We start from the raw sequence: 141,566 nt of genomic DNA, 5'->3' as shown, positions 1-141,566 counted from the left end.
GCAGAGGAGGACTTTGAAGCCTGGAGTAAAGACAAAGGCACACAGGATCCCCCAGAGCTGGGGGCTGAACCGAGGCAAGCCCCAGGCCCTGCCTCGGAGGCCCCCGTGTCCCACTGTCCCTAGCCCTGTGCTGCGATCTTTTCTGAAATGGAAAATCCCCAGGTCCCATCCCCACCCCAGAGCCCTACCTTTGCACCCAGGTGGAGACACGGCTGCAGGTAGGGTTTGAGGTCCAGGTCGGTGAGGTGCCAGCCTGGGACCCCCTGGAAACAGCCCCTCTTGGGAAGCTCGGAGGCCCACCACGAAGCTGAAGAGGGCCAGGAGGTTGGCGTAGCCGACCAGGAAGGGTGAGCTTCGCAGGGCCAGGCGGCGGTGGCTCCGGGACCTCCAGAGGACACAGGCCCAGAGCAGCAGCACGAAGCCCAGCCAGCTGGTGTAGGAGAGGCGCCACGCCTGCGGGGAAGCAGCGCCGGGGCCAGCTCTTCTCAGAGCACCGCTCGGGGACCAGCGGTTCCGAGCCTTCTTAAAACTTCATTTCCAAATCCAGCGGCCCCCACCAAGAGCCCCCATTGTTAGAGCAGCCAAGCAGGGCTTCCCCTACTCGGCATACACTGATTTGGTCCTTCTGTCAAATCCACTGTAAAAACATGGATAAATGCATTTTTGCAACAGCCAAAGCTCCCTTCTGAGCAGGGTAGCTGGAAACTCAGGGTTCCCAGTCCATCTCCCAACCTCAGAGCCACCATCGGGAGTCCCATCCCAGCACGGGAGGATGGGCAGGGCAGGGCAGCCCTCTTCAGAGACCCTCCACGACCAGTGAGACTCGCTCCTTACAAGAGGTCTTTCCTTCGTTTCTAATGGTGATGAAAGCTTGGCCAACCCAGCAACAAGGACAAGCAGGAGAAACGTCTTACCACACAAAGGCCTCTGTGAAAAGGACACGTGGGCCTCCATCCCAACCATTCCCGTCCTCAGGCCCCGCTCAAGGTACCCCCAGCTCGCATGGGATCTTTCATCACGGATGCCAAGGGCCTTCCACCTCTCTGAGCTGCATTCCAAGTGCCAGGACCCAAGAATATACAATGGAGAAAAGATAGTCTCTTCAGCAAGTGGTGTCGGGAAAGCTGGCCAGCCTCCCGTAAATCAATGAAATTAGAACACTCCCTCACACCATACACAAAAACTCACAGTGGTTTAAAGACCTAGATATAAGGCATGACACCATAAAACTCCTGGAAGAAACATAAGCAAAAACATTTTCAGCCATAAATCGTAGCAATATTTTCTTAGATCAGTCTCCCAAGGCAAAAGAAATAAAAGCAAAAATAAATAAATGGGACCTAATCAAAGTTAAAAGCTTTTGCACAGCAAAGGAAACCATCAACAAAATGAAAAGACAACCAATGGAATGGGAGAAAATATTTGCAAATGATGCAACCAACAAGGGCTTAATTTCCAAACTATACAAACAGTTCATACAACTCAATATCAAGAAAAAAAAAAAACAAAAAAAAAAACTCAATCAAAAAATGGGCAGAAAACCTAAGTAGACATTTCTCCAAAGAAGACATACTGATGGCTGATGGCTGATAAGCACATGAAAAGATGCTCAGCACCACTAATTATTAGCGAAATGCAAATCAAAACTACAATGAGGTGTCACCTCACACCAATCAGAGTGGCCATCATCAAAAAGTCTGCAAATAACAAATGCTGGAGAGGGTGTGGAGAAATGGAAACCCTCCTACATGGTTAGTGGGAATGTAAGTTGGTGCAGCCACTATGGAAAACAGTATGGAGTTTCCTTAAAAGACTAAAAATAGAGCTACCATTTGATCCAGCAATCCCACTCCTGGGCATATATCTGGAAAAGTCAAAAATTGTAATTCAAAAAGATACATGCACCCCAATGTTCATAGCAGCTATGAAATATTTACAATAACCAAGACATGGAAACAACCTAAATGTCCATCAACAGATGAATGGACAAAGAAGATGTGGTGTATATATATGTGTATACACACACACACACACACACACACACACACATATATATATATATACACACACACAATGGAATACTACTCAGACATAAAAAAAATGAAATAATGCCATTTGCAGCAAAATGGATAGACTTAGAGATTATCATACTAAGTGAAGTAAGTCAGACAAAGGCAAATATCATATGATAACACTTATATGTGGAATCAAAAAAAATGATACAAATGAATCTATATACAAACAGAAACAGACTCACAGATATAGAAAACAAATTTATGGTTATCTAAGGGGAAAGGAAAGTAGGGGAGGAATAAATTAGGAGTTTGGGATTAACAGATTCAAACTACTATATATAAAATAGATAAGCAACAAGGATTCACTGTGTAACACAGGGAACAATATTAAATATCTTGTAATAACCTATAATGGAAAATAATCTGAAATATATATATATATATATATATATAACTGAATCACTTTGCTGTACACCTGAAACTAACACAATATTATAAATCAGCTATACTTCATTTAAAAAAAAATTTCCAAGTGTCAGGACTAAAAATGCGTTTTATCTAAACCTGAAGCCTGGCCATCCCCAGGGGCCATGGGATCAGGCAAAACCCAGGTGGAGTCTGGCCACCCAGAGTACCTTGCCCACCCATCAAAGTACCTTAGACCCACCTCCATTGGTTGGTTCTCGGCAGATATTTCCAGAATAAATGAACGAGATGTCCCCACTGCGGCAGCCCAGTGCAGGCTTAGGAACTCCCTCTAAGCAGTCTACGGTATGCCATCATTCAGGAAGCTATTATTAGGTGCCTTCTGTATGCCCAGCCTGTGCTGAGCATTGCAGGGACCACTAAGTGGCATCAGCTCTGTCCTCCAAGGAGTTAAAACCAAGTTGGACAGAGACGGTCCCAGGAACTCGCCGGAGGACCAGATAAGATGGAACGTGGTAGCGTGTGTGTCTGTGCTACTCGGAATTCTCGCCTCTTTCCCAGAAGGAGGTGAGGATGGGAGCCGGGAACACGACTGCCCTCACGTCTTCGGGTCATCACAGCCTTGCAAAGAACAGTCTAGAATTCTCAACCCAGGGTGGTTTTGCCCCTCCCCCGCCGGGGGACCTTTGGCAATGTCTAGAGACATTCTGGCATGGGGGGGGGGGTAGATAACACTGGTATCTAGCGGGTGAAGCCCAGGAATGCTGCTCAACGTCCTGCATCGCACTGGACAGCCTCCAGCAAAGAAGAATCCCGCCCGAAATGCTGCTGGTGCTGAGGTGGAGAGCCCCCCTCTAGCCCGGATTAAGTTAGGATTAAGTTAAGAGCGTGGGTTTTAAGTCAGCCAGACATGGTTTCATGTGGGCCAGCGACTTAAGCGCTGTGATCCCCTATTTCCTCCTCAGTAAAATGAGCACGACGATTACACCGACTTACGAGGCCCCTTTCATCCTGAGAGGACGGAATGAGGGGCTGCGCGTTCCAGGGCCCTGGGGCTCGGCTCACACATCCAAAAAGTTGCTGTTCTCACCATTCTGATGAACCTAAAAATTGCCAGATTGGGACAGAGACTCATGCACTCCACGCCCCCCAGCCTGGGTTTTTCTTGCCCCAAGAACGTCCCCCAAGCAAGTGTGAGGTGTGGTTCGGATCTCCCACATCCCGTCTGAACTCGACAGCTGTGGCCTGGGTGACCGGCCCAACTCCGGGGTGAGGGCTCCCATCTGACTGTCCCCCTGAAGAGCCCTGGCCATTGCCTCCTGCTTCTATGTGGTCTTGGAGGTGAAGGGCTTTGATGCATTGAGACTAGGAGCTGGGACGCTGTGGGGTTTGCAGGCCCTCGTCGGGTCTTTGAGAACATCAGACTCTTTTCCGGCACAAAGAAGGCTGGTGGGCTCAGGCCCAGGCATTGCCCTGGGGCTCCACGCAGAAGGGGGAGACCCTGCCAGCTCCCACCTGTGAGGGGCGTCACCTGGCAAAGGAGGGAGGGGGAACCTCTTGGGGGTTCCTGGACGGGAGGCCAGAGGTCACGGGCTCCATGGCACTCCCAGGACGCCCCAGATGAGCCCGGACACCGCGAGGTGGAAGCCAGCACAGAGGGCAGTTTTCCGTTACGTTTCCAGCGACAACTTGTATAAAAGCCACGTGAGACTCCGAGGGACGTGGTGTCCTGCTGTGGTCAGAGTCGTGGTTTCTAAAAGCCTGTTTGGGACCCTGAGTCTCCTCAACGTGCCTTTCCTCGCCTTCCCTCTGGCACCTGAAATTGATCTTCCCTGAGCTTTCGGGCGAATAATCCCAGAGCGTCTGCATATTACATCACCCCTCCCCAGCACTCCCACCCTCAGCACCGACAGCCCCCCGCCCTCAGCACCGACAGCCCCCTGCCCACCACAGGCCCCCGTGTCGGTGCAGTGCTGTTTAAACTCCCGGGCCGCTGCAAGGCCTCACGCATCCATCCCTTCCAGAACCTGTGATGCGCCGCGCCTACAATGAGCTAAAAAACTTCTGCTCCTGCATCCACGCTGTGTCCAGTCTGGTGGCAGAGACGGTAGAGAATCTCACACACACACATGTAAAACGACAGCTATGCTCAGGGCCAAGACAGAGGTACACGGTGGTCAGAGAGGCCAGGGCGGCTTCTGGGGGAAGGAAGGAACGATGGAGGCTCACTGAGCTGGGGTGGGGACGGGAGCCAAAACGAGCCTGAACAACCCTCTGTAGAGGGGGCGTTGCTGAGGAAGGATGCCGGGAAGCTAGAAGACACAAGAGGTCACCCAGGGTCCTGAAGGCCGAGTCGAACGCCCTGGTCTTTATCCCAAGAGCAATGGGGAGCCAGTGAAGGCTGTGGTGGGTGCAGGGCAGCAAGGTTAGATTTACTGGAAAGAGTACCCCCAGCTGCTATGCAGAGAACAGACTAGAGGGGACAGGAGTGCGTGGCAGACCATCGGGGGCATTGCCGAGCCCTGGGAGAGTGGGGACGCTGCGCTGGTGGCCTGAAGGGGCGAATGAGCAAGTCTGGAGTAACTTAGGACAATGCAGAAGCAACTTTTTGGTGCATTCGATACTGGGTTGAGGGAAGGCGAGAACTTGCTTGCAAAGTTTGGATGGACGGAGATACCAGTCCCCTAGGCAGGACATTCTGGAAGCAGACCAGATCAGGGAGACACCCAGAGCCCTGTTTGGGGCAGGTGAGGTCTGAGGGCTTTGAGGACATTCATCCCCTACTTAGCCCACGCTCTTCTCAAGCAGAGAACTACTTATTTCACACCAAAACATATAGACTTCACCCGGGATGTTCTCCCAGCCAGGAATGAACTTCCCATCACCTCCACCTATAGAGACCCAACCCACCCTTCAAGCTGAGCTCTTCCTCCCCTCCACCCGGTGTCCCTGGTTGAGGCGATGCAGGGAGCCCCAGAGGTGCCCGTCTTCCCAGGACCACAGCCAGCAAGAAGCGCCTCCCTCCCCAGAGAGGGTTCCAGCCCTGCTTCTCCTCGGCCTGCTCTCCAGCAATTCACACGCACACCTTAGCGCCCTGCCTCGGGGGTGGGTTCTGGAGGACAGAAACCCAGCCTTGTGGTCTCTGTAGCCTCCACAATCCCGTGCCCGCCGGGGGTCAGGCCTGGAGCCGTCACCCTGCCTCCCCTCGGAGCGCTGGCGGGAGAGAGCAGCCGGTGCTTGTGGAAGCCCCGTTCCCCCTTCTCCTCGCGCAGAGCCCAGGCGGGGCAAACGGCTCTGTGCAGAAAGCGCTCTGTAAAATGCACCGTGTGCAGGAGTTTCAAGAGACAGAGGCCCCCGGCTCAGCGAGTTTCAGAAAGGAGCGAGAGGGTGATGAACGGCCTCGGCTTGTTACCAGGAGAAGGAACCAGGGGCTCCGTCTGCAGCAAATAAAGTGCGCATGTATATCACCGGCGGGGCTCTGCCAGAGGGAGGCTCCTGAACCCATTGGACGGGAAAGCGCAGCTCCCAGTTTATCCGAGCAGCACACAATCAGGTTCTTATTTTGGATGAAATGTGAAAGCATTTCACTTCCAAAGTTGGGGGGGGGTGGGTCCCCTGGCCCCGCGTGGGGGGCAGGGTCTCAGGTTCACGGCTCCTATGCAGAGAGGAACTTCTGAGAGGCTGCCTCAAGGCATGGACAAACAGGTGTGATTGCTTTTTGTTTTTCAATTAATCCAGAAGATTCTATGTTTGAACTTCTCCATCCTGGGCAGCGCTACGAGATAGGTCTAAGGCAGTTTTAACCTGGCCTGGCTTAGTGGAGGAAGAAATTAGAGTTCATCTGTAGTATATTAACGACACCCTTCTGCTTCCCCTCCTCCTGGAGCTACCTGCAAGATTCAATCCAGGGCGAGCTATGAGCGTCTTTTATTAACTACACCCTGTGCCCGGAGCACTGGGTTAGGCACGGTGGGGAGAGAAGGAAGAGGGCTCTCGGGGTCTGTAAACAGATGCTGTCACAGAGCTGCCCGTCCCCAAGTCCAGAGGGACAGGCCCGACCCTGAGAAGAGAAACTCAGGAAGGCGCTTGGTCCAAGAGTGACAGGGCAGAGTGGGGAGGTTTGCTTTCACTTCAGAGAACACAGCCGGCTGTTTGCAGATACAAATCTGTTCCCGGGGCTCCTTTGGGCCTGGGCACTCGGAGTTGTCATGGGGCTGTGCATAGAAACAGATCCAAGGTAAAGGATGGGCTCGTCCTGCCAAGGTGAACAGGGGTATAATCACCCTGGAGCGAGTGGCGTGGGCAGTTATTGACACAGACTACTTCTTTGAAGATGGACAGCTTCTCATCCGGGCTGGGGAGGCTGGGTTGGTGACCTTGGGCAGGTTATTTGCTCCTGGGAGCCCCACCCGCAGATGAGAGGCACCTGCCGACCAGTCCCCCTTGTGTCAGGAAGCCGTCGCCACGCCTGCCGCCTCAGTATTCCTACCTACGTCTATCACGCGAAGCAACGAATGACACATGGGTGTCAGGCTTTGCCCCGTGCAGAGGGGCTGGCCCCTTGCTTGGTTCCCCTCAGCCAGCAGCACTCCCTACTCGGTGTTTACAGGCCAAGGCTGGACCTCTGGCTGTGCTGCCCACTGGCACCATCTTGGTTGGCTGAGCTTGCGATTCTCCTGGTGGTTTAACTCAACTTTGGCACCTTTTTACTATTAAGACAGAAGCTCCGGGGCTTCCCTGGTGGCGCAGTGGTTAAGAATCCAGCTGCCAATGCAGGGAGCACGGATTTGAGCCCTGGTCCAGGAAGATCCCACATGCCGTAAAGCAACTAAGCTGGGGCACCACAACTACTGAGCCTGTGCTCTAGAGCCCACGAGCCACAACTACTGAGCGCGCGTGCCTAGAGCCCATGCTCCAAAACAAGAGAAGCCACCGCAATGAGAATCCCACACACCACAACAAAGAGTAGCCCCCGCTCGCCCCAACTAGAGAAAGCCCATGTGCAGCAACAAAGACCCAACACAGCCAAAAATAAATAAATTAAAAAAAAAAAAGGACAGACGTTCCGGCGTTGCACTGCCTGGGTTTGAATTCCAGTTTTACCACCTAATACGGGTGTAACCTGAGTGGGTGACACTCCTTCCGCCTCAGTTTCCTTGTCTATAGAACAGGGACAAGGATAATGTAAAGCACATGAAACGGCACCGGGCAGGAGGAAACCCTCCGTAACTTCCCTTCTTATTGTAGCTGTTACTGTTACCATGGTGCTGCGCGGGGCTACTGTAGCGGGTGCCCCTCGGGGTGTCTTACCTGCTCCTCTTCGCCGCCCGAGGTGCACAGCACAGAGCGCAGCTCCTGGGCTTTACCTTTGCTTGGCGACCTCGTGGGGAGCACCTCCCTCCCTTCCCGCTTCTGGAGGAAAACAGGGCTTTTAAATCCCCAGTTATCTGCCGAATCCCACCTATGAGACTGCTGGGTACCTAAGATGCCCTCCCTCCAGGGGAAGAAGAAGCCACGGGGGGTGGGGTGCGGATGTTCAAAACTGAGGCTGGGCCCCCCGGAAACCCTGCCTCTGAGGACTCTAGACCATTGGGTAGGAATCCCTTCCCCCAGGTCCCCGCTCCGCTCAGCCCTTGGGCAAGGGGTGGGGCGGTGAGCCACGTGCTTATTTGAAACACGCAAACACTGTTATTTCAGCAGGTAAGCGATACGGAGTGAGAGCTTTCATTCTTTTTGCTGTGGCAAGTTTTCACAATCTGGCGTGTGTTTTGCTCTCCCAGCATATTGCAATTTGGATTCTAAATCTTCATCGGAAGTACTTGATCTGTATTTAGATTTCATAAAGTGTAAAGTGGAAAACAGAGATCCACGCACCCAAGTTGTTCCAAACAAACCTTCAAGTTTCCCAATAACCGAGTCAAGTGTTAGCTTTTACATTTTCATTTTAATTAAGTAAAATGAAACATCTGTTCCCCGGTCGCAGGAAGCGCGTTTCAAGTGCTCAAAAGCCACACGTGGCTGGTGGCGGCTGGTGGGCTGGATGGTGCCGATAGCGAACATTTCCCCCATCGTCATAGAAGGTTCTGCCTACCGGGCGGCACTACTCTAGAACAACGCCCTGCGGGGCCCAGTGAAGATGCCAGATGGCGGGGGTCCTGACGAGCTCCCGGCCAGGGCTGTGCTGCAGGCTCACGGACCAGGCTCCGAGTGGCTATGCTCTGGAGCATATGCATGCATCCCGTTCTGGCCCCGCCTCCTTCTAAAGCAGCCTACCCGCCACGCTCCCCTGGGGCTCCTGACCCTCTGTAAATCAGGGCTGGCAAAACCTCCAAGAATTTCTGTGAGCAAGTCATAAGGTAACAGGGCTCGCTCAGGGACCTGTGCCTCCATCGATGGGCAGCTACAATTTTTTGCAGTCCTTTTGCGCATTAAACTGAAACATGCATCTTTATAACTTACACCCTCCCACCTTCCTTCTGTCCCCTGGAGCTGAGTGGAGACAAGTTGTCTCGGCCACATGATAGCCCTTCAAACATTCTAAGGCATCTATCACATCTCCTTAATCTTCTCTTCTGCTTTAAACCGTCACACCCCGTCTGTTTAGTTCCATGGGAGGAGAAACCTGGTAAGCAACTATCAGTCACTCACACTCTAGTGAGAATTCGCTCACCTGCTTGCTTTCCTCTGGAGGAGTGGGCAGGCGAACAAATGGTCCCAGCTCTCTGGGGACAACTTACCCCAGGCTGTGGGGCCCGCTGTGGCAGCAGGAGGACCAGTGTGTAGTAGGACAGCAACAGAATCAGAGGGTTTACAATCTCTGGCCAGTCAAGGCTGGGAGGGAGGTGGAACTTCCAGAACTCTGTGTGGTTGGTCTTGATGAGTGCAGTCATCGCCAGCAGCCTGCCTGCAGAGAGCCAACTGGGAAGTCGCCAGGTGCTGCCGTGGACCACCCCCACCCCGCCCCCAGGTCTGGCACCCCTTCCGGGCAGCACCTGCATCTTAGCCTTCTCCACCCCAAGGAGCCCTTTGCCTGGGGGAGTGGATGACCAGACTCGGGGTGAGGGTGGAGATAGAGTAAGGGCATGCCATGGGGCCCTGGCTGCCTTGGAGCAAACCCTGCTTAGACGGCCTTTCCTCCCCAGTGTGCCCCCAGGGCCAACTCCAGGAGTTTCCCTTGTGGGTTCCCACAGCCCCCTGCCCCTGCCCTGCCGTGGGATGGGACTCGTCACGTCGCCCAGCTGCTCATCTGCCTCCCCCGTCGGATGGGGAGAGCCGTCTGCCTCGCCTGTTGCCCTCAGCGCTTGACCCTCGGCTGTCAGCCACCGACCCTTCTGAAGGGCACTGGAAGCCCGTCTATAGGTGGGAAACCTAAGCAAGGCCGCATCTCTCCTGTTTGCTCCTATATTACCCGGGCCAGTACCTGGAATATTATAGGACCTTGATATAGAAGGGCGCTGGAAGCCCGTCTATAGGTGGGAAACCTAAGCAAGGCCGCATCTCTCCTGTTTGCTCCTATATTACCCGGGCCAGTACCTGGAATATTATAGGACCTTGATAAGGCTGGTTGAATGAATGAATGACACGACAGCAGGTAGCTCAATGTGGAGGTAGGCGGGGCTTCTCTCCTTCTGGAAGGATGCAATTGTGGGCACAGACCTTAGATTTCCCGCCCCTGTGTGGCCTCCTCCCGAGCTGGCCATGGCCCTATCCTCGGCCTTCAGGATGCGGAAGCTGGTAGACACTTCTCGGCCTCATTCTCCCTCATGAGGTCAAGAAGGTACCAGTAGAAGAAGGCTTTGCTAGCCCGAAGCCAGTCCTTTTGGGGGACACGAAAATGCAACCCTGGCCGTCTAAAGAGCAGCAACCCCCCCACCAGGGAGGTTAGGCCCTCCACCATCCATGGTAGGGGGACGATCGGGCCAGTACCCGGTGTAAATGTCGTCAGGCGGCACGAGGTCCTGGAAGAAAGGGAGCTGGTAGAGGTACAGGCCCCCCAGGTGGCCGACAGTGAAGATGGCCGTGAAGACACAGAGGGTGCTGAAGGCCACGGTGCTCAGAGCCCGGCAGCATGCCCACCAGGAGCCCAGGCCCAGGAAGGCCCCGGAGTACACGGCCGAGGTCATGGAAGGGGAGACCATCCCTGGGGAGACAGCCCCCACCTACGTGACGGGCAGCCCCGCCCGGCCCGGAGTCCCAGCCAGTGCTCTGAGACCCGGCCCCGGAGAAGCCAGCTCTGGAAACAGCCTGCAGGACTGGTCATGACCGCCACATGTCCCAGAGAGAAGGGGGGGCCCTGTAGACACCCCAGCTTGGGCTTCCATGGGGTGGCCTGAGCCCTTCCACCTGAACAGCAGCAAGAGCTGATGGGCCATGTCACTCCATCCCTGTTCCACTGAGCCAGGGGCCACTGTCTCTCCATCTCTCTTCTGCTCCGGGGAACCCACCGTCCAGTTCTCAGCTGGGCCTCTGCGTCCCCTTTCTCTCCGCAGCAGTGGCCTCGTTCCCTGAGGGCCCCCACCCCATCCCAGCCTCCCTGGGGTCCGTCCACCCCATCGGGCAGCCCAGCACTGGCCCTGCCAAGGGGACCTCTCGGTACTTGCTGCGCCCAGGAGAAGGGTCACCAGGACCTTCCATGCGGCGGGTGGGAAGGGCTCCAGGACAGCTTTCAAGCCCGAAGTGAAGGCGGTGACCTTCAGGACCAAGTCCTTGCTTGTCCCCTCGGCCTCCTTGGTCTTCTCGTCACTGACTTCAGAGCTTGAGCTGGGGATGTCATCCTCAAAATCACTCTCATGATCCTGGAGAAGTCAAAGGAAAAGCCAGGAAGAATCCTGATGTCCTTCCCTGCCTGACAGGTGAGCGGCTCTCCTACCCGAAAGGGTCTGGAACGAGCATCCGCAGTGCGAGGGGCCCAGAAGGGGGAGTGACTCGCTGACGGTCACACAGCGAGGTCCAGATCCAGGCAAGAGCCCACGCTACTGGGACGCCAGTCTCAGCACTTGACCTGCACTCTTCCTTCGCGTCTCCCTCTGAGCCCTTTCATGCTGATAACCCTGACTGTGAGGATAAAGCCTTGCTGAGTTCTGGGAGGACTTCTAGTAAATTCCTGAACCTGAGGGTGGCCTTGGGGACCCTCAAGAGGTGCCATGGAAATTCCCTGGTGACGCAGTGGTTAAGACTCCATGTTCCCAATGCAGGGGGCCCGGGTTCGATCCCTGCTCAGGGAACTAGACCCCGCATGCCACAACGAAGATCCCGCGTGCCGCGACTAAGACCCAGCGCAGCCAAATAAATAAGTAAATATTAAAAAAAAAAAAAAAAGAGGTACCATGACCTTACAGATCCACCATCCTCCTGGGCCTCTGCTTCCACCCCAAACTGAGGAAGATGAGCCAAAAAGTCTCCCCGGTCCTTCCAGGGACACCTGCACTTAAACCGCCTGTGTGTGTGCACTGGTGTTTCAGCTGAAAGAATGAATCCCTAATGGTGGGAACTTCAGGCAGTGGTGTGTGGGGAGTTGAGGGAGCCTCGGCAGCCCAGAAAGCGTCCCTCCCCAGCCGCCGCCCTAAGGGCCATGCCCATTAGGCATGCCGGGGCAGAGTGGGCATTGCCGGCTGCGGAAGAGCCCCCAGGGTGGGTGCCCTGCCTCGAGCTCCAGACTCACTTCCAGTGCTATTTACTGAGCAGCTAGTGCAGACCTGGCTTCGTCCAGGTGCTGGGGACACAGAGGTCAGCCAACAAAGCTGCTGCCTGGGAGTCACATCCTCCTGCGAGGGTCAGGGTGCCTATCAGCCCTGAGAAGTGCTGACAAGGCCTGCAGGGTTGAGCCTTTTTAACTTTGAGGAACTCCGCATTTCTCTTTTTTTCGTAAGAAGTGCTGAGAAGGCCTGTGGCGTTGACCCTTTTTAACTTTGAGGAACTCGGCATTTCTTTTTCGTGAAGGCCACTCAGCATCTGGTGGGGCACGTGGTCCCACCCGCCTCCTGGCATCCCCTCTCCTACCTACCTTCACGCTGTCCCCCTCTCCCCTGGTCTCGTCCTCTGCGTGGCCCATGGTATCGAAAGGGGAAGGTGCTGTGGTCCCAGGAGACTCTGCCAGCTCGTGGCCCAGCCTGGAGGTGACGAGGCCCACAGGGGCCATCCAGATGTACGGAGCCATGAGGCACACGATGTCCGTCGCATCCACCTGGCTGAACCTGAGTGGCGGGGGAGAGTGTCCAGCCTGGTGCCCTGCCCCCTCCCATCCCCCAGCCCCACCCTTCCCAAGAAGGGCAACTGCCATCCCCCCCACCCTAGGAGGCTTCCCCTCACCTCCTAACCTCCCTGGGCCTCAAGATCCTCATCTGCAAAACGGGGATGTAACAGAATCTACATGCTGTGGGTGTGGTGAGAATTACACAGACACATTAGCATTATCAACACCGTAATTGGCAACATTGCTGTGACACTGCTTGGTACCAACCAGAGTGAACGACTGGGAACGTGGTGAAGAGTGGGGATGCTGGGGTCCACTGCGTGTTGAACCCCCAGCTCCACTGTGTATAAACTGTGTGGCCGGCGAGTTACCTGCCCCCCCGCCCCCTTCTCCTCACTTCCAGGGCTGTTGTGAGATTAGATGGTGCATTTATGTGGATTATTTCAGGTACGCGGCGTGTGGATGGGGTCGAGTGGGTACTGCGGTGGTCACCCGCTGAACCCCAGGCCCCTTCTTGATCTCTTCGGGCCTTGGTTATTTTTCCTGGGTGGGGGGCCCGCTTCCTCCCCAGGGTCAGGTTCTCTGGGGAAGGACCAGGCCTCGCTCCGCTGCTCACCCGCATTCCCAGGTCCCCCTGGCCTGACGACCCCAAGATGCTGGAGGGCCTCCTCCCAAACGTCACCTGCAGAAGATGCAGTAGCTCAGGCTCTGGCCACCGAGGCGCTCTCGGCGCTGTGGGCATGCTGGATGGCCAAGGGCAGGGCTGGTCTTCCCCTGGCAGACCCAGGACACTTGGAGACCCCGGCTCTCGGCAGGAGGGTGGGGACGGCCTTGTCCACGTTTCCTCCTGGTGCCCCCGGCAGGTAGGGGAACATCGTGCCCTCATCCCTGCCCAAGCACAGAGTCAGGCATCACCAAGGTCCAGAAAGGGCCCCAGTAGGGTGAGGCGGGAGGGGCCTGAAGTGGGGGGCAGGCAGAGGTGCCTCAAGTCTGAGTCCTGAGGACAAGGAGGGCGGGGAACCCCCCCCGGGGAAAAGGGGTGGGTTCCCAGGAGCCCAGCGTCATCCCCGTGGGTGATGTCTCAGATAGGCAAGTCAGAAATAGCCCCTGAAGCGTGTTCTTTAGAAATGTGGGAAGAAGTGGCTAAAAGAGCAGGTTAGGGATTCCGGGGTGGGACAAGGGACTGTCTTTTCCCTCAGGAGTGTATGGAACTCTTTGGCTTTTAAATTATGTACATGCATTACTTTGATCGAAAGGAAAAGTTAAAGCAGTACTAGATTTCCTTAATTCATATAATCAGAGCGAGCGGTTCCGAGATGCAGCGATACGGGAATGGGTTACACCAGGTTCATCCGAGGGTCATTACTTACAGGATGGTGAGGCCGTCAATTGCGCGTACGCGGCAGTTAAAAAGAATGAGGTAAATCCGATGTACTGATGACAGAGCAGATGCACGTAGTGACCTCACGTGGCGGAAACACGGAGGGTCCACCCCGCGCAGCTCGAGGGGGGCGGGCGGTACCCCGTGGCCAGATCATGGACGCTTTCCCTTCCTTTTTTATCCATTTCATCCAGGGTTTAACTTTTTTACGATAAGCACGGATTTCTGTTGTAATCAGAACGGAGCTTATGCCATAAAAATATATAAAAATCAATTCAGAGGAAATAAATGTAGCTTCATGCTTTGACTAGAGAAACACATGACTCAAGAAACACGGGGGCTGGGGGTGGGCGGGTGGGAGGAAAGAGGCGAGAAGGAGGCGTCAGCCTGGGGGTGGGGGGCCGTGAGGAGGGGATGCGTAGGGGTGGGTCCCCTTACTCTTCCTGTCGGGGTGCCGACACGCACAGCCCCCCCAATCACACTGGAATTTCAGATGAACAATGGATAATTTCTTAGTACGAGTCTGTCCCAGGAAATATTTGGGACATCCTCATGTAAAAAAGTATTTCTTGTTTATCTGAAATTCTGATGTAGCTGGGTCTCCTGTGTTTACATTTACTAACTCCGGCAGCCCTGCGTTTTGGGGACCTGGGCCCTATGAGAACGTGATGAAAACCCTAGGCCTTCCTCTGAAAAAATGTCTAGGCCCTACTTTGCAAACAATTCCAGGGAATTCACGGAACCCTCTGCAAATCCATCCATGGGTTTAGACCGGGGCTCAGGAAACTTCTTCTACAAAGCACCAGATAGTAAATATCTTCAACAAAAGCAGCCATAGACCGTACGTGTATACCAATGGGCGTGGCCGCACACCAATAAAACTTTACGGGAAATTCAAATTTCAGTTCCCATAAATAATTTCCGTCAGTCAAGAAAAATGTTCTCCTTCTTTTGATGTCTCCCCACCCCTGCCCAACCATTTAAAAATATAAAAACCGTTCTTGGCTGGCAGGCGGGACTTGGCCCTGGGGCCGTGGTTTGCCAACCCCAGGTCTAGAGCCCCCAGCTGGTTCCCTCCTTCATGCCCCGTGCCCTCCTGGTCCTGCTGCAGCCCAGGTGCTCCCTGAATGGAGAGGGCGGTGCATGGTGCCCCCATGAAGTGTGAAGTCTTCAGAAGGTGCCAGGGAGGTGTTTTTAGGGAGACGGTTGTCATGGAAAGAATAGGGGCTGGTTCCAGCGCGGTCTTTCTCTAATGGTTAAATCACACGTGGGCCGGCAGCCTCGGGGCTCCCTGTATCCCAGCTGCCAGAGGGTGAACATGAAGGTGGTCTTTACCGTCGGGTGGTCCAGAGAGAAAGGTGACCTGCAGGGTCCCCTGTGGCAGGAGGAAGAGGATGCCGGTGCCCCACACGGCTCGCAGAAAGTGCTCGGTGCTTCCTGGAAGAGGCGGGGGGGAAATAGATGGTCAGGGGGCCATGCGGCCTGGGAAGGCCCAGGCAGCTCTCTTTCTGAGGCCAGGCCCTGCCCTCACCTCTAGCTGGGTCACTGGAGATGCGTCCCCAAGCGGGTGGTGGCTCCATTGGGATGTTTAGGAGGAGAAATGAAGTGAGCCGTCTCTTCTGGTCCCTATCACCCCCTCTCCTTGAGCTATTTGCTCCTTTGCTCTGTTTGCTGGCAGGACTCACAGCCGGTCTGTGTCCAGCCGGGCCACGTCGGACCCCAGGGTGGGACCATATTGGATGTGTGTCTGTGCACATCACCGTCTAGAGACACCTGCGTGACCTCCCCGTGGCAGGGCGGGGTCGCAAACTTGCTGGCAAAGTGCTGGCGAGCACATCAAGGCCTCTCACGAGGCTGGTCCCGCTCTTCGGGGACGTGAGTCCAACGGGGACAGAGAGTGAGCTTTTCACCAGGCTGGATGTCCTCAGTTCAAAGGGTGGTCTTTGCAGACAGCGGGACCTGGTTTGCCCTGGGAGGTTCCCGGCAAATACTGGTCGAGGGAACACATTATTTAATCAGGCCTGAGATTCAGCCCTTCTTGTTCGTGTCGCCCTTAGGGAGTCCAAACGCTCTTCCTTTTATGAGAAGTGGCCTTAGAAGGTGACTGCTTCTTAATGGCCTTTCTTGATGAAATAAAAAGTGGCAATCTCCCCTCTAATTTTGTTTTTTTACTAGTCTATAAAATCCCAAATCTGGGGATCAGTGCCTTAAGTGAAGAGTAGAAACAATCTTCCAGTGTGTTAATTTACTGGAGAGGAGTATCCCTAGACCCTCTGAGAATATTCCATATTTATCCATCTCTCCTATTGCCTCCGAAGGACTTTCTCACATGGAATACTTCTGTGCTCCTCCGCCGGCTTTGTAAAACGAGGCATCGAAAAGTGTTTGACATCGATCCCTAGGAGGATACTGAGGAAACTCTCTTCCTGGAGCCAAAACACATAAAAAGGCTATTTTTCTAAAGGCTGGACGGTGGAATCTACAAGTTTGGCGTGTGATTTTGTTCACCACTCCCCCCCCGCCCCGACCCACCTGCGTGCCTTGCGGGGTGGTGAAGGTGGCCTACCTCTCATGGAACTGGCCGAAGGTGAGCAGAGCAGCGAGCTCAGAAGCAGAAACGCCAGGTAGACCACTGAGAAGCCATTGTACCTGGAAAAAACAGCTGAAGGAAAAGGAAAACTGAGCTGGGTCTAAGGTGCCCTAGGAGCCCCACAGTGGAAATGAAGACAAACAGGGGAGTGAGCGGGGAACAGATGTGCTGAAATTTCATTAAGAGGATCTTGAAAATCAACCTGTCAGGATTAGATGCTTGTTCTTTGCAAGTGGTTTTTGAATTCTCGGGTTTTTTTCTTTCTTTCTTTTTTTTTTTTTTTAAAGGAAATAAATACTTCTATAGATTCTTCTCCCCCAATCAGTTGCCTGCCTTTGAAATTAACCATTTCTCTGGCTCTCCCACTGATTGGGACCACGTCCCCCCCCCCCCCCTCAGTCTTTCAGAAGTGCTATTGTGCCGGCCGTGATTCGCTCCACACACAATGTAACTTTGAAATGTGATGGAAAAGAAATTAGCATTTCCAGTGAACTGGAAAGAATGCATCTGATTTCAAAATGTGTACTTAAAAAAGGAAAAAGAGTACCCAAATTGTCGCTCCCAACTACAGGGCTTATTCTGTCAAGCCAAGTCTGAAATGCATTTTTGCAGAGGGACAACTTTATTTATGAATAAAGAGGAAGGGAAGGGAAGATCTGGGCACGGGGAGGAAAGGAATCTTTTTTTTTTTTTTAGAGGAAGGGAATATGAAGATCTAGGCAGAGGGAAGGAAAAAAAGAAAAGAAAAGAAAAGCATCTTGAGGATTTAATGTAGCTTGGATTAATCAAAGCGCCGGCTTTTAAGCTGTGTGTCCCCACGGAGGAGTGAATTAATGAGCGATTTATGCAATGAATATATTTTTTTCTTTAATTATCTAGGTATTTCAGACGAACGTGCTTCTTCTGACTTGAATTCTCCAGGTACTTCTCTGAAATTTTAGCTTCACTTTGCATGTATAATTACAGCCTCAAGTTCTTCAGGGAACAAGTCTCAAGGTGGTGGAAAACGTCTCTGGGCCTCCCCCCTCATGCAAAGCAAGTCGGTTGCTCACCACTCAACCCCAACTCTCTCCCGAATCCTCTTGAATGAAGAATCTATTTTGGAATTATCCTTAGGCCAGGGTCTCCAAGGCTGGTTTTGCGGGAGGTGGGGAGAGGCTAATCAGAACCCGGGCCCTGGACTCCACCCTTGGAGACTCAGAACCGGCAGGTCTGGGATGGGGCCTGGGAAGCTGTATTTCTAAAGGTCCACTCCCCCCTACACACACAGTGAGAAGAAAATGCTCAGTTAGGCAAGTTCGCTTATCTGCTGCCTGCCAAGGGCGAGCTGTAGACCCCAGGCTGAAGGCTGGGAAGATGGATTTTCCCCTCTCACAGCACAAACTCAGTTGCAATTTGGATTCCCAAGAAATGGGGAGTAGGGGCTGAGTTTGCAGCCTGTGCGCCTCCGGGGGTCCCTAACCACCCTGGGTTGGGTCTGCCGTCATTGTCCTGGCTTCCAGGAAATGCGGAGGGGGGCTGGCGGCACATGGCGGTGGAATGCCCAGGCTAGGCCCCCTCGTGTGTCAAGGTCAGTCTCATCTCCCCCGGCAGATTTACCGAAATGGATGGCCAGGTTGCAAGAAACAACAGGTTGAGGACCGCCGAGGCGGCTGGAGCTATTGAAAGCTCGGGGTGGCAGATGTCGGCTGGTGGGATGTCCCTTCCTCCTTCAGTAGCCATCGAGCCATCTTACCTGAGAGCAGGTAAGCAGGGCTTGGAAGAGGAGCCGAGACATCACATCTGAGGCCAGGGCCTGCGGGCCGCCTGGCCGACGCCCTTGTCTCTGCAGGGCCTCCTTCTTGTCCTCTTCTGGGCACCTTCCCTGAGCGAGCCCCTGTCTTAAACCAGAGGAGGGGAGTTTGGGAAGGGCTGGAGATCACCGTGATCCGAAGTGCTTGGTCAGTGGAAAGAATCGATCCTTCTGCCTTCTCCCCTCTGCCCCCCACTTGGCCCGACTTCTGAGTGAAGGAGGGGCCTGGTTCTGAGACAGTCTGAGATGGATCCCCCCACCGGCCTCTCTCTCCTCTCCCCTACCCGAGAACTTTCAGGAACCAGAAGCTTCAAGCTCAGGAAAGTCCGAGAGTGGCCCCATTTCCATTAGCACCGAAGTCGCAGCCTCCAGGGCCCGGGCGTCTTCCTGGCTTGGGTAATTATATTTTCATTAGTTCCATTCACACTCACCTGCAACCTTCATTAGACCCTGGGGCATATAATGGTCATCTCTTGGCACACACGGCCACCTGGGTCCGCGGCCCTGCCTGCCCGCCCTCCACCCAATGCCCACTCCCCCCACCGTGCAGTGCTGGCATCCGGCCCCAGTCTGCCCTGCACATCGCGTTGGGACGAAGCTGGCCCTGTGCGGCCTGCACACCCTCCCCCAGACACCTCCTCTGATGCCCGAAAGGCCCCAGTGAACTGAGCATCGCGCTGGGCTGAGAGTCACCGTATTCCTGGGCCTGGGAACGTGCGTGGGAAAGATCCTATAGGAACGGGGGAAGCAGTTGCTCCCCAACCCCGAGGTGCAGCCAGAGCACCTTCAGAGTCTGGAGGGTTCTCCCTCTGGGGCTTTGAAATGGCCAACTGTATACACTCACTCACCAGCATTTATTGAGCGCCTACTTTGTGGCAGGCACTGTTCTAGTGACTGGACTTCAGCAGGGAACCGAGGAAACCCATCTATTTGGTGACGACGTGTGCAGTTGCCAGTATTTGATGGTCTTTGACTCACGAAGGCCAACCCTGACCTCCCTGGCCCCCTGGCCTTGGCCGTCCTTGGGTCCCGACTCAGGAGAACCCTGGCTGGCCCGGCCCCGCTCCCTCATCCTGCCTCTCAAGGTGGCTCCCGCCTCTGGACTCAGACCTGGATTTGAGTCCCGTCCCCATGTTCTGGGTCTGTGTGGCCAAGGGCAAGCTGCCCACCTTCTCCTAGCCTCTGTTTGCCCGTCTGTGAATGAGGATCATACTAGCGCCTCCCTCGTTAGATACAGTGGGAGGGCGCGCACATCTGCAGTCTGCGCTCAGCCATGGCACCCAGCTGGGTTTATTCGCAGCTGACAACCGGAGAGCTGGAAGCCCCCGACACAAAGTCTAATCATGTCTGTCTGTGCCTACTAGCCTCCAGCACCATTTTAAAACCTCAAAAAGACCTTCCAGAAACTTCTCCACAAACCAGCCAGAAACTCTAGCTCCCCAAGAACCTGCCTTTCCCAAGCTCAAGCCTAAATCAAAGTTGGGCAGAAAGAGTAACTAGGATTTGTAGAAGAAAATAACCAACCAGTGGGGAGATGACCACGAGTTCATGCACGGGAGACCAGGCTGTAACCAGATGCCAATGAGCGAGCACTTTGGGTATTCCAAAGGCAGATGGGAGGGCTGGGGGCCTGAGAGGTGCTGCCTTTGTGTAGCAGTGACTCCTCTTGGTGCCCTTGGCCCGCCCTGCTGGAATGCCCTTTGCCCTAATCAGGACAAGCCCTTCTCCACTGGAACCCTCCCTGAGATTCCGCGGTGTGATTTAGCCTCACTTGTACTTAAGTATCTTGTAAAACAATATTGCCATCTCACATGTTAACCAGTTGTTAGATCTTCTGAGGGGAGCTTTATCCCAGGACCCACCTCTGGCAGTCTCTTTATCCCAGGACCCATGTCTGCAGTCTCTCTGAGAATGCGTTGCAGGCAAGTGTCGATCCAGCCAAATGCTGGAGTTCATTAGGCTTCCCTTATCAGCTGAGGATTTGCGGCACTTAAGGCAAGAGTGACATCAGAGAATGGACAATATGTTCTAGAACAGAACGGAAAATACATTCTAAAATGGCATAGAAAGCGAGGGTCATCGTCTCTGAACAGAGGTGGGCAGACCCAGCCAAAGACCACGGGGCACTTTGGGGAGACTCCCCACCCACCTGCCTGATTACAGGGCACCTGGATTTGCTTCTCGGCACGGTCACCAAAAGCTCACTGAAAATGCCTCTTTTTTCCTCTTTTCTTGATCATATTGAGTGAGAGAGTCCAAGAGGCCAGGTCATCGAAAGTCAAGTAGATTTGCAGGGGAAGAAGGGGTGATGTTGTGCAGAGTTGTGTGTCCCCAGTTTCAGCCCCCAGTGGCCCAGCTCTGTGGTTTGTGCGTAGCTGCAGGCTTAGCTGGGCGATTATTTACTTAATATTGCTTTGCTCTTGCATTACTTAAATAAATTATTTGAAAGGGAACTTTTACAGTCCCATAGTGAATGGAAAAATCCATATCACTTGCCACCCATAGGAAATATCCATAAAAACAAGTCCACGCTTATCAGCATAATAACGCACCCCGTATCAGCAGCCACCTTGCCTAGAGGAAGGAGGTTCAGAGGCAAGGGTTCTAGAGTAAGTTGTGGCCCACGACTGGAGGCTGTTGTCAGCACGCTGTAATTTGGAGACACCGAAAGATCACAGCATATTAGCAAAGCAAAGAGTCTCGGAAAACAACAGCAAAATGAAACATTCCAAGATCCAGAGAGGCGCCCGGCTTTGCCCAAGGGGATTCGCTGGAGCTGGTTTCATAGAAATTCATCATCCCCTCTGCCTGAGGCGTTTTTCAGAACAAATTAGCACGGGGTGTGTGGTTGTTTTTTTCTTGTTAAAGGAAACTTCATTTTATAGATTAATTTCTGAGCACTTATTTCTGGTTCAAAAAATCAAAACATAGAAAAGGGTGTGCAGGGTCTCCCCCAACCCCCCCCCCCACCCCGGTCTCCCCCTTCCCCTCCTGGGACCCAGCCAGCACGATTCCCTAGTATATACACACTAGGTATATACAAGCCAACGCATACGTGTGTATTTTTTCCTTTTTTTATAAACACAGATGGTAGCACGCTATAAACACTGTTCCCCACCGTGCTTCAACAATGCGATGACGATGACGCATCTCCTCTCACTATACAATGCATCTCCTGGTCTGTTTCTGGCAGACGTGGTAATGCCATCGCAGGGAAGGAATGGGGTTATGTCACTGGTCCTCTACGGCGGGTATCTACGTGGTTTCCAGGCTGTTGCTATTACCAACCGCTCCGCAATGAATAAACTTGTATATTCATCACTGCCAGACCGAGCGAGGACAGCGGCAGGACAAATTCCGGGCAGTGCAATTAGCATGCGTTTCAGAATGCTGCTTCGCAGGTGTTTGTAATGTTCCCATCCCCATGGGATGGAGACCTGGGCTGAGGAGGTCAAGACCAGAGGACATGAGCTTTTCCAAGAGTTGCTTTTTATTTTCTCCATTTCAAGAAAATCCTTCTCCTAGCCTCAGTCTTAGGAAAAAAAAAAAAAAAGATAATTCAATTTGAGCTGCCCACCCCCTGACTGGGTTCTCTATGAATTATGGATTTTTAAAAAGACAGGAAGGGAGGTGAGATATTGAATTTCCAAACTGGTTTTATCTTAGGTTAAACTTCATCTCTTGATTCTAATGTAGGTGCTGGCATACCAAGTGGCCGCAGTGGCACATGTCCTGGCCCTCTCCCAATTAGCAGGGGGCTTTGTGCACGGCCAGCGGGTTTGCTCTGTGGTCACTCAGCTGGAGCACAGCCTGCCTGACTGTCATTATTTGTAGGGAAACCGGAGCCCCAGACCTCACCACCTCCTGGTGGGACTTGTCCAAAGGACTCGGGGGTTCCCGGACCACCACGGGTCCCTGCCTGGGTGAGGGGCTGTGTCTCAGGTTGGAGAGCCACAAAGGGAAGACTTCTGAAGATGGAAAACAGGGGCAGTGACTCAGAAATGCAGCAGACGAGCGTCCTGACTCAGGAGCCTGTACCATTGCTTTGAGGTCCTCTCTTTAAAACACCAGGCATGCCCGGCCAGTGGCTCTGCACCAACGTGATCTTGGCACTCCCCCGCCAGACCATTTGGCCTTGACTGGAGACATTTCGGGTTATCACGACTTGGGGGAGGAGGGGTGCTATTAGCATCTTGTGGGTGGAGGCTGGGGAGACTGCAAGACACCCTACCGTGTCCCTGCTCCCCCCCTCCCCCAAATGTCAACAGTGCCCTGGTGGAGAAACCCAGCCCTACCCCAGCCTTGAGATGAAATCAAAGCGATCTGGGAGCTGAATGCTATCTTGGAAAGGTGGGAGGACCCATCCCGCCCACCCTGAGAATAAGAGCACGGGGACCCCGCTCTGTTTCCCAGTCCCTGGCACGTAGAAGACCCTCACTGAATACCAGCCTCCTAAATTTCTATGCTGCAAAAATGTACACATCACCTCAGAGGGGAAATACATGGGGAAAGCAATATCTCAGTGTTCTCAACGGTTTTTCTCCTCTGAGCTCGGAGAGCCTCTTTCCAGGACAATGTTACTTTATATTCCTACAATATCACGCAAGAAGGATTGTTCTTCTCACTTTCCAGATAGACATATTTTCCAGAGAGCTGTTCCTGACAGCTAGTTAGTGAGGGAACCAGATCAGAATCGGTAAGTCCTGGATCCTTTTTTTGCTTTTTACAAAATGAAAACAGCTGTTCTTTTCAGATTATTAAAATGATACGTGCACCTTGTTCCTTACAAAATTCAAACAGTACCAAAAACATCAGGAAGGAAAATAAAAAATTACCCAAACCTGTTCACCAAGAGAGAAACAAATTGTAGACGTTTTGGTGCTTATCTTTCCAGCTCTTTCTCTGCGCCTGAGCATATGCATATATTTTACCCACACCGTTTTACCCACATCAGGGTTTCCCGACCTGGGTGCTGTTGACGTTCTGGGCTGGATAATTCTCTGCTGTAGGGTGTCCTGGGCATTTGTAGGACGTTTAGCAGTATCCCTGGCCACCAGATGCTAATGGGATCTCCCCACCCCTGAGCTGTGACAACCAAAAATGTCCCTCGACATTGCCAAATGTGCCGGGCGGGGGGGAGGGGGGCAGCGGGGGGAGGGGAGCAAAACTGCCCTGAGTTGAGAACCACTGAATCCTGTACCGACTGTTGTGTATACACCCAGTGTCTGGAAAGAGAGAAGGGTGAGGCTTATGACTTCTGTGTCCTTTGGCTTTAGCGTCAGAACTAGGCATCAAAGCCCAGCTCTGGTATTTACAAGGTAAGAGCTCTAGGAAATTACTTGACTTCTCTGCGCCTCAGTTTCCGGTCTGCAGGCTGGAACAGCGATGGGACGTCTGTGTCAGGAATGATCCCACGGGGCCCATCCAAAGACTGTGCTGCCAGGTTTGGCCCGCGTATGCCTCGCCCTGTGCTTCCTGCCGCAGGGACCCCAGGACCGGAAGGAGGCTGGCCCCTGCCCAGGCAGGAGAGGCGGGCTGCGGCGTGATTTAGTCCAGGCACCGAGTTGAGGGGAGCCGCGAGGGGGCCTGGCGCAGATGGCGTCGTGAGGTTCTGTTTGTGGGCTTTGTTTTTTAATTCAATTCTTTCGGAAAACAGATAAGCACACGTCTGCTTCAATCTAGTGTGCTAGGTTTTTTTCTTTTCGTGTAAACTTTGGTTTCTTTTGAGCTTCAGATATTAAAAAAAAAAAAGACAAATGTACTAGATCAGTGGAGGTTTAAGCAAATTGGTTTATTCCGCTGCCGGGGGAGTTGGGGTGGATGAGCCACCATCCCGGGTTTGTCGACTTTTTACCGAGAAGCGTATGGTTTCCATGCTGATGAAGAAGAAGAGGCCTGCAGCCTCCTGTTGGACGGGAGGTCAGGCCCCTAGGTCCACTGGCCCATTCGGGACCCTCCCTTCTCGGCCCCCAGTGGTCTTGGCTGGGCCTCTGCTCGCTCTGGCCTACGGTTCCTCGTCGATGAAATGATCCCGGAGACAGATCTGATTATGTCCCACCCCCTCCTTATAGCATCAGCGCATCCCCTCCCTCTCAGGACACTAAGCGCCGTCCTTTGTCAGGGCCCGCGAGCCCTGAGCTCTGAGCCCTGCCCACTGCTCCGCCAGCTAGCCCGGCCTTCCTTGGGCGCTCCCCACCCTGCCCCAAGGGGCCTTTGCACCTGCTGGCACACCCCTCCACCTGGCCGAGCCTCCCCGTCCTCGGCTCTCAGCCCCGCATCCCGTTCTCGGGGCAGGGGCGTGGGGGGACCAGCCTGGGGCACCCCCTCATTTGCAGCGGTTGGTTTGTCAGGTGCTGCTGTGATTAGCCAATTAATGTCTGTCTCCCGTTCGGCCACAAGCACCCAGGGGGCTGGGGCCCTGTCTAGTTTTGTTCACTCTCCCACTACCAGCATTTCACACAACGCCAGGCACTGTCAGTAAATAAAGTTGCAAGGAGGGAAGGAGGGAAGGGGACCCTCCCATCTTTGAGAGAGAGATTTTCTTTTTTACGTTCCACATCTCACTCTTCCATATTCAGGTGGGACATGAACGTAAGCTCTCTCGGATGCCCCCTGCTCTCCTGTGAGTGACCGGGAGCCACATACGTGGAGCCACCTGTGAGGGCCCGGCCACCTCCAGGCAGCACGTGGGCGAAGCCGTGACTCAGCGCTTTCCCGGCACGGGAGCGCACGGAGCTGCCAGCCTTCCCGGGCAGCCGTCCCCGCCAGTAATGGAGAAGTCATGTGAGGCATCATTTATAGTAAAAATCAAATGAACATTAATTCTGGTGAGTCACCCATGCAGAAAGGGCACCCGGCGGCTGTGGACGTGGGCTGCGGGTGAGGATGGCTGGAGGTTTAATCAAAGGAGGGAAGGCGCTGCCGTCACGGTTCCCGAAGTTTGGAGGGTGGGGTAGGGTTAGGGGGTCCGAGCCCCTCCCGGTGACCACAGTCCCACATCTGCAGCATCTAGGGGCTCCTGGGCTCGGAGGGGATTTGGCCAGTAACCCAGCCAGCTCCCTTATTTTACAGATGGGGACTCGAAGAGCAGAGAGAGACACCGAACTCACGGTGTGTCTGGCCCCAAAGCACCCCTTCCCCGGCCTCGCCCATCCCTGCTGCGTCCTCGGTGGCCCCTCTGCGCGGCCCCCCGTGACCAGGGCCACTTGCACCCGGCGCTCTGCCCTCCTCCCCCTCCTCCCCGGCCCAGTGCGTCCACCTCTCAAGGGGCGGCTCCAACAGCCTCTCCCTGCACTTGTGTCCCCACTTCCCCTCTGGCCCTAGATGGCATCCTCGAAGGAACTTTCCAAAATGCAAATGGATTGTCACTGGCCTGAAACACTTCAATGACTCTTTCTTCCCTGACCCCTCAGTCAAATCCAAGCTGGGAGTGGGGCTTGGGGGAGCTCTGCAAGGTCAAGGCCTTCCCATTCACTGCCCCCTCCCCCCATGGGCACACTTCCCTTCTACCTAGTCATCTGGCTTCTCATCCCATGTACATGCCACCTTCTCCAAGAAGCCATCCCTGCTTTTCCTGGCCAAGACCCTGCTATTCCCATGGCCAGGGTCTGTGTCAGGCATGGACTCTATGCTCCATGAGGACAGGCCCGTGTCTAGTTTGTCCTCCCCTGTGTCCCTGGGGCCCACAGCAGGGCCTGGCTTGCAGTAGGTGCACTTATGTCTTTTCACACTGTCTGCAGGGAGAGGCGGGTAGTGACTGGCCCCGGAGAGCTGGTGATGGCACTGGGCACCCCCTGCTCTTCTTCTTCCCCTGGCCTTTCAGGCTTCTTCCCAGAGGGAGCTGGTCCTCAGGAAAGTTGAGGGGCGCCCTTGCTCCCACCCACCTGCCCTCCACAGATCCCTGGCTGCCCCATCCCAGCCCCTCCACTCGGCAGGAGGCTGCATCCTTCCTCCCAGCTCCGGGCCTGGACCGCAGGCCCAGACATCACAGTGAGATGTGAAGGAACAGGCCCCAGATGGCTCCCGTTCGCAGGCGGGTGCGAGTGCCCAGGACACGGGCACGTTCTCTTCTTGAGAGGATGGCATCAGTCCCAAGTCACCTCGGATGACGAGAACATCCTGCCTTTTTGAGAAAGGGAAGAATGTCGGCGTGGTGGGGGGGAGCGATATTTGGGGCAGACGGGGCCTCCCTGGATCTCCGTCTCCAAGAGTGTGCTCTGAGTTTTCTTCACCTCGTGGAAACCACTGCCAGCTGCTAGGAAGGCTGGCGCGACACAGCCTCAGGGCCGCAGGGCAGGCTCTGCCAGGCAACCGGCCAGGGAGGCTCTGGAACTAGTGGTTCCGGCCCGAGGAGGCCTTTTCCCCAGGATGTCCTGGTGCGCACGGCAGGGGCATGTGGTAGCTTCCAGGGAGCAAAACCCCACGACACCTGTCCTGTGCCTTAAACTCAGACCCAACGCCCACCCCTGCACTTGCCCAATGCCTGTCTTTGGTGCCAAAGCCCCAGGCACTCCTGTTCACCGACCTCCTCTTTCCTGCCCCCAGACATCCCCTCATAAGGGGCTGTCTCCCTCACCTCTTCCACCTGGACGTCGGCTGTGCACCTGCTGGGTGCCAGCACACCTGGGACTTGGGAGACCCAGTGGGCAGAGCAGAGCACAGCCCCGCCTTCTGGCAGAAGAGGGCCCCAAGACCTGTGAATACGCACACAATAGTGCGACGCGGGGAAGTGGCATCAGGAGCCTCATTGGGTGGGGCTGGGACGAAGCGCAACTCGAGGGCCCCGCAGTGGTTCTCTCTGCAGCGCCCAGCTCCGTCCAGGAAGGCCCGGTCCTTTGTTACTGTTTCTCATGAGGCTGGGCCCAAACCGTTTCCATATGTATACACCTGTATATTTTTTTATGGTGTCACCTCCTAATTTTATTTCTGTATTGCTTTTTTTTTACCATTTTGGAGTGCCTTTTTCTTTTTCTTTTTTTAATTTTATTGGAGTATAGTTGATTTACAATATTGTGTTAGTTTCGGGTGTACAGCAAAGTGATTCAGTTACATATACACATATATTCATTCTTTTGCAGATTCTTTTCTCATATAGGTTATCACAGAATATTGAGTAGAGTTTCCTGTGCTATACAGTAGGTCCTTGTTGGTTGTCTATCTTATGTATAGCAGTGTATGTATGTTAATGCCAAGCTCCTGATTTATCCCTCCCCCCAATCCCATTTCCCCTTTGGTAACCATAAGTTTGTTTTCCATATCTATAAGTCCGTTTCTGTTTCGTAAATAAGTTCAGTTGTATCATTTTTTAAAAATTAGATTCCACATATGAGTGATATCATATGATATTTGTCTTTGTCTGGCTTACTTCACTTAGTATGATCATCTCTAGGTCCATCCATGGTGCTGCAAACGGCATTATTTCGTTCTTTTTCTGAGTAGTATTCCATTGTGTGTATATATATACCACATCTTCTTTATCCATTCCTCTTTGTATTTCTTTTTTTTTAATTGAAGTATAGTTGATTTACAACATCATTTTAATTTCTTCTGTATGGCAAGGCAATTCAGTTTTTTATATATATATATATATATGTCCTTTTTCATATTCTTTTCCATTATGGTTTTATCTTATTTTATTTTATTTTGCCGCACCGCACGGTTTGCAGGATCTTAGTTCCCCGACCAGAGACTGAACCTGGGCCACTGCAGTGAAAGCCCGGAATCCTAACCACTAGGCCACCAGGGAATGCCCTGTACACTTATATTTTAAGTAAACTTTGTATTTTAGAAGCTTTAGATTTACAGAGAAGTTGCCAGGCAGCAGTTTCTGTGTGCCCAGCACCTGGTTCTGCCACTGTCACGTGCCATGGTAATTCATCACAACTAATGAGCCAATATTGATACATTATTATTACCTGGACTCCCCCCGTTATTCTGGTCTCGCTAGTTTTTCTCTGATGCCCCTTTTCTGTTCCGGAATCCCCTGGGGGACCCCACATGACACTCTGCTGTTATGACCCCTTAGGCTCCTCTTGGCTGAGAGTTTCTCACATCTTCCTAGTTTTCGATGACCATTTTGAGGAGTGCTGGCAGGTATTTTGTAGGATGCCCCTGACGTCTGGGTCATGGGTTTGGGGGAAGCCCACGGATGCAAAGGCCTTCTCATCATGTCCCTTCAGGTCCACACTCTCAGAAAGGCTCCACCACTGACGGGGGATGTGGCTCTAGGCTGTGACATTCCCTCTCCCTCCTTTCTACACTGGACTCTGGAAGCGAGTCCTCGCGTGCCGCCCAGACTTCAGGGTTGAGGAGTTATTTGCCCCTCCTTGAAGGGGCATCTGTATGAATTCTTTGGAGTTATGATATCCATGTGGTCTCGTGGACATAGATTTTACACACTGGGTTATGACCCAGTACTATGACTTGGTTAGTCAGATGGTCCTAGTCTGGGGCTCCAGGCTCGTCCTGCCATCCTCGTCCCAGCCCAGGACTAAGCTCTTTTTGCAAGGAGACTGGCTCCTTGTACTGGAAAGTGGTATTAGAAACCAAAATCTGAGCGTGGGGTGTGGTCGTTGCTACTGGGTGTCATTGCTTCTCAGAGCCCTGGATAGAGCTGGGAAACTTACGTATGTACACTCGCCCGTGTAGACACACTGGCCCGTGTAGACACACTAGCCCCTGTAGACACACTGCTCGAGGACCATTTCTTCATCCATCCATCAGTCTCTACATCGAGCTAAACATCCTCAATCATCAGGACCCTTGAAGGGCATCTTCTTTACAACTCAGCTGCCCTGGTGCATTAAGAGTCTAGGTCAAGTTTAAAGAGGGCAAGAGGTGATGTGCTAAATCTCCTTTTTTTTTTTTTCCTTTTCTCCCTGCCAAGCAGGTCAAGGTAAAATTTGTTTAAGCTGCTTTTACACCAGTAGTTCTCAACTAGGCATGAATTTCCCCCAGGAGGACACTGGGCAGTGTCTGCAGACGTTTTTGATTGTTACAGCTGGTGAGGACGGCATCTCGTGGGTGGAGGCCAGGGGTGCTGCCCCACATCCCACAGTTCCCAGGACAGCCTCCACAGCAGAGGGTGATGCAGCCCCAAATGTCCGTGGTGCTGAAGGTGGAGAAGCCTCCAGGCAGAAAGATACAAGTGGGAAGGAACACTTGAGGGGCCCCCATTAAAGTCGTAACCTGCTTTCTTTTCTTCTCATGAAATAATACATAAATTTAATAGAAGTGATGTGTTATACTTTCTCATCCATGATATTCCAATCCTTTGATTTTTTAATTTTTTAAATTTAACTATAGTTAATTTACAGTATTGTGCTAGCTTCAAGTGTACAGCTTCAGCTTCTTTTCCATTACAGGTTATTACAAGATATTGAATATAGTTCCCTGTGCTCTACAGTAGGTCCTTGTTATCTATTTTATATACAGTCGTGTGTATTTGTTAATCCCAAACTCCTAATTTATCCGTCTGGCCCCTTTTCCCCCATAAATTCGTTTTCTATGTCTGTGAGTCTGTTTCTGATTTGTAAATAAGTTGATTGTGCTATTTTTTTAGATTCCACATATAAGTGATATATAATATTTATCTTTCTCTGTCTAACTTACTTCACTAGGTCCATCCATGTTGCTGCAAATGGCCGTAATTCATTCTCTTCTATGGCTGAGTAATATTCCATTCCCTCTCTCTCTCTTTATATATATATATCTATATATATCTCTCTCTATATCTATCTATCTATCTCACATTTTCTTTATCCATTCATCTGTTGATGGACACTTAGGTTGCTTCCATGTCTTGGCTATTGTAAATAGCACTGCTATGAACATTGGTGTGCATGTACCTTTTCCAATTACAGTTTTCATTTTTTCTGGAAATACGTCCAGGAGTGGGATTGCTGGATCATATGGTAACTCTATTCTTAGTTTCTTAAGGAGCCTCCATTCAGTTCTCCGCAGTGGCTTCACCAATTTACATTCCCACCAACAGTGTAGGAGTGTTCCCTTTTCTCCACACCCTCTCCAGCATTTATTATCCGTAGACTTTTTGATGATGGCCATTCTGACTGGTGTGAGGTCATACCTCACTGTAGTTTTGATTTGCTTTTCTCTAATAATTAGCGACGTGGAGCATCTTTTCACGTGCCTGTTGGCCATCTGTATGTCTTCTTTGGAGGAATGTCTGTTTAGGTCTTCTACCCATTTTTTGATTGGGTTGTTTATTTTTATGATTTTTTTAAACATTAAAAAAAATTGTTATTCATATATATATGAATCACTCTGCTGTACAATTGAAACTAACGCAATGTTGTAAATTAATTATACATCTATATATTCTTTTCCACTATAGGTTATTACAAGATATTAAGTATAGTTCCCTGTGCTCTACAGTAGATCCTTGCTGTCTACCTGTTTTACATATAGTAGTGTGTATATGTTAATCCCAACCTCCGTATTTATCCCTCCCCCAACCTATCCACTTTGGTAACCATAAATTTGTTTTCTAAGTCTGTCAGTCTGTTTCTGTTTTGTAAATAAGTTCATTTGTATCATTTCTTTAGATTCCACATGTAAGTGATATCATATTTGTCTTTCTCTGTCTGCCTTACTTCACTTTGTATGATCATCTCTAGGTCCATCTGTGTCTCTACAAATGACCCAATTTCATTCCTTTTTATGGCTGAGTAATATTCCATTATATATATATGTACCACATCTTCCTTATCCACTCATCTGTTGATGGACATTTAGGTTGTTCCCATGTCTCGGCTATTGTAAATAGTGCTGCAGTGAACACTGGGGTGCGTGCATCTTTTCGAATTAGAGTTTTCTCTGGATATTTGCCCAGGAGTGGGATGGCTGGGTCATATGGTAGCTCTATTTTTAGTTTTTTAAGGAACCTCCATACTGTTCTCCACAGTGGCTGCACCAATTTACATTCCCACCAACAGTGTAGGAGGGTTCCCTTGTCTCCACACCCTCTCCAGCATTCGTTATTTGTAGACTTTTTGATGACGGCCACTCTGATTGGTGTGAGGTGATACCTCATTGTAGTTTTGATTTGCATTTCTCTATTAACTAGCGACGTGGGGCTTCCCTGGTGGCGCAGTGGTTGAGAATCTGCCTGCTAATGCAGGGGACGCAGGTTCGAGCCCTGGTCTGGGAAGATCCCACAAGCCGCGGAACAACTGGGCCCGTGAGCCACAACTACTGAGCCTGCGCGTCTGGAGCCTGTGCTCCGCAACAAGAGAAGCCACGATAGTGAGAGGCCCGCGCACCGCGATGAAGAGTGGCCCCTGCTTGCCGCAACTAGAGAAAAGCCCTCGCACAGAAACGAAGACCCAACACAGCCAAAAATAAATAAATAAATAAAATTAAAAAAAAAAAAAAATCGGGCAATCCTGCACTTGTGAAGAGGGGGTGATAAAAGATGCCCTTGTTTAAAAAAAAAAAAAAAAAAACTAGCGACGTGAAGCATCTTTTCATGTATGTATCTGTTGCCTATCCGCCATAGAGACCACATTTGGAAGAAATGTCTATTTAGGTCTCCTGCCCATTTTTTGATTGGGTTGTTTGTTTTTTTGATACTGAGTTGTATGAGCTGTCTGTATATTTGGAAATTAAGCCCTTGTCTGTTGCATCGTTTGCAAATATTTTCTCCCAGTCTGTAGGTTTGTCTTTTCGTTTTGTTTCTGCATAGTCTGCTTTCTTGTTTCTCCTACCCCACTACACTTTTCTGCAGAATTTATCAGTTTCTAATACACTACATAATTCCTATTTCTCATTTAGGCCTTCCTCTTCCCACCAGAGGAAACTCCACGTGGAAGGGACGCTGGCCTCTCTTGCGTGCTAAGGGACCCCAGCCCCACGACGGGCCATGTGCCCATTGGCTTATTGGAGTAGTGGGAAGGGGGAGGTGGGAGTGGCATGGAAGCCACAAGAAGGAAGGTTGGCCTTGGAGAGGATGGTTGCATTGTTCTCCCTGAGACAGAAGTAAGGGCTACAGTGAGAAACGGTTGGCAGTTGGTGTTACAGAAGGAGGGAGGCCAAGCCCACAGCAGCGCCAGGGGCGGCGAGATACGTGGGCCTTGAGAACAGAAAAGGTTTGGAGCAGTGATGGGGCGGGTGGGAGGGGAGCAGGCGATCGAGGTGGGCAGCTCTGTGCCCTGTTCTGGGTGTGGAGGGGCACTCAAAGAGGAGACGGCTGGGGCGGGGGGGACTTCGCTGTAGAGCTCGTGACCAACCTCCTACACAGTTCCCGAAGCAACACGACACTGCTTCTCCCAGCTCTGAGGGTGGCCTGGGAGCAAGGGCCTCACCGTAAACCTCGTCTCTTGGCCTTCCCCAGAGCCCTGGGCCTCGCCGTCCTGTTCACCCAAGGCCTCTTCTGCCCGGTACCTTGTTGTGGAAGGCACCCAAGCCCGGCTGGCATAACTCCTGGGGCAGGCAGAGGGGTGGCCATCTCTGAGGGCCCGGCTCCCCAGCGCAAAGCCACTGTGGACCTGGCACCTTTCCTGCGGGGCCCCCTCAGCTCCCCTTCCCCAGCCTGTGGAGTCAGGCCACAGCCTGCGAGGTCCGTGAACGGGGCCCAGGGGTCCTCGGGGCCCAGGAGCTGTACATCAACTACGTGTTGCCATTGGGATGGGGGGTCAGTTTCTCAGAGGAATCTGTCTTCAAGAATTCATGGCTCTACTGGGGACAAGGTGTCTTCCTACTGCCTCTTCTCAGTACTCCCTGGGGACACGTCCTGCCTCCACACCACCCGCCTGTGCCCAACGCGTCCCAGGAATTGCCGGGAAGCCACTCTGCACTTGTGACACATTCTTCAAGTTCGGTTGCCTTTTCCACACCCTCAAGTGTCTGAATCTTTTTGTTCTGCCCATCCATCCACCCACCCACCCACCCACCCATCCAGCAATCACCTGAAAGCCTATCTGGCTCTACGTGTGCTCTCTGGGGTTTAGTGTGGTGGGCAAGATGGGCATTAAGGAGATAAGCATACGATTCCCTGCTGTACTGAATGCCATGAAGGAAAGGAGCAAACTGTACCAAGAAAAATGGCAGCGAAACTGACCCGACGTGGTCTGGGGTGGCATAGGTGGGGTTTAGGCTTCCTGCGGGACCCCCAAAGCATCGAACATGAGTTAGGGGCACACTGGGAAGGGCCGATAGGGACGAGTGCACGTACACAGGCTACCCGTGCGGAGCTGAGCTCGGTGGAGAAAGAACAAAGACAAAGAGACCCACCTACTCGTTCTACACAAATTTATTAGGCACCTACTTTGTGCCACGCGTGGAGACAGAAGCTGGAGAGCGTGACAGTCCGCGTGGCGGATCTGGCCATCACCTTGGGGTTCAGTCTAGAAGAAGTAGAAGGCATGGGCAGCAAACAAGTATCCAGCAAAGGGACCGAGACGAGAGGCGCTGTGACTCCCAGTGAGGGCTGGACGGTCAGGGGGGGTTCCCAAGGGTGGGGAGGACTGGCCAGGCCAGGTGGGCAGCCAGGGTGAGAGTGAGCAAGACCCCCAGGAGGGGAGGAACAGGCCGGGTGCAGGCCTGCAGGCAGCTGCGGGCTAAAGAGCGTCGGGGGCCTCTGGGGAGCTGCAGGTGCTCAAGGCCAAGGTTGGCGCGGCTTGCATTCCAGGCGGTGGGGAGACACCAGAGGCCCGGGGCAGCAGAACAGCAGGCGGGCTCTCATCTCGATGCCCACTGGCCACCACGGGGCGGCTGACCGCGCTGGGGCCTCCATGGGGGAGCAGGCAGGCGACGTGGCCGGGCCGCCCTTTCCCTCGTCTGACTCCCCACGTCCTGCCGCCTGAGCACACAGCCTGTGGGTGCAGCACTCCTCAGAGCCTTCAGGAAAGCCTCCGCCCAACCCTCTGAACCAAGCACAACAGGATTGGGGGGGGCCCTCCGGAAGGGTCCTTCACGGTCACTTCCCACAGGGCTGTGCCTGATGCCCCCTCCCAGCCCTGCCAACGCGGGGCCCAGACGGACTTGGACCTCCCTGTCCGCAGCCCAAGTCCTCACACGATCATGAACCAAAGACCACGCCCCACCCGTTCAAACACGCACGTGGAAAGCTGCCTCCCAACTGCCCGCTTCCCCTCCCAGTTCGAAGGCAGCACCGTTTACTTTGAAGAAACAGCCTTTGAACGTGGGCTCGGCAGCAGGCTCAGGGCCCTCTGGAAAGGAAGAGAAGTGGATCGCGGCTCTGCCACCGTCTCACGCATGACGGCAGCCTCGACATTTCACTTCTGAAGGCTTCTCTCGGGAGGCTCTGCCGCCGCCTTGATTTGAGTGGCGGGCCGCGCCGACGATGTCGTCCTGCGTGGGGACCCGGGGAGAGCCGTGATGACGCCTCCCCCGCCCAGCCAGCGCCACGGCGACGGAGACCCCGCCCAGTACCAACAAAAGCTACAGATCAAAACGGGGCTGGCAGCTCACCGCGAAGCCAAGCAAAAGGCCCGTCCTTCGTGGCCCCAGGAAGCCCTCCTCGGCCCCGGTCCTGTGTCCCGCCCCATAGGCCGGCCTCCACGACAGGTCCACGCGACTGACCGTGGGGGCTCTCGGCTGATGGGGCTGGACATCCTGCCTGGGGTCAGTCACTGTGGCCTAAAGAGAGTTAGAGACCCGCAAATGTGGCCAGAGCTGGAGGGGGTGAGCCTGGGCGCACCCAGGACGCGAGCGATGCCCGGGGCTCCGTAGGGCAGGGAGCTCTGCCCTCCAGGGTGCTGCTTGGGGGCCGGACGGCCACAGATCTGAGTAGCCCGGCGCCCCGGACGAGCAGGGACTGGGGGACGAGCCCGTGGCTACCTCAGCCAAGGTCACTACATCCAACAGGCTCGTTTACTATGCAGCAGTACAAAGTGTTTGCTCTAGGGCTGCGCTGCTGTTTTTTATTTTATTTTTATTTTTAAACAGATGGTCTAGAGTTTCCTGCTTATCAGCTGATACGGCCTGGCAGTAAACTGGTACAGTAAATCCTCTTGTCTCAGGCGGCTACGGGCCGTGGGGTGGCCACCATGAATTAATCAGAGCATCTTAAAGAAGCCCCATGGTGAACCTAAGGTCAGCTGCGACGAGGTATTTCTAAGAGGCAACTTGCTGGGCCTTTATTCAAAGCTAGACGTGACCCAACTCTAATCTGCAGATCATGCAACATGGAAACCCTTAAGAACAGGCAGGTTCTGGTGGAGGGTGGAGACCACGCCTCACCTCCCGAGACTGTGCATAAAATTCTGTTTTCTTAGCAAACCTTTCCTTCAGAGGGCGAGGTTAGACTCCCATCAAGGAGGGGCTGAAGCATGAAGGTTTCAAACCAAGAAGGTGGCATCATGGAGGTTCAGTGGCACCGACAGAGTAGTGCTGGGGCTTCAGAGGGGGGGACACCGCTGCTGACGGCTCCAAGGACGCTCGAGAGCAGAAAGGCTTGGGGTAGAGAGAGAAGGGGGCAGAGGGTTAACAGGATGTAGGCAACCCCCACGCACACCCCACAACACCCCAAGGACACACTCGGACGGACCTTCGACTTGGCGTCCTTCTTCTAATGGCCCAAACAGCCCTCAGGGCAACGTATATCTACGGGCGATCTTTAGGCTGTCGTCTGCTACTGATTTAGGGAGAAGCGGTCATGGTTTTGAAAATGGGGCCCCTTTTCAGATGAAGGGGAGCAGGTTGTTAATGAAATGGGTTGAGTCGAGATCCCCCAGGCCTTTTCTGTGATCTTAGACAAATCCCCTGCCTGGAGTTGACTCCTTCAGGGCCCTAGCCAGGCTTAGAGGAGCTTCTCTGAAGCCCGTCCGGTTGGCCGGAGGAAGGAGTCGGAGCCGCGAGCTCCCGCTGTTTCTGTGGAGCAGGAACGGGGGTGGGGGGCCCTACCGTGTGGCGCTCAGGATGGAATGACAGAGCTGGTGGAACCCATGGGCCCTGCACCCAGCCATGGTACGGACGGGGAAAGGCACACGGGTCGTGTCACTTACCTGTGAGCACACAGCCAGGTCCAAGAGCAGGTCCAAGAGGTGTCCAGGGTGCGGGGAGCCGCAGGAGCCCCTACCCCCGGAGTCTCCTGAGAAAGGGGCGCGGCCAGCTTGGTTACTGCAGCTGCGCCACCTGGTGGCGGGGGCCTGGGGCACTTCGTGCCAAGGCTCGGGCCCCCGGGAAGGTCAATCACCCAAAGAGAGTAGGACGCCGGGTGGGACTCCAGTGGGAGCCTGGGGGTGTCCCAGAGACCCCTTCACAGTGGACCCACAGCACGAGGCACCCGCCCAGCCCCCCCGGCCTGCTGTTCCCGTCATGGGGCTGGAGAAGCGGCCCCCAGCACTGATCCTCTCGCCAGGATCACTTTCCTCACGGGTCCAAAAAACCCCGGAAAACCTGTAACACCCTGGCAAGAGGATGAAGACGGGTGGCCCCTTCAGAAGGGGGCCGGTGGGAGGGAGGCGTTGCCGGAGGCTGGGTCACCGTGCACGCTGGTGTCGCCAGTCTCGGCCATCTCCCCAGTGGGGACAACCTCCTCACCACGTGGGCTCCAGGCCAGAAGGAACCAGCTCCGAGGACAGGCTGAGCCCCAAAGGGCTGAGGAAGGGTCCAGAAGTACCGGGGACCCTCTTCTACACTGTCAATAACAAGGACTCAGAGGAAAAGCCTCCCTGAGACTGGGAAGCAGACCCCAGCCACCCCAAGACACCTCTGACCCCTCTCACGTGCCCACCGGCCGTGCTGTGAGCCCCCCAGATCATCTCAGACACTCTCCCCACCCACTGGTGGCTCCGGCCAGGCCTCATCTGGACGGACTGGTCCCCCGCTGCTCCCTCCTGCCTCCGACGATCTCCGCCGACAGGGGGCGCCCAGCCCTCAGCTTCGGAGGCTTTGTTTTTTCCTTTTGGCTGCCCTGGGTCTTCATTGAGGCACACAGGGCTCTCTAGTTGCAGTGCGCAGGCTTCTCTATTTGTGGCGTGCGGGCTCAGCAGTTGCGGCACGCAGGCTTAGTTGCCCTGCGGCATGTGGGATCCTCCCGGACCAGGGATCGAACCCACGTCCCCTGCGTTGGAAGGCGGATTCTTAACCGCTGCGCCACCAGGGAAGTCACAGCAGGGGGACTTTAGGAGGCATGGGTTCAGACCACGGCTTAGACCCCTCAGCCCGCTGCCCTCCTCTCCCACCCTGCCCACCCCCCCCCCCCCACTTCCTGCAGCCAAGCTGGACTCTGCTGTCCCTACGGCCCACGGCCAGCTCTGCCCACGCCAGGGCCTCTCCCCAGCTTGCGACCCAGCAGGCTCCTGACTCAGTCCAAGCTCCATCTCAGACCCCTCCCTGGAGCGCCCTCATGCCCTGAGCAGCATTCGAAGGCAGCGGTTTGGAGAATGAGCTCTGGAGCCCGACCCCCCACCTGACTTCCAATCTAGGCTCCCCCATTTTCCAGCTGTACGGCCTCGGGCAAGTTACTTGACCTCTCTGCGCCTCCGCTTCCCCGTAAGGTTACTGTAAAGACTAAGTGAATGAATGTATACTCCTCGTGTCTGGGAGAGGGCAGGCACCACGAGACACGTCAAACGAAGAGGAACAAACAAATCAGGAGTAGGGCTTCTCCACGCCAAGACCGAGCGTGGGGCAGGCCGTGTGCTGACAGCCAACCCAGCGCTTCTCCCGCAGGAGAAACGAGAGAGGAAGGACCTCCTACTAAGCCTCCGCGTAGGTGGCCCTGAAGGCCCAGCCGCAGTCATGGCTGCCACGGCTCCTTCCCAGGGGCCTGGACAAGCAACAGAGAAGTCTGAAGTGCAGCGGACAAGGAGGAAACTCTGCATAGGAATAGGAATTAACTCAAGGGCTGCCCGCCGCCAGCCAAGGGCCCCAGGGGCCCCAAGAGAACCCCACCCCCAGCCCAGCCCTCTCCGCTTCTCCTTCCCCTGTGTCCAGGAGCCACACCCAGGTTTCGGCCCTGCCCTGGCCTCCTCACACCTTCCTGAGCCCCCGCCTGGCCACAGCCGAGAGGCCCAGAGACACACAAATGCCGGTGTAGCCGCGGTAACTGCCCTGACCCTGTTGAGTGTCTGTTCAGGCTACGAAGCGGCCATGGGGAGAAAACTGGGCCGCCTCGTTGGCCCCATGGGCCTGGCCGAGGCCTGGCGAGGGGCTCGTGCCCCCTTCCTTCGCCCACTCCTCCCCAGGCTGGGCCACTCAGGGCTCATCCATGAGCCCAGGTCTCCCAGCCCAATGTCACGGCAAAGTCAAGGAGGCCCCGGCCAGCAGCTCAGAGGCTAATTCTGATGGCCCTCGTTCCTTCTGAGATAATAATAGCTCCACTTTACTGCCGGAGGACAAGTGCAAATGCCTACAGAGGCCAGGCCCTGCTCGGCCTTGAGTGACGGAGCCAGGTGACGGCGCGGTGGCGCGTGTGCGGCTCGCCGACAGGGGGCGCCCAGCCCTCAGCTTCGGGGGCCTGTGGATGGCGGGCCCCAGACACCCAGAGGCTCCCTTAGGCCAAGAGAAGTCCAATCTCCAAAGCTTTTGGTCAGATCGCCTACTATCAAAGCGCTGGCGGCTATCAGAAGTCGGACCTAAACACATCTGCGCGGTGGAGACACAAGCCGTCCCTGGGGGGGCTCAGGCCTGGGGGCGGCTTCCACCTCCACTCGGGGTGGGGGGGGGCGCGGCTGTGCACCGACGAGGTTCTGCTGCTGACAGCAGCAGCGACGCTTGGCGGCTTGGTCCCCCAGAGCCCCGGGCCTTCCGGGGGAGGGAGGAAGCGCCCGGGCAGATGAGCCGTGGCCCAGGGGCGCGGGGTGGACGGGCAGGGCACTGAGCCTGGCACTCCGGTCTGTCTGACACCCAAAACCAGGGGCCTGGACCACAGGCTCCATCCTCACCCCGTCCCTCTGAGCGGGGGGCTCAGTCCTGCCAGCCTCCCACCTCCAGACCCGTCCTGGGCACGTCCCCTGCCCCCGGCACCTGCTCCGAGCCCTCACCTGCCCCTCCTCCGCCCGCCAGGGCCTACCACTCACTCCATGACCCTCCTGCTCCCTCTTCACATGCTGGGCTTCTTCCCAGACGCTAATCCTGCCCAGCTCTGCCGACCAAATCTAGCTATGGCGAAGTGGTGTCCTCCAAATCCCCCTGCCCCTCTACCCTGCTGCCGACTGGGCTTCCATTTGTCCTGGGACATTTAAAAATATCTGTCCAGCCTTGGCATATAGAACCCAATACCCCCAGCTGTTTGAATACCGGGGCCTCACTCGGCCAGCACATGCCTCCGCTTCCAGTAAACGCGTCAGCTGACCCGGAACACGGGGTCGGCCGAGCCCTCCGTCCCCATCCCGCCACTCTTCGCTTGGCTCCTGCATCAAGTGTATTGCCAGCTCGAGCCCATTCCCGACCCTACAAGGAGAAGACAGGCGCGGGCTGGGGGGCCTCTGAGCCATCTGTGTGCCCGTGACACGGAGCACATGCCGGGAGCGTGGTGTGATGTCTATCACAGCTGTCCCTCTCTCCCTGGCTTCCGACCCCGACGGGCCCCGTGGCCCTGGTATTAATATAGCACAAAGGGGACCAGCAGCTGGCCGTGGCAAAATCTTTCCACACGGACGGTGATAACTGACATCACACTGATTTGGGGCCCGTATGTTCCAAACGGGCATTCTTTTAGAAAGACCGTGGCTGCAACCTGCCTGGTCACTGGAAATGTGTCCAACTTTGCTTTGGGAACTGGGGACATCGCCACTGAGCAATCGGGGGGCCGGAACCCAAACGATGGGTGGTGGCTTTAGGAGCCTCCTGGGGCTCACAGGAGTTAAGGGTCCCCTCCCCTGGCAAGGGTCCCCTCGGTCTGTGCGGTGATTAAACGCCTCGTGGGGAAGAGGCAGGGAAAGCAGGGCCCGTGACCCTGACACGCACTCCCTAGGGGTGGAGGAGGAGGGCGGCTTCAACAGACCCCAAAAGAACTCAGGAAGAGTGGGTGCAATGAGATGATTTCTGGGATTTAGATGCTTTAAAGGCCGCTGGAGAAAAGGTTGGGGGTGACGAGGGAAGCAGGGCGCTGGGGCTTATGGCCACGCAACTGTGCAGGGGCCCTGGGCCTCAGCTCCGCCTGCCTCATTGCTGCCTCGGGGCGCTTGGAAATTCCCATTGCAACTTTATAAATATACACGTGAAAACAATATTCAGCAAAAGTTTGCTGAGGGCCTAGTGTGCACTGGAACTCTCCGGGCGCCGGTGAGCCTGTACACACAGCAGAGAAGCGAGCAGGCCCTGGCGGTCCACGGCACGACGGGTCCACTCCCCGCACACCCTGGACTGGTGTCAGATGTCCCTTCCACTGATGCAGACCTTTTAAATTTAGTGTTTAAAAATCCTACAATGAGCCCTGTAACCCTCCAGCCGACCCAAGGAAGCACAGTCAGTCACCTATCGACTAGAACCCCCTGCTCCCCTGCCCTGCCCACCTTCTCCGCAGAGGCAACAAAGATGTCAGCTGGGGTTTATCGTGTGCTTATCGTGAACATCATTTCGGCTTCCTCATGCATATACTAATTGCTTTTGAACTTTATGAAACGCGGATCCTACCACGTCTGAATATGGACTTTGAGGCACAGGCTCTTTTCTGGCATTTTCTGGCAGCCAGTCAAGAACAGAGAGCACGATGGAAGGAAAGACCCCACTGCCCCACGGAATTCCCAGAAAAGCCCCGAAGGAGAGGAGAGGCCGCGGCTCTGAGGGGAGAGGGCGGCCCTGCGAGACGCCCGGCGGGAAGGAAGAGGGGCCCAAGCCTGAGTGGCCCTGCTTGCGATGCGGCTCGGCCGAGGCCAAGGGCACAGGGTGAACCCTCCCGGAGAAGCATGTTTCTTGGCTGCGTCTGCAAACAAAAACATGCGAAGTGACGGCAAATGTCACGGTAAAGGCAGAGCAAGACAACTACATCTGTCGATTTATTATTAGAAGGCAAATGTCATGGAAAGAAAATCCACCCCGAGCCATTCGGTCCTGTTGAAACTCCACAGGGTGCAGCTGGCTGGAACCAGAATCCTTCCCACCACGCCTCCGCTAGGAGCGGCCTTGCTCCATCCTGGGGTCAACTCTAATTTGTCCCCTTTGATGGCAAAAAGTCACTGGCGAGGGAGACAGGAAGACCACCTGTCTTCACAGCCTCCCTGGGGTCCACGTGAGTATGTGTCTCGGAGAAGAGGGCACTGGGCTAGATCCAGGCGGCGGCCGAGGCGATTGTGAGGGGCACGAGGCAACAGAGGGGCGGTCCGTTTTAAGAGCTACTCGCTGATCTCGGCGTGTATTTAAAAAATACTCAGCCAGGGGCTTCCCTGGTGGCGCAGTGGTTGAGAATCTGCCTGCCAATGCAGGGGACATGGGTTCGAGCCCTGGTCCGGGAAGATCCCACGTGCTGTGGAGCAACTAAGCCCGTGAGCCACAACTACTGAGCCTGCACGTCTGGAGCCTGTGCTCCACAACGGGAGAGGCCGCGACAGTGAGAGGCCCGCGCACCGCGATGAAGAGTGGCCCCCGCTCGCCACAGCTGGAGAAAGCCCTCGCACAGAAACGCAGACCCAACACAGCCAAAAATTAAAAAAAAAAAAAAAATACTCAGCCAGAAGCTAAGTGACGCTGGTATAATTTTCCTTTAAAACCAAACTCATTTACGTGAAGAAAGCAAGTCGGTTTAAAGAAAACTATTACGTGCTTAGAGGCTGGGGATGCGGCAAAACTCGCGAAGGCAGAACAGAAATATGTGAAGTCTGAGCACAGATGATCTCGATATTTCTAAGAGACTGTTGTAAAATTTTTTCTAACTTCTAAGGTACTGTTGAGCTCAGAAAGTTTTGACTATGTTCTCTGCCTAAAAATGGCCATTCCACAGAGCAGGCCAGCCACCCCAGCCTGGACTGAGCCTTCTCTGCTCGAGGCCCTGTGCTTCGGGGCGTTTCCACGGCTCTGCGGGCCCAGAGCCCACCCCGCTACCCACTGCAGCTGCTGCCAAAGGAAGCCCCAACAAGGGGGGTCGCTGGGCTCAGCTCTCGGTCAGGAACCCCAAGGAACCCCTGGAGAAGCTCCTGTTTCTCCTCTCCTGACTTTGTTCTTTTCCCCAAGTTTCCACAACGACCTCAGAAAGAAACACAGATGAACAAATGTCACTCTTCATGTAGGCAGTTCACCCAACTTAACAGGTGCTCTCAACGGCAGACCTTGCTCTCATCACACACAAGTCTATTTTAAAAATACTTGAAATGGGAACTGACTCTTTTAAACATGTTAAAAATAATTATATTATTGTTCACTGTATTACCTCATTTATTTATTTATTTGTAGTGTCACATTATTAGTAACAGTATTATTATTATTAAGGAAAAGCCAGGTGCCCATACAGCCCAGTTTGCCAGGGAAGTCCTGCCTTACCTGTCATCCCAGTATCCCCCCGCAGTTAGCACTGCCTTGCACACTCAAACATGTCCCGGTTGGCTGACAAATGATTAGGTCACCCTAGTCACGCACCAGACGTAACATGTCTACGTCTGCAGTGAGTAGGGTGGGAAGCAGGGGAAGGACAGAGACCTGGATTTCAAAGGCTGGAGGGCATTCTTTAAATCATGGCCATTCCCAGCTTAAACTGTCTAGATCCGGGATTAGGAGAGGAGGTCTCCCACTCAGGTTCAAAACAAGCCAGCGCGGCGGAGCTCTCCACCCCGAGGTAGTGCTGTGAATGGTGCTGTTTCTAAAGGAGCTCAGTTACCTTCAGGAAGAACTAAAAGTGGCCCCGACCCCAGCACACCCGGCCTCTCTCTTCTCAGATCTTTCAGTGGGGTTTCCCGCCCCTTGTCTTCGTGGCAGATCTCTGAAACGAACTTCACTGAAGTTCAAGGTTTTTTCTTGACTGGTTCGAGACAAGAATGATGAAGCCAAGGTCACAGCCCCAGAGGCCCAGCCCCGAGCCCTCACTCCCAACCCAGGGAGGTCTGGGTTCTCTGGGTCAGAGGAACGGGGTGGTGTTGAGAGTGGGGACACATGCACCGCTGGTGGGGACAAACTGGCGGCCTCGTACTGAAGGGCGGCTGAGCCAGAGCCCCGTGTCTACCTGGGACCCAGCAGTCCCACCGCTTGAGCTCGACCCGAGAGAAACCCCTGTGAACGCGCACACGGAGCAGGTGCCGGGACGGGGGCAACGCTCTTCCAACAGGGACCAAGCGCACGTCAACAGGGAGGTGACTGTCAGTATCTTCTATTCAGACCAGAGACAACGGGTGACAATCCAGGCAGCTTTCGGAAACCAGTGCAGAAGGGTCTCTAAGATACGGGGCCAAGTGAAAAGCCACAAAGTGGCATAGACGCCGCTTGTGTTTTTTTAAAAAAGCCATTTTTCTGTGGAAACTGGCCGGTAACCTCAGGGGGATTCGAGAGGTGGGTTATGGAGCCCGTGGATGGTGGAGGGTCACTAAGGCAGCCTTTAGCCTTAGCTCTAGTTAGTATTTTTAACTTCTTATGTAATGTATCTAATTCATATGTTCCACATGTAATTAAACATTAAATCTTTTAAAGTAATGGCTGGGAGAAGCTGCTAATATACCACGGGTTTCATGGAGCAGACATCCTGAGAAAGGGTCTTGAGGAAGATTAACTTGCCTTTCTTGTACCTAATTCCCATATTTGAGGGACGAGCTTTAGGTAATAACTGGTACTTATGGAGTTGGCTGGATATTTGAATAACCGGCAGAAAAAGAGAGTGTCGCCAAACAATCTTCGCTTTAACCGCGCCCAAGTCCTTCTCCTGGCTGCCGTGTGGACTTTGCCAGGCTTGATTACTAAGGGCATGGTATAGTTCTATTTCTAGCTTCCAAACACTTGTAGCCAACTCTTGCTTTGCTCTTTCTTTAATAAGGAGCCGGCAGAATGTCAGTTCTAAAGTGATCAAGAAAAGAATGTGAAGCTGTGAACTGCCCATTTGGATGCTGACGAAAGATAGATCTGGAATCGGGGGCTGACATCCGAGCCCTTGGCTCGCGTTCCGTGTCTCCGTGAAGGCCCCCGGTTGGCACAGAGAACCAGGCACTGAACCTGGACCACAAAAGATCCCGTCTGAGAGACGGCTTTGCCACTAGCTGGCAGGTCCCACCCACCTCTGAGCCTGTTTCCTCACCTGCACAGCCAAGGAGCTAAGATTTGGTCTCCCAGGTCCCTTCCAGCTCGGGGACAGCTTCTGTCCTCCATGGGGGTGCCCCTCCCTGGTGCCCCCCTTAACGCCAGATTCCTTCTGCTCCCACGGCTGCCCTTCCGTCGAGCTCCAGACCCATGACCTCTTTCTGCCTAGTCGACTCTTCCTCACACGTGGTCCAAAGGCACTTCTAACTCCACAGGTTAGGGACTTCCCTGGCGGTCCAGTGGTTAGGATTCAGCGCTTCCACTGCGGGGGGCACTGGTCTGATCGCTGGTCAGGGACTAAGAGCCTGCGTGCTTCGCGGCATGGCCAAAAAAAAAAAAAAAAAAGACCCTAACCCCACAGGTTAGTTAGAATGGCCGCCTCTCACCCCACTCACCCCATCAGAACTCGAGGTCCCCCGTCCCCTCGAGCCCAGGGAAAGGCACTGACTTGGGCCAGTTCCGCCAGGTGTCATCCTTCACCCAGCCAATGCCCCACATCCATGCTGCTGCCAGGCCTTGTTGGTCAACCTCCTAAATAGCTCTCAAAGCCGTGCTCCCAGCCGCCACCATCTCTCTGCCCCTCAAATTCCATCCCCCTACCCCGCGGCCAGAGAGACTTTTGAAACCGACAACTTGATGACGGCACCTCCTGCCCATCAGGACAGAGGCTTCCCTGTTCAAGACACAATAAAGACCGCATATCGTCCTGCCAGGCCAACGAGGCCCTGCGTGGCAGCCCCTGCCCACCCTCCAGACCCAGCTCACTCTGTGCCCCAGTTCTGCTGACCTTCGGCTGGTTCCCCTAACACGCCATCCTTTCCACTAGAGGGCTCGTGAACACGCTATTCCTGACCTTGGAACCGTACGCCCGACCCCCACCCCACGTTCATCCTTCAGTTCACAGCTCAAGTGTGCACACATCATTTTCTCAGGAAAGTATTCCCTGACGTGCCCAGATCGAGGGCAGCTTCCTCCGCCGTATACTCTGAAAATAAAAAAAGCACGTTTCTTTTCCAGTGCCCTTAGCTCGAGTCGGGTTGTAATGAGAACCTCCTTCACGTGGTGATTCATTGTTTCCAGATCCCCAGCTCTGGGTGGAGAGACAGGGTCGGAGAGAGCTCACCTTCATATCCTGGTGCCTAATACAGAGTATGGCCCATAGTGGGTACTCAGTGCATTTCTGTAGATCAAACTATGGCTTCTAAGACCTTCCATCGAGAGGCCACAAAGAGCTCATACAGCTTACTATCAAAAAAACAAACAACCCAATCAAAAAATGGGCAGAAGACCTAAATAGACATTTCTCCAAAGAAGACATACAGATGGCCAACAGGCACACGAAAAGATACCGAGTATCACTAATTATTAGAGAAACGCAAATCAAAACTACAATGAGGTATCACCTCACATCAGTCAGAATGGCCATCATTAAAAAGTCTACAAATAACAAATGCTGGAGAGGGTGTGGAGAAAAGGGAACCCTCCTACACTGTTGGTGGGAATGTAAGTTGGTGCAGCCACTATGGAGAACAGTATGGAGGGTCCTTAAAAAACTAAAAATAGAGCTACCATATGACCCAGCCATCCCTCTCCTGGGCATACATCCAGACAAAACTATAATTTGAAAAGATACCTGCACCCCTATGTTCACTGCAGTGCTATTTACAATAGTCAGGTCATGGAAGCAACCTAAGTGTCCAATGACAGATGAATGGATAAAGAAGATGTGATATATAAGAGGGCACTAAGAGACAAGACCCAACATGACTGGTCTCTCCCACTTTCCATTAGGTCCTTTCTGCCTCGCTGGGCTCCTCCCAATCCTTACCATCACTTTCCTGCTTCTTGACCTTTACCACCACCGTCAGTGACAGCTACCCTACCACTGACTGAACTCTCATTTCAGCAGCTCAGTACCAGTTTGCTTGCTATCAACCACTACTAAGCACTTCCTATTTCTTTCCTCATTTGTTCACCTCCACAACCCTGGAAGGCAGGTTTCTTTGGACCCTAGAAGGATCTTATTTTGCAACTGTGGAGGCAGAAGACCAGACAGGTAATGCCACTGGTTATCTATGAAGCAGAAGGAGGCAAGGTGTATATTCAGCCCAGCTGGTCCCAAATCTGGCTTCTTGCTTCTCATCCCAACTCCCTCTGTTGAGTTCCTCTCATTGGATACCATCTTGTTCCCTTTTAAAACCCACCTAAATACTATCAGAGAAAAGACATTAAGACAAAATCCCTTTAAAGAAAGAAACACAAGGAGATGCCCCATTGCACCCATCTCATTTAGAAAAGGAGCAAAGATTCTTGTCTCTCACATACTTTCAGAGAACATGGCGACACACAAAGGAAGGGTGAAGAAACCAGAAAAAGATGAAAGAAGAAATAAAAACACCAATTTAACTAAATGATATGGCTAACTAGAAGACAAAAGAATAAACAAAAAATTATTTTAAATTTTAAAAAAGCCCAGAATTACCAAATATCACAAAACTGTGGAGTCGGAAAGGACATGAGTTGGAAGTTCCTGATTTTGAGATTTCAGATGATGCTAAAATTTCCAAATAAATATGGAATGCCAACCTGAGTTGCCACCCAGTTTTTCTTTTTTTTCAATATGCTAAGTAAAGTCATGTAAAAAACTAAATAAATACCAAATTTAAAAACAAAATCTTAAAACAAAAAATCCCATATTACTATCCATTGTCATTCAAAAAGAAATGACACTGAAATACCAAAAGGTAGGATGCTTATGCAGCCTCCATCTCAAGGACAGTCCCTTCCCTGAATAAATTTAACCTGATGAAACCCCCACTACATCATCTTTATTTTTCTCACTTCACTGCGCATTGGCATTTGGCAACCACCGACTTAGCTCAACTCTCTCCCTTGTGCGGGATTGCCTTCTACAATATCCTCCTGCAGCAACCTCCTCTGAGCCTTTGCTCGAGCAGGCTCCTGGTTGCCTCATAAGCCAATCAATTCTAAAGGTAGCAGAATAGGAGAAAAACGCACAAAAATCAACACCATTCCTATAAACACAAAATAAACAACCTGAATATAATGATAAAAGAGAGTCCGTTCACAGTAGCAATAAACATATCAAATACTTGGGAAATATATGATATATATTCACATATCAAACTCCACATATATACATCAGAATTATATAAAGAAAACACAAATCCTTAATGGGAGAAATAGAAACTCAAACGAAGAGAGAGACCATACTTCCGGCTGAAGGCTAAACACAGAAAAAAATGACGCTATTTCCTAACTTATAGATTAAATGAAATTCCAGTCAAGGCATCACCAGGGTCATTACGGAACTTGACAAGAATGATTCTTAAATTCTTTTTTCCTTTTTTTTTTGGCTGTGCTGGGTTTTCGTTGTGGCGTGAGGGCTCCTCTCCAGTTGTGGCGCGCGGGCTTAGTTCCCCCGCGGCGTGTGGGATCTTAGTTCCCACATGGACGTGAGGATGGAACCTGCGTCCCCTGCATTGGAAGGCGGATTCTTAACCACTGGACCACAAGGGAAGTCCCGAACCTTAAATTCTATAGAAAAATAAATGGACAAAACCATCAGAGGAGTCTGAGATAATACGCAGTAAGAAGATTCTTGCCCCAGCAGATCTTAAAATATAGCATGAAACGATGATCATTAAGGCTGTAAACCAACTAAACCATTGGGGAATGATGCCACAGGTTAACAAACAGGGCAGAAGTAAACTCGCTACCAATAAAAGATACACAAGCTGCACTATGCCACCGTAGTCTTGAGGACAGACTGATGTTTTTCAAAACCTTCCCATCTCAATTTGGAATAGGAAGTTTCAGAGTTTTTTTTTTTTTTTTAAACTAATTAAGCAACATCAGAAAACTTCAAAGTGACAAAGATGAAGATTTCCTGACAATCTAGAAAAACCTTTCGTATTCCTGTGTGTTTCGTATTCCTGTGTGTTTTGAATTCCTGTGTTTTGAATTCTTAGGGCCATCTCAAGCTCCCACCTCCGAGGCTGTCCAAAACACGATTTGAAATTCCTTAGACTCATCTTGTTCTTTAGTTATGAGTGTGAGGGTGGGGTGGCGGAGGTGCCAGGGAACCTTCTGGGCTCCTTAGTCAGGGGCCGCGGCCCACCGGCCCAGCACCCAGCAGGCCCCACAGGGCCCTCTTGCTGTTCTCGGCTTCCTAACTACACGGATGGTTCTCAAGGGCAATTAGACCTGAAGTCCTCACTTGCCGCAAATCAATCAGACCTCAGCGATCTGGAAAAACAAAAGTCTTGCTCTTCCTTCTTCCCTCAGGAGTGAAGAGGTGGGAGGGAAGTAACGGCTCTTTTAGGAAGGAATTTCTAGACCAGCAAAGGGGAAAACTCCCAATTTACAATGATTTTTAGCCAAAAAAAAAGGATGAAGGTGGGAGGGTCCAGAAGTCATCATCACCAGACAATAATGAGTTTTCATTTCTGATCTGAGAAGACCTGTTCTTTTTTTCTTCTAGTTTTGTGACATCTTCTTTACCTTGGGTGGTTCACGTCTAACTGTGGGCCCTGCTGGGACCTGTATTATCCTGGCACTGGAGGTGACCTTGTCCATCATCTGCCCCAACATCTCAGGACCCTCATGCACAAGGGAAGAAGCGGGGGGTAGGCCTCCACCAGAAGCAGGAAGCAGAGGTCGGTCACCTGGACCACACCTGGCCATGGACCTGCCGACAGGGAGCTGATCCAGAGCATTCCCTGGCCCCTGCCTGGCTGACAGGTCCCACAGCCTCGGGGTGCCACAGACCCTCACACCTGTGCGGGCAGGACGGCCCTTCCCCGACTGCCACGGGGAAAAACAAAGCCGAGAGCAAGTAACAAATACCTTAGAATCCTCTTCAACTCAGAGCACCGCCACGGTGAACGAGGCTGATTCCCCCAGTTATGAGGACGGGCTGATTACAGAGCCCAGCATCATTTGCCTGAAGATAATTGCCTCAATTCTCCACTTCACTTTGCACATATAGAAATAGTCCCAATCTACCGAGGCCTCAATGACTAGATATGTAAAATTGGTCTAATCATGTCTTGAAGAGCTTGGGCTGAAAGGACAGCTCTGAGTGCCATCCTGAACCAGGACACCAGCGAGACTCTCTCCCTCGGCCCCGCTGCTGCCTCGCTCCCCCACCAAGCCTGAAGGGGTGAGTCAGACCCTCAGCAGAGGACAGAAAAACAACCTTGAGGCTCTCTGTCAGTGCCAGTGGCCGGGGGACCAGGTGGGAGACTGGACGAAAGCTAAACCACGCGCCGCAGGACGGTCCTGACAGCTGAGTGAGTGGTCCTCTGCGATCAGCAGTGTTTTCAGCCACCGCCCACTAGCCTCAGGAGGGGCAGCTGGGCAGGGCAGAGGACACAGCGGACACCAGCGCCACCTGGGCCACGGGCAGCGCTGGCCACAGGAGAGCACCAGGCAGGCTGGGGCAGGGCAGGTGACAGAATCCAGTCGCCATTTCTCCAGGACAGAGCCAGGCAGAGGGCCAGAGTCCAGTGTGAAGCAGGGACCACATCACATGAAAGCTGAGAGCCAGAGCCAAAGCAGAGGAAGGGAGGCACCACGCCCCAGGAGGACCTGCCCACCCAAGCTTACATTCTGCCTGGGGGAGGGGCCTTCCAGACACTTCCTGTTGGATTAGGAGCCTAGAAATTGCTCCTCCCATGACAGGAGTAGGTAGGTAGGCAGGCAGGTGGATGTAGCGTTGGTAGGATTACCTCGACAGCACACAAAGCCAAGAGAAAAGAAGGGCCATTCCTGAGAGGACGACCCAGCAGCTCTGCACAGGGACACAGCTCACTTCTGATCCTATCTCCCTTTAAAAACGAAGGGCACAAACAGAACATTGTAATCCCAACAAAAGCCTGGACAGAAGCCAGCCATGTCAAATAGATGATGATTTCCCCCTATTGTTTGCTTCTGGCTCTAGATGGCACACCCCCAAAATCACAAAATCAGGAGCCCGGGCTTGTCGCCCTTTCTACTGGTGAGAGCCGACAGATACCAGCGCCGTCTGAGTGACAGCGACGTGGTGCCCCAGAAAAGCGAGCCAAATGCTCTTGTACTGTACCCAGACCTCTTTGGGGGGGGCGCGCAGCAAGGCAATGCCAAATTCCCAGTGGGCTCGAGCCTTTCTGGCTGATTGCCACAGTCAGTGGTGGGGAGCACGTCATACTCCCTGAGTTCATTTCTACCCAGAGGAAAGTTTGAAAAGCTCGCCATCTCTAAAAATAGTCCTTATCAATGATTGTCCAAAAAAATGTGTTCAAGAGTGATTGTACCCACTCGCCTGGCGAAGCAGAACCAAACTTTCGTGTCTCATCTTGGAAAACGTGTTGGTGCCGAGGGGACCCATGACAATGGCCTGGCGAGCCTTTGGAGAATTCACGTGAGTCATCTGTCTCCCCTAGAGTGACCAGAACAGGGCTTCGCACACAGTAGGCGTGCGGGAACAGGTGGCTTGAAAGCACTCCTCTAACGGGCTTCGGAAAAAAAGAAAAGAAAACCTCACAGTCAGACGAGGTAAAAGCCCACCTCTTTCAGAAAACCACCAGATGAACTCTCCCTGATTGTAACCACGGGCAGGCAGCTTCCCTCCCTGGTGTATCTATCTGGCGAGGATTTAGAATGTGGCACCTGTTGGCAATCCACTCTTTAATAGTTGGGGGCATTTCACATTGATATGCATGTTGTCAGATGACAGGGGTTGGTCACTTCTCAATCACCTCCGTCTCCCCACGATGCCTGGAAGAGTGTCTTGGTCACAGAAGTGACTCCACGTGTGATTGCTAAATAGCCAATTTCACTTTTAATTTCCGAGACAGCTCAGGGAGGGGAGGCAAAGAGGCCCGATACAATTAATAGACAGAGACGGATTTCTTTGCTTCAGCAAATGAGCTGCGGAGAGGAGAGTCACAGAGCCCTACCCTGGTCACAAAAGGTCCACCACTGGCCGAGGCTCCATCTCTGACACCTGTTTGCTCGTGTCCTGAAACTGCCACCCAGACATTCCTTCCTGCTGCTGAGCCACTTGCACTTTCAAATGCTTCTAAAATAGAAGCCGAGTCGGAAGAGCATGTCCATCAATAGAGCCCCCGAGCCCCTCTCCCAGGGCCTCCAGATCCCTTTCATGGAACCAGAATCTGACTTGAAAAGAACTCGGTGAGCGTGGAGTTCTAATTCCACCTGGCTCAGGAGTCCCAGGGAAAACATCTCTAATATGTGGTCATCTGTCCTTTGATTTAACGCCGCTTCTGACAAAGAGCCAACCATCTCCTGACAGCCGTTCCATTTCAGAGCCCTAATTGTTGGAATATCCTTCCTTGGGCTGAGCTGAAATCTGCCTGTTGAAACTGCCTCCCATAGGTTCTAATTTTGCCCTCCCGAGCCACATAAAATACATCTTAATGCCTTTTCCACAGGATAATCCTTTAAGGGGCTGAAGACAATATTCTTCACGATTCATCCAAATAAGAACCTGATCGTAATGAACTGGGAGCTGCGCTTTCCCGTCCAATGGGTTCAGGAGCCTCCCTCTGGCAGAGCCCCGCCGGTGATATACGTCCACATTTTATTCACCGCAGACAGACAGAGCCCCTCGTTCCTTCGCCTGGTAACAACCCGAGGCCGTTCATCACCCACTTGCTCCTTTTAGAAATTCACTCTGCAGCAAGCACTTTTAAAGTCATGCACGTAATGCGTTTTAAAGAGCGCTCTCTGCACAGAGCCGTTTGCTCAGCCTCGGCACTAAGCGCGAGATGGAAGAGTATTTCAGCGAGGCCCTCCTGCTCCCAGAGCCCGAGTCGAATGTACGCCAGAAATGTATCTGTAACTATACATGACTGGGGCTCTAAATGCAGTGCTTTGTTAAATGTTCATTTGCTGATTAAAATGCATCTTGCGAAGAAAGTGCATTAGTAATGCAGAATCTAGTCCAAAAATACGTATTATGTACTGCACATTTTTTAATAATGCAGGCAATCTCGGTGTATCTATATTAGTGGATCGGCTCCGGGCTGCCAGCTCCATTATAGGCAGAAAGCACTCCTTTTGCAAAACGAAGTACTTTCTTATGTACACTAAAGAATCATAATCCACCTCGTTGCTGACAGCTGGCATTTGTCTCCATTGAAAGGGCATTCAGCAGCACCCACATATTCCTGATTTTTTCCCAATGTGCCCTGAGAACCACTTGAATGATGTCTTTATGTTCCACTCACTGTCAGGGGGGCCGCGCTGATTGAAGAAAGAAAGTGGGTGGGTCAGTGTGAGCAGAGCCTTTGGAAATGTCTCAGGTTGGGGCTGAGAGACCAGGATTTGAGATCTGCAGCTCCAAAGGGCCCTGTCCCGTGTCCCCTAATACCATCCACATGATGACTGGAGCCATGCAGAGACCTGTGATGATAAAACCCTTTCAGTCGCTCTGCAAAGCGGTAAGGAGGAGAGCACAACGAGAACGCAGACATCTGTCCTTTGACGAGGTTTGCAATCAATCCCACTTTATTAGACCAATCAGTATTTTAATGCTACAAACTAACTCGAAGAAAACAAGATGCAAGATAGACACAGCCAAGAAGACAGGGCAGGAGCATTCAAGACCATCCCCAGCGAAGATGCAGAAACAAAACCTCCACATGTCAGAACGGTCGCTAGGATCTCACTAAGGTCTTCACTCTGGGCTCAACAGCTCTAAGGCAGGCATGGTGCGTGAGGGACAAGGGGGAGTCACGCCACATCGAGGAACAGCTGTGGGTGCAGGACACTTCGGGCACCAGCAAGCAGTGCCCGGAGGGGACACCTGGCGGACCACCTCAGAAGGGAAGGCAGAATTACCTCATGGACTCTTCAAGTTTCCCCCATGTTGATTCAAAGACAAGAAAAACCACCTGTCCCACCTGTAAAGCCTTGTTGTTGCCTCCACAGATTCTAGGAAGATGGTTTTGCTCTGAGTTGTACCACCGGTGGGCCTGGCACAAGGGCAAAAGCGATGCTCCGTACTCTAACGGGGAGGGCACGCACAACCGAGAAGCAGCGGTCAGGTTACAGCTGGAGCCCCAGAGCTTCCGAAGTTCCATCCCGCCTGGGCAACGACCGCTCCAGGGAGACACGGAGCTCGTTTGATTTTCCAGGGCTGAGCAAGAGATGGACTCATTTCCTTTGGGGTTCAACGACATGACCTAGGGTGTCTAGCTGTCCCTTAGCCCTAATGCTCTGGTTGATCCAATAATTTTCTCACTAGAATGCACGCCGGGTTAAACAATGTTGGTGGGTAAGGAGGGAGTCCTGAGTGATTTAATGCTCTTAGTAACAGCAGATTAATCCTAAGTATCCTTTCCGTAATGTAAGATTTTCTTCTCTTTCCTTTTCTTCTTACTCTATCTTCAGCACCTAGAACAGAGCTTGGCATGTGCTAGGCACTCAATACTTGTTGAATGAACTCACTTGTTGAATGAACTCACTTGGTTGAAAACCTATTTATGAAAAGAGCTTTGAGTGGTACCCAGCGGTCTCCTTGATAGCTGATCGCCCTGCAGCGCCCCCCAGGGGCAGAGAATTGGCTGCATCTACTGAATATCAGCACAGATATTAAGTAGTGGTTCCAGCTTATTAGACTTTCGGCACATGTTCTCAGCTAGAGCTCAGGGTGGCCCACCAACAGGCTTGGGGACGTGTAAACCATCACTCCGACTGTCTGTGGGGGTCCTTCTTAGGGAAGATGCTCATCTATCCATCAGGTAACTAATTAGTCTCTTGAGACCGCATTGGTGGTTGGGGGGATTGGAAACTGCTCAGATTACGGTCACTGTACCAGGTCTGCCAAAGGTGATCTCATGATTAATGATTGCCTGAGGTTACCATGCTCAGACTATTGAGCCCCTGGAAAATGCCCGGAACCGCACCGTTAATACTGACGTACAGATGCTCATTCCTCCGGAATATCCGCAATTTTGCGGTCTGGTTTTTAGCTGCTTCGGGCTTTGTTCAACTTATCGATAACCCTGGAGAAGCTGGGGAGCGGTACGGACCCCGTGGAGAACCCATGCCCAGCTGCGCAAGCACTCTAACCTGTAGCTAGCTTGCTCCCTCGCTCCTTGGCACCCGCCAGGCCCCCAGCCGCTCCCATCGCCCAAATCCTTTCAAACAAGGTTCCCTCCTGCCACCTGCCGGCCCATTAGGGTCTACGCCTCGGGCTCGGCGCCACTGCGCAACTCGCGCGGAGCCGCCCCCGCCTCCCTACTGCACATGCCCGGCAGAAGTCCGGGCGCGCAACTTTGCAGAACCTCTCCGCCCCGTTTGTCTTCGCCTCAGTCTCCTCTTTCCTCTCCCAGGCGAGAGGACCAGCGGAGGCACCTCTCCCGAGTCTTAGGCTGCAGAGTCTAAGACTTAAAGAGAGGAGCCTGGGAGGAGACAGACTTTTCCTCCCCTTTTCCCATCCCTTCTTTTTGCCCAGAGAGGCAAATAGAGGCGCGGAGCTTTAGAAAGTTGAGTGGTCAAGAAGGTAGGTGCTTCCCTTTTTCTCCTCGCGCCGAGGTGGGGCTGGGACCTCCGCACCCAACTTCTTAACCTCGCGAGGAGCACCTTTTTCGGCTCTAGCAGCCGATGCTCTTAGGAGCTGCTCTCTGCAGAGCCAGAGGGTGGGTCGGATTCGCCGAGTGTGCGTGAGGATGGATCGCAGGTCCCGAGCTCAGCAAGGGCGCCGAGCTCGCCACAGTTACAACGATCTGTGCCCACCCCTAGGCCGCCGGGCAGCCACCGCACTCCTCTGGCTCTCCTGCTCCATCGCGCTCCTTCGCGCCCTTGCCACCTCCAGCGCCCGCGCCCAGCAGCGCGCGGCTGCCCAGCGCCGGAGCTTCCTTAACGCCCACCACCGCTCCGCCGCCCAGGTATTCCCCGAGCCCCCCGAATCCGACCACGAGCACGAGGAGGCAAACCGCGAGCTCTCCCTCCCCGAGTGCCTGGAGTACGAGGAAGAGTTCGACTACGAATCCGAGACCGAGACCGAGTCTGAAATCGAGTCGGAGACCGACCTCGAGACCGAGCCTGAGACCGCCCCCGCCACTGAGCCTGAGACCGAGCCCGAGGACGAGCGCGGCCCCGTGGTGCCCAAGCGACGCACCTTCGACCAGTCTCTCACTGAGCGTCTCAACGCCCTGAGGTTGCAGAGCCCCGACGCCTCCCCGAGTCGCGCGCAGCCCAGCACTCGGGAGTCTGAGAGCCCCAGACAAGGGGAGGAGCCCGAGCCCGAGGACAAGGATCCGAGGGACCCCGAGGAGTCCGAGCAGCCAGAGGAGGAGGAGAAGCAGCGGCGGCGCCGCTGCAAGCCGAAGAAGCCCACCCGCCGCGACCCATCTCCGGAGTCTCCTTCCAAAAGGGGACCCATCCCCATCCGGCGTCACTAATGGAGGACGCGCCCCAGATTCTCCTTGTTTTCTTTGACCCAGGTTGGTGGCCTACCGCTAAGCTGGGGAGTCTGGGGTCGGTGCAGGAGCGGCGGGAGGAAGGGAGGGAGAAGCAAAGGCAGGTTAGAAGGAAGGCGGGAAGAGAGCGGGCTCAGCTAGCTAGCCCTGGAGGCGGGGGCGCAGGGCGAGCTGGGAAGAGCTCCGCGAATCTCCCCCAGGGCGCTGGCGGGCGCCCGGGTGGCCAAAGGTTTGTTGGATGGAGGGGCGGCGGGGCGCTCCTCGCGCCCCTCTGGAGACAGCCTGAGGTCTCCGAGCTGGTGTCCAGGATGCAGGACTGAATTCCGAGAGCGCCCCAGGTTTCGAGCTGCACACCCAGAAGGCACGGGTAAGTCACTTGCTTTACGTGCTTTTTTCCCTCCTAGAGTAAGTAGTCTCAAACCAGTTGGCCTTGGCGGGTGCCAGAAACGTGGTTCGGAGGTGCTCGCGCCAACTTTCAGAAAGCAGAGCCGCCCGGCTGTAGCGACACTGTTGCAATTTGCAAATACTAGCCAGGCTGGGATTGGGCGACAACTCCGGAGACTGCCGGCTCCTGGGGAAAGTCGCGCGCGCACGCGCGAGCGCGCCGCTTAAGACGCTCGGAGCCTAGAGCTCAGGTCCCGTCGCTGTCAATTTGGAGCCGCCGGACCTCGGCGCCAGTGCCCCCCGCGGCTGCGCGCCGGTCCTGGCCGCCACCGCCCGTCTCCGGGCGCTCACGGGGCCGGAGACCGCAGCAAAGAGCGTGCGCACCTGCCCGCACGCCCCAGAGCTGACCTCTAAGAGCCGGCCGGCGGTTCCCCGCGAGTCACCGGTGCTTGGAGGGCAGGCAGAGGAGGTACGGGAGTCTTGGGAGGTGCCCAACGGGCTACCAGGGTTGGTGGCGTGGGCTTGGTCACGTCGGGGCATCGCTAGCCTTTTGGCGCAGCTAGTCTGGTGGTGGGGCTGGGTGCAGCTTGTCTGGAGAAGTCCCGGGCTGTTTGCGCAAGGGCCTGGGGATGTAAGAGAGGGGCTAAGAGGTCAGCGAGGTGGTCACGAGCGGAAAGGTAAAGCAGAACAAGGAACAAGCTGGAGAGGGAGTCGCGCCTATCACCAGGGAACCCTACAACGCGTCCCCAAAGAGCGCGGCACCCGCCGAGCTGGGGAAAGGTGTTGGATCCGACGCAAGTCCTTGGGCGATCGGTCGAGAGGGGGCAGGGGCCGGCGGCTACGGCAGCCTCGAGGAGGGGAGGGGAGGGGAGGCTGCGTGCACCGGCCATTTTCAGCTGGGGTGGAGCTAAGTTTGGAATCTGTAACCTGGAGGCGAAGCTGCCCTGGTGTCGGAGCACAAAAACGGCCGCAATCCGGTAACGCATCTTCGGTGCGGAAAGTGTGCCTTTCTCACCAATCCTGGGGGAAAAGACTGGTTAGTGAAATGTATTTACAAAACCTCACCCGATTTGGAAATTGGCCGTATCTTGGTGCGCGCGCGTCTCGTCTGGCGTTGGTTTGAGCTGTTCTGATGAGAATGATTGGGGGGGGGGGGGGGAAGTGAAACGTTTTGAGACTTGAAAAGACGGGTCAGGTTCTTACACTCCTGAGATAAGGTTGCGGCCAGAAGGAACACACGTTAAAGGGTCTTCCTTCCAGGTCTCTTCCCTGGGAAAGGCGTCGCGGAGCCCCAGAACTTAGTTACGCTCGGCTGCGGCGCTGACTAATGGCTGTTGGATGCTGTTCTGGTCTTCGCTAGTAAATACTGGGAAGGGGGCTTCCCTGGGCAGCGGGGAAATGTCCAGAAGTCTGGAGGCTGCCGAAGACTTGTAGAAGGGTCCGGTGTGCCCTGGCTTTGGCTTGAAAGCGTGAAACTGCCTAAGTGAAATGGGGCTACCCACAGCTGACATTTCTACTTAGTGTAAAAACAGCGGTTCTGTGTTCCTTTCCGTGGCATTAAGTGTTCTGTTTTTTCTCTGTTAACGTCTTAGCAGCCTGAGTTCACCCTCTGGTGAATAGGCAAAATCAGCCAGGGTGCGGTTGGCTTTTTTGGTGTGCTTTTCAGTGCGAGGGCTGCCCTCACAGGCTGGGGAGTTTGGGGAGACCCGTTTTCCCGCAGAGCTGGGGTTTTCATTAGAGAAATTAGCATATCGCCTTGTTGCAGGATGAATATACAAGTTTTTTTTAAGAAGTCGTCAGTGCCTAGCCCACACCTGCCCCCCCAGTCTTGGGCTCTTTTTTAACCTGAAGCGTGCATATGGAGAGGCTGGCTTTCTTAACTGCAACCAATATACCAGGTTAGTTGTTGCGGGGCCGGGGGGGGGGGCATCTAGGAACACACAGTTTGCCATCTTTCAGACGCTCCTCCATAAACTACCTGATTGTGAAAACCTGTTACCCACCCAACCCTACCCCACTCAGTTCCCCTCCCCCACCCCCCTCCTTCCATCCTGATTCCAGGCTGGAAGAGTCATTAGGCACATCCAAAACAACTGAGGAGCATACCAAGCCCCTATGACCAGGACTCACCCCACGGAGAGGGGGTTTTGCTACAGAGACGCTTCAAAAAAACCCTCTTTCTACCTAAGGCACTGGTGTTTAGCTGCCTCTCTTTTCTAGAGGCATTTCTGGCAAGTTTTCCAAGCATTCCCAACTCACTAGTCTCCCAACTAGCCCTTTGTCTCGCCCTGCTCAACTGGGGTGTTAGCATTTGAATGGGCTTACTTGCCCTTGCAACTTAGGAAATTGTCTCAAAAAAAGCAGACCTTAGAGTTGACCACAGGGGTGAATTACCAGCCAGTTATAAGGTTTCGATTGGAGAGAAAGAGGAAGAGGAGGGGAAGGAGGGTTAAAGCTAGTTAAGTAAAGCTACTTAAATTGTATGCTCTGATATTCAGGATTTTTAATTTTGCGACATTAATCATTTGCTTAATAGAAATGTGCTTTTTCTTGGACAAAGGTGCTCTTTGAACTGAACTTTTTGAGTCGGAAAGTCATGAAGCAGTGTTCAAATACTGTGTGGTGTCCACAATCTGGTGTAGGTTTACTTCTAAGGTTTGGCAAACAAGACTTTTAATCTGTTTACCAGAATTCAGGAATTGGGAATTTTAAAGTTTGGAATTGTTTTAAGATGATGTTTCTTTAACGCACTAGAAACGTTTTCCCCCTGGAATTGCTATCAGCCCTTTACCCTTCAGCCCTCATTTTTAGCAGCTGTGATAGAGGGTTTAATGAGAAAGAAAGCTGAAACTTCAGTGTTGGTTAGAAGGTTTGTTTTTTTGTTTGTTTTAAATAACCTGCATGGATTTTACTTAATTTGTCTGTATTATTACTGCTCTTCATGTAAAGGGAGACTATCGAGAGGAAACTGAGCAGAAACCTTGGTGTTTGGGAAAGTATGTCTCTTTAACAGAAAGGTGACCTATAACAGCAAATCACTAGAATCAAATTAAGCTTCCAGAGTGATGTCATATGCCAGCTCAAGTGCTGCCCTTCTCTTAAAAATTGTCCAGCAAAGGGGGAATGAGATTCTCATATTACATCTTTAATCCCCATGTTCCAGAATGAGGGATGGAATTCCTCGTCCTGCTCTGCGGGTTTGACATTAATGACGCTATTTTCTAAATCCTGATGCCCCAGAACTGGGCAGCAGGATCTAAGACCTCAGGCTCTCCTCACCCTGGCCCTGCCCAGCAGCCTCGGGTCAGACCCAGTGGCCTCTGGCCTCAGTTTCTTCACGTGGAAAATGAAGTAGCTGAAGAGATGGTCCTAGCATCCCTTTCTGCTCCCAACACTTGGAGGTTGATTAAGAAGCCCGGAGTTGCCCAATTTGACTCATACCAATGATTTTAATGCTAAAGGAGCCCCCCCAACGTTAAACGTTGATAGAATAAAAGCACCAGTTGTGAAGAAATCCGTTTTGTGTTGATCTAATTTGATTTTCCCAAATCTGGTTTTGAATTGGGGGCAAAAATGGTTTTGAGGCCAGTTAGAAATAAATAAATGATAAATAAGTAAGTAAATAAGCAAGCACGCAGGCAGGTTAGAGAATTCAGAATTCTGCCGTGTCCTGTTGCTAACCAGGGGGAACGGCCTCCTCAAGAGCAGATACTTAGTGTTTGCCTTAGGTGTGCTCGTTTTCCCACCTGCTCTCCCTGATCTCAGGGTCGGAAGACAAGCTTTTCAGGGTCGGGGCAGGGAGCACTGCAGCCTGGAGATGCTGGCCGCTTTGGGAGAGCGAACTTAACAGCCCCGCTGCTTAACTGACCGTAAGTGTTGAATATATTCTTTGGTAACACTTTCAAGTGCCCTGATTAGGTGAGACCTGAAAAAATGGCCCAGAGGCTGCAGCTAGTTAGGACAAACCAGTTTTCTCAACCTTTGTATCTTTTTTCTCTACCACTCCCTCCCAGGAGCTTCTTCAGACATCTTTTTCTTAAACAGTCCTCGCCCATGAAATGTGGACACCACCGATATAGAGATATACCGTCTATGTTTCTGTACTGCGGGATCTGGTAATAGCTAAGGGTTTTTTTGCACTCCCCCCAAACCAATCTTGCCTCTGTTGCAAATGCATGAGATAAAGAAAGCAAATGTTTAAAAAAACTGGTTTATGTCAAATTAAGTGATTTAACATCCCGTTTTTGTTTTGTATTTTAAACTTTTGGGGAGCTACATATTAAAAGGCTCTATGTAAGGTGAAGTTTACTGATGTTTGTTTTCTCTTTTTTCCATCTCGTGTTTTTTCCCCAAGCCCCCTGGTACCGATACTGATGCTAGTGCCTAGTTAGTTCACGTGGCAGAGAAGCCAGCGTAAACAGCCGAGTGACTTCGTTCTCCCAAGGCCACGAGTGTGCAGCGCAGGGCCACCATCACCTGCTGACAGCGCTCAGCCAGTTGAGGCAGGACACCTGACAGGAGCTGGCGCCATGGAGCCCGCCCCCCAACGCCCTATTCCGGGGCAGAACCGGGAAGGCAGCCCCCCCAGCTTCACGCGTGGACACGGCCTGTTTTTATTCTGCGGGCTTAGTTTAGGCTGAGCGCGTGGCCAATTAGCTGGGGGGGCACAGCTATCAGAAAGGCCCTAGCTAGAGGAGGCTTCATGGACAGAGGGCAGGTGGTGGCTGTAATGGGGGGTCGATGTGAGGACGACAAAAGGAAAAGAAGGTTTGGGGGGATCACAGGAAAAAGGAAAGAGGGAGACAAGACACCTGACAAGGAAAAGATGAGGTTTGGAGATGGGGGTCACAAAGCCTGTACATGTGAGGGCTAGGAAGAACAGGCTGAAGCAAGAGATTGGGGGAGAAAAAGGTTTAGGGGCGACTCCGTGGCAGTCTTCAAATGCAACGTCAGCTTAGCATTAGGAAGAGCATTTTTCACAGCCAAGGATGTCAGGGGACGGCCGCTAATGGGGGGGTCTCAGATTAGTCACCCTTAACGTCCCTGTCCCTCTGAGAGTCTCTTCCAGGCCTGGCCCAGAAATTTCGATTTCATAGGTGCAGTAGAGTTGTCATACATATACCTCAGCTGCTTCAACTAAATGAAAAGATTCACAGCCTAGAAAATCTTGCTTTATATGGCTCAAATCCTAAGTCTTGGATTCTGGTCCAGGGAGAGTCCCCGAATCTCAAACTTGAGGGGTGTGAGGGGTGCAGGGCCAAAGTCTCCCTCACCCCGCCCCCGCTGAAGAAGACAAGTTTCTCCTCCCCGACGCGAGAGCCGGCTTCTGAGTGCCCTGGCTTATGTTGCTGTCTCAGTTAGATTTCATTAGGAAACTTCGCTCTGGGTAATTGAGGTTGTGCGCGAAGGTGAAATATACCATTCCCCTTAAATTCAAATCACGTTGCCAAGAATCACCCGGGGTGCCTGGAATTTCCACCATGAATTACCGAAATTTCAAACAGAGCTTCCACTAAAGCCAAATTTCTCTTCCGGGATTCCCTCCCGCCATCCCAGCCCCCCACTTTTGCCCCCTCTCTCTCAGTCCCCTTCCCGGGGTGGCACTGGAACCACCACTTCTCCCCCTGAAATTCTCTGCTGCATCACCAGCCAGCCTGGAGTCCACAGCTTCGTCCAGGTGACTGGAGAATGTCTGGACCCACCCTACACGTGCAGGGGGTCAGATGCCTGCCGGTCTGGCTGCAGACCCGGGTGGCCGGTCCAAGATGAGGGCTGCTGAGTACAGCTAGTGAGCTGAACTATAAGGAGTCTGAATTCATGGTGGGAACCCTTGGCCCCTGGGGCTCCAGCCTGGAGCTTTTTAATCTGAGCAGATCAAGTCTTCTCATACATCTGGCTGCCACTGTCTTGTACCATCATCCCTGCATCTGCTCCTAACCCTCATCCATTGGAGGCATTCTCCTTGCACTTAGCATTTGCCTGAAACAGCCCGGTCACGCAGACCCTTCCGCAGACAGCAGTAGGCTGCTGCCGCCTCCACCGGCATGGCTGGCAGAGGAGATGCTGAAAGGTAGAAGGATGGGCGCAGCGAGTCCTAATTGAACAGTAATTAATTGAACAGCTTCAAAGTCTTATTGCTACTCAGTCAGCACTCAGAAAACATTTGTCACCGGGAGGCTGAGAAACATAATCGCTGCCTGGATTCGCTTCCCTTTGTCCTCCCCTTTCTGCTTTTGCCTTTTCCTCACAACTGGTGGAGAGATTCTCCTTCTCCTCATTTGACAGTAACCCACTGACAACTAATGACTCGAGGGGGCTGCAGAGAAGGCTCTTCTGCAAACTGCCCCCCACCCAGCCCCCTGCTAGGAGGAAATGCCACCGCCAAAGATCATTTTTTCCTGGTTTCTGCTCTCTTCTCTCTTGCCTACCCCGCCTCCCTCTCAAGGGACCCTCTTCCACTTTGCTTTCTCTTTCTTGAATATAGGGATGAACTGAAAAAGAAAGCTGACAGGCAGCTACTTAAAATCTGGATGGGCCTCGTGCCTTGGGCAATGCGTAAGAGTCCCTGAACGCAAGTACACTGACGATCGTTCACTGATGATGACGTGTGCTGCCACGGAGGCGTCGCTATAGCGCAGGATGGAGTTGGGGAGGCCCAGGGAGTCGTGTGGAGCCACCAAGGAAGGGGGCCACATCCCTGCAGGTGGCACTGGTGCCTTTCAGGTCAACAGTGAAGAAATACCGTCTTTCCATTTGGGGTTACCTCTTTACAAAAACCCAGCCGATTGCTACCTGTGGCACCTGGGCTGTCTGGTCTGAACAGACTGACTTTCCTTAGAAGTGCAGCATTTAACTGAAACATGAGTAATTTTCTCATCCTTTCTTAATGCATCAAGTGGAGAAAAGCTATCCTTTTCAAGTAGCTGAGAATATATAATTTTCAAGAACCCTTCACCTAGATACTGAGAGCCAATCCTCTCCTCCTCTCACGGGCACCTCATCTCACTGCAGCCCCTCGCACACTCCCTGTCGGGGAGGGTCCAGACCCTGGCCCGCAGCTTCACCCCAGCTCAGCCTTCCTTCAGGCACCCTGACTAGCCTAAACAGCCTTCCTCTTCCTGGGCTGCGTGAACCCATTAACTAACTCTCTTCCCCCTTCCTGCTCTTTCCTAGAAAAGATTTACCTCTTCCCCAATAGAAATCCATCCAGAATTGGAAATCTATGCCCCAGGTACTTTGCGATTATAAAATTACAATGGCAGATCCTAAAAACTGTGCCCTCTGGCCATCTCCATCCAGGTCAAGGCCACATTTCTGTCTTAGCCAACAAGATCGCCAGCCCTGAATGGGCTCGCCAGACAGTCCCACCAATCAGTGTGGCCCCCAGTCAGCCCACCAGCTGATCACCCCCAGCTCTTACCATACCCGTTCCTCGGGTCCCTGTGGCCAGGCTACCCAGCTGCCTTTCAAACATCGGCCACATTGCCGCAGTCTCTCAGGTCCCACTGCTGATCTGTGGTGGAGTTGCAGCTCTGATCCCCACTCATCCAAGTGATTTGGGGTTTTCAGATTCTGGTAGCCAGTCACTAGAGAAAAATAAGAGTGGACAAAAAGGGGAACACTGGAGTTAAATGCTGGAATTTTTTCTCCTTGCTCCAACTTTAACTGTTAAAGTTCCTACTCAAGTCTAAGGGTCCTTTCGCAGCCCACAGCAGTGGGGCAGTTTCAACTGGGGGCGATTTTGCCTCTCAGGGGACGTTTGACAAAATTTAGAGAATTTTTGGTTGCTGCAACTAAGGGGATGCTACGTCTAGTAGGTAGAGGCCAGGGACGCTGCTAGGCGTCCTTCAGCGCCCAGGACAGTCACCACAGCGAAGAATTACCTGGCCCCAGAGGTCACCAGTGCGGAGGTTAAGAAACCACCATCGAGATGAGATCTGTTGACCAATTCTTACACTCTTCCCTCCGGCGTACTCCCACCCATCCCGTCCTAGCCCCACTGCTCTCTCCTGTAATGTCCCCCCTTTTCTTCTCCAGTGCTCCAGGTGTTTGAGCTTCTATCACCAAACATAGTTCTCCCCTTGAAGGTTTTATCTGATCTAGTCATTTCATATTCTAAGAAGGATAACTGTCCCTTTGAATTCGGGGTCTTTACCTTCCTTCTAAACTTCCGTCCCCTCCTCCTAAATAATAAGCTGAAGAAAATCTCCACCCAGACTGTACATCCTTCCTTCCCCTCTGCCATGTCTAAAACCAGACTGGCTCCACCACCATGCCAGCTTCTCTCCAGATCCTCCACAACGTCCCGATCCCACAGGTGTCCCATCATCCAGGCGCCAGACTTGACTCCCCCACCCTTTGTGCGTCGCACAGAGGTCGCCAGAGGGTCCTCTGGGATCCCTCTTGAGTCCCTCCCTCCAGCCTTCCCTGTGTGTGGTTCTCTCTCTCTTAAAGGTCATGACCAGACACAGCCTCCTTTGTTCTCTTCAACAGGACCATCCTCCGCACTGCCTCAAACCTGTCCTAAAACTAGGCTCAAATCCTCACTTGCGGGACAAAAAAAAAAATTCAGTATCTCTTCCATTTCCTACCAAAAGAGCCTCAAAACTGCTTGCCCTGAGAAATCCTACCCAGTTTTTCCTGCCTCTCTCTCCCACTGCTCCTCCCGGACCCGGCGAGGTGGCCTGTTCTCTTTACCCAGCCATGTGCCACGTTTCCCACTGTTGGATCTTTGTTCGTGGTAGGCCAGCGTCTCCCATCCCCCCCCCTTCTGTTCACAGCCTAGACATCTATCCCTCCGTAGAGGCCCACCTGAAACTCCATTTTCCCCAGCAAGGTCTCCCCAGTTGCAGGTGTTTTCTTTCGTTTTTACGTTGCTCAGCCTCTGCGAGGGAGGCCCGCTGTCTGCCCAGTCTGTATCCCGCCAATGCCTGTGCTCTCCTGGCGAACAACCAGGATGCTACCGGCTCATGAGAGTGTAGAACAGAGACCCTGTGCCCATTCCTTGCTGACGTGGGCGGCGCGCGAGGCCTGGCGAGCGCAAACCGTCCCTCCGGGGGCCCCCATCGTGGCCTCCCTGAGGCTCCACACCGCGACGTCTACTAACCTTCCACTTCGGCAGGGCTCAGCACCCCCGCGACCTCAACTCCTTATCCATCTGGGGCCGCTCCTCTGCAGCGGGGCAGTGAGCCCCTCTCCTCAGGGTCTGGGCCCTCTACCTCCAGGCCCTGGAAACCCTGCTCCTCGCCTCACCCCGGCGGCGGATCCCTGTTAGGTGGGCTCGCCCACCGCCATCAGCGAGAACAAGGGTTGGTCCCTGAGAGCCCTCACCTCCCCTTTCAGCCTTGGTGACTTGGGGCGCCAGGAAGAGCGACCCCACGGCGCCACCCGGCCTCGTGGCGGTCCAGGCCTGGCCGCCATACGCCCGCCCACCAATCCGCTTCTAACCACCCCGGCCGCATAACCTCTTAGGGCGTTCCAACGCGGCGCCCCCTATTGGACCTCCCACTCATATCCGGTTTCCGGTCCGGCGCCCCCCGCTCATTCGCCAGGCAGGCTTGATTGGCGTGACCCCAGCCCAATGGCCGACCCAGCGCTGGGGTCGGAGGGGAGCGAGTTGACTGTTGCGACCCAGTTGGCCCATTCAGTGGATGCCCAAAAGGTTGAGCTGTTACGCGTGGGGATAGTTGTCCAAAGTTTGAACCAAAGTTCAGTGTTGGCACTTGGAAGTGTGTAGACCCGAAGAGCTGAGAGGAGACGCCCTTGGGGAGGCTCCACACGTTACCCGGGGTCCAACTTGGTCAGCTTTCCTCCTCGCAGCGCGGCCTCGTGCGGGGGCAGTGAGGCGCTCTGGCTGTGACCCCCTCGTTTGAAGAGGGTTGCGTTAGGTTTCACGAGGTTGGAGCGTGCGTGCGTACGTGGTTCGCTCGACTGCGGCTGGCAGATACAGCGATCCAGGCGATGCGATCCCGGCGATGCGCCCCGCTTGCCGCATCCCGCCGCCCCTCCCCCCGCCCCAAGGCCAGGCGACTACCTGACTCTTGCCCAGCTGCCTTCCACCGAAAAGTGGCTCACAGGTCCCTGTCACCCACTGGCGAGGCAGATACGATGCCCGAGTCCTGGGTCTTACGCGAACCGCAAACAGCAATTTTTTCCCGGGGCTCAAAGCCAGATTTCGCCGACCCCACACCCAGATCAGTGTGCATGCACGCGCGAGCCCACCCAGGTGGTGTGGGCATTGATCCCCGCCGGCTCGGAGCCCACCACGCGCTACGGCGACGGGAATGCAGCCGGGCGACTGCCGGGTTCGTGGCCGGACTTGTGTGCCTCCTCAGCGGGCTCAAGCACTGGAAAAGTAAAGCAGCTGCTCTGGGAGACCCACAGCGAGAGCAGAAGTACTGGAAGGGGGCTGGAAGAGGGCTAGAGAGGGGCTAGAGGAGCAGACTGACCGACCCCGCAGCCGCTGCCCGAGGCGGGGAGCAGCGCACCGCGGCCGCGGCTGCCCGCGCGGCACGGTGTGTATTTTTGGATTTGGTGCGCATGGGGTTTTTCAGTCTCTGAGACCACCCTAAACCGGCCATAAATTTCAACTGAAATTCCATTTAGCCCTTACCCCCGCACAGTAGGACCCCCGGAACTCTGGGGCCTACAGTCTGTGGGGTCCCTGTGTGCGTCCCATGCCCCCCCGTTCCGTGCCGCGGCAGCTACCGCTTAGAGAGTCTCGGTGGTAGATGCCCGAGACCCTCTTATTCCCCTGTATTTATCATAGTCCCCATAAACGAGGAGGAACCCTGCCTGCGCCACCGCAGGCCACTGCTGAGACCCCAGAGTGTGGTGGGGATGGGGGACATAGAGGTGCTTTATAGGAGCCAGCCTCGGCAACCGGCAAACAAAAACTGCAGAAGCGATGGGAAGTACCCCAACACATTTTAAAAACAAATTGCGTGCTCACACTCGGCACCCCTTGCCCCTCGCCTCCTGCCTGCTCCGCCGGTGGGCTCACGACCACCTGTCGCATCCCCGCGCGCGCCTGCACCCCCTTCCCACGCGCCCAAAGCCTTGCGCTCCAGACTCGGAGCTTAGGATCCGAGGCTGCTGGGGGCTGGGGCTCAGGGGTTCAGGGGTAATTTGGGGTTATGAAACACTCCTGCAGTCCCCCCTCCCCTCGAGGAGAGTCTGTTGGGTCTGGGAGGGAGGGTTTCAGCTCCTGCGCTCAAGCAGCCCGGGGCCCACGTCTTGCATCACGTGTCCCGCAACGCAGGAGAGCTCTCTCTCTGGCCAGGGGAGAAGAGAGGAGAAAGACTCCAAATCAGTCAGGGAGAGAACTGGAAGGAGCCAAAACGTCCCTGCGTGGCCTGCGCTCATCAGCCCCCTTACCCAAAGTCCGGGGCTCCCGGCTGCCGGAGCCGGCTCCCGGAGCCACCTCGGCCGGGGCTGGAGTCCCCTGGTGGCAGAGAAAGAGCACTACGAGCGATTTTCGGACCGAATCGGCGCGCTCCTCTGATCCAAGCAGGCGGGGCTGGCCTGGAGCTGAGAGAAAGAGAGAGGAGGGGACGAGGCAGGCCAAAGGGGGGGCCAGGGGCAGCCTGAGGGGATAAAAAGTGGCCAGAAAGGAGCCAAGACTCAACCAGCAACAATAGACTTGCTTCTGCCATGGTCTGGGGTTTGAGGTCCTGAACCCCTAGACCTCACTAGGGTTAGAAAGTGAGGTTGGAGAACTTTCCAGCTGGTACTTTGATTTTTTATTTTTATTTTTTGGAAAATATTTTTTTCACCCTAGTTCGGTCGGGTGCTCCGTCTTACGGGGCCCCAAGTTTATTTTAAGAAGCCGCCACCGTGTTATGGGCGTGCGCAACTGCCTCGACGGCAATAATATGTCAGGACAACGCAATATCCCCCTTGAACTCGGGGAACAGCCCGAGCAACCACCTTTGGAGGCCCCAGGGGCAGCTGCCCCCGGTGCTGGGCCTGGCGCAGCCGAAGAGATGGAGACCCCACCGCCTCACAGCGAGCCCGTCCCCGTCGAGATTGAAGGCGAGGCCTGTGGACCCCCAGAAGTCTCCAGGCCCAAGTTCCAGGGCCTCAGCCAGGCCATCAAGGAAGCCGGAGCCCATGGAGGCTACAGCCCACCTCCTGAAGAAGCCATGCCCTTCGAGGTCGAGCAGTCCAGCTTGGGAGGCTTCTGGTCTACCCTGGAGCACCCTGGAGACACCACTGGGGCCCATGCAGGCCTTGAAGCCTTCAGCCCACCGATCGTGGAGCCCGGAGCCTTCGGTGAGGCCAGGCCAAGCCTGGGAAGCTACAGCCCTCCTCCCGAAGAAGCTATGCCCTTTGAGTTTGAGCAGCCTGCCCAGGGAGGCTGCAACCAACCTCTCTTGCAGGTCTCAGACCTCGCTCCAGGAGGCCCAGGTGCGGGGGTCTTCAGGGCTCCTCCCGAGGAGCCCCGAGCCCTCAGACCTGCAAACGCAGGCTTCAGAGGAGGATGCAGCCCTCCCCCTGAGGAGGACATGCCATTTGAGTTTGATGGAGCAGCCTTTGGGGACGACAGCCCACCCCCTGGGCTCCCCCGCGCTATCCCACAAATTGACGGCCTTGGCGGCAACCAGATCGCGGCAGTCGCGGCCCCGAGTGCGGTCCTCCTCGCTCCCGCCGCGAACGAGCCCCCCCTCTGGGTCCCAGGCATCATCGGCAGCCCATCTCGAGAGGCTGTCAGACCTCCTCCACACTTCGCGGGCGACAGCCCCCCGATGGAGATCTCCGGACCCCCGCGCGAGATTGGCAGCGCCCCCGTTGGGGTCGACGACGCTCCCGTCAACGTGGACAGCCCCCCAATCGCGCTTGACGGCCCGCCCATCGAGGTCTCCCGAGCCCCAGTTAAGAGAGAGCAAGCAGAGGGAGAGAGACCCCCAGTTGAGGGAGAAGCAGCCGAGATGGAAGGAGGCTCAGCCACCGCTGCCGCGGAGAGAGGCAAAGTCGCCGATCCCGGAGACGGAGCCCCTGCCGCCGGAGCAGCCCCTGACGCTCCAGCCGCCGGGGCAGCCCCTGCCGCCCCTGACGCTCCAGCCGCCGGGGCAGCCCCTGCCGCCCCTGATGCTCCAGCAGCCGGGGCAGCCCCTGCCGCCCCTGATGCTCCTGCCGCCCGGGCAGCTCCTGTCGCCCGGGCCGCTCCTGTCGCCCGGGCCGCCCCTGTCGCCCGGGCCACCCCTGTCGCCCGGACCGCTCCCGCCGCCTGGGCAACCCCAGCCTCTGGAGCGCGACCCAAGATCAGTTTCCTCAGACCCCCCAGCCCCGAGATCCAGGCTGCCGATCCGCCTCCTCCGCGGCCTCCGCGCGCGTATGCCTGGCGGGGCAGGTCTGAGCGCAGCTGCTACCGCGGCGACGACGACGACGACATGTCGGCCAGCAGCGACAGCGGAGACGAATCCGACGACGGGACCTTCGGATGGCGCCGCTGGTTTCGGTCTAGGCGAAACCGCCGCCGCCGAAAGAGCCGGCGCAACTTGCTCCGCAACTTCCTCGTTCAGGCCTTCGGAGGCTGCTTCTGCCGATCCGAGAGCCCCCAGGCCAGAGGCTCCCTCAGCCCCAAGGTCAAGAAGGTTGCCCTGGCGGAGAAGCGCAGACAGACCCGCAAGGAAAGCATGGAGAAGCGCGCCCAGAAGCGCGCCGAGAAGAAACGCGGCAAGCTCATCGACAGGCAGCTCCAGGACGAGAAGATGGGCTACATGTGTACGCACCGCCTGCTGCTTCTAGGTAATGCGGCGGACTCTGCCCGCGGGGAGCAGGGCCGCCCGGGGGCCCCGGGAGCGGGCGGCAGGGCTGCCCGGTGGGGCCTGGGGCCCGGCGGCGGGAGGAGGGGGTCTCGGCAAAGGCGGGGAGAGCCTGCCAGAAAGTTCCAGCTAGGGGCCCTAACTTGGCCCCGGGAGCGGGAGGGGTCTCGGGTGGGCTTGGGTGGCGAAGTGTATGCCCTTTAGGGAGAAAAGTGGTGCCGTACAACACTGAGGGTCGTTTCCAGCTGGACAAACCAGCGCCAGCGACCGTAAGACGTCGCCGAGTCGTGGGGTGGGGGACGGCAAGAAAGGCGGGGGCTTCAGGTGAGCCAGGAACTGCAGGGGAGGGCTCCGGGGTCGCTCAGGCTAGGCTGGCTGGGGCCGTTGGTGGGTTGGGGTCACTGGGGAAGGTGCGTCCCCGCCTCGCCTGGCACGGCTGCTTGGACTAAGACGGCTTGTTGTTGGTGTGTGTTGGTGTCCATATTGTGTCCGCCTGTGCATGATATGCTCAAGCGTTCTCCCATTCCCGCCCCTGGCACCCCCAGATTACCCGCCGACTGTGTACTTGTACCGGGGAACGGGCTGTCTTGTGTTTTGCGCCATTGCGCGAGCAAAAACTTTCCGTGTTCGCACACTCGGGTGGTACCTGTGCGCTGGCGCTGTGCAGCGGGCGGCGCAAAAGCGCCCGAGAAGGTAGCGGGAGAAGCCGGGCAGGATGTCGGGCCGCTGGCGGGGCGCGGGGAGGGGGCCGCCTCCGGCCGGCCTCCGTAACCTGTTTTCTGTCTGTCTTTCTCTCTTTTCTCCCTTTGCGCTAAGCGTTTCCTCACTTCTCATTCGTTCGCCCAACCCTCCCGCCTTTACGGTTGAAAAACCAGACACTCAGGTATCTGGGGCGTCCGGGGCTGCGCGCAGAAATTCGGTGTTCTGCACACACTCTGCCCACCTGGCGGGGGATGGAGGGAGGAGGGGGAGAAAACCCCCCCCACTTAACCCGCTGTAGGCGAGTCCCACATCCCAAACCAAACGGGGCTGGTTCTGGTGGGGGGGGGGGAAGGGGGTGCGGGGGTTGGAGGGGGCGTGGCCATGTTTAAAAAATATGAAATCATTTTTCTTCCTAGGGAAGAGCCTGAGGTAAGCCAATCACTTACCCTTTTACAGAATACAGTAGGAGGGGCTTGGTTTAAAGAGAGAGGGGTTATGCGTTGGGAGTGGAATGCCCATCTTGTGTTTGAAATGCAATTAAAATAAAACTTTAAAAAAAATGCTTCCAGTGTATTTTAAGTGTGTGGACAAAATGTGATAAAACTGTGAGACATGTAAATGTTTGCATGTGAATTTTTTCAAGCAGCTTTAGCTGGGGGCAAAGAGGCTCAAAGGTAAGATCCTCTGCATATGGGCTTGGGATACAGAAACATTAAAAAGATGTTCATAATCCCATTGAAAGGGTACCTTTGGTGGCCCTGGCCTTCCCCCTCCTCCTCCTTTCACCTATGCCAGCTTTCAGGGTCCTCTCCCTTCTCCAGGACCTCCCTCCTCCCCCCACAGCGAGACCCTCTCCCGTATCTCCAAGTCCCTCCCTGGCCCCGCCCAATTCCCCCCTCCCCCTTCCCTCTTCCCCCTCCCCTAGACTCAGCTCAAACCTGGGGCTTGACTCTTGTGCCACAGCTAATCAAAGCAGCAATTAGCAAAGGTCTGAATGTGGGGCTTAAGTGAAAATTTCAGATGTGAAACTCCACAATCTTAATTTCTTTATTTATTCTCTAAGACCTCTCAAGGGATTTCAAGATCACAACTTTTCAGGCGGTGCTACGTTTGTTTGCTAAATATTTTATAATGTGTGATGGTGTCTGTTAATGACCTTATGGGCATCACTGGTTGCTGTTGTGATATGTGCCTCTTACGCATCACAGTTTTAAATGTGATGGTCATTCTATTTATGCCCACCCAGGGAAATATGGACAACATCATTTCCCCAAAAACATACAGGAGGGAGACAGTTTTAACATTTCAGATGCCTCAACTGCGTGGAAGGCACAGCGCCTCAAACGACAACGTGCTGTTTTCCTGCAGACAACTGATTTTGCCACAAGAGCCCCATTTCAATATCCCAAGCATAGCTCTGGGTAGCAAACCTGTGATGGGGGAGGCGGCCATAATTGGGGGCAGACAGGAGAGCCAAGTGACGGTGTGCACTTGACCCCTAATTGGCCAGTGCCCCTCATATGCCGGGGCCTCAGTTGCCTCATTTGTGAAATGAAGCTTTCAAGCTGATCTTCACTAAATTCTCCTTTGCTCCATGGCCTGAATCGCCTATTCTGGGGCTTTGGGATGGGGGTGGGGAGCGCCATCCACTTAAATCGGGACTGGAGCCTTAAACCATCGATTATGCGCATCGACTCTGTACCAAACAGTCCGTGTCTGGGGCTGAGCCTTAAGAATATTAGAAGTTTCCCTTGCTTACCCGTGTTTTATATGCAGGGGGGAAAATTCACCTTAAGTAAAGGAAATTAGCCGGGGTCACCCTGCCATCATCCTGGCCCTGCACCCAGGTCAAGCACGTTCGCATGCAGTGTAGTCCAGTGAAACGTGGGCCCTGTCTAGCATGAACCTGAATTCAGAAAGCCGGATTGCCTGCTGTGGCAGTGCGGCTTGTTGAGCCAGGCTGCAATCTGACAAGGTTTCATTTTGCCAAAGTGACAAGAGAGGCACCCCGCTGGCTCTGAATTACTGATTGCGGAGGGGGAGAGGAGGCAGAATGAAGACCCATTTCCATTTAGGACACGGCTTTTCACTAACATTTAAATCCTAACATATAAAACAAGACATCCGTATACGCTGACCACTGAAAATGCAGATCAGATGACCATCCTTTGATAATTGGTGACATACAGATTCATCTGTTGCTTTATAACTGTGTGTTTCTGTGTATATACCCTCTCCATTTTTATTGCCCAGACAGCTTAACCACATTACAGGGAATCTTAAAAAGGAAAAAGGTAGATAAATAGTTAGAAATAGATAAATAGATAGACAATCAGTAACATGACTGAAATTCTAGAATAGCTAAAAAGTTGAAGCCTTTTTCTTACTCAACACTAGCCAGTAATAGACTTATTTCCATGTTTCTGTTGCCTTTCTGAATAATTTTGGTGGCTTAAACATGTTTTGGAAACCTAATTTGGGTGATTCCCTCATTTTTGTTAAGAATTGAAGGGACTGCTAGACTAGAATTTCTTAGTAGCTGCTGAATTTATTAAAATTGTACAGGCAAATGCTATATATAATAATGGCTATTCTGCCATGACACTTTATTTATACAGTGAATCTCAATTAATTGTATGATAATTTATTTATGCCACCAGGTGCAACAGTGAGGCATCCATCGTCATCCTGCTGGAGTGCCCTTTTTCTTTGCTTTGCTTATTTATTTATTTATTTATTTTTAATTCAGAGATTTTTCCGTATTCAAAATGCCTCCACTGAGCTGTTTGGTGCAGTGGGAAGGGCATGGCTTACCAGGCCAAAAATCTCTTCCTTGCCTTTTAAAATCCAATTTCCATAGATTTTTCTCAAAAAAAAAAATGCCTTTCTATACAGCTATGTTAATTTTTATCATTCACCTACGTTACATATACCATGGAAAACTGGTATTAAGCAAAAAAAAAGTGGGGTTTGTCACCTTTTTGTACATTCCTCCCACCCCTCTTACTCTCCCCACCCCCAGCTTGAGAGGGATAGCCTCACTGCCTTCAGAATTGTTAGTAACCTGTAAGAGTAATGATTACACATAATGATAGCACTTTTTTTTTTTTTACTGTAGTTTTAAAAGCCTTTCATCGAGTCACATTTGTCCTTTGCAACAGCCTTGGGCAGTAAAAATGTGATGGGACCCCATTTCATAGGCAAGTAAACCACAAGCTCAGAGATTAAATGTCAGGGACTTTTGCTCAAAGACTGCAAGGTAAGTGAAGGAATCAGAAGTTTCTAATTCAGTGCTTACCCCCAAAATGCGGTAATAAGCTATAAAGCGTCATTTCAGTGTGAGGCATGATTATTGTTAAGTGCGCTATGTGCTCTTAAAATCCCTTGTCAGATGACAGGTGTCCCGCAGTCTTCTGCTTCCTGAATTATAGCCAGAACCAGACAGATCCTTGGTTATAAATGTCCATTGAGTGTACGTGAAATGTGAGCCTCCTCATTGCTGGGATACCTGTCACTGCTGTGGTGATATTTTGTTTCCACATTTGCTGTAATTCATCTGCCAACACTGCAGTCTTTGTTTGTTTGTTGGACTTCTTTTTTTAAATGCAGGTTTTCTTTAAAGTCTTTTTTAAATCCCCCAGAAGTGTTCTTTAGCAAGGTCTAAAGCTTTTTTCTTTACTTAGGTTTCCACTAAAAAATCATTATCATCATCATTTAAAAATACAGTTGCTTTTATGCATAGCCCCTCCATTATTAGTGTTTGAGGGTAATAGACTGTTTAGAATCTCCTGGCCTGGATCTAATGACCCTATTAAAATAACTCTTGCTCAATATTCTTCATAGTGATTATTTTTTAAAAGTATTCCTTCCTTTCAGTCGGGGCTAATTCCTTCTTAGTGAGTGTCAGTACATAATCTTGGAAATCACCTTTGACTTTTATGGGGGAAGGTTGGTATTAAGCAAAAAAAAAAAAAACTTTTTTAGAGAAGGTAACCTAATTGACTAGATTTGAAGTTCTCCATCCCAACCATGTGTCTTCTTTTTAGAGTCAATTTCCCCACCAAATAAAATATACCCTTCACCCCCAGCAAAACCGTGGCCCTCCAAATCCCTCTCCATTAAGTGACTTTTTAGGAGGCATGTAAATAGCAAATGAAAACTGGTCTCTACACTACGTGGTTTCTTTAACCTGTGGCAAAGGCGGGTTTCTTCCCAACCCACCTTGTGCCTCCTGGGGTTTCTAATGGAATGTGAAATTACCATGCCAGTTGTCCATTTCAAAATCGGATTCCTCTGCAAGTGTAGCAATTTTCAAAACAGAAAGGGCAGGGCCAGTTGCTGTGACAGGGTTCCCACCAGCAATTAAAACAGTTAGTCAAGTCAGTCTAATTAACCCTCTCCAGCTCTGGTGGCCCCCCAGTAAGAGGAACTCAGACTCTGGCCCTGTTAACACCAACCTCAACAGATTTCATTGAATTAGACTGAAAGGGTCTTTGTTCCATCAGATTCCTGTTCTGGCCTGTGGTCACCCTGGGCATAAGAGCCTCATCTCTGCAGGGAGTGAGAGAAAGATGGGCCTGAGTCTCTCTCTTTGGAATTCTGCTAAAGAGTCAGCAAGTCAAAGTGGCCTTTATAAAACAGAGGAAGGCTAGTGGGAAGCCCCAGATACAAACTGGCCATTGGAGTAGGCCAAGGGAGGGGAGGGGTGTTTGCAGAAGAATCAGAGGAAGATGTGTCCTTTTCCTTAATTCCTCTAAAATGGGGGCCAGATACTAGCAATTGAGAGAAGCCTATAACCCAGGGCCTGGCACATGTAAGTGTCTGATAAATGGTAGCCATTATTTTTAGAAATTTACTTTTCTTCCTGGACTTTTCTCTCCCTGGTCCAGGTGAGGGTTTTTTTTTGGTGTTTTCTGTTTGTTTTTAATATTTTCTTGGCCATACCGTGTGGTATATGGGATCTTAGTTCCCCGACCAGGGATCGAACCCATGCCCCTTGCATTGGAAGCGTGGAGTCTTAACCACTGGACCACCACGGAAGTCCCTGGTTGTTGGTTTTTTTTGTTTTCTGTATTCCCCTATGAGACCTAAAGTTCTAAAAGTCCCAGGCACCCATCCTGTCTTTCTGTCTCGACGTTTCAGAGTACACTGTTTGTACACGTTTTATAAATAAGGGTCAACCCAAGCCGTAGACTGACGACACTTTGCCAAATTTATGATCGTGTGGAGTCACTGGTAGATGCGCAACAGGATGAGGCGGGAACTTATTTTTTTACCTGTCCTGAGAAAGTGCCGCCTACCCCCCTCTCGGAGCCCACAGCCCCCTCTGCCACCTCCCCCTCTTTTTATTAGCCCCCATCTATAAACCAACCGGATACTATGGTTGAGCCCGGGGTCCTGAGCACAGACTGCTCTGTGCTTATTACACATGCCAAAAAAAAAAAAAGATTGTCTCTAGTTTTCCTTCCCGACAGCCAGATGGTGACGAAGGCCAGCCACTGGGAATGGAAGATGAGGAGACCTCCAAGAACAAGGTAGGGAACAACATACACACAAAAAAAACCATGTTGGAATTTTCCTGATTGTTGATCATCACATGCTCAGTTGAGATAAGGGATGCTCTAGTCTCTGACAGACAGCAAACACTTGAGAGGTGTAGCCCCCTCCAATCAGAATTACTGGCGTAGTTTTACCCAGACAGCAACTGGGGGCTGTAATAGAGAAGGATGTTAGGTAACTGATCTGTGACAGAGCAATGAAAATCAAGGGCGTGCGCCTCTGCCGTCCTTACTTAGAAGGAAAATCCCACGTTGCATTGCAGAGTAATTTGTTAAACCTCAGGAGAATTCCCGAGCATTTCGACTCCTGGAGTTCTGCCCACAGAACTTGAACATTAGATCTTACTAAATGTTTCTTAATGATTCAATTTGGGGCGAGGAGAGAGGTATAAAGGTAGAAATTGTTATCGGATCCCGAATTTATTATGAGTCAGTCAATGTTTCTGAAGTTGTCACACATACTTGGTGTGTGGGACAGAGTACGTACCTTAAACTTCCTTTAATGAGTTGATAATGGGAAGGAAAATCTCTCGTACCCACTTCTGAAGGAGTGCCACAGTCAAGCTTTCGCGAGCTCTGTGTCAACACGGAGCGTCGATTCTTCTAAGGGAAAAAGAACTCGATTTCTCCAGCTCTTGACTCTCCGCCTCAATCCGAAGACCAGAGTACCTCTCTCCTCTTTCCTATTTGAACAGTTTTGCCTTGCTTCAAACTGATTGCTAATTTGCAAATGACCTTGGAGATTTTTTTTTATAGGGAACCTCCATTCAGGTAAGTTTGCAGCTGTGGGATTTTTGCAAAGAAAGAATAATTCGTATGATGAGGCACACAAACTAAAATCAGGCATTGTGATAGAGTCCAGGGCCAAGAAGGGCTGCTTGCCAGGGCTCAGCCCAAGGAAATAGGAACAAGGTCCTACACCTCAGCTAGTGTCCATCCCAGCACCCTGCTGACCTCAGGGACCACATGCCTAGGCCTGTTTCTTTAGCTGTAAAAGTAGCTGATTGTTACCTTTGAAAAAGAAAAACCCATCTGTGGAGAATAGGCCATGTTACTTAGGAAGTATATAGCTACTTAAATTGCTGGGGCCACTTGGACACCCCCTTTTAAGTAGATGCTACTTGCTTCTCTGTGGTTATATAAGGTAACTCCTAAGGTTTTTGGCCTTTGTGGGCTGCTGAAATCATAGAAAGTTCATCTTAATTCCTTATCGCTGTTCTCTATATAGGTCTGTTAGGCCTACAAGATGCTTAATTAACTTATTAATAAAATCATATACGTCGTTCGGGGTCCTTCCACCCACTGCCCCCCCCAATATGAATTTTTTAATGACTGAATCTAGAATGGCGCAGAGATGGTGAAGGTGAGTTGATATTTCAGGTGGCCACTAGATGGTGAGACGGTACAGGCAGAAGAAAGGTGTCACATCTATAGTGAAAATGAGAGGGGAAGGGGAGAGCCAGCAGAGGCAGAGGAGGGTTCCACTCCAACTGCACCCTCCCACCCCACCCCAGGACAAAGCCTGGATTTAACAGGCCCCAGAGCTTTACTCAGACCTAGCCTTTTATGTTTAAGCTCTGACTTCTCCCTGCTGGCTCTGTGCTGGGATTTTGGCATTTTCAGGGGGCTCTGTCTAACAAAGGGGTCTTCCATAGGCGTTCCGTTGCCATGGGGACCATCCTGTGCAATGTAGGGTGTATAGCAGCCTCTCTGACCTCTACCCACTAGACGCCAGTAACACACACACACACACACACACACACACACACACACACACACTACACCACCAAGCAGCACCATATATACAGCGTGACAACCAAAACTTCCTGTAGTGATTGCCAAGTATCCCCTGGGGTGGGGGGGCAGAAATCATCCCCAGTTGAGAACCACTGCCCTAACATTATCAACATCAAATCCTGGGGATGGTAGAGATCATACAGGTCAGAACTTGAACACCTTAAAAATAAAAAATCATCTTCAGAGAAAAGGCTGTTGACTTCAGTTACTAATAACCAGTCAGAAACGTTTATGCCAGTGTTGGTGATCCTACATTCCGGGGTAGAACTAATTTCCAAAAATCTCTGAAAAGAAGGTGACCTAAAAAGTCACCAGCTGACCCTAAGTAGAATAGAAAAGGGTGGAAATTATGAATCGGTCTAAGACTCTGATTAACCAAGTCAGTCCCATAGCTAATCAATGGGCCAGGATAAATGGGGGCTTACATAGACTTTAACCCTTAAATGATCACATCTACCACTTAGGGGTTCTTTAGGGGCCTTTGTCTGCAGCAGGCAGGGAATTCTCCCCGTCTGATGTGCGTAAATTAATTCACTGTGCATCGTGGAGGTGGGTGGCCAAGATAATAAGGCCTGGTACTCAGATGGCTGCTGGTCACATATCAGCTCTGGGATGGCTGGGGACCCACCTTGCGTGTGTCCCACAAAACGCAAATGGAGCCTGTGATTAGCAGTGCGTACACACCTGCCATGGGCATGGGCCCTGTTACCTGGGTCACCTGAGTCCCACGACCACAGGGAACCAGCCCACTGAATGGAGGTGCCCCCTCACCTTTAGCAACTGATATGTCAAGGCAGGAAGCTGTAGGGGTGGGATAGGGGGCAGTGGAAGGAATGCCTCTGAATGACTGTACTGAGGAGGGTAAAAATAAGATCTTTTAGGAATAAAACATACTTGTGCCAACAGGAATAAGAACCCAGGGACATTTCCTGATTAAGAGAGTTGCACTTGGTTTTTGATAAGATGGTAGATGCACGCTGCCCCCCCCCCATCCTAGGGCAGATTCTATAACCAATATCTTGGAATAATCACAACAGGAATAAATCATTTTTTAATTTTATTTTTTACAAATTTTTTTATACTGAAGTATAGTTGAATAAATCATTTTACTTTTAAATAGTGGTCTAGGCCCCCAGCTTGCACCTAACGAGTCTCTCCCCCAAGTATCCCTTATGGAAGGAGACTTTATCACTTCTTTATTATATTTTGAGCCTAAAACACATTTTTGCCCCCTTCTGATCTTCCAATACAGTTATTACAGATTCATCAGAGATTTAACTTTTTTAAAAAAAGTTTTTTTTTTTCTTTTTCCTTAGAGAATTTGGAATTTGTGGCCTTTAAGTTAATTGCAAAGTCTAGAAGGAAAAACAGAAAACAAAAAACCCACTCTCCACTCCAGACACCTATATGAACTTGGACTTTTGCTTTTACTGTTAAGATTACTTTAGGGTAAAGGGTGGAAACTGATTGGTAGTTTAATAAATTATATATTGGACATGTTAAATTTAAAATATCATTTTTTTTTATAGGTTCCAAGTTTAGTTAAGTGAAGTGCCCCCTAACTAAGATCTTCTTACTGCCGAATCCTCGAAACTACCCAAGGCATGTTTTTTGAATGTTGATTTTGACTTTTTGCCTCTGACCAAGTGCAGCATCTTTCCAAGGAAATGCTTAGAAGGCTCCAGGCAGAACCCAAAAACAAATGCCAGACGTTAGGGGAAAATTTTTTAAAGTTGGATTGCCAGAAAATAATAGCTATTTATAATTCAGCACTTAGGTGATTTCATTTCTTCCTTTTTAGCTGCTAAAAGGGCAGCGTATTAGATCATTTTGTTTTGCAAACAAATGGCCAGGGCTGATTTTAAGATGGACACTTGATGGAGGGTTCCCCTTTCCAAATGGAAGTCTTTGGGCCTTTTCCCGATGGGATCCGGTCATTCCGGAGCGCTATCAGGAAATCTTTATCCCTGGGCGGTTTGGGATGGGGTGAGCTTGTGATGATCATCCTTTGCTGTCTCCCCACGTTGCCTTGATTGTAGAGGGGGCGGGCAGAGGGGCCCAGGATCGTGGAAAGAGCACACTGGGTAAATGCTAGCAGGCTCTCATTTCCGGAACCTTGGTTGATTCCACTGCTCTATTCAAGGATTCCATGAATTTGCCAGGTGACATCCAGAAAAGGCCAAAGTTTGACTCTTAAAAGTACCGACAAGGCTCCATGTCGTGATGATTCTGCCATGGTCAGGATAGGGACTTAAATTTGGCGGGCCGTCCAAGAGAAAGCCAGGGGGGATCTCTCTGTGTTCACCTTTATGTAGAAAGAGGTAATGACCCAAGGGACAAATCCAAAACCCTTGCAGACATCTTATCCTGAGACTTAAGTTGCCAGACGGCAGAGGCCTCACTTCTCTCTTTCTTTCTGGCCCTAGAACCTTGATTCCCCAGAGATAGGGTCTGACTTCCGATATTAAGGCAGGCTCCAAGCTGGGCACTGATCTTTCATTCTGCCAGGAAGAAAGGGTCAGGAGACAGACCACCAGGGCTGCCTTCGATGGAGAAAGCGGGGTGCCCTGTCCCATTCTCCCCAGAGGTCCACACAGCTCAGAAACGGGGGAGCAGAAATCATCTTAAGAGATTCCCTCATTTTTTCCTTGCTTTCCCTTTTTTCTCTTTTGAGATTTTTTAAAAAAAATAAGATTCTTATTTTAAGGAGGTTTCTGAGCAAGAAATACCTTTTTTTTTTTTTTTTTTAAGGGAAAGAGACGAGAACACCAACTATTTAGGGCTGAGAAGTAGAGACAATAAAATAAAGCAAGGCTGCTCAGAACTGGCTGGCAGATGGCGCTCGGCTTTTACTGTTGAGAGCCTGGCTTTTCAAAATTCACCGTGTGCTGGTGCCTAAGGCAGAATTCCACGGCCCCTCCCCTAATCCTCTCTCCCAGGGACACAGCTCCCGCCCCCAAGGCCCAGGGATAGTTTTAAAGGTGTTCCAGTTGAACAATTGATATCTGAGGTCAAACCCTGTCCCTCTTATTTATTTTTTTAATATTTATTTATTTATTTATTTATTTTTATTTATTTGGTTGCACCAGGTCTTAGTTGCAGCAGGTGGGCTCCTTAGTTGCGGCTCGCCAGCTCCTTAGTTGTGGCACAAGAACTCTTAGTTGCAGCATGCATGTGGGATCTAGTTCCCTGACCAAGGATCCAGCCCAGGCCCCCTGCATTGGGAGCGCAGAGTCTTATCCATTGCACCACCAGGGAAGTCCCAATCCTGTCCCTTTTAACTAGTGGCTCTATTAGACCCTAGCCAGTGCAGGAACACACACTGTCACAATGACCTCTAAATTCCTAGGCCGTGTGTGTGCCCTGGGTCTTCTGGGAACCAGTTTCTGAGACCTTGGGCAAATTGCTTTATCTTCTGGGTCCCAGTTTTTCTCATCTGAAAAATGAGAGGGATGTCCTTCTCACTTTGAAACTTCTTTAATTCTCTTATTAAAAGTTTCAGTAGAACTGGTATGCCAAACCACCCCCCTGCCCCACCACACACTCTCTCTCTCTCTTTCTTAAAGTATCCTTTTCAAAATGGCAGCTTGTACAGGAAATTTTAGGCCTATCTTTTGCCCTTTGGTACATAATTAATAATTTCTTGGAACCCATCCCTGGGAGAATCTCTGCAGGATGCAGAGGAGAGTGGGACATTCTTTCTCACCCCAGTCAAGGGCTAGAAAAGAAATTCAGAGGTGGGTAGAGGTCCTTTTTTCCATCAGGGAAACCCAGGGAGCCTTCCTGGAGGAGTTAGCATTTGAGACAATATGGGAAGAGGCAGGGAAATGCGGGAGTAGACTTTGGGGTGAATGCTCGGTGCTGTCTTATAGAGAAGACACTGGCTGAGGGTAAATCCTTATGGTTTTTTCATTCATGGAAGCATCATTGGGTTTTTGAGGGTCTCTGAGATTTCAGAGTTAGTTTTAATTTTCTCCCCTTTACAGCCCTTCTCTACCTCTCAGGGCTGCAAACCCGCTGAGCACTCAGGGGCATTCTTACTAAGAAGAGTCTTCTCCATCTAAGGATGGGACCCGCAACCTCCATCTCAGGCCCAACGCTGGACTTGGAGGAAGGTCCCTTCTGTCTTGTTTAGGCCAAGTTTCCAGTGGAGGGGAGGTGAGATCTGATGGCGTCTGGGGCCAAGTTCCTTGGTTCGAAGAGAACAGGCATCCTTGCCATTTCTTCCCCCCACCTCCCCTCCCCTCCCTGCAGCAGCTGTAGAATCATGAGGTCATCTATTTGAGAAGGGCCACGTGAACTTACCATGCCAGGACCTACCAAGTCCCGGCATGGGAGTTTATTCCTTTCCAACGAAACTTACCCTCCATATACTGTTCTTAGATACTCTCTCTCCCCTCCCTCTTTTATAGTTGAACAAAATCAAAGGGACTGAATAAAATATATTAACTTCGGGCAAAAGCTTCCCCCGCCCTGCTAGTAAAATCCTCTTCTTTAAGTCAACAAACTTTATTCCGACATGCTTCTCTTAAGCTCCTAATCACCTGGGGCTCCTTTAAAGCTTTTCTGACCTTTTTCCTCCTCACACCTTCCAACCTATAGCCCTGAACCTTGGACGAGGCAGGTTAACAAAGCCCCCACCCCCCGGGGAAGGGGGTTCCTCTGGATGCTGGGGTCCCTGGGAAAGCAGGGCAGGTGCGCTGCCCAGTTTCTAACACCTTTTCTGGGCCAGTAGAGCTCCTCCCCCACCAGAGGTCAGCAGAGAGCTCAGAATGGCTGGGATGCCCGCAGGAAGTGGGATCACTTAGAATTTTCTAGATGAAATGTAGGAAAGCCCTACGGAAAAAAGCCCCAGGTTTCAGGGGATATCTCAGGCTACGGTCTCATCCTGTGCTGGGTCCCTGGGAGTTTAGTTTTAACACCAATCCTGCCATTCTGTGCTTTGGGGGAACAGGGGGTTTTGGTCTGTTCATTTGATGGGTTTCTTTGCCAGTTTCTCTCCGCCCCCCTCCCCACCCCCCGGACAGCACGCACATCTTCACCTTCTAGGGGGCCATGCCCTCTTAGAACTCAGGGTCTCCCCCACGGGGCCAAACCGCCCACTTTCGCTGCCCACAGGACTGGGAATCCACACCCCATACTTTCCCTGACCCCTTTCCCTTTTTCTTCCAGAAGTCGTACTTATTGTTAAAATGACATTATAATATTACAGGAAATCCCCCCCGTCCCGCCCTTATCCTGTCAGGATTTTATATCTCCTTATCTCCTCCTGTTCTTTACCCAGACGTATGGATGTTTCTAAAGACGGTACTAATCGTGGTGTGCAAACAACTTCACCTTTAGCTCACCCCCCAGCCAACACACACTGACTTCCTGAGAGCTTTTCCCACATTCTCCATTGTGTCTTTTCACGGTTCTTTTACTTGCTCAGCGCTTTCCCTGGGGTGGGATGGGGGGGTGGGGGAAGGAATCTGAATTCCTTTTTTTGTGTTTCCTCCCCCGAACTTTTGTGAACTACTCCGAAGTTAAAAACCAGCTCCCCCCAAGCCAGTTCTTTATTGTTGAAAGAGAGAGAAAGAAGGTACAAAAGGAAGGAAAGAGCTACAGAAACACAGAGATGAAATGCAAAGTTGGAAAGGGAGAGCAAGAGGAGGGAAGAAGGGGGAGAGAGAGAAAGAGAAGGAAAGAAAAAGTGCCTTTGCTAAACTTAGCTCTAGACACTAGACGTGGTCCCTGCCCTCTAGGAACTTAGAGTCTGGAAGGGAGGAGGAGGAGGCGTGGGGTGCAAGGAATGGAAGTTGCCCCAGGCAGAGGATGGAGAGCTGCCAGGGCCTGCACAGCTGAGGGGCCAGGCTGCCCTTGACCGGAGGACTGGGGAGGCAGGCCCGGGAGTCTGGCTTGGGGTGCATCACCCCCTCCCCGTCCCTCTGCCCCATGGGCCCCATGTGGGTCCCAGGAGCCCACTGAGCCCACAGGGACCGGAGGGCTGGTGGAGAGTGCCAGGACCAAGGCCCCTGCCTCCCTTCGCCACTGTCCCCGAGCTCTGACCACTGCCCTCTCTCCCACAGTCGGCCCTTTTTCACTTTCCCGAATGTTCCTCTCCTGACCCTAAAATGATAGCTCAATTTTTTTTTTTTTAATTAGTAATAAGCCCCCTTCTAGCATGACCTAACTTTCCGAGTGTTTTCACCAGCCTTACCCCACTGAGTGGTTTGATTTTAAGAAATCTGGCACCCGTTGGACCTTTCTGACCTAAAAAAAAAAAGGCCAATCTTTATGAGTTCTTTGATAATTACTCAAAACAAAGCAAAGCAAATCTTAAGGCTGAAAGCAAACACCCTGTATATTACGTATACATCTCAGACGTTGAGGAAATCCTTGGAAGTTTATAGGTTAGTGTCCTCAAGAACTTGGCTCCGGCCAGACCCAGTATAGGCATTGTGTGCTTTTTTTTTCCTTCCTTCCTCCCTTCCTTCCTTTCTTCCTTCCCCACACTTTTGAAAAACAAGTTTTATTCTCCTGGGTATGTTCATTAGAGAGGGGAGACAGTTCTATTCAGTGAGGAAGGGGGAGGGGGATTCTGCAGCAGGAGACAAGATTGATTGCTTTGTGCTGGGGGGCCCCCAAGTGCCCATCACACCCAGATGCAAATCTCTCAGGCTATTAAAAAAAAAAAAAGTACAACACGAGAGCAGATTTCAGCTTCCTGGCATTAGTGGGGAAAATATTCCGTCAGCTGCCTCTGTGTCCTGTGCTTTATTCATTAGCTCAAGTGAAAAAAAAAACAAAGTCTTGTCCTAATTTGTTGTAGTAGAGCTCCATTCTCCCAAGTTTGGGACTTAAAAAAAAAAAAAAAAAAGGCACAGCCCACTGAGGCAGAAGAGGTTTGCTAGGTTGACCAGGATTTGGTTTGTTCTCAAGGTTTAACTTCCCTCCACCAGGAAAAGTTCACACTTTTCCCAAGCCCCCAAAAGTTAGAAATGTGTTACTAATTGATTGGAGCTAAATTTGCATTGCTTTGAAACCCAGCAAAATTGCCGATTAGGGGCCAGTAGGGGGGAAAACAATTGCTGTCCTAATAGCCAGGAAAGGGGATTTGCCACCAATATGCTTATCAAATGGACCTTCTGTGACCTTTAAGAATCGTTGAGGGAAAGGGGGTCATGGCTGTTCTTCAGAAAAAAGAAAGAAAAAGTTGTTGGGAAGTGATTAATGGGAATTTAGCATAAAGTGACACACCTAATCGAGGGAAATCATGGTTCCGAATGAAGACAGTTGTCACGAATTTTTCAAGTTTCTGACTATTGGCAGATCTGAGGTTTACCTCATAAGTAGACTGTGTCCAGCTTGGCAAAGAGCATGGAATACTGCCCAGTTGTCGGTGCAAATGCTCCCATTTTCCCTCACCGATAAGTTCTTTCCTAATTTGGGGGTTAAATGGGATGTCGAAATGGCTGTTTCCTTTTTGCCTTTCTAGTAGCGTCTCTTAACTTGCAGTAGCCGCTCATGTGTCTGCCAAGCCTCCCAGAAGGATGAAATCCTTGCCGGGTCGGTGAGTTGGCCTTCGCTGGGGCATTTTCATTTATTCATTCATTCAGTCAATATACACCTAATATGTGCCCTTCCCCGTGGGGAAGATAAAGGTATAAGACATTGCTGCTCCCTTTGAGGGTCTCACAATCAAGACAGCCCCAGGAAGTTAAGTGTGGACCGTCGCTGCCCGGTGATTAAATAGGGTAATAGACATGGCAGCTGAGAAAAGATGGAAAGGTTGTCAAAAAACAGACTTTAGCGGCCTTCCGACACGACTCCAACCTAGTTGAGCAAAGCAAATCAGTGGTTACATGAAATTATTGTTGAGTCCTGATAATGAGATTGCAGAAAACCCTGAAGGATCTGCTTGGGTCAAAACTAACACGCGTGTGTAGATATTGGCCAGGCATACGGTTCAGATTTCCATGCCAGTCTGGGGCTGAACAGTTATATGCCAACAGCGGGCACGGGCCTTCTGCAGGTGCCGTGTGGGCCTCGGAGATGCTACTGAACGATGCCTTTCTTCGGGAGGCGTTGCCCTGGGTCACTGGGAGGGCTGAGGCGTGGGCTTGCTTTCAGAAGGGACTCCAGAGGCCTGGCCCTGGGGTGGTGAGAGAACTGCCCTTAGCCCCATCTCTCTTCCTTTTCTGATCTGTCTGGAGCCTATGCCTTCCAGGATCTTCAAGGACTGAGAATTCTCTTTGGGGTAGCCCCAAATTCTTCCACCGAACCTTAGAATCTTCTGTGTCTAGGGTTTGTATTCTGAGGGGTGGGGTGAGGGAGTGTTCGTAGTGTGAAGCCAGAAGTCCTGTGGGGTGTTTTCACCTTAGCTTGGGCCCTCCATCTTAGCTTCTGGGCTGCCCTCCATTTTGGCTCCAGTCCTCCATCTTAGGCCCTGGCCTGCCCTCCATCTTAGCTTCCGTCCTCCATCTTAGGTCCTGACCTGCCCTCCATCTTAGCTTCCGTCCTCCATCTTAGCTTCCGTCCTCCATCTTAGGTCCTGACCTGCCCTCCATCTTAGCTTCCGTCCTCCATCTTAGACCCTGACCTGCCCTCCATCTTAGCTTCCGTCCTCCATCTTAGGTCCTGACCTGCCCTCCATCTTAGCTTCCATCCTCCATCTTAGATCCTGAGCTCTGGGCCTCTTTTTCCTGTCTCCTAATGCAAATAGAGATCCGCGATATTCAATAGTATAATTAATTCCCGGTCATTGTGGAAAGAAAAATGCACTCTTAACTCCAGAATTTAATTTCCAGTGTTTCTTTCACAAACTTTGCAGTCATCTCTTCAGTAGCCTTGGAAGGGTCGTTTTATCTAAAGGCCTCCTGTAATGCTCAGCACCATGGTATGTGATTTTTATAAAATATGTGTGTGTGTGTAGATAGGTAGATGGAGAATTTTTATCTTAGCTGTACGATGAGGGAAGTGCTTCTGTGAAGGTTACTGAACTGAAGGAACTCCCCGACGACGGGGACTGGTTTTATTCCATGAGTAAAATTCAGGTTTACAGAATTATTAAGTTTGGGCTTCTCCTTGTTTGTGACATTTTCATGCTCTTCACCTGAGAGGCACACTAAGAAATCAATGTGAGTGAAAACCCATTTTCAGGGCATAAAGCGAAGCTTGTTTACCAGCTCAGGAAAAAATCAGTTTGCCAAGTCACTTTGAAAACGTCCTTTATTACAAGTGGCTGCCTCTGTAAATGAATTAGTTATGTGCAATTACTTCCCCACTGCTGGCCTGATGCTCCTCTCTTGAATCCGGACCACTCTGCTAGGATACCTTGAAAACGATGTCCATCCTAAGAGAAATGATTGGAAAGAGATGGGGCCACCAAGGCGCCAAGAATTACAGTGAGCAAACGATCCCACTGCTGGGACTCGGGCTCTGGCTGCAGAGTCCCCTTTCAAAGACATCTGAGACGGGGAAGGCTGAATTTTGCTTTCCGCCTGTTCAGGGATGAGCCTTTGGCAAATTTGAGAACGTGGGGTCGGCCCCCAGGCCTCCTTACCTCCCTGCAGGTGGCTGTGTTCTGTTCACTTAATCCCATTAGCTGGCAGAGGCTTATGGGGCTACCCTTAAGGGACGTTTGCATTTTAATAAAGAGCTCTCCGAGGCCAGAAAGCTGAGAGAGTCACATTTTTAATAGTGGAATAGAATTCTAACAGGAGGCGGTGGAGGAAGACAGGGGAGGGGGCGTTAGGGCAGTTGACACCTGAGCCCCATTCTCCCCAGCCCAGCTCTGTGCACCCCCAATGCAGTGAATTCAGCCAACTGGCTCCCTCGCCCCTGCCCCGTGACCCCAGGACTTTCTCCCCCACCCCAGCTCTCCAGGTACAGCTTAGTGGGTGGTAGGAGGGGGGCCCCATCCGAATGGCAGAGTCAGGTCCAGATCGAAGCTTCGGGTGCCTGACTCATTCCGGCTCAGGCCGGTAATAACAAGCCCCATGTTTTTCTCCAGCGTCCACTGCTCTGACACACAGAATAGTCAGGAAATAAAAGATTTGAGTAATATACAGCTGCTTTGCTTTCTCTAAAAAGGGTGGGGAAAAAAAAAAAAAAAAGGTCGGGGGTTGCGGGGAGAAAGGAGCAAGGAGGCAGGAGGCCAGGCCGGCAAATAATGAAGCAGCAAAAACAAGCTTGCTGCTGGCGTGTTACATAAACAGCCCCACCATCCCGCGTTGCAGCCCGAGGAAAAAGTGGTGCTTTAGTGACACTTGGGTTGGTTTCACACCTGAGCTTGGAGTTACTCAGAGGTGCATTAACAACTAATGATTCAATTGAGGGAGGCCTGGATTGCCATTTTGACTTGCCAGATATTAGCATACCCTTCTAGAAACCCGGAAGCCTGCCAATTAAGCTCCCCAGTGAAACTCAGAAGGGGCCTTTCCAAGATGCATGATATTTAGGAAAAGGAAATTACGCTAATTTTGAAATGTTTCCTTAAAATCGAAGTAGTTGAAGGCTGGGATGACTATTATGAATTCCTCACATGATACGAGTTGGAATAATATGTCATGGATTCCAAAGGCACAGCTCAAAAGTACTCAGGGCCCTGGGTTCCTTTTCGTTCTTTTCTTTTTAATCTTTTTTTCTTTCATCCTTAAACATTACTGCATTGCTCACCTGAAATGTCCTTTTCAGAAAGTTCGCTGATAGCTAACAGGACAGAGTGACGTTTTCACAAAATTAGATGAGATGCCATTTCCAGAGAGAGCCCCGGGCACTGCAGTGGCCGTGACAGGAGTGTCACCCAGGGGCTCGGTAGCACTCGGCGGGGAGGAGGAGGGCATTTCATTATGCGTCTAAGTTATAGCTTTATTTCAAACACAAACACGCAGGCTGACGAGGATATTAACTATGCAGTCACGCTTTCCCTCCGAGCGAGGAAGGCGCTTGGATTTTATCTTCCCAGATCCAGAACCTGTTTACTTCCTTCCAAGCAGCTTCCTCCTGCCCTTTAGATAAGTCAACGGGGGAGAGTCGACCTCCAAATGTGGCTAAATTGCGACCCCTGACAATGTCTGGTAATTAGGGAGCCGGGCGTGGATGGATGGAGCCAGAGGGATGCGGCGGCCGGGAAGATCGCCCTGCAGCACCTAGGCTGCTGCCGCCGAGGGGCCAGCTCCAAAAACACCGATTTCTCTCCCCTCCCTCCCAGGGTTAGGATTCTGCTTAGAACTCTCTGCTTCCTGCTAAAATTTCCATCACCAAAGGGCCTGATTTCAGGCAGAGAAAGGACCACTTTAGCAAACGAGAGGAGAGGAAAGCAGAGGGTCATTTCAACTGCGGCAGAGATCAGCCATGCCACTTTCCCTGACAGCACTTTAATTATGATGAAAGGACAAGATGGTTTTTGGTTTTTTACCGAGGAGGCTTGTGGTGGGGGGAAGGGGAGGGGGCTCGGAAAGAGATGCGAGTGCAGTGCAAAGCGGGCCGTCACCGCGGGCTGATGTATACGCTGAAGGAGGGAGGGAAGCGCCCCCCCCCCCAACACGGTCCTGGGTCCCGGTCCCCGTTGCGCCGGTCAGGCCCGCTGTCTGCAGCCGGGGGTGAGCCGGGCATAGGAAGGGCCGGTAGGACAGAACTTAGCCAGCTGCCGGGTGCCGACCTCCCCCTTCCCCTCTGTGGGGTGAGCTGTGACTTTAACCCCGAGCCTTGGAGGAGGGGGGGGTGGTGTCTAGCTTGTGTTCTGCTTCATCGGCTTTGAAAGCAGCCGAGGGGTTTGCAGTGGCCGTATGTCTCATTCTTGAAAATGGTGGGTGGCTTTTTTTTTTTTTAAGTCAGGTGCTTGGTTCAAATGGCCATTCCAGGGCCTTGGAGCTGCAGAGGAGGCCAGAGAGAGCCCTGCAGGCCCGGGGCTGCTGTTCTGAGGGCAGAGGCTGCGTTTTAGCGATGGGAAAGGAGGTGGAAAGCAGATGTTAATCAGTTTCATTCAGCTCAAGCGAGAATCAGGGAGAGGGCCCATTTCCCCTTCCACCCACCCTGCCTTGACCTTAGACACTGAGCCCTCAGGAACTCCCACCCACCCCCGCCCCCAACTGGGTTGCTAACAGCCCCTGAAGGTGGCCCTGGGATTCGTGCTGGCAGTGTCTCCCAGCTGAAAAGAGCCTTAGCTCCTGGGCTTGGGAATGTGAGGAAGAAAGCACCCACATGCATCCACATTGCCCGCGGGTCCCCAGGGATGGAGGGAGCAGAGGGGGGAAAAACAAAAAGGCATAGAAGGTGCATTATTTCAGCCCCCTCCTCCGTTTTAGGACCCTTTCATGCCTTGCAAACACCAAGTGCAGGCTGCTGGAGAGCCTCTAGGACAGAACTACACAGAACAGGAGGGATGATCTGACCCTGCTCATCTCCGCTGCTTTTGTGTAACTGAATTACCCGATGTCTCTGTTAAAAGTGATGTCGCCCACGGAGAGTACCCCGCAGCCTTGCGATAAACACCGAGGGGCCTTACTCCCCTCTCCCCAGGGAGGCTCTCTATGCGGCAAGTTCTCCCAAACAATCCGTGATTTCCCCGGGATCCCTTATGCCCCTCACTGAATCATCATGCTGCTGGAGACCCTTCTGATTTTGATGATTATTACCGGGCAGAGGATAATGAAACAGCAGGGACTTAGGGCTTTGTGTGGTAGGTGAATGATGGGCATTTCCGAGTAAAGCCACTTTATTTCTTGCACTCACTTACCAAGAGGATTCACAAGCCAAATGCAACATCTGCAAGATCTTATGGGAGGGGGTAGTGGTCTTGGGATGCCGAGGCGGTACTGCAGGGATGCAGAGATGCCTCCTTTTTCTAGAACAACTGCAGTGTCCCCATCTGAGCCCAGCCAAAAGGCAAATTCTTTATCTGGATGCACGGTGATTCTGCCTGCTGCATAGACGGAGGAACCGTGATCCTGCTGATTTCAGTGGACCGGTTGAGGAGAAAACACGAGGGAAAAAAAATCTTTATTTTTCTCAGTTTTCCCTTTTCTGCTTGGAAAACAATATTAGGAGCCGGCAGTTCGGTCTGCAAGGAGAAGGATGCAAGGGCAGCATCCCAACTTACGACCGTTGAGGTGTTTAGATATTTTAGAGGGATTTTAGTTTGGAGGAAAAAAACAAAAAAAGACAAATAAGATACAAAAGCTTGTTGAGTTGGGGGATGGGGGCGTGTCAAAGCAGCCCACGTTAGGAGGCTGTACCTTTTCAACGTCGGAATAAGGGAAGTGTGTGAGGATTTTGGTCCGCTCTTAGAAATAAATAGGCACTTTGGAAAAGGAAAATATCCCGTTCTTTGAGAAACAGGGTGAGGTGATCATAATCCTGTTTGAAGAATTGGTCTCATTTTTCATGTCAGAATTAATATTGGTTGAGATTAGATGGCTTCTTAATTTAGACCATTTACATTTTATAGAGTGCTAAAAAAGAGGGCTCCAAGCCACTTTCTGGCAGCAGCGAAGCCAAATAAATAGGAACAATATAACCTTTTAAAAAATCCATTCTCTCTGCCGTCTCTTCACTCTGGCAAATTTTGAGTCATTTAGCACAACCTGAAAACTCAGATTTTTGTTGCTAGAAAAAGTAATGCTTCCTACTATAGTATGGTTTGTTTTTTTTTTTTTTTTTTTTTTTTTTGTCGCCCACAAATTTCCTATTCTGGTGATCTTTTTGACTTGAGTTTTTGTCTTCTTGACACCAAAGCATCCAATCAATTTGGTCGAAAGTTCAATCATGAAAAAGCATCTGGTTGTTTTGTCCACAGACAGCCAGTTTGTCAAATATTTGAGAAAAAGCTCATCTGACCACCTACCCTAACATCCCCCCAACCCAATGCCGTAGGGAAACTTATTTTTAGGAATTGGAGGGAACAGACCTAGAAGCCAGACCTAGAAGCCATTCCTCTGCTCTCTGAAGAATGAGGAAGTAGAGAGGACACGAATAAGATGTTAGACCCTCTTGCTTTCTCTGCAGTGGCCATCTGAAGTCTGCGGTAGAGGGGAGGTGGGGACACCAGTCTTTACAGACAGGCATGCAGAGGGGAATCTCTATGACTAGGCTCTTGGCAACATCACGGTCAGGGTCAAGATTTGTCTGGTGCCTGCGGCCATCTTAGGATGTGGTGAAGGCTGAAGCCACCTGCCCTCATTTTGTTTTAGGGTACCACCAGCCCAGTGCAGCCAGTGAAAAAATAAGGACGAGAAGTGTTGCTTTTATAGAAAAAAAAACCAAAAGGGTCATGATTCAGTTTCTTGAAAAAGCCGCCCCCCATCCTTTTATCTCAAAGTCACCATAACTAGGACTCCATCATCAATCTTTTTCTTTCTTTCTCATGTGGATAGCTAATTGAGGCTCTCTGGGCTACAGGTTTTTTTCCTGCTCTTTCAAGGCACTCAATAGCCAGGCAGGTGGGGGAGGAAGGGGATGCTAGGAGGGGCAGAGGAAGGGGCAAGGGCTCCTTGGCGCACCCCCTGCTGTACTTCAGTCTTGTGCAGAGCATTCCTATTTGCAAGCAGCTCAGCCCAAAGCAGAGCGTTGCTATTACCCCCAGATGCTGTTTCTAATCGATCTGCCTTATTTTCCCCCTGGGGTGCAGGCAGGGCAGAGCCCAGATGTGCTCAGACCTCCAAAGCCACCCAGCCTTGATCCTTTATTTTTATGTTACAGTCACAGAACCTTGAAAATATGTTTTCAGCAGTTTAACCGCATACCGAGAATTTCAGGGGAAAAAAGGTCAAGAAGTGATGATGACTTACATTTATTAGGGACCCCATTAAGCAGATCTCTGAATTCTAATAAAGACAAATCAGTGTCACGTTTCTTAAAGAGTGACAGCTGGGTGATTTCACAGAATTATCAGGTGTTGGGAGGAAGGTAAAGCAAGGGTTCAATTACTATAAATTAGAGTGATTTTTTTTGTTTGTTCCCCTGGGGTTTTCATGCTGCTGGTACCTTTTTTGGTGTGTTTGTAGTTTTGCTGAAATACACATATATTTTTCTCTCAATATCTTTTCTACTTTGGCATCCATTTTAGAAACTAAATTTCTGTTGTAGTGTTCTATTCTTTAGTTTTCTTCTTTTTCTTTTCTTTTTTTTTTTTTAACAGAGTTGCCCTGTCTGCCTTCTGTACCCTCAGTAAATCTAGAGGATATGTAGTTATGCCAGGTTGAGGAATACACATCTATTTAACACATTTAAGAATGTGCAAGGCAAATGAAATATAAAGTTATCTTATATCTAAGATTAAAGCATTAAGTGTCCTTGGGGATCATCCTAGTTAGCCCACACTTTTTTCCCCTATTTTGCATTCAACTAACTCATGGCAGATTACTGAAATGATGTATTTAGACTAATTACTGATTTAACTAATAGAAAACCGTTTAAGAAATTCACTTTTAAGGCTGAGAATGACTTTAAGTTCCCCTGCTCTAGGGCGCCCCCCTGAGGCCCGGGTTAATAATAACATCATGATAGGATGGGGTCAGTTAGGTTTTTCTAGACATTAGGATGCTTTGAATGGTTATGAATACATGGAATATCCATTTAACTTGCAGATTAGATGTCTTTGGGTCCCAACTAAGTTTCATATCAACTTCCTTTGAAAGATTCTTTCACAGCTAGGCTTTTTGAAGCAGCTCCCAGAGAGTACAATTATGAAAATATCCTGGTACTCAGAAGGTAGAGATTTGTCTTTTCAGGATAAGGAAGCAAAAAACCTAATGCTGCTTTAAGCTGGTTGATGCCTTCAACCATTATAGTGAGACGCATCCTTATTGGAACCAGTCCCCAGAGTGGGAGATTTGTCAACTTTTGGAGGTGGTTCTCTGTCCGTCAGCCATCTGGCATCATCTTGCTGGAGGATAGGGACCCAGGGCCTTTGTGGCTGGTGGGATGGACCAAGGAAAGCTTTTTCATCTAGGCTCCTTTTTGGCTTAGCAGAGCCTTCTTTCTGCCCTCTGCGGACCAGGACACCCCGTAGGTATTTTGCTCAGGCCGGACTTTGACATTCCAGAGTTGCCCTCTTACCAGCATGCTGACTTCATACCAGAGCTCCCAAGGTTTGGTCTGGAGCCTCACTGGTCCTCCTCCACTGTTGCCAAGTTCCCTCGAAAGTCGACTACCTTCGTGACTGCTGATTTCTAACCCCAGGTCAGATTAAAGGACTCAGTGAAACCTTTGCCCTGTGGCCCCTACCCTCAAGGTGTTCATGTCTTGTATACGTCAAAGGCTAGTTTTCTAGAGTTTTTATTTCTTGGTGTTAGGTCACTGCAACCCTGGGATAAAAATAGGTGTAATTAGTATGTTACAGATTAGACTCTGTATTTCTAGCTTTGTGCCACTTCCTCTAATAATACCGATTTTGGTGACACATTTCCTAGAATCCTGGGCTTGCTTCGTTTGCTAAAATCCTCCAAGAGCCAATTATAGGACAGATCTGTTTGCTTTAAAACCTAGAAGGGTCTGATCCTGACCAGACCTCTCAGCTCCCACTTCCTCTTTCCCCTGTCTTCTGAGGTCTGTCTTGATTTTCTTGTTTTCTATTCAGGGAGCAGGGCCTCCATCCCCCTCAAAGGCTGGCATTTTTGTTGACGGCTGAGCACACATGGTCTTCCGTGGCAAAAGGCCCTTTCCTGGCTGGCTCCAGAGTCCCCACGAATTAATCGGGGGCGGGGGGGGGGGGGACTTGAGTTAGGCATCACTTCAGCCAAGCTGGGCATACATCAAGCACACCTGTCACTCGTGCTGGTGTCCAAAATTCAGCCCTAAGGGTCACAGCTGTGGCATTATTTCAGCATGAGCAATTCAGTATTTAATGTTCCTTAGAAAAATAAATCATTCCAAGCTGCTACTGTTCACCTATTAACCCTTAGAGGATTTCATAGAGGGAGGGCGAGGGTGTCATCCGTAGTTTTCTTGGCCAGTAACAGACACTTCCCAGTTCTCCTTTTAAAAGACCATTTCTTATATAATGGCCAACAGGAGCTGCAAAACCAGCATCCTCTCATTCTCTGGCAGCCACAGCCTCCCAGAGTGAGAAGTCAGACTTTCTTTTCCTTTCACTTATATTTTTACCTGCGTAGTACATAACTTTCTACACATTGGCATTCCATCCCTTTCCTTTTTCACCGTAGCTTATATTAGTCTGCCATCATTGACACGTCTTTTTTTTTCTTTTTTTAAGTTTTGGCCACACCGAATGGCATGCGGGATCTAAGTTCCCCAAGCAGGGATCGAACCCGCGCCCCCTGCAGTGGCAGCGCGGAGCCCTAACCACTGGGCCGCCAGGGAAGTCCCTGTGGCAAGTCTTAATTTACAATTAAGTGCTGGAGGGTGGGGTGGGGAAAGTTCACCATTAACCAGATTTGGGGTTTTATGTAAATGGCCCCCCAGAGCAACACATACGTTAGTGCCCTCCCTTCTGTCACCTGGGTCTTCATAACTGTCCGTCTGCAGTTAATCCACACAGTACAGATCATTTGAAAGCTGAGTTGTCTGCCTTCTGAAAGAAATTGGCTATATTTAGTTTTTAAAGCAAGCCTGCTTTGTGTTCTTTGTAAAGTCAGCGACATTCTTTCAATTTTTTCAGTGTAATTAGCACAAAAGGAGCCGTAATCTGAGAAGGTAGTAGAGACTTAAGCGACTGAGAGACAGGAATGTTGGAGAAAGCGGGCAGAGGCCTCTTTCCCCTTTCTGGGCGGCGGGGCAGAGACCCCGGAACGCGGGTGTGGGTAAAGCTGAGGTCTGTAGCTCGTAACAGCATCTCCTTTTCATCTGATCCCCAGACTGACTGCAAATGCCTGATGCTTTGGCTGGATAGTTTTCTCCTCCTGCTAACTTCCAGAGGTCGGCAAAGACCTTAGGAAGCCACAGTGCCATCTGGGCTCCGCTGAGTCGAGTGGGCTCCTGACTTGTCAGGGAGAGAGCGCCGTGCAGGCTGCCAAGCCCTCCATAAAGTGCTGAGTGAGGGAGGGAGTGCAGGGCACAGCCTCTGGCTGGGACTTATGTGTAGCCACGTGCAGAGGAGGAAGGAGGCTGCCTTCGTCCTGCGGGAGCCAAGCATTTGTGCGCCCTCAAAATAAAAACCCGGGGAAAGAGGTGGAGCTAAACTATAATTACATGTTTTTCAGTTTCAACGTGTGTGGGCAAACACAGGCGGATGAAAAGGTACCTACATTTTTAGATAAATTAAACGTGTGACTAATTAGGTCCCATTAATTGCTTAATTCCGGGTTTACCAACAGCAGGCGGAAGTGGGTTTAGAGAGGAGGGTTCAGCTACGAAGGCAGGTGACACCTACAGCCCCATCAGAATCTCACTTGTCCCAAACTGAGGCTAGTAACTAAGGGCAAGCCTGTTTGAAAACGGTCACCGATGCTTGGTTGGTAGGTAAATAAAGTAAAACCCCAAGATGTAAAAGTTGTATTTAGCAGTTGTTTCCTATGTATATATGTATACACAAAGCAGCATTTAATGAAAGGAAATTTATTACCTGATTCATCCAGAGTGTTTAACGCTCTGAACTCTTAATTATATGGGGCTAAATTTGAAGAATTGAATGCAATGAAAAGAAAAGAAAAAAAAAAACACTAAAATCTTTAAAATCAGAGCTCTTTTATCTACAGAGATCTTATTAGGACTTTGAGACTCTCTTGCTTGCGCCAACTTGCTTTTCGTTTTGTTTTTTCCTGTTGGTACTTGTTAAGTAAGATGTTGGATCAAAATGTCACTTAAATAAGGCATCTTGTAAATAAAAACAAAAGTTAGCTGACCTGCACCTGTTTTTAACTAGTCCTCCCTGCATTATTCCCCATCCTGGATGAGTTTCCATCCTCAAGGCCAAATTAAAAGTTGTAAGCAACAGGCTTTCCCATTACCTTAGTCCTCATGAAATCCCACCCCCAAGGGAAGCTAAAGATATTTTAGTTTAGGAAAATTATAACTTTCCTGCTATAGAGTGGTAACAAATTTACATCTTTTTGCCGCCCCAGGATCTCCAGTAAGTGGGTCCATTGGTCTGTGGTTGATGTCAGTAAGCCCCTAATCCAAATTATCCATCTAGAATCTTTTCAAGGCTACCATATGTATCATATTATTTAGGTTTAAGTTTTTAAAAGGAACACTGTAATGCACGTAGTCTCTACTTTATTGTTTCCCCCTTTTAAAATAGATGGTGGCTTTGGTAAAAGTCCACTCCCACTTACTCTGGGGCTCCTGGGGATGTTGTGAGAAAGGCACTAATCGTCCTGGGAACTGGGCATCCGTGGAGACCAGGAAGTCCCCCTCTTCGATGGTGTCCACCCATCAAAGTCAAGGAAGATCCGTAAAGGCACAAAAGTCCCAGCTGCCCTCACTTTGTGAACTGTGGTTTTAAGTAGATGTTTGATTGGAATCTCAAAGCCACTGGCTCAAGAAATTGGGTCCAAACACATTGGCCAATGTGCCCCTATATTTTGTTTGGATTCGAGTATGTTCTAAATTAAAAACAAATTATTTTTAAAATTAGTTGATAGAAATGAAATAGGGAGATTTCATATGGCCTTGTAGTTAGTCCCTTTTTTTTTTTTAATAAATTTATTTATTTTTATTTTTGGCTGCGTTGGGTCTTTGTTGCTGTATGTAGGCTTTCTCTGGTTGCTGCGAGCGGGGGCTCTTTGTTGCGGTGCGCAGGCTTCTCATTGTGGTGGCTTCTCTTGTTGCGGAGCACGGGCTCTAGGTGCGCGGGCTCAGTAGTTGTGGCACGTGGGCTCAGTAGTTGTAGCTTGCGGGCTCTAGGCACGTGGGCTCAGTAGTTGTGGCGCGGGCTTAGTTGCTCCGTGGCATGTGGGATCTTCTCGGGCCAGGGCTCGAACCCGTGCCCCTTGCATTGGCAGGCGGATTCTTAACCACTGCGCCACCAGGGAAGCCCTGTAGTTAGTCCCTTAATGTCAGGGCTTTTGAAATGAGGTTTTACTAACTTGAGCACCATGTTTAGTTCTGAATGCCAGTTTTGGATTACGTTGTGGTTGCCATTATTAACTAGTGAATATGACAAGGGAAAAAAAAATGCTCTAGGTAATCACTACATTAGATTTTTAAGAACTTTATGGTCCTAAGTAATAGAACCTTCTCACCGGGGATTAACTGGGACTAGGAAAAGGCTTTTTACAATACCTGCTTCATCATCGGTATGGTGCAGGCTTCAAGTCACATTCATTTGCAACAATTTCAGTAATTCTACTTAAATAAAGTGCGAAATGTGCTTTAAAGACAGAAAGCACCATTGAAGTGCTAAGCACTATTATTAAAACCTTACAGCTAAGGTTTCTGTTTCAGTGGAAACCTATTTATTGTTTCCTGGGCTATTAAAATAATATTATATTTCTATTTTCTCTGGGATCTTACAGTGACCCCATCTAATGAAAGGCCAAGAAGAACACCCTTGTCCAAAAACTGAATTACATCATTAAGTGTAAAAATGTTTTCAAGATACTAAGCTATAGCGAGTCTGTTTCTTTTAAGAGCAGACGAGGCATTCTTTCTCAGACAGGAAGATGCAAAAGGGCCAAGGGAACACATCCACCCATAAATACGAAGCTTACAGGACCACAAAATTCAAACCCCGACATGACATGCAAATCCATCCATTGTTGTAAAATATGCATTGCTCGAAAGAGCTTTTGCTAGGCCGGCCCTGTGTATAGCCGTGGGACCCCCATCTGTCTTACCAAGTTGTATCGTGAGGTGACCCTAGTGCTTTAGGTTACGGTTTGTGTTATTATCCCAACTTGCTGGCTTTGGCATGAAGCAAGTCACCTGAACCAGACATTTTACACCCAGGACATTCTGGCCCTTTGCCCCTCTCTGGAGCTTGAAATTTCCACAACTTCCATCTCTCCCTGAGCCAAAAAAGAGGCCCCTTCCACTGGAAAACTCTAGAGTCTGGACTGTTCCAAGAATTATGCTAATGGGTTGCTCACTTGCAAAGCATAAACCGGGCACTTAAAATGGTAACAACCTATTAAAATAAATTACTAATTCATATGAAAAGGTCATGCATGGTGACCTCCAAACCTGAAAGCCTTTTTTTTTTTTTTTATTAAAATGTTTAAGGCCCAGGTAGGTCAAATGCTAGACCGAAAACTGTAGACGGGTATCAGCTCACCACGCCAATTAAGTAAAAATCTCATCTTTCACTTTGTGTCTGGTGAAAACAGAAAGCTGAACAGACCACAAACGAGCTTGTGTTTCAGAGCTCTCAGTGGCCTTTGCTTACCTGTAAACCCTTGATTCCACCTGCTGTCATTTATTTACAAAGTAAATGCTTTATTTGTCCATCAGTGGTTGGTCATAATAAAATATCGGTGAAACCTACACTTAAAAAATTTTTTTTTCAAGGATGGCCTGCCGGGTTAGAAGTTGAAATGACTGAAGCCTGACCTTGCTTTATACATTCTAGGACAATAGTCCCGATTGTGCCTTGCCTGGAATATATGTCAGTATATGACATGGGACAGCTTCACTCCTTTCAAAGTTCAGGTGTGATATTTATCTAAAAGGGGGGAGATGGTAACCCAACTCAGGGATTTCCAAATAAGGAGCCTTCATTATATTCATTGTAGTAATGTGTAGCTACTGGCATAAGTATCGAGGTTGTATTGGTTACTATTTACCTTCTTCCTCTTAAATACAATGTATTTGCGCTTTGCCACATTACAAGCAGGAAGGAAGATGCTTTGCAACAAATGGAGCATAACAAAAATTTCTGGCCTATTCCGCCTCCTTATAAGTCTTCACCAATTTTTAAAAATGACAATCAGTTGATTAATCAAATTCAACCAACAGGTTTTTATTTAATACATAAAGGTATAAAACTTGGGCCCCGTCTTTAGGTAGTTTCTAATCTAGTTGGTGAATGATTGTGTCATGATCTTTTCAAACAGCCTTACTGTCGAATTTGCTTAGGAGAACATTCCCGTCTATAGGGTCAGTATTTTTATCGGCTTTTGTTTAGACGAACGGTAGTTCCTTTGAGTTTTTGTCGAAAGAAGGTGTATTTTTGTGTAAGAAGGAGAGGCCATATCCAGAGTGTGCTCAAGACCTGGCTTATTTGGATGTGAGGAGGAAAGGGCAAGCACAGCAACTTTTCTGCAGAGTTCGAGCGAGTCTGAGACCCGCAGTCAGGCGAGGTAGCAGATGTAGATCATGAGGGTCTGGCGTGAAGATTTCGCTTCCTGTTCTTAATTCCAAGTGTTCTCTGCTGGCTTTGAATTGCCCTCCGCTGTCTTTCAGGTCCATAAAGTGAGGCCTTGTAGAAGGAGGGTAGAGGTGTACTGGATGGGGCCAAGAACAATAATAGCTGACATCTTCATCTGTCACAACTTTTCTTACTTTGAGTTGAGCAAACTGAGGAGAAGCGGGGGATTGCAGCAGTCCCGTTGAATGGTTAACAGTGTCTATTTTCAAAGAAAACAACACTATTTGGACAATTTACTCAAGGCCTCTGACCAAACCGAACAATCACCCCTCCCCCTAGGTATGTTAGCTGTGTTTCCATTTACAAGTAGGCAGCCTCTTTCTTTCTATCCCCCCAAACATCCAAAGTTTTACTGTTTCGAAGTGAAAGAAAGTTAAAGGCGGGAGAGTTCACGACTACTTTGTGGATTTGCGTTGACCGGCAGGCAGCCGTGACCCACCAAAGGCAGTTGCCAAGTCTTAGATTGACGGCCGGGCTACTCTTGACTCACCTGGGCCCAAGGTGGGCCGCACGGACCAAACTTTTATTGACTGAATGAATGAATTGTACCCAAGCAGACACGCGCAGGGCTCAACCGGGAGGCTCAACCAAGGTCCCAGGAAAAGTGAGCCGCGGCCGAGTCGTTGAGAACTTGGTGTCACTGCTCTTCATTCACCCTATCCTCATATGGGACAGGGCTGGGGTGGGACTCTTGAAAGTCTTTAAACAATTCTCAAACAAATTCGTGTTCAATAAACTACTTTTCCGTCTGTTCCAGAGCATCCCCCCGCGGCGCCCCGGCCCGGCCTCGTATAACCGGGACGCCCTGGCCCGCCACCTGTCCTGCCCAGGAGGACTCCGGGGGCGCAGACCGCGCGGCCCCGGCCACCACCGCTCGGCTCTCGAGTCGCCGGCGCCTGCTTGCTCTTGCGATGCTCGTTTTTCGCGCTCACATAACACCTCTCATCGGACGACCGACTGCCGGGCACGCGCCGCCGGGAGGGAGGGGTGGGTGGCGGTCCCCGCGCGCGCTAACCGGGAAGCTGGAGGTAAGGAGGCGCGCAGCAGGGGTAAGCGCCGCCGTCGCACACTTTGCACGCCGCCCAGGGCTACACCACTCACCGAAAATTGGGAGGCAGGTCTGGGAGGCGGGGTCCGGCGCCCACCGCCTTGGGCGCCCCCTCGGCCCCCGCCGCCGCGTCCCCCGCGCCCCGCGCCCACTCCCGCGTGGACCCCGCACCGGCCTGCACCTCTGGGGTGCGCGGCGGCCCGTTTGGGCGCGTCCCCGGCGGGCCGATTTTTCGGCTTCCCCTTCGGTTTATAGGGGCCGCCACGGTGGGTCCGTCCTCTGAAGAGGCTGGGGCGTCATCGGGCTGCTTAGGAGCGCTGCTCTCCGGCGGGGACACTCAGTCGCGTCGGCACCGCGGAGCGGGCTGCGTCAGGTGGCCGGCCCGGCGCGGCTCGCTCGCTGGCTCGCAGGCTCTCTGGCTCCGGGCTGCGGCGCCGCGGCTGGAGCGAACCCCTGTCCCAGCGCGGGGCGGCGGCGGGCGGCCGGCAGGCAGGCAGGCACTGCCTTGCGTGTGAGTGCACCTCACTCACATGTAAGTCCGGGGGCACCGTGGCCTCCCGCGGAAGTGCGAGTCGCCCGGCGCGGGGAAATAGCCACCGGGGCCGGGACGGGGCAGGGGTGCCCCAGCACTGCCGCCCTGCCTGCTCCTCCCGGGCACCCCCCAATTCTCTCTCTCTTCTCTTTTCTCCATTGGCGTGCCCAAGAGCCTAACCAAGGAGCGCCTGAGGGTAACAGCAACCTCGTGCCATCGCGCCTCTGCACTTTTCTTTTTTGAGTTGTTTGACATTTCTTGTTGCTTTTTGATTTATCGTGTTGTTGGGTGCTTTTTGGTTTGTTCTCGCCCCTTTTTCGTTTGCTCACCCTTTTTGGCGCTAACTCTTAGGCAGCCAGCCCAGCAGTTCGAACGAAGCCCGCCCGGCAGCCGCACTCCGCGGTCCCGGGGCAGCGCAGCGGGGATCGCAGCCGACTCCCCCGACACGGGGCGCACGGGGTCCGGCCAGCCCGAGGCCAGGGGCAAGCAGGGCGCCCGGGCCAGGCGAGAGCCAGGCACCCCGAGGTGGCCGAGCCACCATGCTGAAGATGGCCATGAAGATCAAAGCTTGGGCGGTGGAGAGCGAGAGGAAGACAGCGCTGGCTGCGGCCGGGGTGGCTGCCGAAGCTGCGGCGGTGGCTGCAACGCTGGCCGAGCCGCACGCGTCGCGGAAGAAAGGGGACACCGAGAAGCCCCCCAAGAAGCCGGAGCAAGAGGCGCCCTCCGAGAAGTTGCTGACCGAAAAGGAGCGGCGGAAGATCGAGAAGAAGCTACTGGAGCAGAGAAGAAACGAAGAGAAGAAGAAGGAGAAGGAGAGGAAGAAGTTGGAGAAGATGCAGAAGAAGAAGAAGAAGAAGAAGAAGGAGAAGAAGAAGAAGAAGAAGAAGAAGAAGGTGCCAGAAGCCCAGGAGGAGGCCCGAGGCCCGGAGGTCGCCGCCGCTGCCGCCGCCGCCGGCGCAGACGAGGGCGCCGCGGAGGGCGCCGGCGGGGGCGGCGTGGGCGCCGGCGCCGGGGCCACGAGTAGGATCTGGATCGAGTGGGACACGGACTCGAGCGACGAGGACGAGGACGACCTGTTCGACGCCTTGCGAGGCTTCAGGGGCGCCGTGTGGGGGTCCGGGCTGCTGAAGATCAGCACGCTGAGCGCCCACCTGCCGCTCCTGACCTTCCTGGTCCTCTCCGTGCGCAGCCCCGCGTGGGTGCTCGACTTCCTGCTGCAGAAGCGCCCGGAGCAGGGCCGCGGCTGCGGCTTCTTTTTCGGGGCGACCTGCTGCTTCCGAATGTTCCTGGGCTGCGCCTTCTTCTCCTTCGTGGGCGGCCGGGCCAAGCGCAGAGGCCGTGGGCGCTCCGGGACCTCGGGTGCCTTCGGCTCGGGCCATGGCGCCCAGCGCCAGGGGCGCGACGAGCGGCTCATCTAGTCAGACCCCCGTCCCCTCCCCCGCCACCAGACACCACCATCGCTGTGTAGTGTGGAGTTTTATTGAGTATTTGTGTGTGTGTGTGTTTGGACACATTTTCCTTTTCGGTTGCTCTGTCCTTTGGTTCGTGCTCGCCTCGCTTCTTCCACACTCCCTGCTCTCTAGCTCTCTCTGTCTCTCTCTTCTTTTCGAAAAATTTCCTAAGTCCGGGCTCTGGCTCGCGCTCCCTCCCCTTCCGCCCACCCCGGCCCCTCGGCGGCGCCCGCGGGAGGGGGGAGGGGGCTCGGCCTCGGGGGCCGCAGGGCGACGCGGCCCGGGGGGTGGAGCGTTGGCGTCGTGCGAGGGGTCGTCACTGGCTCGGAGACGCCCCCTCTCCCCCCGCGGCCGGCCCCGCTTGGGGCCCGAGCCAGGGGGGCGAGGGGGCGTCTCCCAGGCCCGTCCCGTCCCGGGCCGGGCGCGGGCAGAGGGACCACCTCCCCGATTACCCGTGGGGGGGGGGGCGCCTCCCTCCGCCAGCTCCCGCCCTCCCTGCCGCCGCGGCCGCTGCCGCGGCTGCTCCTCATCCCTCCTCCTCCTCCTCCTCCTCCTCCTCCTTCCACCCCCCTCGCCGCCGCCGCCTCCTCCTCCCCCCGCCTCCCCCCGCCCGCCGCGGAGCTTTGGGTCGGGGCGGCGGCGGGGCCCCGGCCGAGGCAATAAGAGCGGCGGCGGCGGCAGCGGCGGCAGCAGCTCCCGCAGCTCCTGCTCTGGTCCGCCTCGGTCCGCGGCGGCCATCAGACCCCTCGGCTTCGGCTCGAGGGGCCGGGAGCCGCGCGCTCGGCTCGGTCAGACCGACACCACCCTCCCCGCGCGGCCCGCAGTCCGCCCCGCGCGCTCCTCCCCGAGGAGCCGAGCCCGCGCCCGGCCCGCCCGCCCGGCGCTGCCCCGGCCCTCTCCGCCCGCGTGAGGCCGCCCGCGCCCGGCCCCGCCGCCGCCGCCGCCGCCGCCGCAGCCCGGCCGCGCCCCGCGCCCCGCCGCCGCCATGGGCTGCCTCGGAAACAGTAAGACCGAGGACCAGCGCAACGAAGAGAAGGCGCAGCGCGAGGCCAACAAAAAGATCGAGAAGCAGCTGCAGAAGGACAAGCAGGTCTACCGGGCCACGCACCGCCTGCTGCTGCTGGGTAAGGGCGGGGCGGGGGGCGCCGGCCCCGGCCCGGCCCGGGGGCCCCTCGGGGCGCCCCGCAGGCCGCGCGCGCCGAGCCCGCCCCCCGCCCCGGGCGCGCGCTCCCGAGCCCGCCGCCCGCCCGCGGGCTCAGTCTCCCGGGGGCGAGGCCGGAAGGGGGACCCCGGGGCGCCATTCGGCCGGGTGGGGGCCCAAAATGGGTCGGGGGGCCGTAGCGACGCGGGCGCGGGTCCCCCTCCCCTGGCCGCTCGCCCTCTGTCTCTCTCTCGCCCTCCCCCTCGCTCTTTTCTCTCTCTTTTTCCGCGAGGCCTACACGACGCCAGGGGTTCGGGTGCGTGTTGGGGAGGGGGAGGGGGAGTCCCATAGGGCTCGGGAGACTGCGACAAAAAGAGGGTTTCGGGGACAGGAAATGGGGTGGCGGGCCGAGGGAGGGGGACCCGCCTCCGTTGGGTGTGTGATTTGTTGGGAGAGGGAAGGGGAGAAAGCGAGAGGGGCCGGCGGAGAAGGGGGGGGCGCCGCGGTGGCGGAGGGGGCCTTGTCGAGGGGAGGTTCGGCGGGAGAAGTGGCCGAGGAGAGTGGGGGGGCGGGTGACATCAGCCCCTCGGAAGGGCTCGGAGTGGTAAAGGTGGTGCAGCGAGGGGGAGGGGGCGCGGGCGAGTCGTGGCGCCGGAGGGGGGGGCGGGCGGAGGAGGGAGCGCGGCGGCCGCTGGGCGCGACTTGGTGCGTTGCGGGCAGGACACACTGTGTGCGCGGAGCAGACGTGTCCCGGGCCGGGCCGGGCCGGGCCGTGGAAGGAAGAGAAGGAGAATCGAATAAAATAAGGCCGAAAAAAAAAAAAAAAAATGGAGTTAGTACTCTAAGTGCCCAGTGAAGCCAAATGACACGTCATTTTACAGTATGACCTTTTTTCCCCTTCCAGATATGCAGGCTCTTTGAAAAGCAAAGAAGAGAATTAACTGTAGCAGCTGCCGCCCCCCCAAACCATTAACACACACAGACACATTTTCCTGTTAGTCGGCCACATTGAGAGTGCTTTGTGAAAAAAATGGAAAGAAAAAAAAAAAAAACATGCACAAATCAGAACTGGAAAATGACATTTGTCTGTAAATGGCTTCTTGGTCTGGAAATGGCGTGGTTTTTTTGTCCTTTTCAAGGTGGGAGGGGGGATTGAGAACGCTTTAAGGAAAAGACTTTTTTTCCAGGTGGAAGGAGATGAGACTACATTAATTAGTTGTTTGTCAAGTGACATTTGGTTGTTTGGTTTGGGGTTTTCTCTTTTGATTGCGGTTTTTCCTCTTTGGCCAAAAAAAAAAAAAAAAAACGCGGGGGTGTGTGTGTTAACTCTTAAGGAGATAGCCTTTTCCCCTTTTGTCTTAAAGGTGCTGCTTTGGAAAAATAAATCAAAAGAAGCATAAAAGAAATTGTTGAAATAACCAGAAGAATTACACAAGCATTAATTAGTATGGAAGTTTTCCACTTCCTTAGTAATTTGGCTATCTGAGTTAATTTGTGAATTTGCTAGGTTAAGACCTAGTTCATGGTCACATATCAACAGAACAGCTTGATTATGAAGAATCAAATGTAAAGGGCTGTTTTTTCTTTGTGGTGGCGTCTGCTTTGCTTTTTTTTTGGATGGGTCACGTCTTTGTTCTCCTGGGTCCAGATTTATGTAAAGCAGAAAATTATTAAGTGAAAATAAGTCCCTTTGGTGTGTGTTTATGCATTTGCAGTTACAGTAATTAAATGGTACGTATGTTGAGGTGTTGTCAAAAACTTCTAAAGGTGGAACTATGCTATGTGAATATTAATGTGCATGTAATTTGATTTCAAAGTATAAGCCTAGAAAAGTCTAGAATCTTTCCTAGGAACACTCCTGCTATCTGAATACTAATTTAAAAAAAGTGTGATGCTAATGGTACCTTAAATTTCTAACACCCTTGCACGGACATCACAAAGTCTTCACCTGAGACTGTTGCTCTGAACACACCTGGCATCACTGGGCTAACCTTTCCCAGGTGTCCTAGCCCTGTTACCGTAATTGATGGAAGGCTCTGGCATATGGGGGTCTGCAGCCCAAGGCAGTGCCACACATTTTGCATCTTTAAATGGTGATTCTCACCAAATGATGCCCCCCCCCACAAAAGAGGGAAAGTAGTGATGCCCAGAATCGTCTTTTTTAATTTAATGATATGAAATCTGAGTGAATTACAGTACCACAAAAGATCTTGCAGTAATTTTTCAGTCCAATTCTCTAATTTCCTAAATGGGGAAACTGAGGCACGGACCTGTTTGTGCCCGTAAAGAGAGGTGATACACAACACATTTTAACACGAGAGTGTTGGAGATTCTGATTAAGACTGTGTGTTCTCTTCATGGAATCTCTTAATCGTACCTTTAGTATTTTAATTTATGAGAGTTAGGCTCATTAAGATAGAATGTTTGCTTTGAAATCAATGTTTCTCTGGAAACTGATTTTAACTTTTTACAGATATTGATTACAGCCTTGTGAAAAGGCAAGAGAAGGAGGAATGCTTTGCTCTCTGGGCAGTAAAACAAAACAATTAATAAAATTAAAAGTGTAAAAGAGGACTAAAAAATCAAACAGGTTTGTGCTTGAGGAGGACAAAAAATTGTCCCCTCAGGGTTAGTTGTTAGAGTATCCATTTGCAAAAACAGAAAATGAGAAACTATCAATCCTCCTTCTAGCTTGGTGGAACAGTGTTTTTTCCATAAAATATATGTTTTTACAAATGAAAGGTGATTTAAAATGGGGGCATGTGCCCCTTCTAGCTCTGTTCGTTGGGAAGGGCTTGGAATCTTTGAAAATTCAGTGGTTCCCAGGAATATTTTCCCTTCTGATTAAAGTCCTGTCTTTTTAACATGCTAATAGGGTAGTTCTCAAGCCTTGTATTTAATATTTAAATGTGTTTCTCGAGAAGTTGACAGCAAATCAATGGTGTCCCCCTCCCATGGTTGTCATATCCAGAGAGAGTTTATCTTTAGAAAAATAAAGTTAGCAGGGAAAGGGGGAGGGGTGTGGAGAAGTGGATAAAATGTAGTATTATGGGGCTTAGGGGTTGATTTTTAAGTAGCCCAGGGGGGCGAGAACCCTGCAGAGAAGTCAGCAGCCTTAAGAAAATGTTGAAGAGGCAGTTGCTGCGTCAGTACGTGATCTGGGGGCGCCTGCAGGGCCGGGGTATTGTTTGTGAATACTGGGGTATTTTAACCATGAAACATCTGACAAGCAGTAAATTATGTGGCCGTATACATTAATGTGTACATTTTTACCAGTGAACGCTCATAGTTCAAACATCCAGTTTAATGGCTTTAACTGCAATTTTCTTGACCCCCCCCCTCCCATGACAGAATTGCGTCATTCTTTCTTTGCCCCTTTGCCCACCTCACAAATTTTAAGGCAACCAAAAGGAAAAAGAAAACAAAACACCTGAACAAAGCAAAACCTTTAATTCTTGTTTGTTGTTCTGATGGTGAAATACTGCAGGTACACACAAAGTTGGATGTTTATTTCATTTTCTCTGCGTCGAAATGTCAAGGAAAATTGCAAGTCTCTTGTTTGTTTTTTGTGTGTTGCTTCTATGGAGAAAACCGGCAGTCCTCTCTCTCTCTCCTCCCTGCCCAAAGTGTGTAAAATGCCTCCCTCTTAACCTGAGACTTACTTTCATTTTCTAGGTGCTGGAGAATCTGGTAAAAGCACCATCGTGAAGCAAATGAGGATCCTGCATGTTAATGGGTTTAATGGAGAGTAAGTGTCAAATCTGTGGCAAGGGCACAGGCAGAGTAGCACATTGGATACTAACCTTTAGGAAGTTTAGGTAGCTTTTGGGGGCTGGGCAACGTCTGCTTGATTTTTTTCAGCCTACATGTTAGAAAATCCAGGGAAGAGCTCTTTAGGGGTTGTTCTCCTCTCCCTCCTTTTACTCTTTGGTGCAGCAACGAAACAGTAATAATAATAAAGCCTCAGTGTTGGCCCCGTGACGGGTCTGCGGCAGATTTTGGTGCAGTGGGTCTCCGACATAGCTGACGCTGGCCGTGGCCACCCTTTTGCCCGGTGATGCTGACCACGGCAGAGACGCCCCCCGCCCCCCGCCCCCAGGCACATTTCAGCGCAAGGCACCAGTGCAGGATGTTGTAAACTACTAGGGAAACATGGTTTCAGTGATACTGTCACATAAAACAAAGTTGGAAGAGTCAGCCCTTGTTCATAATTCCTCATTCCCCACCCCCCACTTTGGAATTATCATGGTTAAATCATTGTTTCCCTTTTTAAAAATCGATGGTCTTGCCTAAAGAAAAGAAAAAGGAGACGTTTAAATGATGGAAAGGCTGGGAGTTGGGCACTTCCGGCCAGACCAAGAGGTACTTTTGCCTTTGAAAAGTCCTTCAGGGCATTTTGCTATAGGACAATGTGACAATACCGCAGTGAGAATAAAGATGAAACGAGAGAGTGCCTATATCAGGGATGTAAAAGATGGGACTGGCCTTCTACTTGCCAGGAAGGATGTAAATAAGGGGCGCAAGTCTCCCCAGACCCAGCCTCTGTTTTCCTGGGGGTGAGAGCAGTTAACCTCACTAGATTACAAACACCTGAAGGCACTAGTTTGCAGTTAACTAGTTAGCAGTCCTATTCCCTTTCTTAAACATGGATTCAATTGAAAGTTGCATTCCCCCTTGGTTTCAAAAGGGAAGTTTGAGTCAAAGGGGCATGGTTTAATTCAGTTGTGCACCCCAAACAAACCAGTTAAAAAAAAAAAAAGTTACTGTCGTCTACTGGGGGTGGGGGGACACGACAAAGATGAATTTTATCACCTTTCAGAGGTAAAAGACCTGCGCTGAAGGCAGTTTACGGAAAACAGGCTCTTTATGGAAAATTCTAGAATTTCTTAGACCCAATACTGGGGGGGGTGGAGAAAAGGATGACATCACTCATACAAATGGACGGTTTAGGATGCTTTTTAAGCTTTAAAATTCAGAGGGATGGACTATTAATTTTATGACTGGCTCCTGATGAGTTACTGATACGCACATACATGCTGTTAATTAAATAAGTCAGTTCACTTGTCACAAACCAGTTCTGCAATTCTTAATTTCTAAAGCCTTGCCACCAGAGTTGCCATCCGTCAATTAAAACAAAAAACCTGAAATAGGCTTCTTGCTATGATTTTGTAATTTAAAGAAAAATCTTGCATAATTTTCCCCCGTCCAACTTGCTGGGGAGAGCTGCTTCATGAGGCTAGTTAAGCAAAAATAATTTGACCATGTACCCTCTAGATAAATATTTTGATTAAAACTGGACATGGCTCGAATTTTTTAAAAGGATGCAGCAGCCACTGTTTACCTTAGCTCGAGTCCAATAGAAGATAGGACATCCTTGACATAATTCACTTAAAGTTTTATTACTCTGCAGATTGCCCTAAAATTTTTTAATTTTTAGGGAAAGGATTCTCCTCCCTAAGTGAGCCCGTCCGTAATGCAGACGAGGCATTTAAACCAGAACTTCTCTTTTCTATTTTTTCAAAAGAGGAAGCGACATTCCCAGTTTGCCTGCTTTGTAGAGGAAGCCATAGGTAATCTCCGAGGATGTTAAATTTAGCCCGTGAAAGTGACATACAGGGGAATTCTTTATGTGAGTCTAGAAACCTTATTTTTATCTCGTCCAACTGAGCCTCCTTTTTTCTTTTTCCTCGCTGTGGTATTGCAACAAAAGCGGTTTCCTTCTCCACTAGGAATTCCCTGTGAAGTGGGGACATCCGTCCACGAAAGGGTGTTCTGTGTGGTGCAGGGTCTCTCCCTCCTTCCTCCGTAAATGTGCGCTTTGTCAGGGCTGGGCTGAGCTATTACATTTGCCTTAACTGTCCGCAGACTGCTGTGCCGAGTACATCTGCAGAGTAACATGTCATTAATCTGACCTTCAGAAATACAGAGGTCAAATGCGGATTTTCCTAACTCAACGCTAACTCTCTATCTTACATTTTTTTTTAAAAAGTGCCATTAACACTGGTTGAGCTAATAAGCTAATCAAGTACAAACCCACGTAGGCAGCTTAAGCCATCTTGCCCGTCCCACCTTCAAGGAGGAATTCCTACCATTCATGAAGATTGGGTTTTGGGGGGTGGGGAGGGTTGGTGGTAGTGGGTTTTATTCTATTTTTTGTTGCCTTACGGTCCAGGCACACTTTTAATTGATGACAGTTTATGGGGAGCAGTTATATAGAAATAAAAACATAGGTAGTTTCCCGACTACAAAAAGGGAGGAAATTAATATTGGCAGCAGGAAATCATGGGCCAAAAGCACCCATGTCTGTGTTCAGATGCAACATGGTGAAGACTGAGGTCTGGGACAGTCAGGGGCCTTGTGTGCTGCTGTATTCTCCAAAGAATTGTGAGATAAATCACTGCTTTAGCTCCCTGACGCATGTACATTTAGTGAAAGCACAAGAAAATAATTATCCGTCTCTTATGTGCCCGACGGGAGTCCCCATAGGACTCTGCTAATACTGCAGCGAAGGTGTGGAGTTCTTCCCTCTACGGCCTGCAGTCTCGGTAGACATTCCAATTTAGCCAGGAAGGCGACCTAAGAATTAACGGGAGGATGGTGGCCATTTGTTCAGCAATGTAGAGAGGCTGTGTGGGGTTTTTTGTGAAATTGCGGTGCCTTGCAGATTAGGTGAGCTTTCAATCTCTCTTTAAAAGGGGCGGCGAAGAGGACCCGCAGGCTGCAAGGAGCAACAGCGATGGGTAGGCACATTCAAAAACAGAAAAACTTTTTAACACACACACTTGACACACACGAAGATCATACTGGGAAACTGAGGACACAGAGACCCGGGAAGAAAACCAGCATCATTTAAGGGCCATCAGCCATCTTGGTATACGTCTGCAAACAGCACGATTTCTTAACATTTCAGAGCAAGTGAAGTGCAAAACCATTTTTTTTTTTTTTTTTTTTTTGGCCAACCTTAAAGTATAATTAGATCCAGCTGGGGGAAGGCTATAGATTTCAGCTTTAGATGATCAGTTTAGGGTTTCTCGAAAATTGCTGTTTTTCCATATGGTTTCCAACCCCTCAGCTCACCATTTGAATTGGCTACTTGCTTTTAAAACTGGCTACTTGTTTTTAAAACTACTAAATTCCATCTACTCAGTGGTTGGTCTGATTTTAAAATTTCAGACCTCCGGGGGACAAAAAAATTTTTTTTACCTCTTAAAATACGTGGTGCCGCACTGTCCTTAATTTTGGGGGAAAAAATTGCTCGGCACGTTGAGGAGGGGAGGTCATTGTTGAGAACGATCTCGAAAAGCCTCTGGTCTTTTTAAAATTGTCCAATTTATTTTAACCCAAGGCACTTTACGTTAGCTAGTGGAAGGAAATTAATGATGGCCTCCATCTTTTTCCATTCATTATCAAATTATTTTTTCTTCACTTCCTGCATCCGCACTGCCCATCACGCGTGCGCGCGCGCACACACACACCCACACACCCCCACATACACGCACACACATGCATGCCAGGTAACCCTCTCTGAGCACTGCTTTGCTTATTCAGCTTGCAGTGGGGGAGCAGCTATTTCTCCTGAGAACATGCAGAGCCGACTGACCTAGCCTAGGGCATCTCAAAGAAATAGCTTCTGTGGCCTGGGAGGGGAGGGGCAAAGGATACTGGGGGGTTGGGACCAAGTAACTGACACATGTTTGTTCATCTGTTTTTTTTAGACAATATTACCCCTAGATGATGGCTTCAATTTCTCATCTTCCCGGCTATGTCCCATCACACTTTGCATGCTGGAATTGCCCGTCTTAGGAACTTCTAATAAGAATACTATTCTGTTGGGGAGGGGGGAGGGGGCCCTACCACCTAACCTCTAAAGATAACAAAAAAAAAAAACACCAAAAAAATAAAAAAATAAAAAAACAAAAAAAGGAATCCCTAATTGACAAAAATGTAGTGTATCAACCATCCAAGGAAGGCATCTACATAAAAAGTGATTGACAGTTTACTGTACCAAAAGTTGGCATTTGAGAGCTATGACACATCCTTACTGAGCCACCTACTGTGTACTAGATGCTATGCTAGACCCCTGAACCCTTCTAATACCTACTAACAGCCTGCTCTTCTATCTGTGACTCTGTTCTACAAGTAGAAATAAGTATTAACATGTGATAAATAAAAATTATCTGCATGTCTCAGCAATCCCTGTATCTTGCGTCTGTCTTCTGTCTTCTCCCACCAAAGGAAAAAAAGAAAGGCATAAATATAAAAAAGGTATAGAACTTAGTACGACATAGCCTTCCCCTAATACTAGCTGAAGGGGGGAGCGGGGGGTGGGCAGCTCTTAGAATTCAAACCTAGCATAGAAAGCAGCCCTGATCTGCTTTATATGTGGAGGGGGGGGAGGAGAAGCTATAATATCCTAAAAGTACTTCCAGCCCCCATTTTTCAGTCCATCAGAATTCTAGCAATTGATACACAATTTGGCTTTGTTAAGTAGTTTAGAGACATATGAGGAATTTTCTCCGAATGTCACAGTCAACGTTAAGTTCATTAAGCGATAGTAAAAATGATGATAAACCTGCCAGCCCCCAGAATCATAGCTCCATCTACAGAGTAACTGCTTCAATGGAGGAATTTTTATGTTTTAGTATTACACGCCCGAATTAGATTTTAGATTTCTATTTTAGCTGTTTTAGACTTGATATACTCCCACACCTATTCACATACGTAGATGAATACTGAACACGTTCTCAAAATACCCGTATTTAAGACTGGAAGTTTTCCAATTATCATACTACTACTTAGACCAAAATATCAAAACTGAATGAAAGAATCAGGTTTCTGGAAATAACTTTTCTCTTGCTCTGTGTTCATTTGGGTATTAAATACCCGGACATACCTAATTTTAACTCTGGTGGGACCATAAAACCAAAGGTTAAAGGCTCTCAGTACCATGGAAATGGAGCTTGTTTCTAATGAATGGGAATGGATTTGTCCTATGGGGTTTTGAATTTGAATTCCTGGGTGAAAGTTAGGGACAAACACGTGTCCTTTTAAAACTCCAACGTCTTAAATACCTGATTCAGACGGTGGCACCAAGTCTGGACACGATTAGTAATTTTCAGAAACGTACAAAGCAGAACAGTCCCACAGAGGGGTCGGGACAGTCTCCCTTTAAGCCTAGGGTCGTTGCGTTAAGAGTCTGGGGGCTTGGGGCACGGATCCCACTCTCCTGGTTGGCAACACAGCTCTCATATCCGTGCCTGGAGTTCTCCCGACCATGCGGGGGTTCCTGGTACCACCTGTCGCCCCACACCCTCAGCCCCTGATGAGCACAGCATCTCTAAACCAGCTCCGGATTCCGGTGAGAGGGGCGGGGTCTCAAAGGCTAGCTTGACCCTGGGGTAGGGATGAAATGCGATGAGATCATTCAGAAAACGAGGGCCCACCCCTCAAACGAATGTGCAGACTTATTTTGAAAGGATAAACTGGAAGGAAAGGCCAGGTTCTCGAGGGGGCGGGGCTCTTGCAGGCGAGCACGTGACACCCCCCATCCCCCGCCGCCGTAGTCCCCCGACCCGAGAGCCGCCTCCCCACGTCACATGCTGACCTCCCCGCTGGGCTGCACTTTGCTGTTACCCCCACCCCGCGTGTCCTCTGCATTAATGTCCTGTCGTGCTCTGCCCCTGAGGGGCTACGTGGTTTAATTTCTACCTCCATCCCACGACTCTTGGGCAATTAGCCCCGTGAATACGTCAAAAATTGGGACTCTATTTAAAGAGATTTCTTTAAAAATCCCGGCAAGAAAAACGTAAGCTCTGTGTCCCCCTCTGTCCTCCTGCCTCTGTCACTCAGACCCTCCCTCCCTCAGCCTCAGTTCCCTCCTCTGTGAGGACAGCACCTTAGTTCCTCGTGACGGTGCTGTCACATCCCAGGGCCTAATACGCAGTAGATGTGTCATGGCTGTGGGTTCAATACCCCATCCCACCCCCCAAACCAAGAGGTGACACCTGGGCAGTAGAGAGGCAAGATTTACACCCTGAGCAAGAGCTCCTTAACCCCTAAGAACACAAACCCGAGAATGTTCCCTGGCTGTGCCTGTGATGAAGGACAGTGTCTGAAAGACACAGGGGGACAAACAACATCAGGGCACCCCAGAGCCAAAGGGCGTGGTCTTTACCTGTGGTCCCAGGGACCGTGAATGTAGATGGTTCCACATGTACACACAGGCTGTCCCAGGTGCCCAAGTTAAAATCAATAAGCAACAAACGCTAACCTCTACTTAACCGAGGGACATGGGCCACACTGCCTCCCTCCCCCTCCCCCCCCATAAGTCCCAGATCATAAAGCCTTCCGGGGGCAGAATCTTATTTTTACCTTATTCACGTCGAGGGATCAATCTATATTAACATCATCAACTAGAAATGTCATCCACTGCTGCTGGCTGCAGTGACAGACACACAGTGACTACTGAAATAAACAAAAATAAGCAGGGCCCCAAAGCCCTCAAATCTGTAATTAACACTACCACCTGCATTTCATCCACTGGTTGTCCATGTGCTAATCCAGTGACTGAGGAAGCCCCGAGGCACACCTTGAACTTTTCCCCCTCCCGAACCCCACCCCCAAAGCAGGGATGCTAGCAAGGGCCAATAGGAACCTTTTCGGAAGTGCTGGTGTGCGGTGTGGGCCTCAAGAAAATGGAAGCACCTCTGAATAGTGATGAACCAGCCCCCACTTCTGGTACAGTAGCCTTGATCCTTATCTAGATGCCGACTTTGTAATCTGCCCCAACTGGGCGTGTCCTCGGGACACAGTCTGGGAGGTTATCATTTGAAACCACCTTTATTCAGGAACCTCCAACCTCTGCACAGATCTGAACCCCACCACTCCTTCAAGAACAGAATACTATTTTAGTTGGAAAATCGTGATTGAAGCGACACTGTGAGTCAGCGTGATGCAATATGATTTTTTTTTTTCCTTTTCAATCCCACTGTAGTGAGAAGGCCACCAAAGTGCAGGACATCAAAAACAACCTGAAAGAGGCCATTGAAGTACGTGCCCGGTCCTTTTTGTCGTTCTTTTAGCCTCCCTTTCAGACAGCGCTGTCCCCCTGACCGCTTTGCTCCATCATTTGCAGACCATCGTGGCCGCCATGAGCAACCTGGTGCCCCCCGTGGAGCTGGCCAACCCCGAGAACCAGTTCAGAGTGGACTACATTCTAAGCGTGATGAACGTGCCAGACTTCGATTTCCCTCCCGTAAGCTAAGCCCACGCCCCTTCCCACCCCACACACACCCCCTGGGACGCCCCCCCCCCCACAGGCACACTGCCAGCGAAACCCATTTCTGTGATATTGATAGGAAAAATAATCATTAGAGCTTTGGTCAAGATGGATGAGCGAATTTCTATCACCCCTCGTCAATCTTGGCTCGCCCGTCCCCGCAAGTAAACATCACAGTTCAGTACTACAATTCTCACTGTATTAGACTGTAAATCTTTATGAGAGAAAAAGTCATGAGTCGTGGCAGCCTTAATTATTCCCTTATACACATCTTGTGACAAACGAAACTGTTAAGTATGGCACACAAATGCTAATTGTCCAGCTAATCGAAAATATCCTAAGATACCAAGGAATGCAGAAATGAAGTGCCAGCTCTGAGTTTTATAAACGGAAGATATTCTCATTTTAAACAATTTGCCATTTAACCTTTATTAAGGTTTTTCTGAAGTCAGTCCTTGTCTTGGGGCAAATGAAGTCTTTTCTCATTATTCAAAAAAAAGAAAGAAAAGACCTTCACCTAAATAAATCATAACCCAGGGACTGTCCTCTGTGCACCCTGGCTGGCGTGCAGGACACTGCTTACAGAGATTTGTCTGCTCCATAAAGAACTATTTTTAGGGAACACAAAATTGCCTGTGGCCCAAGCATATATGTTTTGACCCCTTTGTGGGGGAAGAATAGTTTATAAGAGGGGAACAGGAAACAAGATGGAAAGATGGGCAAGTTTATAAGGCCCAGAAGGAAAAGACTTGTCTACAGCAAAAACAATGACTTACTGTTGCCTTTTGTCAGGCTTTCGTGGGAATTTGTGTTTGTGTATTTTAAATGGGTTTGGCTGCAAACTTCGCCTAGCAAGGAAGCAGTATTAGTAAGTATGGCTAGGTAACTTCTTTTAAATGGAAAAAAAGTCGAGCAGTAAACACAGCACACATAATGCCAAACACAGACTTTTTCATGAGACGTGATTCTGTATTTCTAATAGGAGAAAAAAGGCAGCCCGTTAAAAATACACCAGGACGGTGACCTCTTAAGGGTCTTCTGTTAGCTGAACTTCACGTTCCTGCCTACTTTTGACCCTTTTCTTGCTGCGTTCACATTGCAGAAAAACCTTCTCTTTCCTTGTAAGGGACGAATTGCCCCGATACAATTAAAAATGTTTTTCTGTTCAAATGACATGTGAATCATGACCTACTGCAATTTAAAACCACGCAGAGGTCATTTGCTCTTTTGATTGACAGGCATTGACGGACAAGGTCAGATTTGCCAGCGACTCCCAACCATAATATTTTTTTCTAAAATTCAAATTTTCCTGGAAGGAAAATTTCGATCCCACCACATCTTCACAAATGAAAACGTCTTGTTTCCACGACATGGAATCATATATTGGCAGCGCCCCCTAATTAGATTATACGTCCTAGATGAGCCGTTGGGTGAAGAAACAAAGTTATTCAATAGTTTACTCTGGCCCCTCCCCCCACTCCCAAAAATATAGGATGACAACTACCCAAGAGCAGTAATTCACCAATCAGAGGACAGCCGGATTCAATTTTTGAATACGTTTAGCACGCCGAAGGTCTTTATGAACGCCCATTCCGTAGTTTGCCCCGAAATTGGGAATAATCACACCCAGGGTTGGTGGCAGAGTGAACTCCGGTCTCACTGACTTGGAGCAGCTCCCGCGTCTAAACCTTCCCTCTCGTGTTCACTTTCAGGAATTCTACGAGCACGCCAAGGCTCTGTGGGAGGACGAGGGGGTGCGTGCCTGCTACGAGCGCTCCAACGAGTACCAGCTCATTGACTGCGCGCAGTAGTGAGTAACGCCGTCTCCACATCCGCGCACACGGACACGCGGAGAGAACCTTGTAAACCTCGACTCCCACTTTCCAAGTTACTTGTAAATGAGTTCTTTTCATAGGAGCCAGCAGCCAGTTATTCCCACCTGCGGTTAGAAAGTTCTAGTCTGATTCATTTGTTTCATAAAGCCCTTAATTGCACTTTTTAGTGCGGTGACATTATTTTTATACAAACAATTAATGCCTGTTAGAGCAAAATGATAATTACCTGCAATAAAGTGACATTCATAATGAACTAGCTTGAAGTAATTAACTGAATTGACCTCCGAGCATTTTAGGGAGATAGGGCAGCTCTCACACTTTGGATCAGGTAGAAATATTCTATTTGATCGCTGTAATGTAAAAACCTGACAAAGAGGAACAGTGAGGACAAAAATATGCCTCCTCCTCCTTGGTGACTGATAAGTGGCTTTGCTGTTTCTGCTATCAGGTAGGTGACTACAGTAGCTGCCGGAGTCCAGTATTTCTAGTTCATCTAGAGTCGGGTATTGTGTTGAATTCCATTTCCTATCCTTATTTATTCATTCACACTGGGCCTTAATTCAAGCGTGCTCCCCCCATGGGGTCCTCGCTCTGTCCTTTCATGGGCTGTCTTCCAGTGGATGTGATAACACAGCTGGAAAGTTGCCGTTTAAATAGTTTATGACCTTCCTTATCCTGTACATAATATAGCAAATATGTGATGTTCGGAGCCATAAACAATATTTTAAAGATATCGTTTGTTTGCTGATGTTGCACAAATGTACTAAGTGGTCTCAGTTATCATTTTCTCAAGTTGGATTGTCTTTTACGACCGGGGGAAGGGCAAGAGAGATGTGTGATGTTTTAGCCTCTCTCATGTAAGTAACTGAAACTCACAAACAATTTTGCTATTGAAAATATTAAGTAACCAGGACCAAGGTACCCCGGCTGGCTCACAAAAAGCTAAAATCGCCTTACGTAGGAGCCCCACGCCGGAGGAACTTATTGTGAAAACCACTCGAATAAACAGGAGGGAGGAAGAGGTGACAGCACTCAAACAGCAAACACAAAGCAAGCTCCCCAGAATCCTGTTATAGACACATCACACAGGCTGATGTTAGGGGCTGTGAAACCTATCAATCTATCTTTCCCTGGCCCTGCTTTCCCATCGGAAATGCATTTGATTATTTTCAGTTGTCACACATGTAGCTATTTTGTGATTTAATATACAAGCAAATCTGTATATTTTTTCAAGGAGCAGAAAAACAGTCCATCTGGGCCGGTCCCTGTGACCCTCCCACCCCCACCCCTTCTTCAACAAAGCCCCTGATTTTCTCAAAAGTTTGAGCTTAAAGCTGGAAGTGCTAATTATAGTAACGCAAAACAAATGGAAATCCTGGAATTGTTTGCCTTTTGTATTTTGGATCCAAGTCAGAAGTACAGGTACAAGATTAGGAGGGTTTAACCATCCCAGTTTTGAGCGCTCTGGAAGGGGGGAGGGTGTAACAACTTCATTGATGAACAGTTTAGACAGTTTTTTTTTTTTTTTTTGAATCTCACACCATTTAAAAGTTTTTTTAAGGCAAAATTCAGTTACTCCTGCAACTTTATCTGAAAATGGCAACATTTGCACAATTTATGGAAAGTTTCAAGGGAACTCCGGGAAAAAGAGAACATAGCTTGAATCTTATAAAATGTCTTCCCCAGCCCGATGATTAAAGTAGCCCTGCCTTTGCAGTGACCAACGTGTTTCTGGTTTAACGGCCTTTATGTTAAAGTTGAGCTCCTGGTACCTTGCCCGTTCCTTAAGGTGCCTATTTTTATTTGTTGAGCTGGGGTTTGGCTGGCCTTACTCCAGATGTCTCTCTCACAAGATTTGGTGCTGATGATCTATTTATAGAACTGTGGTTCTGTTGCCATGGCAACGTGCTGCAGGCCAGGGCGGCTGGGGAGCTATTTCTGGCCCGGTGCTGTAATGTAAGACTGATTGGGCAAGTCGGTATATCCTCTAAGCCAGACTAACTTTAAACTGGTAAAAAGGAAGGAGGGGGGGGAAAAAAAAAAACCTTATAGAATTTCTTTAAATAGACTTTTCTCTCTTTGTGATTTTTTTCTGATTAGCCCACTTTACAACAATCCAGACCCCTGCCCCCCAAAAAGCTGGTTTTAATATTAACTTTCCACAGTAATTAAATTAGTCCAGTCTTTTAGAAGTTATTTTTCCTAACAGTGTATCTAGTCAGACAACACAAGTAAGATACTTTTTACTTTGGGAACAGTTATGGCTGTGGAGCGGGAGATAGAAAACACTGCTTTTCCCTCCAAAGCTTTCGCATCACTAATGACGGCCCCTGAGACCGCCCCCGCCCCTCCACTGTACCTGCTCCCTGCCCAGATAAGGGCCCCTAACCTGGATGGCCCTGAGGTTTTTTGAAAACTCAAAGTTTAATATCTGGACTGTTCTATTTCATGGACCAAGTAGAACGGAAGGGAACTTTGTGTCTGTTTCCTGTTCACTGTGGTAAGGGCCAAAAGGGCCCCTTCTTAAAAGTAGAAGGAAGGGATACCCTTTCTGAGTAACTCAATCTTATTTTCATTAGTCCCTTGGGGAAAAAAATCCTTGTTCCTTTTAAGTGTGCCATCTTTTTCATTTTTTTAAAAAAACTGCGTGACATGGAAGGGTACAATTTTCGAACTACTTGCCGTTTTAGTCAAAGCCAAACAATTTGAAAATCTGAATTTTTTACTCAGTCTTTATCAAATGGCACAAAATCAGATAGACCTGATTTTGGGCCCTCAGCTAATTGACATGCACAGAACCAGCCTTTTAAAATTAAAGCAAGACCAGAGCTCTGCACTGGCCTGTGCTGTACCTGTAGGCCAGGGGTCCTGAGAGCCCACCCCTAGTTCCTTGTTCCTAGACCTACTGGTCAGCCAGGTACGTTTATCTTAAATTCTGTTTGCTCTAACCTTTTCTAAGGCATAAGCTTGGACCCATAATGAACACAAGCAAAGTCCCCATTGACTTAATGCCAGGTGACTGTGGGGTGATCATTTCCATTTAGCTGGAGTTGGCAGAGAGGCAGGAATAGTGGGCAAAGTGGCATGAGTGTGTGGTCACCCCTGTGCATCTTTCTTTTCCTCCCAGCTTCCTGGACAAGATTGACGTCATCAAGCAGGCTGACTATGTGCCCAGCGACCAGGTATGCACACGGTCTCACAAGCAGAGGACGTGGAGCCCTCTTTCCAACCTAGTCAAGACTTTTGCTCCAGATTGTCAATTATCGATAATGTTTTGATTGGTTTGGGTGAGATCCCTTGACCTAAGATTTTGTTTTAGGACCTGCTGCGCTGCCGCGTCCTGACTTCTGGAATCTTTGAGACCAAGTTCCAGGTGGATAAAGTCAACTTCCAGTAAGTAAATGGTTCCCTTTAATAAAAAAAAAAAAAAAGAGAGAGAGAGAGAGATTTCTTGATGTTCCCTCTGGCAGGGAGAACGGTGGACCAGTGTTGGCCCTTGGAGTGACCAGGTGTCATTTCTCTCCTGCAGCATGTTTGACGTGGGCGGCCAGCGTGATGAACGCCGCAAATGGATCCAGTGCTTCAATGGTACGGAAGCCATGGGCTTCTCTGCTCTTTAAGGACATTTTGGTTTTTTCATCGTTGAGGATCATTTTCTAACATGCACTGCTTTTGCTTTCTTGTGCCGAAGATGTGACTGCCATCATCTTCGTGGTTGCCAGCAGCAGCTACAACATGGTCATCCGGGAAGACAACCAGACCAACCGCCTGCAGGAGGCCCTGAACCTCTTCAAGAGCATCTGGAACAACAGGTTTGTGCGGTGACCCCCTGGTCTCCTTCCCACTGATCTCAAGGCCCTGTATTTGCATGGCTAGTAGAAAAGAATCCTGTGCAAGTTCTTGGGCAAGCATCTCAAACCCCTTGCAGAAAGAATGCTTTCTTTCTTTTTTTTTTTTTTTAATTTTATTTATTTATTTATTTTTGGCTGTGTTGGGTCTTTGCTTCTGTGCGAGGGCTTTCTCTAGTTGCGGCGAGCGGGGGCCACTCTTCATCGCAGTGCACGGGCCTCTCACTGTCGCGGCCTCTCTTGTTGCGGAGCACAAGCTCCAGACGCGCAGGCTCAGTAGTTGTGGCTCACGGGCCTAGTTGCTCCGCGGCATGTGGGATCTTCCCAGACCAGGGCTCGAACCCGTGTCCCCTGCATTGGCAGGCAGATTCTCAACCACTGCGCCACCAGGGAAGCCCAAGAATGCTTTCTTTTCCTGGACATTAAACCCGTGTCTCTCTTTCTTAGATGGCTGCGCACCATCTCTGTGATTCTGTTCCTCAACAAGCAAGATCTGCTCGCTGAGAAAGTCCTTGCTGGAAAATCGAAGATTGAGGACTACTTTCCAGAATTTGCTCGCTACACTACTCCTGAGGATGGTATGTGTGGCCTTCTGCAGTTGATTAGTGCCCCTTGGTCCTATGGGGTGTCTTGCATATGTTAAAATTTTCCGTTCTGGATTTTAAAAATGAACGTCCTCTAAGAATGGAACCCCCCCTCCCCCAACCACTACCACACTATAAGGGATCTGTAGGGGGAGCCAAAGAACCTTATTTTGATCACTTAAGTAACAAAATATTTATATTCTTTGCAGCGACTCCCGAGCCCGGAGAGGACCCACGCGTGACCCGGGCCAAGTACTTCATTCGAGATGAATTTCTGGTGAGTAGAGGCTGTCTTTAGTTCCCTCTCTCTGCTTGTTCTCTTATTCTTAGGGGTGTAAGTTTCCTTAATTCTAAATTTGGGGATCAAACCATCCATTTCCTCAGTGTTATTTCACCAATAGCCGGTATGAATCTTAGCCTTTGTGCCTTTCAGCTTGGGTTTGTTTTCACATAACATCAATGACTGGTGGGCAGTCCTTGGTAGATGACCCCACTGCTGACAGGGGGAGTTACTGGAGAGGCGGCACTGACCGAGTTTCCTTCTGTGCCCACAGAGAATCAGCACTGCTAGTGGAGACGGGCGCCACTATTGCTACCCTCACTTCACCTGCGCTGTGGACACAGAGAACATTCGCCGTGTGTTCAACGACTGCCGTGACATCATCCAGCGCATGCACCTCCGTCAGTATGAGCTGCTCTAAGAAGGGAACTTCCAAATTTAATTAAGGCCTTAAGCACAATTAATTAAAAGTGAAACGTAATTGTACACGCAGTTGATCACCCACCATAGGGCATGATTAACAAAGCAACCTTTCCTTTCCCTCAAGTGATTTTGCGAAACCCCCTTTACCCTTCAGCTTGCTTAAATATTCCAAATTTAGAAAGCTTAAGGCGGCCTACAGAAAAAGATAAAGGAAAAAAAGGCCACAAACGTTCCCTCTCTCTTTAAGTAAGTAAAATAACAGCAGCAAACAGAAATAAAGAAATAAAAGAATAAATGACATAAATGAAACAAATGAAATAAATATTGTGTTGTGCAGCATTAAAAAAAATCAAAATAAAAATTAAATGTGAGCAAAGGATATGACTCCAGTGAATTATTTGTGGTTTCAAGCAGACACCCATTGTTCAGGGTTTCGACTGCATCAAAAGTTGGGAGGCCCCCGTGTTGAGGTGACAAGGCCCCAAGGTTATAAGTGGGTATAAAATATTGCCACTCTATGTTTTTGTTGACCTAATCTTGGGTTTCTGAAAACAATTTGCAGACAATACAAAATGTCTACCCTGTCCTCCTCTCAAACCCATGCCCCATAGAAAACCACTAAGCCCCATCAAAAAAGTTATATACTTTGATCACTGTTGCCCTATCCAAAGAGTCTACCAACTTATACCCTTATATATTGTCTCACAGTGTGCCTGCTTACCTAGTCTCCCCAAATAGGTGTTTGAATTTCGGCTGTCTGTCCTGCATTAAGACAGGGACTCAGTTGGGTGGGAGGAATTTAGGAATGCAGTTTACAATCAGGAAAAGTGGAGTTATTCAAGAAATGGTGTACAATGTATATTAAATCATCACATTTTACACTTTAAATATCTTAAAATTTTGTCAATTATATCTCAGTAAAGGTGGGAGGTGGGGGGTGAGGAGGAATAAAGCTGGTACAAAGCTATCAAATAATCAGAAAGAAATGGTGTAGCGATTTGGGGAAAAAATTAAACTGGATCCCTACACCTCATTCCATACACAAATGAACTTAGTGTGGGTCAAACACATATGTTTAAATACAAAAAGTTACTTCAAAAAAGGTCATTTTTTACAATGAAAATCTTGGTTCATAGAAGGCCTCTCTAAGCATGACCTAAGATTTAAGAAACATAAGGGGGCTGGGGTGGGGGAGGACTGTATGAAAATTAAAATCAAATATGAATGGGGGTGGGAGTGGAGGCTGGGTAAAAACCTGTAACAAAGGGTTAATTTCCCTAATAAGCAAAGAGCTCTTAAGAATTAATAAGCAAGCCCATCACAAAAATGGGCAAGGTACATAAACCAGCAATTCTACTTTTTAAAAAGGTACAAATAACTAATTATCCCTACCTCGTTCCATAGACGAATGAACTCAACGTGGGTCAAACATATGTTTAAGTACAAAAAGTTACTTTAAAAATGGCAATTTTTATAATTAAAATCTTGGTTTATAGAAGGCCTCTCTAAGCATGACCTAAGATTTTAAAAAAAACATAAAGGGGTGGGGGATGACCGTACAAAAATTAATATCAAATATGAATGGGGTGGGGGTGGAGACTAGGTAAAAATCTGTAACAAAGGGTTGGTTTCCCTAATAAGCAAAGAGGTCTGAAGAATTAATAAGCAAGCACCTCGCAAAAATGGGCAAGGTACATGAACAAGCAATTTTACTTTTTTAAAAAGGTACAAATAACTAATTAACATTGGGGAAACCATGCAACCTCACTCATAATGAAGTGAAATACAAATAAAACAATCTTCCACCACTGTTGGGGGAGGGGGTGGCCACCAGCACTCATGGGCCCCACATCAAACTCTGAATCCTTGCTGGGTTATGGCTTGGACCTGAGGTCCATTTGGGCTCCCTAGTCCTTCACCCCCCACCCCCCAGGCTCATCCCTTAAGTTCACGGTCACCCATGGTGTGGCTTCCTGGAGGGGTGGGAGGGAGACACCAGTTTGCCCCCAGCATCAATCATTGCACCCTCTGAAACTGGCCAAATGGGACAGTAATCAAGTTGATTCTGTAATTCAGGCCAAAAACCTACTTCCTGTTCCATTTTCTAGGTCAAATTAATCCCAGCCAATTAATCCTCAAGCAGAGTATACCAGAGGTGAGCAAAGCATGCCCCACGGAGGGCAGAAAAAGTGGCAAATACCCCATGTCCATAAACCTTCCCAAAGCTTCCTATGTAACATTCATTCCACATAAAAATTGTTGGCTTACTAGGTAGATTTCATTACAAAACGACCCTCAAACCCCCCGAAATTAACATATAATCTACACGAGTGCTTGCTATGCAAATATAGCCAGAAGACCAGTCCCCAAATTCCCATAATCGTCCAAAGTACTCCAAATAAACACAATTAACTAAAACCTAGGCAACAAGTACAAGACCAGCCCACCATACAAACAACCGTCCAAGTAAAGTGCTGGCGGAGAATAAAGTCCCAAAGCCCCTCTTCCAAGATGGCCGCCTGTATGCCCCGCCCACACAGAAATTCTAGAGCCTTCTTCTCTGAATAATCCACATAAGATTGCCATAGCGCTAGCCACATAGCCATCACAATTAGGAAACAAATTCTCAGGCTATAGAACATTTATACATAGAAAATGATATCCCAGAATCCCCGGCCCTTGCTGGTCAAAACTGGCAGAGACTTTGTGATGACGTCCAGAAAGAGGGTAATAAAAGTCACGGTTATCCACCCCCTACTATGTGCCAATTAAATCACTGCCCAATGAGACAGGTTCAGCTATTACTGCCATTTTACGAGGCCTAGAGAGGCCAAAGTAACTTGCCCCAAGAGTTAAGCAGGGAAAATGGGCTTCAAACTCAGGTAGCCAAAGCCCACTGCTTGGCTACTACAATATCCTGTAGTTCTAAAAGATACAGAAAAAAAGAGAAGGTCTCCTGCTGTTTTCCTGGATGCCAGTTGCCAGGAGCCCAGGACCCATGACCCCAAGGGGAAATCCTGCATGTCTCCATTGATTCCATATCCGGTGGTGATGGTGGGGTTGGGGGGGGGGGTCGTGAGCAGGTCGGGGAGGGGAGAGGGACGTCCTCGTCCCTCAGAGAATGGCACTGGACACACTCCTGCCTTACCCCCAGTTCAGAGGTTTGCCATGGGGCCACCTTCAGTCACTCAGATGTGTTTCAGGGTCCCTTCTCCTCCTTGGGATTTATCCCTTCTACTAAAACAATTTCATTTTCGTTTTCCCTTTGACGTGGTACCAAACGTAACTCTTAGAGGGCTATTTTAAAATCTAAATTCTAGGATCTTCAGAATTCCAAAAAATCATGAAGAATTTCATCTAAATATTTGATTACAATAAACCATTAGTTTTTTAATTGTTAGCTGAATTTTACATCCCTACTCAAATGCAAAACAACGTATTTTTCTAAAAGTAACAATTTGTGCTCCACTTTATAAAGCTGTAGAGGCCAAATATTAAAAATAACTATTCTCTGATCTTTTTGAGATTAAAAAATAATAATAATAATAAACCACTAAGCCCCCTGAGGGTTTAGTTTGAGGAGGGTCTAGAATTGGGCAGAAATTTTACCCACCTTCACTTTTATTTAAATGTAGGCAAAATTATCCCCAAAGAAATGGCCACCTCAGAACAGCCTTTCTATGTCAAATGGTATTCTCTCATGATAATGGTTTCTTGGACATTTTTGGTGATCTTTTTACTCAACAAATATATAGAGAGTACAGAACCTATGCCAGCCACTGGGATTTCTGCTCTCATGGGTAAGTTCTATCAGGGGAGACATGCATTTACGAAATAAATAAGAGAATTACAAATGATGAAAAGGCCTCTGGGCTAATAAACAGGATGGGGGTGATGGGGAATGGCAGCTATTTGGGGAGGAATTCCACTTGAGATAGAATAGCCAGGGAGGGCTTCTCAGAGGAGGTGACTTTTCTTATGGGAATGCAAAGGATGACAAGGAGCTAGTCATCTAAGTATGAGTAGCAAACATCACTATTCTTTAATCAATATTACTTATTAAAACATTATAATTAACATTTATGGAGCACTTTACCATGTGCCAGGCACTGTCCTAGGCCCTTTATATGGATTATCTCATTTAATCATTTTGAAACCCTAGGAGGATATACCCTATCATCTGTACAAGATGTAACCAATCTGTATCCCATTGTACAAAAATGAAAAAGGTAAAATACATCTAAAACACTGTGAATAATTTATGCAAATTATGCTTTTAACAATGGTTACACTAAAAAGGCCATGCAATATGCACTTAATTTGTGTAATTGCTACTCAGGTTCCTAACTTAGAGTTGGGGAATTTGGTGTCTCTACAATAATTTTTCTGTATATAAACATTTGCATACTATGAACAACTAAAACTGTCTGGTTTCGCCTAAAAACTGTCTGGTTTCGCCTATCTTACTTTCTATATCAGTTAGGAATGTATTCAGCTGCAAATAATGGAACCGTGACTTGGAGCGGCACAAACAGAGGCTTATACCTCTTACTTACCAAGAATTCTGGAGGTAGGTGTTTCCTGGTGTTATCTCAGCAGCTCATCAATGGCAGAGCCTATGCCTCCACAATTCTCTTGGCTTCTGTCCTGTGGTTGCAAAATGGTATCATGTCTTAGCCTAAGGCAGAAAGGAGAAGAAAAGGACAGCCCAATCAATTCTCTCATCAGGAATGCAAATGCTTTGTAGATGCCCTTTGTTCTCTCTACCATGTGAAATATACATAGATACCAGGATAGCAAGATAAATAGTTAGATGGCGAGATAAATAGCTAGCTAGCTAGATAAGACAGAAAAGTATGCGTTCAATAACACTATTACACACACACACACAGATTTATAATTTTTTGTCACATGGACCATGATGGAACTTTAGAAAGATACACCCAGAACCTGTAGTTTTTAAGGATTAGGGAATATAGCAGGTAAAAACATTCAAATCATAAAGGACTAATTTGCATAATTATATATAAATCAGTTTGAAAGCTTGGATGAAATAGATAATTGTCCAGAAAAATACTGTTTCTCAAAACTGACTGGAGACAAAAAAATCTAAGCAGACCGCTTAACATAGGGGGGGAAAAAAAATACAGAGCCTAGAGAGCACCATGACAAAAGGGCTTCAGGCTCTTGTTGTGGGAACCTAGTGAGTGGAAGGAAACATGAAGGAGGCTTATGGGGCACCAGGGTCTGCTTCTTGATCTAAATGCTGATTAAGCAAATATACTCTATTTGAGAAAATTCGCTGAACTGTACACCTATGATTTGATATTTTTTTTCAGTATATATACTGAAAAATAATTTTAGGATGGAGGGGAGGAAGGAAATTTTTTTTTTTTTTATAATGAGGAAAAGGAAAAAGGCACCAGACCCTTGTAATTCTATAGGGGAATTCTACTAAACCTTTAAAGGTCAAATAATTCCAATACTACTTAAAATTATTCCAGCATATAATGAAAGGAAACTTTCAAAAGTATTTTTATGAAGTATAACACTGACTCTGAAACGTGCCAAACATTGCATCCAAAAATAAAATTACAAACCAATCTCATTTATGAATATCAATCATAAAATCTTAAAATATAAGCAAGCAGAATCCAATATTAGTTTAAAAAAATAAAACAACATGCCTAGGTAAGATTTATTCTATGAATTCAAGCCTGGTTCAATATTGGCAAAATAGTAATATTTGCCAAATTTTAACACCCATTTATATTTTTTAAAATCCAATAAAATAGTGATTAATGGATGCTTCCTTAATATGAGTCTATGTAGCATATATTATATAAATGTTATCTATATATAAATTATATATGTATGATACCTATATAAAATATATTTTTCTACAAAACACAACATTTTACTTAATAAGGAATATCTAAAAGTTTTTCCACCAATGTCAGGAACAAGAATCAAAAGAGACAAGGATGCCTCACGTTGCCATACTATATTTATCATTTTATCGAAAATATAAGCCAATTCAATTAGACAAAAGAAAGCAATCAGAGGTCTGAGAGTTGGAAAGAAAGAAGTAAAACTATTCTTTATTGCAAATGATATAATTAAATACCATAAGTCCCCCCCCAAAAAAATTCACAGAAAAACAATTACTAAAAAATGAGAATTTAGTAAGAAATAGGTTTATAAGATCAACATACAAAAATCCATAGCCTTTTAATAACTGATTTTCTTTCTGGATGTTCTATCCAACAGCTGACTTGAACAACACAATAGACCACATAGACACAAAGATCTAACAGATATATACTACTGAATAAACCTTATCCTCAAATGCACATGAAATATTCTCTAGGATAAATCATGTGTTAGGTCACAAAACAAATCTTAACAAATTTAAGAAGATCAAAATCATGCCAAGTATCTTTCCCATCTAACATGGAATGAAACTAGAAATCAAAACACTAAGAAAATGAGAAAATTCACAAATGTGGCAAGTAAATAACACATTCTTGAACGATTATTAGGTCAAAGAGGAAATTTTTAAAAAAGGAAATTTTAAAAGTATTTTGAGGGCTTCCCTGGTGGCACAGTGGTTAAGAATCCGCCTGCCAATGCAGGGGACACGGGTTTGAGCCCTGGTCCGGGAAGATCCCACATGCCGCAGAGCAACTAAGCCTGTGAGCCACAACTACTGAGCCTGTGCTCTAGAGCCCACGAGCCACAACTACTGAAGCCCACATGCCTAGAGTCCGTGCTCCGCAACAAGAGAAGCCACCGCAATGAGAAACCCGCACACCACAACGAAGAGTAGCCCCCACTTGTTGCAACTAGAGAAAGCCGGCACGCAGCAACAAAGACCCAACTCAGCCAAAAATAAATAAATAAATAAATAAATTTATTTATTTTAAAAAAGTATTTTGAGATAAACAAAATTGAAACTATAACATGCCAAAACTTATGGGATGCAGCAAAAGCAGCACTAAGAGGGATGTTTACAGTGATAAACTCCTACATTAAAAAAGAGGAAAGACCTCAAATAAACAACATAACTTTACATCTCAAAAAACTAGAAAAAGAAGAACTAAGCCAAAAGCTAGTGAAAGGAAGGAGATAATAAAGATTAGAGCAGAAGTAAATCAAATAGAGAATAGAAAAACAATAGGAAAAAAACCAGGAGTTGGTTTTATGAAAATATAAACAAAACCAACAAACCCTTAGCTAGACTGGCAGAAAAAAAGAGAGAAGACTCAAATTTTACAAATCAGAAATGAAAGAGGAGCCATTATGACAGATGCCTCAGAAATAAAAAAAGATCATAAGGGATTATTATGAACAATTATATGCCAACAAACTGGATAACCTAGATAAAATAGATAAATCCTAGAAACATACAACCTGCCAAAACTTAAGAAGAAACAGAAATCCTGAACAGACTAGTAACAAATAAGGAGATTGAATCAGTAAGCAAATCCTTCCCAACAAAGAAAATCCCAGGACCAGATGGCTTCTTGGGTGAATTCTACCAAACATTCATAGAAGAATTTATACCAATTCTTATTAAACTCTTCCAAAATAATAGAAGAGGGAGCACTTCCAAACTCATTTTATGAGGTAGGCATCACCCTAATACCAAAGCCAGACAAAGATAAGAAAAGAAAGCTACAGGCCAATATCCCTGTACATAGATGAACATAGATGCAAAAATCCTCAATAAAATACTAACAAACCAAATGTAATAACACATTAAAAAGTTCATATACCATGAACCAGTGGGATTTATCCCTGGGATGCAAAGATAGTTATACGTGTGCAAATCAATGAATGTGATACACCATATTAACAGAATGAAAGGTTAAAATCACATGATCATCTCAATCAATGCAGAAAAACATTTGACAAAGTTTAACATCCATTCATGATAAAAAATCTCGACAAAATCAGTGTAGAAGAAACTTAACACAATAAGGCCACATATGAAAAGCCTACTTCTAACACAATAATCAATGGGGAAAAACTGAAAGCTTTTCCTCTAAGATTCAGTACAAAGCAAACATGCCCACTCTCATCTGTTTTATTCAGCATAGTACTAGAAGTTGTAGCTAGAGCAATTAGACAAGAAAAAGAAATAAAAGGCATCTAAATTGGAAAGGAAGAAGTAAAATTAGTTCTCTTTGCAGACAACATGATCATATATGTAGAAAACTCTCAAGACTCAACAACAACCAAAAATACTGTTAGAACTAGTAAATGAATTCAGTAAAGTTGCAGGATAAAAAAAATCAACTTACAAAAATGAGTCACAATTCTATACAAAAAACAAATTATCCTAAAAGGAAGTTGAGAAAACAGTTCCATCACAAAAGCAAGAAAAAGAATAAAATACTTAGAAATAAATTTAACCAAAGAGGTGAAAGACTGGTGCACTAAAAATGATAAAACACTGATGAAAGAAATTAAAGAAAACATAGGTGAACGGAAAGACATCCTATGTTCATGGATTGGAAGAATATTGTTAAAATGTCTATTCTACCCAAAATGATGGATAGATTCCATGCAATCCCTATCAAAATCCCAAAGGCACTGCTTACAGAAATAGAAAAAAATTCCTAAAATTAGCGAGGAACAACAAAAGATCCCAAATAGCCAAAACAATCTTGAACAAGAACAACAAAGCTGGGGGCAACACACTTCTTTATTTAAAAGTACATTACAAAGCTACAGTAATCAAAACAGTATGGTACTGGCCTAAAAATGGACATAAGGAAAAATGGAACAGACTAGAGAGCCCAGAAATAAATCCACACATCTATGGTCAACTGACTTTTGACAAGATTACCAATGAGGAAAGGATAGTCTCTTGATTAAATGGTATACGGAAAACTGGATATCCACAAGCAGAAGAATGAATCACTTCGCTGTACACCTGAAACTAACACATTGCAAATTAACTATACTTAAATTTTTTTTTAATAAATTTATTTTATTTATTTTTGGCTGCGTTGGGTCTCCGTTGCTGTGCGCGGGCTTTCTCTAGTTGCAGCGAGCGGGGGCTACTCTTCATCACGGTGTGTGGGCTTCTCATTGTGGTGGCTTCTCTTGCTGTGGAGCACCAGCTCTACGCACACAGGCTCCAGTAGTTGTGGCTCGTGGGCTCTAGAGCACAGGCTCAGTAGTTGTGGTGCATGGGCTTAGTTGCTCCACAGCATGTGGGATCTTCCCGGACCAGGGCTCGAACCCGTGTCCCCTGCAATGGCAGGCGGATTCTTTTTTTTTTTTTTTTTAAAGTTATACAATTTTTATTTATTTATTTATTTATTTATTTATGGCTGTGTTGGGTCTTCATTTCTGTGCGAGGGCTTTCTCTAGTTGCGGCAAGTGGGGGCCACTCTTCATTCCGGTGCGCGGGCCTTTCATTATTGTGGCCTCTCTTGTTGCGGAGCACAGGCTCCAGACACGCAGGCTCAGTAATTGTGGCTCACGGGCCTAGTTGCTCCGCGGCATGTGGAATCTTCCCAGACCAGGGCTTGAACCCGTGTCTCCTGCATTGGCAGGCAGATTCTCAACCACTGCGCCACCAGGGAAGCCCCTGGCAGGCGGATTCTTAACCACTGAGTCACCAGGGAAGCCCCCTATACTTCAATTTTTTAAAAAAATAAATTTATTTATTTTATTTATTTATTTTTGGTTGTGTTGGGTCCTCCTTGCTGCACGTGGGCTTTCTCTAGTTGCGGGAGCAGGGGCTACTCTTCGTTGCAGTTCACGGGCTCCAGGAGTTGTGGCACGTGGGCTCAGTAGTTGTGGCTCACGGGCTCTAGAGCGCAGGCTCAGTAGTTGTGGTGCACAGGCTTAGTTGCTCTGCGGCATGTGGGATCTTCCCGGACCAGGGCTTGAACCCGTGTCTCCTGCATTGGCAGGCAGATTCTTAACCACTGTGCCACCAGGGAAGCCCCTATACTTCAATTTTTAAAGAATGGTTAAAAAAAAAAAAGAAAAAATATCAACTCAAAATGGATTAAATAAAGACCTGAAGTCATAAAGCTAAAATAAGAAAACATAGGAAAAAAGCTTTTTGACATTGGTCTGGGTGATGATTTTTTGGATATGACACTGAAAGCAAGGCAACAAAAGTAAAAATAGACAAGTAGGATTGCATTAAACCAAAAAGCTTCAGCACAGCAACGGAAACAATCAACAGAGTGAAAAGGCAATGTATGGAATAGGAGAATATATGTGCAAACCATATATCTGATAAGGGGTTAATATCCAGAATATGTAAGGAACTCACACAACTCAAGAGCAAAAAATGTAAAAACCTGATTATAAAATAGGCAAAGGACATGAATAGATATTTCTCAAAAGAAGACATACAAATGGCCAACAGGTATATAAAAAGGCACTATCATTAATCATCAGGGCAATGCAAATCAAAACTACAATGAGATATTGCCTCACACCTGTTATAATGGCTATTATCAAAAAGGCAAAATATAAGTGTTGGTGAGGATGTGGAGAATAGGGAACCCTTGTCCATTATTGGTGGGATGTAAGTCAGTGCAGCCGTTATGGAAAACAGTATGGAGGTTCTTCAAAAAATTAAATATAGAGATACCATATGATCTGGCAATCCTACTTCTGGGTATCTGCCAAAGGAAATGCAATCAGTATCTTGAGTATCCCTCCTCTCCTGTTTATTGCAGCATTAGTCACAATTGCCAAGATATGCAAACTGCCTAAATCTGTCTATGGACAAATACATAAAGAAAATACTGTATATACAATGGAATATTATTCAGCCTTAAAAATGAAGTAAATCCTGTCATTTACAATAATATGAATGAACCTGGATGACATTATGCTAAGTGAAATAAGCCAGACACAGAAAGACAAGTATTGTGTGATGTCCCTTATATGTGGAATCTAACAGAGTCAAACTCATAGAAGCAGAGAGTTACGATGGTGGTTACCAGGGGCTGGGGTGATGGGGGGGGGCAGGGGGTGGTGAGGGGGCTGGACTGTTGTTCAGGAGGTAAAGTTTCAGTTACGCAAATGAATAAGTCCTGGGGATCTGATGTACACAATGTGACTTTTGTTAATACTGTATTGTATGCTTGAAATTTGCTAGGAGAGTAGATCTTAAGTGTTCTCACTACAAAGAAAAAAAAAAGAAAAAGAAAATGCTATCTATGTGAAGTGATGGATATGTTAATGAGCATAATGTGGTGATATATCAAAACATCAAGCTGTACAACTTAAATATATACATTTTCCATTGTCAATTATACCTCAATAAAGATGGGGGAAAATCAGTTAGCATGTGAAAGGTAAAACAAAGTTTTTAGGAGAAAGCATAGAAAACTACTGCTTGGATATGGCCCACATGTTGTATTTGTGTTGTTTGTTTGCGTTTTAATTAATTAATTAATTAATTAAATTTGGCTGCACTGGGTCTTAGTTGCGGCATGTGGGATCTAGTTCCCTGACCAAGGATCGAACCTGGGCCCCCTGCATTGGGAGCACAGAATCCTAGCCACTGGACCACCAGGGAAGTCCCTTGTATTTGGTTTATATGACTCTTTTTTTTTTTTTAATATTTATTTATTTATTTTTGGCTGCACTGGGTCTTCATTGCTGCGTGTGGGCTTTCTTTAGTTGTGGTGAGCGGGGGCTACTCTTTGTTGCGGTGCGCGGGCTTCTCATTGCGGTGGCCTCTCCTGTTGCGAAGCACGGGCTCCAGGCGCACAGGCTTCAGTAGTTGTGGCTCTCAGGCTCTAGAGCGCAGGCTCAGTAGTTGTGGCATACAGGCTCAGCTGCTCTGCAGCATGTGGGATCTTCCCGGACCAGGGCTCAAACCCGTGTCCCCTGCATTGGCAGGCGGATTCTTAACCACTGCGCCACCAGGGAAGTCCCTATATGACTCTTAAATCTTGTTTAATTTGTAGGTTTCTCCCTCTCTTCCATTTTGTTTTTCTTTCACAACACTTATTACAATTCAGTTGTTGAAGGAAAAGGGTCATTGTCCTCTACAGTTTTCCATAGTTTAGATTTTGCTGATTGCATCCCATAGTATAGACCTATTTGGAATTCTTATTTGAACAAACCAACTACTTTTTTTTTTTTTAACAGATTATTTTTTAAATTAATTAATTAATTAATTTATGGCTGTGTTGGGTCTTCGTTTCTGTGCGAGGGCTTTCTCTAGTTGCGGCGAGCGGGGGCCACTCTTCATCGTGGTGCGCGGGCCTCTCACTATCGCGGCCTCTCTTGTTGCGGAGCACAGGCTCCAGACGCGCAGGCTCAGCAATCGTGGCTCAGGGGCCCAGTTGCTCCGCGGCATGTGGGATCCTCCCAGACCAGGGCTCGAACCCGTGTCCCCTGCATTGGCAGGCAGACTCTCAACCACTGCGCCACCAGGGAAGCCCAACTACTTTTTAAAATTATGAAAAAAATAAAAAATAAAAAAATGAAATTATCAGGAAAATCTGAACAATAAATGGGTATTTGACAATATTTTAAAAATTGGTGTTAATTTTTTAGTATGTGACAGGGGAATTATAGTGATAATTTTTAAGGAATTCTAATATTTTAGGTGTACCCACTGAAACAAAGTAATATGATGTTCCAAAAGAATCCAGTGGGGTAGGATTGGGAGCAGTGGGTAGGCTGGTAATTCCTTAACAACAGGCTCTCCAGCCCGGAGGTGGGAGAGAAAAGGAAGGCTTGATTTGTAGTATTTGCCAATTTCCATGATGTAAATACTCCCATCACAGTTGGTTGCAAACTCCCAGCAGTGTGTCGCTGAACATGGAATTGGGAAGAAAATCAGGTCTTGGCAGGCAGAGCAAGCCAGATCCAGGACATCACTGATAGGGGGCAGAGGCGAAACAAGATTGGCTGTGAGCTGATACTGGTTGAACCCGGAGGATGGGTCCATGGGGGTTCATTATACTATCCTAATTTTTTAAATGGAGATGTAATTGACATATAACATTGTATTCGCTTTAGGTGTACAACATAATGATTTGATTCATGTATATATTACCAAATGATTACCACAATAAGTTAACATCCATTGCCACACGGTTACAAAATTTTTTTTTCTTGCAATGAGAACTTTTAAGATCTGCTCTCTTAGCAACTTTCAAATAGACAATACTGTCTTATTAACTATAGTCACCATGCTGTACATGACACCCATCTAATTTTGAATATGCTAATTTTGTAAGAAAAATTTTAAAACAAGGAAAAAAAAACCCTAAATCTCAAGATTAAATTTTAAAAAACTTCTAGTGTTATGAGTGGCCATTGCAAATAATGATGAACAAGAATTACATGTAGGGACTTTCCTGGTGGTCCAGTGGTTAAGAATCTGCCTTCCAATGCAGGGGATGCAGGTTCAATCCCTGGTCCGGGAACTAAGATCCCACACGCCCGTGGGACAACTTAGCCCACGCCACAATGAAAGATTGTATGCCACAACTAAAACCCGATACAGCCAAATGTATAAATAAATAATTAAAAAAAAAAAAAAGAATTAGATGTAATCACATTAGTGGTCCACGAGAGACATGCCAAAGTAAATTAATGACAAAAGGAAGAGCTACAATGTTGAGTGCCTACTACCTCCTTGACCCGGTTTAGTGCTTTACAAGGAATAACTCGATGGGCTACTATTATCTGTGCTTTACAGGAACTCAAGGAGTAGAAAGCTGAACAACTTCCTTGGTCTACGATCACACAGCCATAAGTGGCAGAGCTGGGATTCAAATCCAGATAATGGGACTCTAGAGCCTGTGATTTTAAACTCTGACCCAAGACTCTTGATTCAAAAAAACACCCAAAATTGTTGGACTGGAAATAAACTCAGTGATGTTGCTGAATGATAGCCAATCCGCCATCTAGGAAACCCTTTCCCCATCACTGATTCACCCAATGCCTCCAGTAGACCACTGCTGGACCTGCTGATGGCGACCAGGCAGATTGGCCCCTGTTCCCATGGAGTACTTCTCTACCGAGAGGCAAAGTGCATTTCCAAAATGGGGATTTCGTTGACATGGGGCTCAATGGGACCGGGGCAGGAGGATTGTTAATATACATTTCTGGGTTCGTTTTTTATCACCATGGTGTTCTGGTAGTTTCTCTGCATAAATCTGTTGAGAGTAATTTTCTCTCTTTGTCACAGCACAGACTATTTTATCCACTCAGCAGATATTTACTGAACACTTACTATCCCCCAAACGCTGTGCTAGGCACCAGAGTGACAGCAGTGAACAGAGTGGGAAAGCTCTGTCATTCTAGAGACTGAGACAGTAATGGTAACCTAATAAATAATCGGGGTGAGTCAGAGGGTCACAAGGTCTATGTAAAGTGACATGATGTGATGCGGTGGTGGAGTTGCTTAGAAAGATGTGGTCAGGGAAGGCTTCTTGGAGGAGGTGACACTGGAACCGAGACCTGAAGGGTAAGAAGAGTGTGAGGGTCTGAGGAAGGAGCTCGAGCCGCTGGGCACAACCCCAAGGAAGGCTGAGTGCCCTCCATGTCTTTCAAGCACACATTTTGAGACACAAATGTGTTTTTGTAATGAGGGTCTTTGGGGACTTACTACGTAGGTGGTCTATAGCCTTGCATCCCAGATTCCTTCCTTTCCTAAGTGAGGTTCTACAGAAATACACACGAAGAGCTGAGATTCTGGCCGAGAGGAGGTCAGACTTGGGGGTGGGGCTAGGAAGAGAGTGAAAGATGGAAAGACTCACATATCAGAATCTGGAGTCAATGGCCTCCACCACAGAGCCCAGAAGAGCACCTGGCACAAAGTCATGAGTTTGAGGATGAAACACCTGGAGAGACAGGAGGGCGTTTGCGTCAATTTTCTCTTGAAATTGACGAGCTCATCAATATGGCTCCTCCAATAATAGGAAGGTGAGTGTAGGACCTCCCTGACCCCACCTACCAATACTGTTCCTCCCCTTTGCTGCTTCAGAGATGAAGTTCAAGTCTGAGAATAAGTGAGATCAGCTGCTAGAAATGAGGATCCATGGACCAGTAACAAGAATTGGTTCTGCTCTTTTTCCAAGAGGAGAGAAATAGCTAAAGAAAAAATGTACTGTGACCTTGTTCCCCAAGGTCGGGGTACCTCGAAGGAAAGACAGTCTCCATTGAGTTGGGTTTCAGGGAACAAGGTCTTTGAGGAATGGAAAACCACACACAGGGTTGGGATTACCAAACAGCCCCTGAAGCAAAGGTTAAGAATGCTTTTGTGTATGCTCACCATTTATTCCCTGATCATCTGGCATTTGCTTTAGAATTTTATAGATTGGCAAACTGGGGATATCGTAGTAACTGATCAGTGGGGGCATTCTAAATTATGTTCTTGGGGTTTTATGATTTATTCGTGTTTAGCAAACATCTCAAGACCCATTATAAATCCCATTGCATTTCGTAAATCTTTAGTTTTTCAATATTTCTCCCGCTTTCTTTCTTTCCCAATTATCAAGTAGCCTTTCGTGGCAGAGTCCACAATGACAAAATTTTTCTGATGGCTCTCAAGATTGTAATGTCTTAGATTCCTTAGATTTGATGAACCCTTTATGTAGTTTCATTCATGTGATTTGATTCTACATTTTTTCTCTTAATTTCAAACCAAAATCTTTTTTAGTATCAGATCGCAAATAGATTGGCCACTAAAAAGCTGTAGATCAGAAAAATAGGGGCTCCTAAAGAAAAAACGGTAAAAAGGTGAGGGAGAAATCAGACTGGTTTTAAGGAAAAATTCAAATTTTCTCGCCTTCTCAGAAAAAGAGAATTATTGTCACGGAAACAGCTAGAATAATTCTTATTCGTCTCTAGGAACCAGAACCCAGTGAAGATATGAATACATTTCACAAAAGTGAAGAGGCCTTTCCTTAATTACTAACTGGAAAATCTAAAAATCAGCAGGTAATCCAGGTTAAATTCAAAGCGACAGCACATGATAACAAAGCATTAAACCTTTACCCATAAAATTATAGCTCATTGTACAATCAGTTGACAAATTACCCCATAAAGAATTCCATAATTGCTTCTATCCACAACTATAAACATTTCCATTGTCTTCATATAGAGGTTCAAATATTCTTACAACAGTTTCAGCGATTAATTGAAGTCATAATAGTAGCTTATCATTTGTCTTAAGGCTTTTACTTTTATTAAGTAGTAATAGTAGCTGAGACACCATGAGGTCCCTGCTGTGTGCCTGCAACAAGTTCAATCAATGAAGGTTCAACCCTCAATGAAACCTGTAGTGTGCTCAAAGTAAAACTGTCTTACCTGTGCTTACCAAAGGGGAAATGTGGGCGGCGGGTGGGGAGACATAAATTAGGAGCTTGGGATTAACATACACACACTATTATATATAAAATAGATAACCAACAAGGACCCACTGTATAGCACAGGGAACTCTACTCAATATTCTGCAATAACCTAAATGGGTAAAGAATCTGAAAAAGAATGAATATATATCTATGTATAACTGAATCACTTTACTGTACACTTGAAACTAACACAACATTGTAAATCAACTATACTCCAATAAAATTAAACAAACAGAAACACCGAAACAAAGTAAAACAGTCTTCTATTTCTTTCTCTATAAAAAAGGATTTGTTTCACACCTATGTACCGCAAATAAAAATTTAACTGATGTCACTTTTTTTTTTTTTCTAATTAGGAGTTTTAAATTCGGACATAGAATTAACTCATACTCACATCTGATCAAGAGCTTTTCCAGGTACAATTTAGTGTGTCTTCTGAAACTCTAACCTTCACTGTAAGAGTTTAAATTCAAATGAGTCTTGAGAGTTAGTCTCTGCCTTTGTCCTCAAAATAAGCAATTATGACAGATTTTGCTTCGGGTTTGTCAAAGCTGGATCCACCGGTCGATAGGATTTAGAGGAATGTTGTCATGTTGGACTTGGTTCTGGCTCGTTTGGTTCTTCTCCAAAATGATACTGATCCTTTGCCTCCTGACCCTGATGCTTGATGTACTTTACAAAGTGAGAGATGAATTGAATCATAGCAAACAGGATTCAGACCATAGCAAGATGGGTTTAGGGACAGAATGCAAAGATGAGTATAACAAAATCCGTCAATATGATTCCCATTTAACAGGTCAAAAGAGAAGACACCTTCAGTAGCTCGTTGGGGACTGAAAAGGCATTTGAGAGCATTGGGTCCCTTCCTGGTTGCTTTTTTTGTTTGTTTGTTTGTTTTTTAAGGCTTTGGCAGACTAGTAATAAAAGGACACTTCCTTAATATCATTGTTTGTGAGAATGGATCCAACAGCTAGCAATACTCTTAACATTCTTTTTTTTTTTAAGCCTTTAGGCAATTGGTTCTTAATTTTATTTATTTATTTATTTTTGGCTGTGTTGGGTCTTCGTTCTGTGTGAGGGCTTTCTCTAGTTGCGGCGAGCGGGGGCCAGTTGCGGCGAGCGGGGGCCACTCTTCATCGCAGTGTGCGGGCCTCTCACTATCGTGGCCTCTCTTGTTGCGGAGCACAGGCTCCAGACGCGCAGGCTCAGCAGTTGTAGCTCACAGGCCTAGTTGCTCCGCGGCATGTGGGATCTTCCCAGACCAGGGCTTGAACCCGTGTCCCCTGCATTGGCAGGCAGATTCTCAACCACTGCGCCACCAGGGAAGCCCTACTCTTAACATTCGTGAAGCCAGGAACAACAAAACAATCTACTCTCATCACTGTTATTTAATTTTGCTCTGAAAGGTTGCACTTCTAGTACAATTAGACAAAATAATAATAATAAATGGAATTAAAAACACAAGAAAGTAGAAGGTAATATTGTCATTATGTGTGGATGACATGATTGTACAGCTTAAGAAAATCTCAAAGAAAACTTACTAAGTGTAGTATAATATAAAATTAACACAAGCACTCGGCACTGATTTAATGCTCACCTACTATATACCAGTAAAAGCTAGCATCAATGGAGTAGTCACCATGGGCCAGGCACTGTTTAGTGCTTTGCTACTCATAAACTATACAACTATAACCATAAAATTTTATACTTACCGAGTGCTGATTATGGGCTAGGCCTTGTCAAAATACTTCAATACTTTTAACAATTGTAAGAGGCTTTAAATCCTATTTGTGTCATAAGATACTTAGATTATTAACAATATATTACTAGATATATTTATATAATATAGTTTACATTATAATCACACCTATAGGTGAATTTTACATATTATATATTATTATATATTAAATTATAATTTATATTGTATATCATAAATTTTATTTTATTACAGATTATTAGTAATGGTTATATTTTTATATTACTACATACTGATATAACTTTTCACATTATAATTACACATGTATAAGGTGATATATTATGTTATATATAATTTATTATACCACACTATATTTTATGATATAGATTAATATGTATTGATATGTTACATTACTACATATCTATATATTTTATATCATAATTACATGTGTATAATGGGGTATAATATCACATTAAATTACATGCAACTAAATTACATTATACTACATTACATTATGTTTTAATCCCACCATCTATGGAGAATGAAACAGGCACAGGGAGGTGTCGCTTGGCTGAGGTTATGAGGCTCCTGGAGCTCCCATCCCACTCTAGTTCCAGAATCCCTGCTCTTTTATTTCTGGCC

General features: G+C 49.5%; 3 protein-coding genes and 1 long non-coding RNA gene across 17 annotated transcripts; 2 read left to right on the top strand and 2 right to left on the bottom strand.

Moving 5' to 3' along the window:
• Window positions 1–9,897: 9,897 nt before the first annotated feature.
• LOC309646124 (uncharacterized protein) lies at window positions 9,898–13,048 on the bottom strand. 4 transcript variants are annotated; one of them, XM_082432102.1, is made up of 4 exons: window positions 12,750–13,048; window positions 12,445–12,634; window positions 11,028–11,236; window positions 9,898–9,974 (listed from the first exon to the last, which is right to left on the bottom strand). In XM_082432102.1, the coding sequence occupies exons 1-4, from the start codon at window positions 12,779–12,781 to the stop codon at window positions 9,959–9,961; spliced, it is 447 nt and encodes a 148-aa protein (XP_082288228.1). In that variant the 5' UTR covers window positions 12,782–13,048; the 3' UTR covers window positions 9,898–9,958. The 4 variants fall into 4 exon arrangements, 2 of the variants coding, with proteins under 2 accessions (XP_082288228.1, XP_082288227.1); XR_014255188.1 differs by having other exon boundaries at window positions 9,932–9,974; window positions 10,098–11,236; XR_014255189.1 differs by having other exon boundaries at window positions 9,934–10,257; window positions 10,368–11,236.
• A 20,598-nt stretch (window positions 13,049–33,646) lies between these two features.
• LOC309644559 lies at window positions 33,647–66,156 on the bottom strand. 3 transcript variants are annotated; one of them, XR_014254484.1, is made up of 4 exons: window positions 65,479–66,156; window positions 63,798–63,958; window positions 36,381–36,466; window positions 33,647–35,829 (listed from the first exon to the last, which is right to left on the bottom strand). It is a non-coding gene; the product is annotated as an uncharacterized lncRNA (long non-coding RNA). The 3 variants fall into 3 exon arrangements; XR_014254483.1 differs by lacking the exon at window positions 36,381–36,466 and having other exon boundaries at window positions 63,793–63,958; XR_014254485.1 differs by lacking the exon at window positions 36,381–36,466.
• On the top strand, window positions 54,879–55,970 carry LOC309644552 (neuroendocrine secretory protein 55-like; the record flags this gene model as incomplete). The annotated part of the gene is made up of 1 exon (XM_082428345.1): window positions 54,879–55,970. The coding sequence occupies exon 1, from the start codon at window positions 55,236–55,238 to the stop codon at window positions 55,968–55,970; it is 735 nt and encodes a 244-aa protein (XP_082284471.1). The 5' UTR covers window positions 54,879–55,235.
• On the top strand, window positions 55,955–123,241 carry GNAS (GNAS complex locus). Of its 9 annotated transcripts, none has more exons than XM_082428300.1 (13): window positions 55,955–56,012; window positions 108,292–108,364; window positions 111,312–111,356; window positions 115,610–115,664; window positions 115,751–115,870; window positions 117,607–117,704; window positions 120,857–120,911; window positions 121,049–121,122; window positions 121,259–121,317; window positions 121,421–121,541; window positions 122,025–122,155; window positions 122,371–122,438; window positions 122,716–123,241. In XM_082428300.1, the coding sequence occupies exons 1-13, from the start codon at window positions 55,970–55,972 to the stop codon at window positions 122,860–122,862; spliced, it is 1,089 nt and encodes a 362-aa protein (XP_082284426.1). In that variant the 5' UTR covers window positions 55,955–55,969; the 3' UTR covers window positions 122,863–123,241. The 9 variants fall into 9 exon arrangements, with proteins under 9 accessions (XP_082284426.1, XP_082284419.1, XP_082284418.1 ...); XM_082428293.1 differs by lacking the exon at window positions 55,955–56,012 and adding an exon at window positions 68,198–70,121; XM_082428292.1 differs by lacking the exon at window positions 55,955–56,012 and adding an exon at window positions 68,198–70,121 and having other exon boundaries at window positions 115,607–115,664.
• Window positions 123,242–141,566: the final 18,325 nt, after the last annotated feature.

The sequence above is a fragment of the Balaenoptera physalus genome, assembly GCF_965194825.1.
Source record: "Balaenoptera physalus genome assembly, chromosome: 16".
Taxonomy (NCBI): Eukaryota; Metazoa; Chordata; class Mammalia; order Artiodactyla; family Balaenopteridae; genus Balaenoptera; species Balaenoptera physalus.
The sequence above is the reverse complement of the archived record's forward strand: the minus strand, read 5'-3'. Positions and strand labels throughout refer to the sequence as shown.

What these genes read in the sequence shown, in the direction of transcription:
- LOC309646124 (XM_082432101.1), bottom strand. Translation starts at nt 12,781, where the DNA reads ATGAGGATCTTGAGGCCCAGGGAGGTTAGGAG. An exon ending in AGGCCCAGGGAGGTTAGGAG is followed by an intron (nt 12,635 to 12,749) that starts GTGAGGGGAAGC and finishes CCCGCCACTCAG; the next exon opens with GTTCAGCCAGGTGGATGCGA. An exon ending in GAGAGGGGGACAGCGTGAAG is followed by an intron (nt 11,237 to 12,444) that starts GTAGGTAGGAGA and finishes TGACTTCTCCAG; the next exon opens with GATCATGAGAGTGATTTTGA.
- GNAS (XM_082428292.1), top strand. Translation starts at nt 68,213, where the DNA reads ATGGGCGTGCGCAACTGCCTCGACGGCAATAATATGTCAGGACAACGC. An exon ending in GTTAATGGGTTTAATGGAGA is followed by an intron (nt 108,365 to 111,311) that starts GTAAGTGTCAAA and finishes TCTCTTTAAAAG; the next exon opens with GGGCGGCGAAGAGGACCCGC. An exon ending in GCAAGGAGCAACAGCGATGG is followed by an intron (nt 111,357 to 115,606) that starts GTAGGCACATTC and finishes TCAATCCCACTG; the next exon opens with TAGTGAGAAGGCCACCAAAG.